The following is a 144,179-nucleotide window of genomic DNA, read 5'->3' as shown; positions in this document are numbered from 1 at the left end:
AATCATTCCGGCCGAAAAGGTTTCGGTCAGAACGATACGAGCCACGTAGGTGCACACAACCGCACGTATGTTTGGTCGTAACCATTCTGGCCGAAACCATTCCGACCAAAAGCCTTCTGGCCAAAACACCAAAAGATATCACAAAGGGTGACACAGGTTTGTACTTTTACCCTTAGTTATCACAAAGGAACAAAAAAGGGATAATGATCCTAGAGAGAGAGAGAGAGAGAGAGAGAGAGAGAGAGAGAGAATCCAATATATGCCCTAAATGATTGATTCTTTATAATAAAAGTGTACTTACAAGTATAAGATTTCACTCAGGATGCTAATCCCTATGTAAAACAATAAATGCATGCAAGAGATAACATCAAATTATAAGAGAATGCAAATTCATAAAGGATATTAGATGCATTGAATGAGAGAGGAATAGCACATTATGTCTCCCTAACTAGATTCAATTTATACTAGACATGTAATTTTAAGAGAACATAATATTCCATTAGGGATGTTAATCCATACGTAATCACAATAAATGAATGCAAGAAAATATTTCATCATATAAAAGGAAGAAAGGTTAGAAAAGGGAGAGAAATAGATCCTATGATATAGATAGAAAAAAGAGATAGGCTCCATGCCCTTCAAGGGAGGAGACAAGGGAAATGACTATTATGTCACTCATAAAGTAGGACAACGATCCTACAAAGAATAGGCTAATAATGTCACATAGTTAGGAGTATCATAATAGGGATGTAGATGTATCAAATAAAATGATCATTGAAAATATACCATTCATCATTGCAATTCATATAAAACATAACATAAACAATGAATTATTTATATTGAAAATAAAGCTGAAACATAGAAAAAGAAGACCTCTTAGGTGTACTTAGACTTAAAGAGAAAGACTTGATATGAATATACTCACTAAATAAATGTGTTTGATTATGGTCCATATGGTCTAATGCTAGATTTGTGAAAGTAAGGTCATAATGATCATTATTTTCAACAAGATCTAATTTGAATTGAGATGTATCTTGATAAGAATAAGAAGCATCAAGGGTGTAGTTTTCTATTTCTAAGGCAAATTTGCAAGAGAAGCATAGAAAAAAATCATAAAGGCCTCATGTATAGAAGGAATAAGATGCATGCAAAGTGGTTGATCATTAGGAGAAACAATAATTCTATTATCTAATTGCGCCTCATGGGGAAGGGAGTAATCCATGCCCTTATCTAACAGTTCATCCCAAATAGTAGGAGTATCTGTGTCAGGAACATCATATATCACTAAAGGTTTAACAATGTCATCTTTGAAAAGCTCACCCTTTAGAGGGGGGTGAGAATGAATGAAAGGAAAAACTAAACTCTCATCATATGCATCAAATGGAACATCTTAAAGATTGTGAATGAAACTTGAAAATGAATATAACAACCCCATTAAAAGGACATGCAATTGATCACCATGTAAATGAAATGCAAGCTATATGAAAAAAATGTGAATGAAAAAGGACATCTAAATATCACTAATGCAAACAAGAGCATACAAAGTAGATCTAGATACACCAAGAAAAAATCTAACTTGAAAATTGAAAAATGAGAGAAAGTATCAGGGTCACCAAAATGTATAAGGGGCAAAATGAATCTGCTACCCTATACAAAAATGAAAGGTAAAAACTAAGATTCACCTCCTAATGACACACACACAAACAATTTTTTAAAAACAACTTTTCAAAATATTTAGCACTTCCATTTGAACTTGTTTCTAAAAAAAAATTTAAAACATGAGTTATCTACATGTTATATTTCAAAATTAAGATCAAAATTCTAAATTATATCTAGTCTAAATTTGAATAGGCACACTATTTTATAACATTTATCATTATTTAATTCAATTAATTTTTATTTTTTTAAAACTATATTTAGGGAAACTCGATTTTCATAAAATCTTATCACTGCCTATATTTACAAGCATGCCTATATTTAGAGTCACTCATATTCTAACTATATATATATATAACTTATGGAAATTAATTGAATACGAGTTGGAATTTATTTGAGCAGAGTGTAACAGCAGAATTGGTTGGTAATGGAATATTTTGAGATAATTTGAGAAGATTTGGTGAGAAAGATCTTAATGAAAACGTCTTATGAATCTCCCGCCATTCTGAAGACAGTTTGTAAAAATTGGAAGTCCGTGCTGAAAAATCCCAAGTTTGATGAGGAGAGATTGAGGGAGCGTGGGTCTAAGGAGTTGATATGTTTGATATGTGGGTCCTCTAGTAACTATATACGACCCCATTAACAGATCATGGAAAAGACTCCCTCCCGTCCCTATCCAATTTCAATTCTACTCATTTTCCAAATGTATCTGTGTTAAACAGAAACTGGTTTTATTAGGGTCATATGGGCACTACAAGTACACTGCAGGTTTGAAGCGCAAAAGACCTGCGAGAAATTACAGGGCCATTTTGATCTTTAATTTTGTGTCTTGTAAATGGCGTAACGGTGCAGATATGTTGCAAGAGGAAGAATTTGCATGTTTTGTATCTTCTCACGAAGGACTAATTTACGTTGCAGGAGGAAGAGTGAATGGTGAAATCACAAACCAGGCCGCAGTTTACAATGTGGAGAGAGATGAGTGGAAGCTTCTTCCCAACATGCTTCGAAAGGAGTGGTTGTGTTACTCTGTCTTCATGGAGAACATGATGTTTGTCATGACAACGTATCATCAGGAGCTTCAGCGGTTCGATCCAGAAAGAGGACTTTGGTCCACTTCGCTCAACATCTGGTTTGTTAAAGATTGTGGTGAGCCCATTGTGGCTGCATTTGGGCGTCTGTATTGCTTCCACTGGGATGTTGTGACTGAATATGACTCTTCACAGAATTGAGGCTGCGGTGTTGGTGGATGGGATTTTCTTGAGCGGGATTCAGTGGGGCACAAGGACTGCAGTTTTTCACATGAACCAACCTCAATTGGAAACAGAAACAGGGGTGAAACTGAAGAGAGAGAGATGGGTTTCTGTTGAGAAGCCTCCACGATTGTTCCATGATAGGATCCAATTTGTGTCCACTGTGATTGTTTGATTGGTTTTGATTGTTATTTTATTGGGCTCTTCAAATTCATTGTGGTTTTGTGGTTTTTTGTTGGCTGTAAAGAACCAATCTTTCCATTTATTTTGAGAAAACACAAACAGATTTATTTTGGTTTGCTTTCCTCTATTGATAAAACAATTTTTTCTGATGGGATTTCTTAGCACATTTTTCCTGCCACTTGCTTTTCTTGGTTTTTAATGTTTCAAGTTGAGAATTGTTTTATGTTTAACCAGTTTTCTGTTGATTTTCATAATCTTGATTCTTGATAAAAAGATGAAAAATTAAAAATGCAAAACAAAAGCAATGGGGATTTATGCATGGAGCGTTGAACTCGGGTGAACGAGAGTTAAGTTGCAAGGGTCAAGAAACAATATGATGGAACGGAAGTTAACTGCAGTTAACTTCATTCTTCTTTACTTATTCCAATTCTTCTTAACCTCTTTCAATCCTTTTTTCAGTATTTTGTTTAAAAATTTTAGTTAAGAAACGACTTTAAAATATACCATTTTTTCCAAATTGATTGTTTTATTGTCACTCCGCCGGGCTCAAATCTGAAAATGAACCAAAAATTACTTTTTCTTTGCGCTTCTCTACTTCTTCAGACAAAACAGAAAATGGCGTGTAGAAAGATCTAGATTTGGGTTCCTAGTTGATCGCTTAGGCATTATGTCGTTCCTGTAAGTATGGAATGTAACGCCTGAATGATCATTAAATCTGGTTCTCAAAGGAAATGTAGCGCCTGGTTGGGCGATTAATTGTTGGCGCCCTTTTGAAAACATTCAAAAGATTGTGAGGATATTGTTAATAACTTAATAGGATTCGGCTATCTTCTCTTCAAACTGTATAGCTGACTAATTTTAAAAAAATCTAAAACATGATGGATTTTTGTGGAAATTTCAGCATTTGATCTTTATCATCTGCATAGTTTGTAGAGCCCGTCCCTTGTTAATAAGGATCAAAATAGATGAATATTTTTAAAAGCATTTTTAATCGTAGAAATGGAAATCTTACATTATATAAGGTATCAATTCGCTATGGAGAGATGAAGATAGTAGAAATGCGTTCATAATGAAAATAAAAGCACATAGTGTGGAGTAAATAAACAAGAAGCACAAACCGTGATTTTTATCATATGATTTGTTTTTATTTAATGGTCAAATTATGTCTTCCAAAATTTGTTGAATGTTGACCATAGTCTTTTAGTTCATGCTTATTGTTCTAAAGATAACTTATTATTGATCTTCCAAAATATAATACTTCAACTCCATCTATGAAGAACCTTTACAAGTGTATAGATAAAAGAAACACACCTAGAAAGATAATAATAAATTATTAAATAAAATAGGCTAAGAAACTTTAAAAACATATTTATCGTATTTTGTGCATTATTATTATTATTTTTTTAAATTACAAAATCAATGCTAACAATTATTTTCTATTCTCTATGGTCCTTATGAATGGGAGGGGTATAAATAACATCATAAAACTAATCAAGCAAGTTATATATCATTTATATAGTTAGCACGACATTGTCGAGTTTGGGCCAAACATTCATGGATAGATGTTGGATACATTTTAGATCATTATTTTTAAATGTACTTAAGCTTGTTTAAATTTTTTGAAGTAAATGCTAAATAATTTTAGAAAAGTGTAACCTTAATCTACAATCTAACACATCCTTAAGATAAAAATATTAATGTTAACCTAAAACACAAAAAGGTATTTTTTAATATATAACAAATCAACTACTCAATCTCAAATCCTTATTGCATATACATTAGTAACACAAAAAAATTTAGTAATTAGATAATCAAAAATCAAATTCCGCCCTCGTCCTAATTTATTGATCACAATTAAAAGTTATTACAATTATTTATATTTTTTAGTTACAACTATAATTTTATTAGAACAAATATAAAAGCTATTCATTACCTAAAATATATTTAATCACTATTTTTAATATTAATTTTATCTTAAATTAACTTTTGAAATTTTGATTATTTCATGCTTGTTTTTATATTTTGTGAAAGCTAATATTTTAAAAAAGAAGTTCAATAACAAAAAATTAACTTTCTACTATCATAGGTAATTCCTTTAATCAAATTCTTGAGAGACCTAGTAATTGCAAGTCTAGAATCCATTTGTCATATATAGACAGTTGTATGATGAGCATCAAAGCTAGAAAATAGACCATGGCGATAACTTGTATTGAAAATTCCATTTTTAGTTGGAGAGTAGGTCTATAAATGCTTAGTGGTCACAAAACCTTAGATTGTTTTGGTTGTATTCTTGCAATGTCATACAATGAATGTGGTGGTAACATAATTATAAGCATCACCCAATCACACACCTTCTACCATGCAAAAAATAATATTATGGTGAATTAGTCAATATTTTCATTTGGGTTCATTGTCTTGTGTAGAAAGAAGGGGGTGAAATCTTTGACTTCCCATTAACATCCTATTGGAAAATAGATTTGTCACTTGGAAAGTACGTGATTTGGTCTAATAGGATGCGTGGAAAGTCAATTTTTCCAACAGCTAGATAAGCCCTTGGTATACGAGCTTCCTCTACACTTTAAGGGCCAACTCCCTCGTAAGATGTAATTTCTAATTTTCAAATACAGATGTCTTCAAATTTTGAAAGATAGAAAGAAATCTACTAAAGATGAATTATGTACCACATGACTTTGAAGCCTTTGTAAATCAACTTCAATTGCTAACAAGAGTGATCAAGAAGTATGCTTAAAACCTAGCATTAGCTCAGTGATGATTTGATAGTTCACTAACATCTACACCATACCATGAAAACATTAATTACAACAAGAATCAACACCTAAATAGTTCAGGCTTTGTAGAAAGGAGAACACAAAATACACTTCCTTTTATTTCTTTGCACCAAGAACAAAAGAAAATATGTTGATTACAAGAGTGAGAATTGTATGCACTTTCCAAAAATTGTTTTCTATCAACATAAGTGTACCCTTATTTCCAAATCAAAAAATTCCCCTATTACATTGACAACTCCTTGTATTTATAAGCTTCTTTGGAATAAATAACCTCTTGGATTAGTAACTTACTCAAAAGTTAGAGTTTGGGAATTTGGAATCCATTTCATAACTAACCCCATCTTTTACAAATTTCAAAGCTAAAGCCTAACTTCAACCAAGGGAAAGATGGGGTTCTAACTAAAACTTAAAATCAATCTTAGAGTTGACATTTTAATCACAAGAGGTGGCATAAATCAAAATATATAACTTGAAACCTTGTAACTTCAAAGAAAAAGAAATATGTGCATATTGTTGATATGAAAACCATGTTCCCTTCAAAGGCATAGATCACAACCATCAATCTCACCACTTTCCCCCTTAATTCAATATGAATACTAACTTCAAACTATGTCTTGTAAGCCACTTGCATTTGTCTAAAATGTCTATATCCACTGAGGCGGTCTTTCGTCAAAGTGAGTTTCTATGATCATATAAATAGATGTAGTATCAAAGATAGTGAATAAATGTTTATATCCAGATGTCACCTTTCTATATTATTTCTACCATCTTCTGAAGGAACATTCAAACCTAGAATTATAGCTTTCTTTTGTCACATATTCTATCTCAGTTATTCTTTTGAGTGCATATCTAGGTGATGTTGTTCAATGCCATGGATTTTAAATTTACAATTGCCAACTGCATTGAATTCAAAGTTTCTTAAGAATTTTTGGACAAATCTATTTTGCACATATCCTGCAATCATATCATCCCACACAATGACATCTCCATGAGGAATCCTTTCAAACATGTTGTGCATCCTTTGCATTCCACATTTCACATGGTGACAACATCTAGAACATCACATTTTTGCATTGGCCTATAAGGAATTTGAACAACATGATTTATGTCTCTGAATTTTGCCTACCTATCAACAAGGAGTAACTAGTACCAAGAATATTTTAAGCTCATCCACATTTTATTTAAAATGTAAACTTGTACTAGTATTTCATTCCATGCATTCATTTGGTAATCTTTGTGGAGGAGACATGTTGTTGTAGATTTCAATCAATCAGTCCATGCACTTGGTTGGTGCTCATTAACTAATCATGCACATGTATCCATGGAAATTCAATCTTTGTATCAAACATCCTATCACTTACTTTGTGCACTAAGACTATGGATTGAGAATAATTAAGCTAGACCTTACAACAACTAGTTGCATTTTCTTTTGTTGATGTAGTGCTTGATCATTTGCAAATGCATTGTCATTACAAATCATGTACACATTTTTACTCCATGAACATGCTTTGATTCTTGATTAATTCTTTGGATATGATAGTTATTTCCCAATGAGAGTTTTGATTGGATTTTGGGATCTCAACAAGGTATGGGTTAGGATTAGGGAAAAATGTTTTAGTATGTGGAGAGAGAAAGATTTTAGTACATAGTGAGAGAAAAATTTAGTATGTAGAGAGAAGATTTTTAGTAGATGGAGAGAGAAAAATTCCTAGAGAGAGAAGGGTTTTATTATAGGAAGAGAGAAGGTTTTTATATTTTAAATCTACTCTCATTCCCGAACTAAACTTTCTTTAACTTCTCGGGTAAATTATCAAGGTAACACATCCATTTCTTTAGCTCTCACAAAAGGAGCTCTTCAATCTAGTCTTTGTTCTCATTCAAGCTATTTTGATATATATGTAAGAGGGCTTATTTGTCACATTCTTCTATTTGATGTATTCAACTTGTGTTTCTATTTCATATGTTCATCTTTGAATAAATGAGTTTGTATTGAATCGTTCTACCTACGCTCGTGCAACCCAATGGAAAAACATTTAGCTAGTTAGTTTGTTATTCCACTTTTGAATTGTAAACATTGTTTTATATTTTCAATATTGAATATCTATAAATATTTTTCACACTAGTGTGAATGTGTCCAATATGAAATCTAAATCATTCGCATGTACTAAGTCAAGAAGCTATTTATTAGTTTTAGGAACAAATAATTTTGTGGGCCTTACTATATGATATGCACTACCATGGAGTATTTTTAATAATTGTCTAATGACTTAAAGAAAAAATGTATAACCTAGATGCTATCTTTTTTTGAACATAGTCTAAACTAAAATCATGTATTCATATTTTTTTTGTTTTTATTGTCAGCATGCCTAGTACTGATGTGATTGTAGGCACAATGATTCCAAAAGTTTTGAGAGGCTTAGTTTTCTTGTTTGATATATATCACCTCCAAATGTACCATTCTACATTTAGTATGGCTTTCTTCTCAACATTAACATTCATAATAGTTGTTGTGGCATGAACTCTATTATAAACTAGTGGTCTCACTTTGATGATAAAATATAAAATTTATTACATTAAAATCTGAATGTTCTTTTAAACAAGCTTATATATATAGGGAAGTAGAGAGTTATCAAAGCTTCAATTTCTATGATATATAGTTCCTTTTACCAATAATTAGATTAAAGCCTCAAGATTTCTCACTTGCCTCCCCACACCCTCCCCCCCCCCCCCCCCCCCCCCCCTCTCTCTCTCTCTCTATATATATATATATATAGAGAGAGAGAGGGGGGGGTGGAAGGTGAGAAATCTCAAGGCTTTAATCTAATTATTGGTAAAAGGAACTATATATCATAGAAATTAAAGCTGTGATAACTCTCTACTTCCCTATATATATATAAGCTTGTTTAAAAGAACATTCAGATTTTAATGTAATTAATATATATATATATATATATATATATATATATATATATATATATATATATATATATATATATATATATATATCCAAAAAACAACATCATAACAAGGTTTGGAGGGAAAAAGGAAATTCAGACACAAGAAAAGCTCTTTCTTATGTTACGAGTTATTCTTCTTTAAGAGAGTTTTTCTTCGGTGAGAAGGATGGGATGATAATAACAGGACCAAGACCGAACATACTAAGAGAACTACTAATGGGAAAAAAGCCCAAGGGTTTTCTTCCTCTATTAGTAGATGAAGAAGACTTCAAAAATAATGAATAAATTAGAGGAAGTGGTATAACTATCGTACACCCTCCAAGACCCTAGAGAGGAGCAATGGGAATCTCTAGGGTCTCTTGGAGGTACTTGGAAAAATTAAGGGACACGGTTCTATAATCTACTATAGCTCTTCTCTTTGACCTTAAATATGGTATATATATCTATATATATATATGGCATGCCAAATGGAAGAATGAAATAATTATTTGGTAGTTATTTTCATATCCAATAGTTTATGTAGTGGTGAAGTGGTGATTGTATTAATGTGCCAACCAAAGTTCAAATCTCAAATGGACAAAAATTTATTTTCTAAAATCAATTAGGGATGGAGGTTGAACTATATAGTATTTTAATGTATTTAGGATTGGGCTTTCATATGGTTTTCTATGAGGGAGAACAATTTATTTTGGGTTTTTGCCTAATAGTAAATTCAGTCTAATATATTTGTTAGACTTTAGTTTGGTTTAATGATCAAATATGTTTAGGGTCAATTTATTTTACATAAGGATATAATTTGGTTTATTATTAGAGTTAGGTTTAATGTTTAGTGTATGATTATGTTTAGTTTTTAATTTAGTGTTATATCCTAATCTAATTTGGTTTAGGCAAAGTTTATGTCTAATACAGTTTAGTTTACCATTTCCTCCCTCCCTCCCTCCCTCTCTCTCTCTCTCTCTCTCTCTCTCTCTCTCTCTCTCTCTCTCTCTCTCTCTCTCTCCACCTCTTCCCAATTTTCCATTCTACCTACCTTACTCACCATGTCTTCCTCTATTTACCCACTATCTCTAGACACCTCTCTCCCTATCTCTCTTTCTTACATATATATCTTCCTATAATTACCCTCTAAGATGATCTTTGTTATGTACTCTCATCATATATACCCCCTCTCTCCATAACCCTTAACCCATCACCAAAAATATTTATGATAAGCCTTAATTATTATCTTTCTTTATCACTATCACATTTATCTGACCCTGCCCCTTTTCTCTCTCTATCTCATAACTACCTGATCTCACTTTCCCTTCCCCTCTCACCATCTCTTCAACATAATTATCCTCTCTCTCTCTCTCTCTCTCTCTCTCTCTCTCTCTCTCTCTCTCTCTCTCTCTCTCTCTCTCTCTCTCTCTCTCTCTCACACACACACACACACACACACACACACACACATTCACCTTGTAATTAACTCCCTCTTTCCCTCTCTCCCTCCTAAAGGCCTCAAATATATTATGTAATGTAATGTTAAAGTAGTATTTAAGTTCATTCTTAGGTGCAAGGTTTCATTTTTCTATGCTATAATTTTCATTTTTTCATTTTTTGATCTTTAATAGGTCACAGCCATATTAATAAAAAAATTTAATATAATTTTGACATTTTACACCAATCTTCATTCAAACGGGCACTGGTAGGAAAGAATGAAGAAGAAAACCTCCAGTCATTACTAGGACATTGGTCTTATACAATTTATAAAATTAAAAGAGACATCCCTAGTATTACATTTATTATGATCTTTCTGCATAAGACTTTAATTACTATGACTTATATATAATTTTTTTTTAATAGTACCATTGGTAGAGTCAAGAGGGCATTCCTTCCTTCTCTTTCTTTAAGGAAACCATTTGATTCTAGGTTGTTCCATATTATTCCTTATATCTCTATCGTGGTTTTGATGGTACTTACTAGAATCATTCTTATTGATCTCCCTCTTCCCTTTTCATTCTACAAGATAATAATCATTCAATAGTCAAAATAAATATATTAGATAAATTTAGTGTAATAATAACCCATGATAGGGTTTTAGTGTCTATCCATATGGAATTTGAGATTTACTCAAAAGGACCTTAGGGATACATAGAAATTAATTACATTCATACCTGGAAAGATTCTCTATAAAACATGATTTGGAATTTCCTAAATAAACTCAACTTAATAAAAGAATGATCAATCCTAATAGTCCTCAGAAAAGTTGTATACTTCAAAAAAAGGAAAGATAAGGTGGGGAACGATAAAAATTGATATCATTTCTAAAATTTAAATCCATGCTCTAGAACTTAAAGGATTCCCTAGGGGAATTGAACAATCTTGTACTTCTTGTCTTCCTTATATCCAAATGACTACCCTAATATTGATTGATAGTTATTTAATTTGTCATAAACCAACTTGAATTTTGGGCTCCATTTTTTCATGGAAATGACCTACTTTTACTAGTTGAGATTGCTATTGATGAGAATTAGTAGTTGTAGAACTACAATCATAAACACTATGATAAAGTTAAAGAGATTGGTTCTCCTAATGGCCTTTAATGACCACATCTCTGGCTTGCATCTCTTTGTTATTCTTGTGAATACTCATTTTTTGATCTTAAGGGTTGTATAGAAAATTTTGGGAAAATAATTTTTTAAAAATTATGAGTGGTGTAGAGTTCCTAGTAATATTCCTTCAATGTCTATAGCCACAGGAAGCCTAGCTGAATCCAACAAGTCCAGTCTAAATATTCTCTATAAATGGCTCTTTAACGCAACATATATGGGGAATATTGTAAGGATTTTTCCAATATTTAGAAGGGTATGTACATTTGTTGATCTTTTCATTATGATCTACCCTCAGATAGTCAACAACTTGTTCCCCTCTAATATCCGTTGGTATCGACATTTGACACTACTAGACTCATAAAGTGGTTCCCTATAGTGAGAAGGAATTTTACTTTCCTATTGATTTATTTTAATGTTTGACCCACATCTAGACTCAATCAAATGGATGAGTACATAAAGGAAGATCATTTGGATGCATGGGAGACTAATCAACTCTTGACCCTTGATTTATTGGAGCTTCCTATCTTAGAGATTGAAGAATCTACAAAAGATGAGGAGCCTCAATCTCCTCTCTTGATGCCAAAGGATGATGAGGTTCTTTGAGTCCCTATTGTTTAAAGGATAATATGATTTAGTTCCAGCCTATAAGGTTTAATGAAATATCTTTTTTTTTTTTTTTTTTAGACTGCAGGAATCGGGTGCAGCACGACCCCCCTATAAACTGCAGTGCGCTTGGTAAAATTTTTAACGTGATCGGTAGCGCTGGCGCGACATGCCCACCGGTACCATGGGGACAGGGGAGACTAGAACCCGTGACCAACCCCTGCAACAAGGAAGATTTAGCCAACCGAGCTAGGGCTCCTGCCCCAAGGTTTAATGAAATATCAAATATTAGTAGTGATTGATTTTAAAAACAAAAGTTGGCATTCTCTTTAAGGTTTCTTGTTTAGTGAGACTATATATTACCATTCTTGGTAAATTTATTAGAAATGTTTAATACAATCTAACTGTGTTCTATACCATTTTTAGTATGGTTCTCTTTTATTTGAATTTAATCCTTATTTTGAAAGATGATGGGACCTGTTGCCACTTTTGAGCTGATATGATTTCTTTGATAGGAATTTATGTTTATTGTAAAAATTACTTTAAGTCTGATTATATTTAATTTTATTCCAAACCACCATTCATACATCTTTGTATCTAATTTTCCATGGGAAATCGGCATTAAGTTGAACATCTTTGAAGGATAGAAAACAAAGTGAGACTAAATGAGTTTTCATTAATGAAACAGGTCCATGATTAAAACCATGAAGACATAATACTTACAAAGTGTCATATATAACATTTCTATTTATATATCATAATGTACATTTTCTGTATACTTGGGTTACAATCTTGTCAACTCAATTAACTAGATGCTATTTCATATATGTCAAAAATGTATAGATTAGAACTGGCTACAAAAAACCCTTTCCCTTCTTTAGGAAAACATGGGAAGTGAGACAATTACATAGCATTATATTGAAAAAGGCCTATGAAGAAGATATACCACTGAAGATCTATAAGTGGCCTAAGATGGATAAAGCACGTGTAACCTATGCTAAAGTCACAAGAAGACATACTGACAGATATGGACACTATGAAGACTAACCATATCTAAATACTATACAATCAAAAGTATGGCTTGATCAAAATAAAACCAAAGGATTACCCATTTGTCATTCTCGAGCGAGTGGATCCTCTTTGTGTAAATACCACTTTATGTGCTTCTAGTCAACACATATGCAAGTTTTGTAGCCGCCAAGAGGAACATCCAGTTATGAGTAAGCATAAAGTTTCTTTTGATCTTAATAATTAGAATGGGAAGACTTGGACCAATTCATCTTGTACTCCATACTCGCTTCTCCTTGAGATATATAGGTCCTCCTCTAAGTTATCCAAAACTAGGTCAAGTTCTTTAATGATAGGATCAAGTTAAAGACTACTCTATAAAAATCCATAATAATAGCTTTGTCCTTGTCAACCTGCATGATGGTCTCTACAAACATGACCATAATGTCTTTGTTATTCTTTTGTCAATCCATCATCTTAGAAAGTTCCTAACCCACAATGACCCTAATGGCCTTATGAATTACCATATTTCTAATCCTAAGGTAGAAAAATTCTTATTAGAACCCCATTTCCCTATTGCCTGAGATCATTTTGATTGAGGTAACCATGGCTACCATAGTAACAACCTATGGAGTCTATAGAAGTCTAAGGAATGTAACCTACAAAATATCATAATTTAACATTGAACCAGGAAAATGCCTCAATATAGGCTCACCTATACTCTTTAAATTGAAAGGTAAAAATAATTAGAAACTACTACATTGCCCGAGGCCATGTACTTTAGATTTTTTGAATCCTTTGCAATTTATATAATGAGCAAAGGTAGTCTTAATTTAATACTTCTCTTGATGTGAATGTGATGCACTGGAAACCTCATAATTTTATAGCCTAGCTTAAGGTACAAGTATTCAGTTGGAGGTAATCTACTCGCATGTGTAATGATGCTATTGAGTTTAAATATGCCAAGAGAGTAGGTCTTCTCATGTCAAGAAAATTGTGATGATTGGAAAATGGGGATGACTAATATAAAGTTCTATTTTTATTAATTTATATAGAATATGGTGAATAATTATTTGCTATGTGTATGATTAGAGTTTTTGTTTGGTTGTAAGCTAAAGGTTAGTACATATTAAACTCTTATTAATACATAAATTGAGATTTTTTGGAGATTCTTAACTTAGACTCTATCATAATTTGTAGATTTTAATATTAGTTAGATTCCATTTATTATTATTTACATCCATCTATATACTAGACTTCATATTGATCGATGGATACTACATCTTTAAGGTAAGAATTTTTACCATCATCTCCTAGGTTTGCTAATAGATCTACCTCCTTATTTTGTTCCCGATAGATGCGTTGAATCTTGGTTTCTTCAAATTTATCAACTAGATTTAAAGTTGTCTCTATTTTTGAGTTTAGAGTCCAATTAGGAGTGCTTCTCTTTCTTAATGCATTAAGTATTATTTGGGAATATCCTTCAATGATGGTTCTCTTAATCCCCATTCCCAAACTTATGCGGAGGCCTTTTGTGAGAGCTTCAAGTTCTTCCAAGTTATTAGATGTAATCCCTAGGGGTTTGAGTCTTTTGATGACCCAAGATTCTAAAGAATAAATAAAGCAACCTAATCCAAATTTTCCATGGTTGCCCTTGGATGTTCTATCAAGATTGAGTTCAGCCCATCCTTCCAAAGGAGGTTCATATCTACAATTTTTCATTGCTTGTTTACTATCTTGAGGATACATCATTAGAGGGTTAATGACTGTATTCTAATTATTTTTCATCAATGCATCTCATTTTGAGAAGGTTCCTTCTTCTTAGATTGAGTTACATAGATAGTTATTAAGGACTTTTGTAATTACTAGCTTCCACTTTGTTTAGAAGGGATCTGACCAACATTTCTTCTTCTTTGAATATTCTTCTAATATGTTCCTTCCAAATTTCCCATGAGAGGATGGAGGGGAAAATATTCCATAATTTGTTATAAATCTTGGATTGTCCATCTTTTGGCCAACTCTTGATATGGCTCCAAAAGATATTTTGAAGAGCACGTGATCAATTAAGTTTGTTACATAGCCAATGCCAACAATCTTTAGAAAAATTACATTGGTAGAGAAGATTTTTGACTATTTCAGAACTCTCTTTGCAAAGGGGACATCTCAAAGGGCCCTTAAAGCCCACTTTAGTAAACCTGTTAGCTATAAGAATTCTATTTTAGTAGGAAACCCAAAAGAGTATAGTTGCTTTAGTTAAGTAGGCTAGATCAAGGGTAAGGTGGATTTCAATTCTATCCCACCTATGAGATTTAATTTATAGAAAATTGTAAATAATTTTATTTTATTCAATTTTATTAGATAATTTAATTTATTAAAAGTAACTTATCCTATTGATTTTTTTTTATCTTTAAATAGTCCAAGCCATATTAATTATATTAATATATTAAAATGATAAATTCTTTGTTCAAACAAGCACTACTATGACAAAAGTTTTGAAACTTATCCTAATTATGAAAAACATAATGGATTTTATTTAAAACCATGTTTTTAAATATTTAAGCCGAGAGGCTTTCTACAATGGTAGCAATCTTCAATGTAAAAATTTTCATTAAAAAAAAAAATGGCATTCATTTACTTGTCAGAAAAATAAAATAGAATTTTAACAATTAAAATCTTAAAAGTTGCATGCAATGGATAGTTTAACTCAATGTGAACTGGTGGTTTTTAAATTTACAATCAATTCCTCCTCAATGTATGTCATATTTATTCCACTTTCTAAAATATGGTTTACAATCTTCTTATGATTATGCTACGAATTAGAGCATAAAATAAAAATAAATTCAAAACATCTATTAGCATTTCTTATTTTATTGCTATGATTTTTTTTAGTGCTATAACTTTCTTTAATTTGTATATTTCATGTTTGGATGTGATGAAGTAAATAATTCTCTAAATTTGATTTGTTGGGATTTTTCTGTCTCATAAAACTAAGAAAGAGTTTTAAAATTTAAGATTTCTATGTATTTTTTAAAAATATATTTAAGATTTCTATGTATTAAGGGATAGTATATATAAAACAAATAAAATTATACTAATTCTATTGAAATTGGATACCTCTCGGCTTATTTTTCAGAAAAAATTGAATTAATTTTTTTGGTATGCTAGTAAAATTATCAAAAACATACTTAAATCTACATTGAAAATTTTATTTTTTGTCTTTATGAATACTACATGCTTAAAAATATTCAATTGACTTTTATTTACTAATCTATGCAAATTTAAAGTGGCTATCACATATATATTTGAAACAAGTGCCACGTAGTGGCTTGTATTTTCCATAAATAAATAGTAGAAATGAAAAATTATTAGTCATAATTTTGTTGTATTTGAGAAATTATTAAATATGTGCATAATTTTCAATGTTGTGCAATTTTTTATTCTATTAGTATTAATTAGCATTACTATATAGCTATTGTAAGTAGTATTCATAATTATTAAATTATACAAAATAAAAGTTAGATATTTATATTATGCTAATTACTAAGAAGAAATATAGTTTAAATATAAGCACATAAGTCATATTGTATTTTGAAATACATTAGATTAAATTTTATCTTAAGAATATAAAAGTGAAAAAATTGGATGCTAGAAAAAACTAAAAGATAGCTAAATTTAAACCAAATAATAAAATATAGATTAGAGACATTAAATCTTGACTGTATCTATTTTCTACTACAATAGATAAATAATTCTTAATATACAATTATCTTATATTCATGAAACCTATATTTGAATTCTAGTACTAAGAAAGATTTTCAATTGGAAAGTATATGCTATTTTTTATCATGATCAAGAATTATATAAAGACCTCTTATTAATATCATTTTAAAGATATGTCCTTAAATCTAGATGGCATGACATATTATGAATACAATTTCTTTGTATCTAAGTCAAGGTAAAGATTTAAAAGATATCGTTGGATAATTATTGATGGTAACAAGAAAGTAGGAGGAGGATTAGTAACTCTCAAATAATGTAATATAAAACTAGTAATAAAGCATATCTAATACAAAGTACACCAACCAACGTGAACAATATTTGAGTAAGGTATCATTGATCGAATATTTTAAAATATATAAATTTTCATAATCCAAGTGGGAATTAAAGGGCTTGAGTGAATATTCGTAATTGGCACAATATAGAACTTGAGTATTTCCTTTAAATTAATAATACCTAGTGTGTGTTCCAATTTCTTTACTTTGAATAACCTAAAAGTGACAATGGATATATCAGAAGGAATCAAATTTTATTTAATATAACATTTGAAGCACACTTGTTAAAGAGGTACTAAGGTTCTTATTGCTAAGATTCCAAGCTTTTTACAAATCTCTTTGCACAAAGTGATTAAAGAAAATATCATTTTATATTGTCAATATTTTACATTCATTATGTTGTAATTATAGCTTATTTATTTATTTATTTTATCAAAATCTTGTAAATTTATTTTTTTTCTTAATAAAAGGTTATTGCCCACTTTTGCTAATATCAATTAAGTTTTTTTCATAATCCTATATTGACATATGAATAACTTAAAATATATATTACTACTCCAATTGATTACTCTTTTTTGTCAATACTTTGAATAAACAATATTATTGAATAATATTTCTCCAATAATATTATTCAAATGATACTATTCTTAATTAATAAATAATAAAATAATAAATGAAGCTAAACATCAGTAATATTTAAAAATTAAATAATATTAATATAGAAGTCAATCACTAATATAATGTATAATATAATTTAATTATAATTTTAATATTTTCATAATATTTAAGATGTTAAAAATTCTTATATTGAGTTTATAATTTTTTTAATTAATTATTATATTTTTATAAATTTTTAGCATTTAAAGTATTAGTATTTTAAAAATGTATTAAAATATGTTCGATCTATTTCATATTTTCATATATTCTTACCCAAAATATCGCCTCATAATATGGGTACGCTTCTTGGAAATCTACCCTATAACACCCCCAAGGTATGAGCCAATTAAATTGAAGTAAAATAATTTTACGGATTTTAAAATTTAAAAATCTCTCATTTATACATTAGAAATTTTTTAAAAGGAACTTCAAAATAAAAATACTAAAATGTAGTTGGTTGAAATAAATAAAATTAATCACAACTTAACAACTTAAGTAGAACTAATTGCAGTAGTATATTGCCTACGACAAATACAATAATGAAATTGTCAAAAATATATTTTAATCTACATTGAAATTTAAAATATATTTTGTATGTGAATATTTTCTCAATGGAATGAAATGGTGACATTTAAAACTAATTTAATTTCATTATTATTTATTACATTAGCTATAGTTATTTAATTAAATCAAATATTCTACATTGTTAGTATGTTAAGTTATCTTAATTCTAGAAAAGGCTATCGTTGGTTCACTTAAACCCTAAAATTGAAAAACTATTGATTATGACGATAGAAAAAAATGTCAGCTAGTTTTAAAAACATATTATCATACCAAAAAAAGATCAAAATCACCAACATTGATAACTTGGGCGGCCTTCTCATTCGTCTTCTTCCTCTCTAATTTCTGAATATGTGAATTTTGATCCTAATTGCACTAGTTCATCCAAGTGATTTGTGAGAGCAGAAATTGCCAAAGAAGTTATGTTTGAAACAATATATTGCAACAAATATTAACATCGGTACTTGGCAAAAATTTCTATTTTTACGACGAAACTAGAAATATTGAGGTATAATTTTGTTTCATCCAAAGTCTATTTGAAGAGGGTGATTTACAAGAGTTGCTCAGTAATAAAGTGTTTCAATTTTTGAACTTGTTAATCCCCTCATTATGTGTGAAATACATCCCATTTTAATTATTGGAATGGTTATTTTTATCTCTGAGTTTTTGTGAGTTTTTGAATCTTCATATCTCTAGCTCATTCCCAACTCCACATAGCACTTGAAATTTTTAAAATCTAACTTCTGAGCCTCAAGTTATTGTAGGTTAATGGAGAGACCCAAAATACGCATTTTCAAGTCTATCATTAACCATTAACCTCTCCAAAGGTTAATGATAACTTTCAAATCGTGCATTTTGGAGTAGGCTAATTAACCTCTCCAAAAATGCATTTTTCTTAACCTCTCAAAAAGGTTAATGATAACTTCCAAAAATGTGTATTTCTTAACCTCTCAAACAGATTAATGATAACTTTCCAATTGCGCATTTTGGAGTAGGTTAATTAACCTCTCTAAAAATGCATATTTCTTAACCTCTTTAGGATGGTTACTAACTTGTTTGAAAATTTCTCTAACCTCTTTAAAATTCTTCCATGAGAAGTCATACATGTAAATGGGAGCAATTGACAATAACAATCAAAGTGAATCAGATGGAGTTCCTGGTAATTCACCATGTGCAGTGAGAGTATTTTAGAGAATACCCAACAGAGATTTGGTATCATGGGATTCTATAATCGCAACATATGCTCAAAATAGACAATTTGTAGAGGCTATTGATCATTATTCTCACCTACAACATAAAGGCATTAAGCAAGATTCCAAAACTGTCACAAGCATGATCAGTTCTTGTTCCTTGCCAAAAGCCATTGAACAAGGACAACAGGATATGCCTAGAATGAACTTGGATACGACACCTTGAGCCTATTTTTTGAATTGTGCAGTGTTGGTATTGCACCAAATGCTCTAAGCTTTGCTAGTGTTCTGAGGGGATGTGAGAATACTAACTTTTTTGATCGGGTAAGCAGATTCAAGCTCTTGTACTCAAAGGCAGTCATAATAAGAAAATTGAACGAGCACCCCCAACGCATCAGTCACGATTCAAATTTCAAACTCACTACATTATGTAAAGGGGGATTGTTGAAGGAAGAATTAAAAATTCTTCTTACCTCTCATAAATGAACTATAAACTCTTTTACATATCTCCAACTCTTGCAAACCTGCATCTCCAAGAATGCACTTTCAAAGGGTAGGAAAATTCATGGTCACATCAACAAAAGGGAAATTAAGATATCCGGACACAAAATTTTACAAGATACTCCTATATGAATGTATGATCAATTCAGAAGTCTAGTGGATGCACACGAAGTATTTGACAAAATGATTGTGCAAGAAATTCTTTCATGGAATGCGATCATTACCACTTATAGAAGAAAGGGAGGATTTTCATCAATATAATCACTATTTTAAATCTAAGAAGCATGGAGCATAAGTGGGAGGTGTTTTTGACAAATCATATTGCACTGAGAAACTCTGCCACACACCTATCAAGAGTACTGGGCAGAATTTGAGCTCTGTCGGTTATATAACAGATGATGTCCCATTTTAGCTATGATCACTCTAATTGAATTCTCTTCACCAATTAAAGTAAAAAATACAAACAGTAGCATATATATATATCAACTTTACTATGATATACGTGTAATACGAATAGGAAGCTTCGAAACAGGTTATGGCTATTCATAAAAGCATAATTGCAAATGGATTTTCATTAGATGTCATAAGTTGTGAATGCTTTGGTGGACATGTATGCAAAGTGTGGAAGCATAAAGAAAGCACGCAAATTGTTTGGTAGAATGTATAAACAACATGCAGTCATGTGGAATGCTATAAACATAGGGCAAGAAGATAAACTTAGACAAACAATATGGAGCCTCAACACAACCCTCCAATTGGCTCCCAAAAGCTCAAGTGATTGCACAGTATGGTGCTGCTACTTTCTCTGCTTCTGAATGAATTTTTACTTCTTCATGGTCCCTTAGATAATCAAAATGGGCACTTGTTGGGCAGTACTCATAATAATAATAGGAAAGGAAGGATGTTGATAAGTGAAAACAGAGGAGGATGGAGTAGAAGAGCTACAGACGAAGCAAAAGTAGCAGCAGAGTATCAGTGTTCAGGATATGGTTATGTGTTTGTTGATACATTTCTAAGAGATGAGAATGGATTTTCGATTTGTGAATGCAATCCCTGCTACACTAGACTTGACTATTCACAACTTGTTCCAAATTGTGTGGTCGATGCCGACCAAGGAGATCCAACATTCTTGAAACCATTCTGGATTACAAATGTAGAAGCGGTAGCAATAGTAGTGTCGCCATGGTACAAAATGAGATACGACATAAACAACCATTTGGAATATGTTGCCACATCACCAAAGTTAGAGAAACAGATTCGTGCCATTCATGAACTTGTGGGAAATGTTGTCATAAAAGGAACATATATTGTTATTGGTACAAGTTCTACCCAACTTATCAATGTTGTTATTTACAACCTTTCCCAAGCCCACAATCCGCCAAACCCATCAAAGTGGTTGATGCTACTCCATACTATGGCTTGTATAGAGAATGAAAAGAGATGTTTGACTCAATGGACTATGTGCAGAAGTTAAATGCTAGAACTTGGGTTACAAAAGCTAAGAAATTGGATACCTCTACATTCATTGAATTTGTAACATCTCAGAACAATCCAAATGGTTGGTTGAAGAAAGATGTTCTGACGAGTAAGAATGTGAGAGATATAAATGATCCTGCATATTATTCGCCTCACTTCACAAGAATCCCACACCTAGCTGATGATGATGTTGTGCTTTTCACCCTCCTCGAGCTCATTCGCCATGTAGGTTCCCGACACAGATGGATGATTGTTAAAGACTATGATGTGTATGAGAAGATGTATGATTACATTGAAGAAAAGCACATTTGGTAGATATAAACATAATTGGAGAGATCGTGAACATAAAGTTAGTATTCAGTGCACATGCCACACGCTCTTGGTCTCTTCATAAAAGCGAGGATATGCATTCATTAATAAAGTCATGTTATTTGAATGAATTGTTCAAATATCAAAAAGAGATCAGGAAAGATTTATTATTCAATCTTCCTCTGGGGAAAGATGTAAAATCTAAGTTTCAAGTCATACTAGGTTAATTTTCTAAAGGTTAATTAACCTCCCCAAAATCACATATTTTGGAGGTGGTTATTAACCACAAAGAGGTAGTTATTAACCTCTATGTCTATATAAGGGCTCCTATTGGCTTTGTAAAAGGACTTTTTGGGCTTTGGAAAAAGGGAGCACTATGGTAAAATTTTGATTAGGAGATGATATTTGGAAAGTATGTACAAATTTTGTCTTTGTAATCATAAATTCCTCTTGAGTTCTTGGTGCAAGAAAATAAAGGAACGTGCAGTTTGAGTTCTCATCTTCTAAATCTAAATTATTAGAAATGTTGATTCTCTTTGTAGTGAGCATTCTCATGGTATGGTGTAGATGTTTATGAATCTGTGGATAAACATTGAGCTAGTAATAGTTTTCAAGTGTAGATCTTGATTATTGTTATTAGTGGTTTTAATTTAGTAGTTCGCGAAAGCCTTGGAGTCATGTGGTGCATTCATCATCATGAGCTTTCTCACCTTTTATTTTTAGATTCATTATTCAAAAAACTTCAAAATCATATCATACAAGGGAGCTGCCCCTCTAAACACAGAGGAAGGCCGCATACCAAGGGCCTATCCAACTGTTGTGAATGGTTTGCCACACACTCCGTTGGACAAATTCAACTGTGACAAATCTATTTACAAATAGATTTTTTGCGATTCTACTAGGTTGAATGAACAAGAAAGATTAACAGTCACCTATAATGAAGCACAATGGTGCTACCTCATGAGAACATTTTTCTAGTTCTCCAACCAAACCTTGGCTTCCAAGACACCCAGGAGGATATTATTTCAGACTTGAACACTCTAGCCTGGAGGTGTAGACGAAGTGTTCAACAATACCATCTGGTGAATCAAGTTCTTGAAGAAGAAGAAGAGTTCATAGAAATCTTGCAAAGGGCTCCTATTGGTCAGAATGGTGTAGTCATAGAAAGAATAGTAGTCATTCAAAGAAGAAACACGAAAAATCTTGGTCACATCCAAAACCAAGTGAACAATAATCAATAACATGGTTGATAAAAGGTACCTTCCCTAGAACGAAGGTTGGCGACTCTATTTTAAAGATTGATTATTAGCGACTCTATTTCAAGGAAGTAATTCAAAATCATGGTTTGGTACAAAAGAAAATTTGAAAGTGACAGTGATGATGAATACTTTTCATGTCCTAAGAAACAAATTCCTGATGAGCCCCTGCAAGTTGAATTCTTGAAGAATTTCTATGGTGGCACAAGGCTGGATCCTAAAATGGCTCATCCCCACTTACTTAAAGTTTTTCAAAAGATTGAAGAAGAGGATGGAAATAATTATGGTTTTCTTTTTCATGATCAAGAATTCTTTTTGGAAAAAGATTCAGCATATAAAGATAAAGAAGGCTTTGCTGAAAAATGTGCTTCATCTAAATCAGCAATGAGGAATAATAAAAATGTCTCTCATGCACCTGCATCTCAGCAAAATCATATTGATCCTAAGCAAACAAGCTTCTTGAAAAGTTTCTATGGTGGATGGAAACTTGAACCAAGAGTGATTCATCCATCTTTGCTTCGAACTTTACAAAAGATAGATGAAGATGATGGTACAAATAATCAGTTTTTCTCTCACAGACCCAAATCATTTTCAGAACGAAGTTCCACATGTGAGCATAAGGAAGAACTTGATAATAAAAGTGTTTCTTGTCAAATGAAGATGGATAGTGGTGCTCAAAAAGGTATCCCCATACTTGCACCTATTGCTCATCAAAGTCATACTTCCTTTGATCCCAATCAGGTTGAATTTTTGAAAAGCTTCTATGGCAATGCACACCTAAATCCTAACAAAGTACATCCTTCTTTACTTCAAACATTGTGAGAACTTGAGAAAGAAGACCCATGCTCGAATTATTTTCTTGATAGTAGAACATCTTCTGATCCAAATATTAGAAAGGATTCATCTAAATCTTCATGCTTGAAAGAAGTTAGGGATCCTATGTGTAATAAAGGAGATAGTCGAGAAAGAGAGTCTATAGGAGAAGAAGGGTTCTCAAATGTATCAAGAAATGACTATGAATATTTCTAAATCCAGGAGAAATTATTCAATCATCTCAATCCTAATGAGAAAGAAAAAGAAATATTGAAATCTTGGGAAACTACACAACATATGATTGAAGATGAAGAAAATGTGGATCAAGGTGAATTTCATACTACTTTTATTCCTACTTGGTGCCTCGATGCTTCTCATGATGACTTCCTATGTGGAGAAAATCTTCCCAATCATCCTTCGATGACAATTCAGGATAATGAATCTATTGATGATATCAATACTTCAGATGTCATGGAACAATCTAAAACTATTACCATTGATGGAGATAAGAGCACCAACGAACTTCTACAAATATCTACTTTCCCTAAGGAAATGGAGACCTTTACATTTGATGATATTGATGAACTTGTGATTGGAAGATCAATTGATGAAAAAGTTCAAAATCAGCTTCAAAGAGGAGAAGATGAACCATCTAGCCTTCATTCTTTAGTATGCATACCAACTTCTACATTTCATAAAAGATGTCTTGTACAAGAAATGATGAGTCAAAAGGGGATAGATATCATTGAATGTGTTGAAGATGAAAGCTATATGGATGTAATGAAAAGTTCCTCTAATCCAATGGAATCAAAATTAAAAATCTATGGATCATTCAAAGTTCAAAGAAATCCTCTTTTTGAGTATTTTCATCAACTAGGAAATTCTATGCCCAAGAACTTCTATGAGAAGAATAACTAGGATGAAGAAAGTGATGAGTTCGTAGGGGATTCATGGAAAAATCCAATGAAGCAAACTCTTATGATGTATTTATTCCAAGATTTTGCTCAAAATCCCTAGATGGTAAATTTCTCTATGAAGAAAATGTTTACTTTAATCCCTTATTCTTAGAGAAAGGCATTTCTATTGATGATTCTCAAGTTGGTATTCGAAGACAAGGTTTGATGGATACAACTCCATAGATTGCTTTGCATCATAGATTGTATGAAGGCAATCCAATACAAGGTTTGATATCTTCAAGTCTTAATCACCAGAAGGATCTTCAGAAGGAAAATTTTGATATTAATGGAAAGGAAATTAAAGTTATGACAATGATATCAGTGTAACTTCGTAGTGCTTAAAAATTCAAGATGATATTTTGGAAGATAAGGAAGATCTAAGTTGGAATAATTTTACAGAAGATTCAACCAAGGTCATGGTAATGCTAAAAGAAGAAGGTTCGCCGAGCACAAGAGAAATAAAAAATGCATTGAGAAACTTGAGAGCCTTATACTTCAACTCTTTCAAAATGAAGTCATCTATGACATGCAACAAGAAGCAGAGTCGATTTTAAAGTTTGAGATTTTTGATGAAGCCTGGGTATTTGGATATGCTCTTTCATCCAGAGATATGAGGCATGCTAGGAATCTCAGAGTTAGAATTCAAGGAGCACACTTATATTCGAACCCATGGAAGCTTAAGAATTGTCACATTTTGGTACACCATGGTATTTATTTTTCCCAACTAGTGAATGGATTTGCATGACTATAACTTGAGCCATTGGAGGTAGGGAAACCTACCTTGTATAGAGTCTAGTTAGGAGTTTGTGTTGCTTTAGCTTTTCTTTCTACTGTCCCATTTTTAGTGTTTGTCAGTCCTTCTCAGTCCTTCTCAGTCCTTGTCCCTAGTTAGAGCCAGTTGTTTCTCAATAATAAAGTGTTTCAATTTTTTAACTTGTTAATCCCCTCGTTATGTGTGAAATATGTCCCATTTTAATCATTGGAATGGTCATTTTATCTCTGAGTTTTTGTGAGTTTCTGAATCTTCATATCTCTGGCTCATTCCCAACTCCACATAGCACTTGAAAATTTTAAAATCTAACTTCTGAGCCTCAAGTTATTGCAGGTTAATGGAGAGACCCAAAATACGTGTTTTCAAGTCTATCATTAACCATTAACCTCTCAAAAGGTTAATTATGATAACTTTCAAATCGTGCATTTTGGAGTAGGTTAATTAACCTCTCCAAAAATGTGTTTTTCGTAACCTCTCAAAAAGGTTAATGATAACTTCCAAAAATGTGTATTTCTTAACCTCTCAAATAGGTTAATGATAACTTTCCAATTGTGCATTTTGGAGTAGGTTAATTAACCTCTCCAAAAATGCGTATTTCTTAACCTCTTTAGGATGGTTATTAACTTGTTTGAAAATTTCTCTAACCTATTTAAAATTCTTCCATGAGAAGTCATACATGTAAATGGGAGCAATTGACAATAACAATCAAAGTGAATCAGATGGAGTTCCTGGTAATTCACCATGTGCAGTGAGAGTATTTGAGAGAATACCCAACAGAGATTTGGTATCATGGGATTCTATAATCGCAGCATATGCTCAAAATGGACAATTTGCAGAGGCTATCGATCATTATTCTCACCTATAATATAAAGGCATTAAGCTAGATTCTAGAACCATCACAAGTGTGATCAGTTCTTGTTCTTTGCCAGAAGCCATTGAACAAGGACAACAGGATATGCCAAAAATGAACTTGGATACGACACCTTGAGCCTATTTTTTGAATTGCGTAGCATTGGTATTGCACCAAATGCTCTAAGCTTTGCTAGTGTTCTGAGGGGATGTGAGAATACTAACATTTTGTGATCGGGTAAGCAGATTCAAGCTCTTGTACTCAAAGGCGGTCATAATAAGCAGATTGAATGAGCATCCCAACCACGTCAGTCATGATTTAAATCTCAAACTCGTTGCATTATGTAAACGTGGTTTGTTGAACAAAGAATTACATATTCTACCTACCTCTGATAAATGAACTATAAACTCTTTTACATATCTCCAACTCTTGCAGACCTGCATCTCCAAGAATGTGCTTTCAAAGGACAAGAAAATTCACGCTCACATCAACCAAAGAGAAATTAAGATATCCAGACACCAAATTTTAAAGGATACCCCTATATGAATGTATGATCAATTTAGAAGTCTAGTAGATGAACATGAAGTATTTGACAAAATGATTGAGCAAGACATTCTTTCATGGAATGCGATCATTGCCGCTTATAGAAGAAAGGGAGGATTTTCATCAATATAATCACTATTGTAAATCTGAGGAGAATGGAGCATAAGTGGGAGGTGTTTTCAAAAAATCATATTGCATTGAGAAACTCTAGCACACACCTATCAAGGGTACTGGGCAGAATTTGAGCTTTGTCGGTTATATAACAGATGATGTCCCATTTTAGCTATGATCACTCTAATCGAATTCTCTTCACCAATTAAAGTAAAAATTACAAACAGCAGCATATATATATCAACTTTTCTATGATATATGTGTAATAGGAATAGGAAGCTTCGAAACAAGTGATGGCTATTCATAAAAGCGTAATTGCAAATGGATTTTCATCAGATGTCATAAGTTGCGAATGCTTTGGTGGACATGTATGCAAAGTGTGGAAGCAGAAAGAAAGCACACAAATTATTTGGTAGAATGTCTAAACAACATTTAGTCATGTGGAATGCTATAAACATAGGGCAAGAAGATAAACTTAGACAAACAATATGGAGCCTCAACACAACCCTCCAATTGGCTCCCAAAAGCCCAAGCGATCGCACAATGTGGTGCTGCTACTTTCTCTGCTTCTGAACGAATTTTTACTTCTTCATGGTCCCTCAGATAATGAAAATGGGCACTTTTGGGGTAGTACTCATAATATTAATAAGAAAGGAAGGATGTTGATAAGAGAAAAGAGAGGAGGATGGAGTAGAAGAGCTGTAGATGAAGCATAAGTAGTAGCGGAGTATCAGTGTTAGGATATGGTTATGTGTTTGTTGATACATTTCTAAGAGATGAGAATGGATTTTCGATTTGTGAATGCAATCCCTACTACACTGGACTTGACTATTCACAACTTGTTCCAAATTGTGTGGTGGATGCCAGCCAAGGAGATCCCACATTCTTGAAACCATTCTGGATTACTAATGTAGAAGCGGTAGCAACAGTAGTGCTGCCATGGTACAAAATGAGATAGGACATAAACAACCATTTGGAATATGTTGCCATGTCACCAGAGTTAGAGAAATAGATTTGTGCCATTGATGAACTTGTGGGAAATGCAGTCATAAAAGGAAGATATAATGTTCTTGGAATAGGTTCTATCCAGCTTATCAATGCCGCTATTTACAGCCTTTCCCAAGCCCACAATCCGCCAAACCCATCAAAGTGGTTGATGCTACTCCATACTATGGCTTGTATAGAGAAAAAAAAGAGATGTTCAACTCAATGGACTATGTGTGGAAGTTAAACGCTAGAACTTGGGTTACAAAAATTGAGAAATTGGATACCTCTATGTTCATTGAATTTGAACATCTCCAAACAATCCAGATAGTTGGTTGAAGAAAGATGTTTTGACGAGTAAGAATGTGAGAGATATAAATGATCGTGCATATTATTGGCCTCACTTCACAAGAATGCCAAGCCTAGCCGATGATGATGTTGTGCTTTTCACCCTCCTCAAGCTCATCGGCCATGTAGGTTCCCGGCACGGGTGGACAATTGTTAAAGACTACGATGTATATGAGAATATGTATGATTACATTGAAGAAAAGCACAATTGGTAGATATAAACATAATTGGAGAGATCATGAACATAAAGTTAGTATTCAGCACACACGCCACACGCTCTTGGTGTCTTCATAAAAATAAGGATATGCAGTCATTAATAAAGTGATGTTATTTGAATGAATCGTTCAAATATAAAAAAGAGATCAGCAAAGATTTATTATGCAATATTCCTTTGCGGAAAGATGTAAAATCTAAGTTTCAGGTCATACTAGGTTAATTTTATAAAAGTTAATTAACCTCTCCAAAATCACATATTTTGAAGACGGTTATTAACCACGAAGAGGTAGTTATTAACCTCTATGTCTATATAAGGGCTCTTGTTGGCTTTGAAAAGGGACTTTTTGGGCTTTGGAAAAAGGGAGCACTATGCTTAAACTTTGATTAGGAGATGATATTTGGAAAGTATGAACAAATCTTGTCTTTGTAATCATAAATTCCTCTTGAGTTCTTAGTGCAAGAAAATAAAGGAATGTGCAGTTTGAGTTCCCTTCTTCTAAATCTAAATTGTTAGAAATGTTGATTCTCTTTGTAGTGAGCATTCTCACGGTATGGTGTAGATGTTTATGAATCTATGGATCAGCATTGAGCTAGTAATAGTTTTCAAGCATAGAACTTGATTGTTGTTATTAGCGGTTTTAATTTAGTAATTCAGGAAAGCCTTGGAGTTGTGTGGTGCATTCATCATCATGACCTTTCTCACCTTTTAGTTTTAGATTCATTATTCGAAAAACTTCAAAATCATATCATATGACGGAGTTGCCCCTCTAAACACAGAGGAAGGCCGCATACCAAGGGCCTATCCAACTGTTGTGAACGGTTTTCCACACACTCCATTGGGAAAATTCTACTGTGACAAATCTATTTACCAACAACAAGTCAATAAAATTTATATATATTCCTTTTAACAATCTTGAAACATTGTCACTGATTTAATTTAACATATTGGCTAAGAATGTGCAATGGGTATCACAAATTCTTTTTAACAATCCTGAAACATCATTACTGATTTAATTTCACAGATTGGCTCAAAATGTGCGATGGGTATGATTAGGCACAAAATTGGACTCACCCAGTTTACACGAAATCTGATAAATAATCTATAGAAATCACTTGCAAATAAAAAACTAAAAATCTTAAATCTTTCATAAGGTCACCTTCAGTGTATAAACTCCCAAATTGGTTGGGGAAGATTGTGAAGACTATTAATAGGAAATGGCACATTGTGGACCTTACATACGAAAGATGTGAAGTATCTTATCTCTCTTGAACAATATTGTTAATCTTGGGAGAAGGAAAAAAGTTATTTCCCAATTCTTGACATAATTATTGTTGAGCATCAACTCTAAAAACAAAAATAATTCCAAAATGCATATCATTTAGAGTTTGGGGACAAGGTTGAATTTGTAAATATTAAACAAGCAAAGAACTAAAACAAAATAGCAAACAAAGAAGACAAACACAAAGGAGCATAGATTTATTGTGGTTCGGAAAAACTTTCTTACATCTACACTCAAGCAGGGAATATTTTATTATGAAAATAACTGAATACATTACATGGGCTGCATACATCCATTATATAAAACTCTACGAATATGAAGAGTTGAGGGAGAATGAACAATCATATGACCGTTGGGCTTCATATCCCAACAGTTTCCCTATGAAGTCCAACCGGTACAACCATGTTTCAAAGCATTCCTTGCCTCCAATTTTAAACCTCAAAGAACAACAAGACCTTGAGAAGACTTCATGGTTGCAAAACTCTAAAAATTACCGTTCTCTGCAGATTCTAAATTACCCTTCTAGTCTTAACATTTTACCTATATATGTAAAAATTGCTTATATTTGCAGCTTTGCCATTATCCCTTGCCAATGCATTTTCATTGTTTTGTGTTGAGGGGCTAACATTACATATGTGCTGCTTCACGTCAAAATCTGTCATGACTAGCAGCAGTTGAAATTTTCTTCTTATCACTGTGACGTGTGTATGACATTATATAATTTCAGCCGACATGATATAAATAACTTGTCTATGCTCTTGTGATAGAAACTCTCCTTTCCAAATGTAACTTTGTTCCAAAACTTTGACGTCTCTTAAATCCACCATGATTAACATCAAGTGGGAATATCTTGGGGCACTCCTCCAAAGGTGTTCCAAACTTGGAGGGAGGAGGCTTAACACTAATTTTCTCCATTGTAAAGTTGTGCTGATCTGGCAAATCGATTATAGCTTCAAACCTTCCTTCCTCAAACAATAGTCTATGTGAACAGACACCAGAGACAACAGTTTGAGCGGCACAAATCGGGGAATTGTTAGAAAATTATGGCAAGTCGATTATAGTTGGTGCATGACAGGAATGGGGAACAATATTGTCCCCATCACCATCAAGTGTCCTCCTTCCACGCCGTTGTATAGGCTGCATTCCCTGTCCTGTTTGCCACATGGGGACTGCAATATTTCCCACCAACACCGCTCAATTGCTTATGAGATCCCACGCTTTGATATCTTGGACCTCTTTCATCTTCAAAGAGGAAATCGACTTACTATGTGCCACCTTATCTGTACAATGAGGGACAACTTTGGCCACCTGACCTTTTTCTTGGTCGACATACATGCCTTTTCTCTCAACCGTGTCTTCTATGAGGCCAGTCATGTCTTCTCCTACATTGGTTGTTCCTTTTATTTCTTTCATAGTAGACTTCTCACCTATCCTTTCACCATTATCCATGGTGAGCTTATTATTTTCTCCTTTATTTTCTTCTACAATGAACTTCTTGTCTAATCTAGATTTTTTGTCCTCTTGGGACATATTTACAGTTTTCCAACTGCAACATTTTGTGCACTTTGAATGCATTGGATTATGTAGTCTGAAAGTAGAAATAAGAGGAGCCATTCTATAAACGGTCAAAACTAAGTGTTTTACAGACTTACCAGTCTTGTCCTCCTTTTCTCTCTTCCACATTTCTTTCATGACATCTTTCTTATATTGTGCATCACCATCACCTGTGCGCTGAAGAATTGCATTAAGCTCATATTTAAGAGCTTTAAAATCTTCTTCAACTTCATCTTCTAGCTTATCTTCGCAGCCATCCCGCCAATGCACATGGTGGATTCTTTTTCTCTTTCCATGCACAACCTTATGCTCTACTGGGTTTAAATTCCCAATAAATTCGTTAATAATAGAATCAATTTCACCATCTTCCATCTCTGGTCTAGTCTCACCTTGGCTTTGATTCCAATTGTAGATATTAAAGAAGCAGAGAACTGAAACAAAATAGAAAACAAAGAAGACAAACACAAAAGAACACAGATTTATCATGGTTCAGCAAAACTTGGCAACATCCACACTCAAGCAGGAAATGCTTTATTATGGAAATAGCTGAATACATTATATGAGCTACACATAACGATTATATAAAACTCTATGAATATGAAGAGTTGAGGGAGAATGAACAATCATATGACCATTGGACTTCATATCTCAACAGAATTTGAGTGCATCTAAACTCCATGACAAAAGAAATCACTCTGGTATAAAAATTTATTTAGATTTTAATTTTTAATTTTTGTTTCTATATATATATATATATATATATATATATATATATGCGAAAAGTCTCATGCCATTGAAATTATAATCATAAACTGATTCAATAGCTCGTGGAGTTCTTCTTTTGTTAGAAACATTGTTATTTTTGCATATTATTTTTTTCGTATTTTTCTTATTAGTTTTTCATAATAGATTTTTTGATGGTGTTTTTTAAAATGATTATTTTATATTTGATCAATTAAATTTAAATAAATAATATTTATTTATCAATTTAAATGATTTTAGTGCTATTTGAATTGAAAATTATTAATAAATCTAATTTATTCACATAAGATTATAGTTACTTAAAAAATAATTATTGTGATCTCCACATTACCTCATGTGAACTATTTATTTAAATTTTGATTTTTAGAATTGATTTAGATTTTAGTTTTTAAATTACTTAATTTTTTCTTTAAATATTGTTTTTTAATTTCTATAATTTATTTAATTAACATATTATTTTTGTATTTCTATTATTAATTTTAAAATAATTTCTATTATTAATTTTTCATAATAATTTTTTGATAGATTTTTTTTTAAATGATTTTTTTAATATTTAATAAATTGAATTTTAATAAATAATATTCATTATCGATTGCAAACACAAAGCGTTGCTAGTCAAACGAGATTTTGGTGAGATATAAATAAACTGTTAATTAATTCCTCCCTGCGAGGAAAGAGGAAAAAAATTGCTTTTCCGTCTGATCACAATACTTTTCTGCCATTTCCACGATGCATTTCTGGCGTCCATCTATTTTAGCGTGTGGCATATTAATTACTTTTAAATTTCTTTAAAATGGAACGTAAAATTATATGTGTTCTCGCTAAAATAGGCAAGATGATTCCGCCAAAAGCATGGCGAAAACTTGTGTCTTTCTGCGAGACGGCGGCAGATCAGCACAACACAATTAAATGTGTTCTAAAAATTCTGTTTATAAAAACCTTTAGGTTGCTGAGACACGAACAGGAAAGAAAAATAAAATTGTATGAGTGTAAAAAGGCCACCTACCTTTCCTGTGTTGGTGTAATTTTAAGTATAATTGATAGAACCTCTTTTTTTCCGTCAGATCTTCGATTTGATACAGATATTTTGTTGTTCTCAACTCTCATACGTTTCCTTATGCACTTCATATTGATCTTTTTTTTGATGAATAGTCCTTTTCAATTAATAAAATTTACTAAGATTACAATTCACAAAAAAAGGTTGGGGGATACAAGATCATCTCGCGAATGAGTTCAATCGGCCGAAGCTAGAGCAAACAACATGGCCGCAGCCAGCAACTATAAACTATTTATCAGAAAAAAATATTTAGAACAACCTCATGCTGCCAAGGTAGTACCAGTAGAGGGAGGAGGATCATCTTTATCAGGAAATTCTCACGCATCAGTGGGATTGTGAGGCGGACTAGGAACAGTCTAGCCGTCAGCAGCATTCGTAGGATCTGGGGTAGTTGCAGTCTCCGCATCCTTCTTGTCTGGCCGCGGAGGAGAGGTTGCCAAGACTAGCCGGAGAAACTTGCCAGAGTGCGCTCGTCCAAGGGGAGGAGCCAGAGACCAACCAGAAGCCCACCCAGGGGGGGGAGCTGGGGACCAACCAGAACCACCACGTGGTGGGAAAGCGGAGCGGCATCTCCAACCGCCATAACCATCGCTGGGAGAGCGGTGGCGGGGACCCTGGGAGCGCAGCGTGTGCGAATGGCGGCTAGAGAACTAGCGTCTGGAACGGCGACCGCGAGATGAGGAAGTATCAACTGAGGCATCCGGAGGCACTCTGGAAATGGTACAAGGAGCATTGCCCTAGTGGTTTAACAATTCTTGTAAGTGGGCAACCTCCAGGGAAACTTTATTAGCTTGCACTTGTATCTGCATAATGAGATTGTTACAAATGCATGCCTTAGTGTACATTGTAATGTTAACATCCAAAAAACTGTGAGTGAATAAAACTGCATTCCTATCTTTCCATAGAGAAAAAAAATTTCCATCCTGAAAGTATGCCAAATCTGGAAAAACTTCTGAGGAAATCTAGGAGAATCACCCAGCAGGATCATGTGCCATGAAAAAGGTTCAGGCCTAAAAGGCTTGAAAAAATCATGGATCTAGTGCCAATAATTCTGAGCACGTTTGCAAAACTAAAAAATATGCAAAAAGGACTCAGGTTGGCCACAGAAGGGGCATCTGGGATCAGGAACCCCAATGTGCTTGAGCCGAGGCCCCAGGGGAAGACCTTGGAAAGCAAGGCACCAAGCAAAGTGACCAATCTTAGGTTCTGTAATGGCACTCCAAATGGTGTCGAACCGTTTTCTCCATTGAGAAAGTGAAGAATGCAAATGCCACCGTTGATTAAGCGTGTCCACCATCGAAAGGTGGGGCGAAAGCCATCTGTATCCCATATTGGGCTTATAATTGGTAAATGGAGTGGCAGGAAACCACTTCCAATCATACCACCAAGGTCGAACAGACTGAATTTCCACTTTATGAAGTAAGTGCACAGGGATGGAAGACAATAGAAGCTCATAAATCTGGCGATCGGCACGTACAAGGCAGTATTGAACTTGCATATCCTCCCAAGACCGAAAATTCATGGCGACTCTTGAAAAAATATCTTTAGTAGTGCGAATGGCACGTTTTAGAAACGTAGAGCACTAGCACCTTGAGTCTTGGCAAGAGGAATACCCTGGAAGGCAAACAGGGGAGACCACCAAATGTTATGCTGATTTAAGGATAGCCCATTGTGAAACTCATTACTAGCCCAACGAAGCCAACGTTTAACAACTTCCCAAGCTTTCTAGATGCTCTTTATAATGAAAGAGCCCTGTATGACCACTGGTTCTCGCATAGTGAGAAGGGTCTGAAAACCAATTCCCTTCCACGCCGGTCTGTTAGCAGGGAAGCCTGAAGAGATGCAATGTTTGACAAGAATTTTCCAGGCTTCATCTCCAGAAATAGCTCTGATAATCCATTTAGCACAGAGGGCAAGGCCCTACTTCCGAATGGAAAGCAGGTCGAGACCCCCAAATTCCCTCGGGAGACAACAGAAATCCCAAGCAACTCTGTGAAAACCATGATGGTCAAAACTAGAGGCCCAAAGAAAATCTCTGAGAAAACGTTTTAATTTGAGGTATGAAGCTTTGGAGGGAGCCCAACAAGAAGAATAAAACACATGGGTGGCAGCCAAAATCTTAGAACAAATCTGAAATTTACCAGCAAGAGAAAGAGGCTTAGTGATCCAATAATCAAGCTTTTTGGTAATCTTTGTAAGCACAGCATTCAAAAGTTCCACAGGGGAAGCCTGAAAAGCAAAGGGAATGCCAAGAAAGCGAAAAATTTCTCCATGAGTAACTCATTTCCATTGGAATTGGCTGAGCCAAGGTGGAGCTGGCAAAAAAGACTGTCGGTAACAGAGCGTTTTATGCCATCGAATGGCAAAGCCAGAGGCTTGACAAAAAGTGTCAAGACAATCTAACGCATTTTTGATGTTTTCTTCATCTTCAAGAAAAGTGAGAAAAGAATCATCAGCAAAATGACCATTGACTAACTGGGAAGAAGAATCAGGCAAGGAAATGCCACGGACTAGCCCAGAAGACACAGAATGAGCAAGTAAATAACCAAAACCTTCGGCAACAAGGACATAAAGCGCAGGAGCTAACGGACAACCTTGTCTGATGGAACGAAAAAGTCCAAAAGCTTAAGATTGTGAATTATTGATGGTGATGCAAGCATTAGCGTCACCAAAGAGCATCTCCACGGACTAAAGGAAATTGGGACCAAAACCCAGAGCCTGAAGCATAGCCAAAATGAAAGTCCATTCAATGTGATCATAGGCTTTAGCAAAATCTATCTTTAAAAAGATAGCATGTTGCTTGGACTTATGGGCCCATTCCATACCTTCCCAGACAACAATGATGTTGTCAAGAATATACCTGGATTTGATGAAGCTAGTTTGTTCAGGCCGCACAATTAGAGGAAGCATATGGAAAATTTTGAGAGAGAGCGCCTTAGCAATGATCTTATAAGACACATTCAGAAAGGTGATGGGCCTCCAGTTGCAGATGTCCTCAAGATCACCAGCTTTAGGTATGAATTTAATATTGCCTTTATTTATGATCGCTCCTAAGCTTTTAGAATGGTATGCTTCAATATAGACTTTGTGCAGATCAGGACCAATTTGCTCCTACAGATGTTTGTAAAATTCACAGAGAAATCCATCACACCCAAGGGATTTGTCATCCACCATGGAGTAAGATGCCTCTTTAAGGTCTCAGAGGGAAATAAGTTGCTCACAGAAAGCACATTGCTCAACCGCGAGGCGGTTTGGAGTAACAGTAATACACTTTCTAATAGCCTCCTCCTGAGCAACCGAATGGCCCTGCAAAGCAAAAACGTTCTCATAGTGAAGAACAAAAGCTTGTAGGATGTCTGGCAGACTGGAAAGAACATCAGTTCCCTATTTTATCTTTTTAATCCCAATATTGGTATGATGAGCTCGGAGAGCCTAGAAGAACTCCTTCGAGGCTTTGTCGCCAACCTCCAACCAGTGGAGAGGGGCTTTGATTTGAGCTCCTCGGGCAGCATAGTTATCAGCAATTTTCTTTTCATGGCGAAGCTTGGCAAGCTGAAGTTGCAGATCCACATCAAAGGGGTTGAAGGTGAGTGCTTCAGAGGCTTTTTTGAGGGCAAGGGTGTTGGCTTTATAAGATCATTTTTTGAAAATTGCCAGCTGACGCTCATACATGTGCAAAAAATGAGCTATTTTGATAATGGCATCATTCCAGCATTGAATCCAACCTCGATGGGAATGTGGATGTGGTTCCAAATTCCAGACACGTTGTATGTGGGAGATAGTGGAGGCATGCAATAGCACAGACGTGTTGAGGAAGAATTGAGACTTAACCACTTTGGGGACAGCTATTTGCCAAGAAATGCCAAAATAAATGGGATAGTGGTCTGACAACGTCACATCTGTCAGGGGAATGACAGGTAGATCACAATCTTCAGAAAAATAAAAAAAAATTGTGTCGAGATCATAGCATGATCAAGACATTTCAATATGTGGTCAGGACCGGCTCAAAAATTGGACCAAGTGTGTCAAGCCCCATTATCATGACAGCGGCTAGTATTGGGATCAAGGAGGCCCAATTTATGACGCATGTAAAACCAAGCTTCTCTTTCCCCAGCTATTCAACAGAAAGGCAAAATGCCATCTTTGTCAGAGGCCACTTCAACCATATTGAAGTCCCCACACAGGACCCAAGTAGCTGGCGGCAGGTTGTCAGCAAGCCAAATCCACATTTGCGCCCTTTCCACAGCATCATTGGAGGCATAAACATTAATGACTCCAAAAGAATGATTGTTGATGGAAAGAAAAAGCCAAATAATACGGTGTGTGGGGTCAGAACCGTGCGAAATAATAGCAGAATGAAGGCGAGGTGACATGAGAGTAACTACACCACCTCGGCCAACTTCATGCTAAGAAGAAAACATGACGCTATCGTGCCAAATAACGCGGCATGCAGCAAAAAGCATGAAACCAAAAATCTTAACTTCTTGTAGGCAAAGAAAATCTAAATTCCCAAGTCTATAATGGGTATCCCGGACATAAAATTTTCTGGGGAGGTCTGTAAGACCTCGAACATTCCAAGAGAGAAAGTTCATGAAAACTCTTCCATATCATCCTCGTCCTCCAGAGAGGAGTAACTATTCTGCAAAAAGGTAGAAATCGGGTGAAAGTCAGACGGGAAATCCTCTGGACTTATAGCCTGTCGTTTGACCCCTGATATCTCTGCACGTCCAGGAGGACTGCGAGAACGCCTTGTTGCCGGTGGTACTATGGAAGAGACTGCAAGAGGAGAATGAGCCCCAGCCAAGGATGATGTCCTAGCGGTTTCCTTAATCCCCTGCATGCCAGCAGGGTTTGAAACCTGTGGAACCGAAACTGGTGCAACAAAAGCCGCTAGCATCTCCACGCTAGCAAGTGCTAACACTTCAATGGGAGTAGGAGGAATCGCGGTTATGGCCGCATAGGATGGCTTGGGGGCCAAAGGATTCAAGGCAGGCTTGCCTTTGCGCCCAACAGTAACCCATTCTTCTTTTTTTCCTTTGACCTACTTGACAGGCATCGCTTTAGGCTAGGGTTTGACCCTAGGTGTGGCCAAAGGGCAGTCCCTGATCTTGTGTTTCGCAGACTAGCACCTATAACAGGTGTTAGGTAGGTTCAAGTAAAGCACCTTCTGTGCGAAGGTTTGAGCGCCAATCTAGATTTCCACCGAATCCTTGAGATCTTTAGAAAGATCAACTTCAATGCAAACACGCCGCTGAGGGGGAGCATTAAAAAAAAATTTTAGCTCCTTGGTAACAACTTTGCCAAGGGCTTGGGCAATAGACTCAATAAAAGGCAAGCAGGGCAAGGGTAGACCAAGGAATTGAACCCAAACAGGAACCCTAAGCTTTTTATCATCCGAGACAAAGAAGTCTCAGGACCATTTTTGAAAAACAAGCAGAGAGGAACGCACAGACCAAGGGCCGTTGGTAAAAACTGCATCAACTTGCGACGGGTTAGCGAAGCGAAATAAAACAAACCCTTTGGTAAGGTTTTGCACAGCGTCAAGGTGGACGCCATGAGGGGTCCAGTTTTTGTTAACCCATTCTCTGAGCATAGCTTCAGGGGGAGTCCTACCAACAAAATACCCTATCAAGGTATGTTGTTCTAACTAGTCACATGCAGCATCATATTCTTGCAAAGGAAGGACAATATCAGGATTACCTCGTGAAACACCTTCGGGACAAACTTGCGCAGGCATTTGTTTGGTGGTGGCACTATGGTAGTCCGAAGCAGCAGCGTGAACACCAGAAACAACTGGTTCATTGCTGGCCGGAGCCATTATATCCTAACCTAAAGCTCCTGCAGTAAATGCGGTATGACAAGTGCCGACAAAAGGGGAGTGCAAGCGAAAGGTCGTACGCAAAAAAAATTGCAAGTTCGCATGAAGCAAGAAAACCCTAGCAAAGCGAAAAACCCACGCTATGAGTTTTGTTCCATATTGATCTTTAATTTTATAGATATATATAATTTTGTTAAAATAACTTTTCTTATATGTAAAACCTTTAGTTGAATAATCTTTTAAACAAGTGCCATTAGTGGCATGTACTTGCCGTTAGAATGTATTGTAATAGAAACAATATTCGATATTATAATAATGAATATGTATAGGAAATTAAAATTTAAAAAGATAGATATATAATACAATTTTTAATTTTTAATTATGTACTATAGAATATTTTAGTTTTGTAATATGTATTAGAAAATAATATAATAGAAATTAACTTTGTATGTTGAACATTATTTTTACCATGCATTATCTATAGTAAAATATTAAAGAAAATGTAATATATAACTTGCTAATTATTATTTTTCATCAACAATTAATAAAAAATAAAATTTAATGGTAATATTTTTAATTTTAAAAAATAATTTAAATTTTAAATTAGGGGTTCTTGTATTTCAATTTTAATATTATACTTTTTAAAATATGAATATAAAATTTAAAATGTTGGTAGATCCCTTACTTTGTTTCAATTGAAACCCATACGCTTTAAGATTATCTCGCAAGTGTGCTACATTATGAAACTTGAAAAGGACAAGCTGAAAAGATTTCTCCATGATGGGCAAGCTACTATGTTCATCTATGAAATGAAGCATGGGCTGGAATGGGCTAGTATTATTGATGATTGGGTTGCTTTTGAAGAAGCCCTTAAGCGGCTGATTAAGGAGATGCAGATACTAGAGGCCCTTTTTCTGATAGACTTGAGTTCTTTGCTCATATTCTTGAGCAGAAGAAAGTTGTTTGGATGGAAGGAGAGCTGGGATGGACTGCGTGGATTGATGATCATGATGATATTCTAGATTAGCTTATCTAATTTCTCCTTTTGTAATCTCGCTGAAACTGTTACATATTGTGCTAGTTGACTGATCATGGATTACCAGTTGAGCTAGGAGGTTGAGGTTCGCCTCTCCTCTTTTGATATTGTGCCTATCTTTTTGATCTATCGATTATTTAATTTTAAAAAAATTTAAAATTAAAAATAAAACTATGAAATAAACATTTTTAAAAAATTACATTATGTTTTAAAGAAGATTTATATACATTAGAACAATAATTTACCTCACGGTCTTGATGTTTATAGGGAAAATAATAGAAGATATATTTTCATCTATTATTATTAAAAATTGAAAAACAAACTCTCCCCTGCATGTATGTTGCAGTCAAAGATGCACTAGTTGTTTTGGAATAGTGAATCAACATCTATTCAAACTGTCCCCTACATGTATGTTGCAGTCCTATTCTACCGCACATATTGGAGTTGGAATTAGTTGGAATTAATCATGCTAACACCCCCTCTTAATTCTAACTAAAGATTATATAATGAGGAAAGGGGGAAAACCCAGTGGGATGAAACCCCCCCCTCAAAAAAAATGCTAACAAGACAAGAAAACTATTGTGTTACAATATCTTTCACCCCAAGAAGATCTTAGAGAAACTGAAACTTTTTCTCAATAAAGGTCTTTGTAAAAATGTCAGCAATCTGATGAGATGTGGGACAATACTTTAAATCAATGATGCCATCATGGATGAGATCTCGGATGAAATGCATATGGATCTCGATGTGCTTTGTCCACTATTACTGTATTGGATCTTTGCAAACCTTCAATGTACTTTGATTATCATACCAAATGATAGTCGGTTGAGGAAATGACATACCCAACTCAGTGAGGAAATTTTGCATCCAAATAGTCTGAACGGTAGCATTGACAACACCTTTATATTCAGCTTCTGTGGATGAGAGAGCAATGGAAGATTGCTTTTTGCTTGACCAACATATGGGACCAGAACCCAAATTAAGAACATATCCTAAAGTGGACTTCTGATCAATGCTATCACTAACCCAATCAGAATTAGTATAACCCATAAGATCCAAAGTACATCCAGTTGAATAATGAATCCCATAGGTAATAGTTCCCTGAACATAACGAAGGATATGCTTGGTAGCTTTCCAATGTAACTCATTAGGCTCCTACATGTATCTTGAAACAACACCCACTGCATATGATAGATCTAGATGAGAATGAGTGAGATATAGAAGACTTCCCATAAGCTAGTGATAGAGTGTGCAATTAGCCAATGGTGTATCTTTTCCATCTTCCAACTTGATCCTAGATAGAAAAGATGTGGGTGTTGATTTACAATCACTCATTTGAAATCGAACCAAGAGACCTCTTGCATACTTGGATTGAACAATTGTGACACTTGATTCACTCTGATTGATTTCAAGACCAAGAAAGAAATTGAGAAGGCCCATGTTTTTCATAGAAAAGGTATCATGTAAAGATGCCTTGGTTTCTACAATTATTGAGCATGAATCACCTGTGATTAGTAGATCATCTACACAGAGTACTATGAGTAGCAAAGAGTCAGATGTTCTCAACATATAAACATTTGGATCAGATTTACATCTCACAAATTGTTGAGACAGAAGATAAGAATATATTTTAGCATACCAAGCATGAGGTGCCTATTTGAGGCCATAAAGTGATTTCTTGAGCTTGCATACTAGTGAAGAATTATGTACCTTCCCTTGTGGCTGCTCCATGTAGATCTCCTCATCAAGATCACCATGAAGAAAAGCATTTTTCACATCCATGTGATGAATCTCCCACCTTTTTGTTGTTGCAATGGCTAGAGCCAATCGAATGGAATCCATTTTTGCAACAGGAGCAAAAGTCTCATCATAATCAATGCCTTGAAGATGTTGAAAGCCTTTGGCTACCAACCTTGCTTTGTATCTACTTGATCATTTGCTGATTTCTTTGTTTGATAGATCCACTTGCACCTGACAAGCTTGTGATTGGATGGAAGTGGTACCAACTCCCAAGTTTGGTTTGCAATAAGAGAATTGTACTCCTCATCCATGGAAGCTTCCCAATGAGGATTTCCTATAGCTTCTACATAAGTTAGAGGATTTGATACTTGAAGAAGATAAGCATGCATTGGAATAATGGAATCGATAGCTGAAAATGCATGAGAAGCATCATATATATATCATCCAAGCTCCTTGTTCTTTGTCTTCTCATAGGAGATGCTAAATCATCACTTGAATCCTAATTGAGACTTGCATGTTCATGTTCATCAGATTCAGGTGAATCTAAAATTAGATTTGTGGTATCTCCATCATCTTCAAGATTTGTGAGAGGAGGAAGCATAGAAATGGTAGTAGGTTGCATTTGAGATGCTAGCATGGGACTTTCATCAAAATATACACTCCTCTCAATGAAGAGTTTTTCTGTAGAAAGATCTAGCAATCTATAACTCTTTACACCATTTGGATAACCAACAAAGATACATTCCTTTCTTTGAGGCTCCAAAGCCTTCCTTTTATCAATAGGAATGCGAGCCCATGCACAAGATCCAAAAATACGAAAATGAGTGACCGCTGGTTGGATACCTCTCCATGCTTCAAAAGGAGTTTTTCCTTTAACAAATTTGTGAAAATATCTATTTTGGATATATGAAGCATAGTTGATTGCTTCAGCCCACAGTTTTGAGGGAAGTGACCTAGCATGCAACATGCAACTAGCCATCTCCTTTAATGATCAATTTTTTCTCTCAGCTACCCCATTTTTCTGTGGAGTATACAGAACTATGTTTTGCAACTATATTCCTACTTCATCACAAATATTTTGGACATCATTGTTCACATACTCCCCCCCATTATCTGTGTGGAGGATCTTAACCAATTTTCTAAATTCTTTTTCTACATGGGCTTTGAAAAGCTTGAGATTCTCAAACACTTCAGACTTGTATTTAAGAAAGTATACCCATGTGTACCTTGAGTAATCATCAATGAATGTAAGGACATATCTAGCTTTGCTCATTGAAGGCTCAGGAAAAGGACCCATTAGATCATTGTGAACAAGCTCTAGAGGAGAGGAGGCTCTCCATGAGATTCCCTTGGGAAACTTTTCTTCTAGATGTTTTCCAAGAGTACAACCTTCACAAACTCCATTAGAGAATTCCATGGTAGGCAAGACTTTTACCATTCCTTGATTGCTAAGTTGTTGCATGTATGTAAAATTCAGATGTCCAAATCTTTCAAGCCAAATTCTACTTTCATCATTTGCATGTGTTAGAAGTAAAGTAGAATCTGATTTTGCAACAAAATTAGAGAAAGTGTACAAATGAGATTGATAATTTACCTTACCAACAACAATTTTGGAGTTGTCTTACATGTCATAGATCATGACTGAATCTAGTGTGAATTCAACTCTACTCCCAATTCTAATATGTGTCATTTGATACACAAAAATTAAATTTATAGAAAGTTTTGGGATATGCAAGACATTCTCAAAACTTCCAATTCCAAGCTGTACCTTCCCAATTCTAGTTTCTTCTATAAGAGATCCATCTCCCATGAGAATAGGAGAACCAAAATATGGTTTCAAAGATGAAAGAGCATCATTTGTGGCTACGACGTGGTGTGAAGCCCCAGAATCTATGATGCATGCATCTGAGGAAGAATGAATAGCTATCAAGGCATGAGCATTGCCTTTGGTTTCTATTGCTTTTTCTTTCTGGTTCTTAGCACTCTTAGGAATAAAACCACCAAGATTATGTTGTTGAAGTGTCTGCACCATGAGATCAATGGTCTTCTCCATGCATGATGATTCTGGATGATACCCACAATTGCAATAGGTGCACTTTGATTTGTCCTTTGTGTCCTTTTCTTTTGAACCTATGGACCCATATGAAGGTTTTGGATTACATTCCTTTCTTGGATCTAAATCCTTCTTCCATTTTCCTTCGGATTGCTGATTGGATTTAGAGTTATTCTTCTTGGTTGTATGCACAATGAGTGCATGAGCTTTAGAATTCCTCAAGGTACCCATCTTAATAAGTTTTTCCTGCTCATGTATTAAAGATTCAATGAAGGCATTGAGTGTGGGCATCTTCCAATTTGCCCCTATTGTGATTCTAAATGTGTGGAAAGAAGAAACAAATACTACATATTTTGGACCCAATTTTGATAGAATGGCAAGAATTAACTTACTTTCTTCTTTAGATTTATCAATACCACATCCTTTCAGCTAAAGAAACAAAGCTTTGAACTTTGTGAAGTAATCTTGGATATTGTCAAAATTCCTTGGATCTAATGAGATGAGCTCATTTTCAAGGATATGACCCCGCATTTCATCTTTCTTGCCAAATAGGGTCTCCAAGGTATCCCAAACTTCACTTGGAGTTGTGCATGCCTCAACATGGAATAACAATTCTTGAGATATGGACAAGCATAACAGACCAAATGCTTTATCCATATGGTTGAAGTATTTACATTTCTATACTACTAGATTGGACTCAACCTCTTTATTCTTAACTATTCAATAGAGACCTTTACTTTGGAGCTAGAGTAAAATTTTAGGCTTCTAATCAAAGTAGTTGTATGGTGTGAGAATAATAGAGGCTAGATATTCCATTTTCTAGTTTTGATTTTTTATACCTGCAATAGAGAATATTATATTTTTCCCTTTCCTATAACCTGCTCTGACACCATGTGAAATTCACAGACTTAGCAGGAAAAAAAATAGAGAAAGGTAAAACACAAATCTGTGCAAAAAAAGAAAATAGAGCATGTAATATTAAACAGAGTAGAGCTCAACAAAATTACATTTACTATACATTTTCATTAGCTCTTATTATTAAAAATTGAAAAACAAACTCTCCCCTACATGTACACTATATTCAAAGATGCACTAGTAGTTTTGGAATAGTGAATCAGCATCTATTCAAACTCTCCCCTACATGTACGCTGTAGTCAAAAATTGTGTTGGAAATTTTGGAATAGTGAATCAGTGTCTATTCAAACTCTCCCCTACATGTATGTTGTAGTCTTATTCTACTACACATACTAGAGTTAGAATTAGTTGGAATTAATCACGCTAACAAAAATTGGAAGTCCCTCGTCAAAAATTCAAAGTTTTATGAGGAGAGATTGAGGAGGGTGCGTCAGAGGTGTTGATATGTTTGCTTGGAAATGTAGATCCTCTAGTAACTATATATGACCCCATCAACAAATTATGGAAAACGCTCCATCCCGTCCCTACCCAATTTCAATTCTAATCATTTTCAAAATGTATCTATATTAAACAGAAACTAGTTTTATTAGGGTCACATGAGCACTACAACTACACTGCAGGTTTGAAATGGAAAAGATCAGCAAGAAATTTCAACGCCATTTTGGTCTTTGATTTTGTGTCTTGTGAATGGTGGCAAAGCACAGATATGTTGCAAGAGGAAGAGGAAGAGAAAGAGGAAAAGGAAGAGGAATACTTTGTGTGTTGTGCATGTTCCCATGAAGGACTGATTTACATTGTAGGAGGAAGAGGAAGATGAAGAGGAAGAGGAAGAGTGAAAGGTGAAATCACAAGCCAAGCTACTATTTACAATGTGGAGAGAGATGAGTGGAAGCTTCTTCCCAACATGATTCAAAAGGACTATTATGTTACTCTTTTTTTATGGAAAACATGATGTATTTCATGAGAACGTATCATCAGGAGCTTCAACGGTTCAACACAGAAGGAGGAGTTTGGTCCACTTTGCCCAACATTTGGTTTCTTAAAAATTCTGTCAATCCCATTGTGACTACATTTGTGTTGGAATATTTAATGCGGTTGTTGTTTGTCCCTGGAGCCAAATGTCCACCTACCACCCCTAAACATTCAGAAAATTTATTACGGGCAGGTGAGTTTTCAAATTCAAAAATGGGGGGAAAACATTTTGCAAGTTTAACAAAAGGAATGATCAGATTCATTCGACCAATGAGAAGAAGAGTAGATTAGAAGTTGCAGAGAAGGAAGAAGAGAGAAGTGATCAGCAGATCTAGACGTCAGAGTGCAGAGAAAAGGAAGTTCATTTCATGCCTGTAGTTGCACGTGTTTCTTCTCCGATCATTCTATAAGTTGAATGTTTTATTATTTCATTCATCCTATTGAGGAAGTGATTGCTCCAGGCATTACTGTATGCAGCCATTAGAGCTACAAGTTTAAAGTTTCTAAGTATTGAAGTTGTTCAAGTTTTACCAGTTTAGGGTTTTCTGGTTGAAGCCAAATGCTCCCAGATTTTGTAATAGTTTGAATCTAAGTTGAATAGTAAGCAAGAAGGCATACATGATTCCATTGTTTCTTGTTCATTGCATTTTTTAAATTTATTGTTTGAGTATTTCAAGCTTTGGGTCTTTGGTTTTAATGGTGAAAATATTTATGTCATAAGTCTACACTCAGTATTGTCTTTGGTGGAAGTCATCTACAGTTCAAGCCGAGTTCACTCGATAACGTCTTCTACCGAGCTCCTCCCTTTAGTGGCTACCGAGTTCACTCGGTGCCTTCTTCTACTGACCTCCACTCTCCAGTGGCTACCAAGTTCACTCGATAATCGCATTGCTTACCGAGTTCACTCGGTAATCACACCCTGCAATGTATATCGAGTTTTTCGTTTACTGAGTTGATTATTCATCTACCGACCTCACTCGATATCTAGTGTATACCAAGTTTCTCTTCATTTACCAAGCTCACTCAGTAAACTCTCCTGCCACTTGGTTTCTTAAGTTACCGAATAATTTTTGTTACTCGGTAATAGTTGCTGCCGAGCAAACTTTTAGGTTTAGGGTTGTGAGTTTTGAAGTTGTATTAATATTTCTCACAATTTGGGCATCTGTATTGCTTCCAGTTGGATGTTGTGGTAGAATTTGAGTCTACACAGAAATTGTGGAAGATTGTTGATGATCTTCCTGAGGCTCTCGACAGAATTGATGTTGTAGTGCATGGTGATGGGATTTTTTTGAGTGGGCTCCAATCGGGCACCAAAAATGTAGTTTTCTATATCTACCAACCTCCATTACAAATAGAAACAGAAACAAGGGTGAAACTGAAGAGACAAAGATGGGTTTCTATTGAGAAGTCCCCACACTTGTCCCATGACATCAAGATCCAATCTGTGGCCATTGTGATTGTTTGATTGCTTCTTCTTTTTTCCAAATTGATTGTCATTTTATTGGGCTCTTCAAATTCATTGTTGTATTGTGGTTTTTCATTGGCTGTGAAGAACTAATCTTTCCATCTATTTTGAGAAGACACAAATAGATTTGTTTTGGTTTGCCTTCTGTTTTTATAAAAAAAAAAATTCTGATCAGTTTCATATTCTTTTTTTTTTCCTACACATTCTACCATTTTCTTTCCTTGTAATGTTGTCGTGTTGGATCTAGGATGTTTTCATGTTGAGAATTAATTCATGTGTTACCAGTCTTTTTTGATTGATTTTCATAGTCTTGGTAAAAAGATTTTTTTTTTTTTTTAAATGCTAAAATCCCCATTTCAGACCATTTAATTTATGCATGGAGCACTGAACTCGGGTGAATGAGAGTTAAAAATTGCAAGTGTCAAGAAACAATATGAGTTAATTGCAGTTATATATACATGAACTATTTCAATTCTTTTTTTCACCAGTTGGTTTAAAATTTTTGGAAATTGGACAACTTTGTGAAATACCATTTAATTTCTCATTCTTATGAATATATTAGATTATTAATAATTTTGAATTTAAATAACATAATATTTATTAATTTTTTTAAAATAGATTAATAAATATTATTTAAATTCAATATATCAAATATGAAAAAATAATGTCATCTCGAACAATTATTATATTGACTAAATAAATTATAGAAATTTAAAAATAATAGTTAAAGAAAAAACTAAACTAATATACAAAATAAATTAAAAATTAAAGCCAAAATAAATTTTAAAAATCAAAAGTTAAATAAATAGAGATCACAAGATGAACTAATGTGGAGATCAAATAATTATTTTTTACATAAATAAGAAAAGAAAAATGATAGTTAAAAGTGGAGATTTAAAATATAATTTTATATGAACAAATTAGATTATTAATTATTTTCAATTTAAATAACATAATATTTACTAAAATCTTCTAAATAGATTAGTAAATATTATTTATTAAATTCAATTTACCAAATATTTAAAAAATAATTTAAAAAACTCCATCAAAAAAATCTATTATGAAAAATTAATAAGAGAAATAAATAATAATAATATGAGAAAATAGCAATGTCTCTAACAAATATTCTATTGACTAAATAAATTATAGAAACTAAAAAATAATATTTAAAGGACAAAGAAAAAGGAAAACAATAAATAGAAAAAGAAAAATAAGAGTGAAAAGTGGAGATACCAACAATAAATATCAAAATAAGAGTTATGAGTGGAGTCAGCTAAGAATGACCGATAAATAATTAATGGGAAGGATTTACAATTTTTCAGTCAAACAATAACTTTTCTGACAACTTTTCCATCAAAAAATCAATTTCCAGGAACAAAGTTCCCACAAATAGCCTGCTAGCTAATCAATGTTCAAAAATCTATTTAATTCATTTAAAATTGAACAACTTTAAATTTATTTTATTTTAAACTTATAAATGCTCAAAAATTAAATTAATTAATTTAAAATTAAAAAATTTAATTTAAATTTTTTTTTTTAAACTATAAAAATATTAAATAAATAAATTAAATGATTATAAATAAATAAAATTTGGAAACTAAACCAATTTATATATAAGTTGTTGAAAAAGTCAATTTTGTATTTTACAATTTTTATTGTTAAGTTTTAATCATTTCATTATTTATTTGTTTAAATCTACTTATTTTGATTAATATTTAATTATATGTTCTTATAACTTTTTTACTTTTATAATTTAATACTATTTCAAGAACTCAAAATTTGGTATCAATAGATTTTTAAATTTTTTTTATAACATCATGAAGTTGTTATCATCTTTATAAGTTAATGACATAAAATTAATGTACAAGATAACCTAGTTTCAAAAAATCAATAAAATGATTAAATTTTTAAATCAATTTATTTTTAAGATGGACAAGGATATTCAGATTTCGGACTCTGATGTGAATATGGAAGGTGGAAGGTAGAGGTCCCTTAGCAATAAGAACAAATATGTGATTATGGACCCCAAGCCCAAACATGAGCACCATATTAGCTCACACTCCACTGGTAGTGGTAAATGCAAACTACCTCTGAAAAGGCAAAAGAAAAAGGTATACTAGAAGGAATACATAAAGGATGATAAAGAGGATATTGCTAGTAAGGGATAAGGTGGAGAAAGTAGCCACTGAAGCCCTCTTTTGTCACATGTCTCAAACACCCTAAAGAATGATACTCCTGACAAATAGGTGGATGAAAAAGGTGAGACTCTCACCTCCCCTCCTCATTAGCACAACAAAGGAAAACATGCCTAGGATAAGGACCTCCAAGGAACCTTCGTGGATGCAAACCAAAATAATGATGAAGGGTTGGAGGCCATTAATAGAAGTTTCAAGAAACTGGAGGAGAGGCAAGAGATTGTTGAGAAAATATTCGATGATGTGACCAATTTTGCGGTTAGGGTTATGAACTCTACGACATCGATGCTTCACCTTTTGCATGATGAGAAGGAATGCCTTATTTTTCTGGTGGGGGTGGACGTCACATGCTCTCTATAGGTTCCTAGTGGATGATTGACTACAACTACTATTGGATAAGCTAGAAGGGAAGAGAAGAACAAGGAGAGTTAGCTCTCCCTCTTGGTTTAGTGTTAGATTTTTTTGTGTTCCTTATTTTGACACTCAACCCATGTGGGCTTTGTTCATGGTACTTTTTTTTACTCTCTTTTTATATGGGCTATGTAGATATTTTGTTTAAGACAACTTGCAGTTACTTTATGATAGTTAGATTTTGGGACACTCTAATGTGGGATTTTTTTAAATTAATAAGGGGGTAGGTTAGTATGTGCTACTTTTGATGTGCTACACAAATATATTTAAAATAAAACATTTTTTATTTATAACTTTAAAAAGTTATATATATATATATATATATATATATATATATATATATAATCATTAGGAAAATAATTAAACTTTAAATAATCAACATAATAAATGAACACTAAAACTTAAATTCTAACTTCTCAATAAAAAAATGTTACATCAATTATCAACATTATGTTGGTCCTCAAGTTGACAAGGTGTATGCGCATACTCTCTCTTAAACCTAGCCTTAGTCAATTGGGATAAGTCTACAAACCAAAACAAATTGAAGGTTGGATTGGAGACATAAAGAAAATGAAAAAATAAAAGTTATTGGGATACATTCTTTTTAACTGATCTGGGGGATATTTTCACCAAAAATTGAAGTATCTCCAAAACTCCAATAAATGGCATAAGTTTTAAGTCCTCAAAATTTTGCACCCAATGCAACTCGAACAAGCAAAAATAGAGTTCATACGCTCGAGATATGGCTAGTCAAAGTTGGGTCAAACCTTGGGTAGAGGTCATCAAAAAGGAAAAATTTCAAAATCTCCAAAATTGGTCAAAGTTGGTGCCAAAACGAGGGTCTTGTCGAGAGATTTTCGAAAACATTTGTTTCGTTGAAATTGGACTCTGTATGCAAAAGTTATGTGCAGTCAAAGTTGGTTGACCAAAAGGATTAATGATAGTGATGTGGCAAATTATGGAGGCAACACGTGTCGCCAACGTGGCATTAATTAATAAAAAATTTAGGTGCCACACGTATGGCAAGAAGCCACGTGGCACCTTCGGGTTTGTTGGAATTACATCTATGTGGTGTCATTCAATTTGGACATTAACAAATGGATAGTGGGGGTCGAACCCTTGACCACTGGGCGTCAAAACAGAGCTGGTGGCCCTTACGCCACCGACTATCTTCAAGCATATAACGCACAATGTTGTTGATAAACATTAACCGACCCTAGTTTAGTGTAAAGGGCAGTGCAGTGGTTGGAACCACCGACCACCCCCTCCCTTATGCGCCTTTCAAAAGTTTTCATTGCCACTGCGCCATGTGAGTGGCTTGTGAAATTATTAGCGTAGATTCTATTTAAAGAGGATCAAAGCCCGATTTCCCCTTGCCTAAATAAGGGCAATTAGTAAATAAGGACAAAATTATAAAATAGAAAAGAGTCTCATTCCGAGGAGGGACTGTTGTAAGGGTCTAAATATGTAAAATCTTATTTTTCCCTATTATTAGACATTTTTTTGTATAAAAAGAGGGGTTAGGGGCCTTTTGAAGGTATGAAAATTAAGGGAGAAATGATGCAAATGGTGAGAGATATTTTGTGTATTTGGAGACTTAGTGATTTTTCCTGCACATAGAGGAATTTTGTTGTGTGTGCTTGAAGGGAATTGTCATCAATCATTTGTATTGATATATTGGAGTTAATCGGATCGGTCCCTCTATTGGAGCTAGACCCGAAGACGTAGTCCTAACCAGACGAACTCCGAAGTCAAATGTGTTGTCTCCTTATCTCTCTTTCTATCATCTAATTTTTGTGTTTTCTTATTTGCAATTATGTTAATTTTGCTTATTTAAAGTTTTAAAATTAACTTTATGTAATTGGTCAGTATTCTCTGTAATAGTCCTAGATCCTAGAAATCAGATCATTAACCTACTCAATTCTTCTTTAACTATGTAGTTTAAAAATTTTACTAGTCAAAAAACTTTATAAAATGTCATTTCATTTGTCACTTGCATTAGGTTGTGAATATATTTAGTATAATATTAAAATATACATGTTCAAAATTTAATTTATTGATTTAAAATTAAACCAGCACTTGTATCTCATAGGTTTAAGGGTCAAGTCGATTGTCAAACAAAAAAAATGTTAAATTTTTCATGATAAGGAGAAACGATCCATAAACTCCAAAAGGTTTACATTTGTAAACCTGTCTCTACAACTAAGCACCTTCTAGATTAGTGGAACTTGGGGTTTGGATCCATAAGCAGAGATAGTTTCTATTTCATCATTTGAAAGAGAAAAAATAATTTCCTCAAACAAAGCCATACTAATTGAGCTCAAAAATCTCTACTTTATCCAAGTACACAATATTGTTATCTCATTTGTGTAATACAAATAGCTACCTCCATTTATAGAGCTTATCCTACCACTCCCTTTTAAAAGACTCATATCTAAGCACTTAATGAAATCTAAATTATTTATAGTATATACATGGTGCCTAGCTTTAGATGACTACTATTTTGTTGTGTGTTTTCAAAATAGTTGTCTAATTAGGAATATGTTTGCCATGAATAGTCAAGTAATAATTAATTTAAATATTGTTATCTTAAAATACTTTGTGGATGAAAACTCTTCCATAAAAGCTACCATTATCTAATTCCAAAAAAAAAACACCATTGTTTAATGGGGAAGGAAAAATAAAGAAGTTTGTTGGTAAGCCACCGTACCTCTTAATACTTGGGTGGTTTTCTTGTAACTTTCTTCCATGGCTACAATACAAAATCTAAATGCCACTATCTTTCATTGGAGTGATTGTGGGGCACTCTACACTTGCATATTTATCCACAACTTTCAAATGATTTTGGGATTATAGCTTATATCAGTGGGTTCCCTCCCTGGCCAATTCTTTTATGTCATCCATTTCCACACTAGCATTTTCTTGAAATGGATGAATCTACAAATTAAACTTATCTAAATCATTTTTACCCTATCTAAAAACATTTTCAAATAAAAAAAATATCAAAATCTTTTCCTAATCCTACATGCCCATAGATGTTTAGAGTCTTTGATATTCTACCACCTAAATGGCATCATATAGCAAGTCTAGAGATCCATGCACATGAATTGTATTCTCACTCTTTGGTTTACAAAACTCTTCAATTGAAATCCATCATTTCTTTCCCAAGTCCAAGTATTTGTATTATAAATTTTAACATTTGATTTGTGGTGCAAAAATTGTGTAGAGCAAGTCTGGTCAAGTTCATATCAATTTACAAAAAAAATTACAACAATTTATTTTTAATTGGAATAGTAAGACACCATAGACTATAGGTGAATAAGATTAATGTAGGTGAGAATCAATGATATTAGTTTTTGTGTTATTTGGAGTTTTACATGGAAGAGGGTATTATCATTTTGGATGGTCATAAGTGGAGTTTTGGAAATCCAAATTTAATAGAAGAATTATTTGATGAAATACACCTATAAATATATATTAATTTTCTAACCTATTTGTGTATCTGTATATTAATTATGACATATTTTTAATTTAAAGAACATAATATTTTCTTCAAGATGTAAGAGTTTCTAGATTATATTGTTTTGAAATTTTTATCATCAATGGTTAGATCAGACTCCACGGTCTATCATGAGAATGATAGAGAGCATAGAAGAGTATTTTTTAATTACATATGTTAATTAAAATAATGATAATATAGAGAAGACAAACAAAGAACAATATGAAAAGAATATTTATAATTTTTATTTTTTAAAGTAACACTTAAAATTGAATACAATTTAGACTATATAGAAGATATCAAAATAATTTAATTTTTTTAAAAACAAGCTTTTAATATTGTAAATGAGAAGACACCTCCAATTTTAAAAAATAGGATTAATGAACTTAGATTGAACAAATAAGATTAGCCCTAGATGGTTAAGGATAGAATGAGGATGAGCTTTGCTAAGATTTATACAATTTGCATCTGAGCCCTTTTTGCACTATTATCTATCATTTCGCATTAAGTGCAAGAATTACTTTTAGCATTTAATGGCCTCGGGCCTCTTCGACCCAACAGTAATAGTTGCTCATGTTCCACCAGATTTGGCCTCTAGCGATCATACCCCACCTTGCAATCACTGTCAAGGACATAGTAGTTCCACTCGCCGATCGCACACACCTTGCTGTTAGCAGCACTGCTCTCCCACTGGTGGTGCTTTTGGTTAGTGCCACATGTCTGGAGGTTCTAGTGGTCGCCACTACTCCCCTCACCTCCCTGGAGGTCTAGTTCGAGGTGGTCCCAATGGCTCCTCCTACCACTCCTATTACTAGTTGGCCCTCTACTCACTTAGACCCCAAGTGGGTGTTTCCCTGGTTGGACTTAGCCATTTCTCCTACCATGCCCAAGGGAGAGAAAGATGAAGATGATGTTGCTACTCTTGATTATGATTGGTGTAGTGCTTGCCCCTAGTTCACATTTACGTCATCATTGTCAAATTCTCTTAGGCTGATTTTATGTATTGATTAGTTTTAGAGATACTGGATTTATAATATTATGATATTATTTCATGTCTTGAATTACAAATATATCGGTTATAATTGCTTAGTTGTTTTCATTTCACGTGTTGTTAATGATGTCTTGATGATCCCTAATTAGGAAATGTGGTTTCTTTCATAACATGATGTCTTTAATGATGAATGTGTTTATATTGATAGAGATGCATTATTATAACTGAGCATTTGATATTAGACTTGTGATTTTTATGATACTTACCCCATACTTGCATGTGTATAGTGTGTGTGTTTATTATTATCTTTCTATCTGACATGTTTGATGTGGTTAAGGGACGGAGTCGTAGTCACCTGCTAGTCAGGATCTACACGATGAACCACTCCCTGCCATTGCCTGTTTAGATATATTTATATACATGTACATGCTCGTATTTTATGCAAGATGCAGGTACCGGGCATCGACTTCCCTGAATTTCTAGGATGAGTGTGCCCTATTACAAATACTCAAATGGTGAGAATGGGAAGATAATGATCAGGTCCAATCCTAGCCATAGCTTATAATACTTGTCCTGCAAGGAGGACTCGTAACAAACTGTCTACCCTTTTTAAAACCCGTGAGTATTTTGTGTGTATGTTATTTTGTGAGTCTTTGATGAATTTTCTATTAATTAAGTTTAATTAAAAGATTAAATTAATGATTTAATTTAATGGAAATTATTATGACATTTTAATATTTAATTATATTTAATTAATTGAGAAGTTAATTAAATAAAAGAATGGAATTCAAAGATAAAAGTTATAAGTTTAAATTTTAGAACATGATAATATTTATTTAATTTAATAATAATATATTTAGAGTTCATTTTTAAATAAATGCTAAATATTATTATTTAAGTTGATAAATATTTTATCAATTAAGTTTTGAAAATAAATTAAGAAGTTGAAAGATATTAAATTATGGAAAGGATTCAAGTTCGCATGATGCCTACATTAGACTATAATATAGGAAATTAATTAAAAGATAAAATATGTGAACTTAATAAAGATATTTTACAGTGTACATGAGATTTAAAAAAGTTAATAAATTAATTTAAAACAAAGTGAAGTGGAAATTAAATGAATTAATTTAATAATTCATTTGTCTTAATTAAAAGAAAATTAATTGTGCGTTAAAGAATTAATTAAATTAAATCATTATAATTTTAGAGTTGTGGAGACAGAAACCCGAAAAGGCAATTAAAGTTTATACTAGAGCATTTTCGGGTCATTATTGCACACATAGGTTTTAGGGAACACACTTTTGGAAGGGGAATAAAGAAATATTTGGAAGCTTTGAAGGGTTTGGATTAGCAAGGGTTTCACCAAATTGTTAGCATCAGATCAAGGTAGGGTTTGTGAACCATTGTAGAAATATATTCGGATCTCTGTTTTCTTCCTGCTTGTTGAAAATTGTTTTATCAAATTTTATTGAATGAATCTTGCCACCCTTTCTTCTGAATCTTTTGCTATTTGATTTCTTCTGGGAATCGGGATTGAAAAAAAACTATTTAGATAACCTCGTTCTACAATTGAAAGAAATTAGTATTAAACCGGGATTTGGGTTTTGGATTGAAATGGAATTAAGAAATTTAAATTTGGAAGGGGTCTTTTTTTGGAAATGAAAATCCTACGATTGAAAATTTGAAGGGTTTGATTTATTTTTCCTATCAGACTAATATCGTAAATGTTATTATATATATATATATATATATATATATACACACATATATATATGTATGTATGTATATATATATATATACATATATATATATATATATATATGTATGTATGTATATATATATGTATGTATGTATATACATATATACATATATGTATATGTATGTATATACATCTATACATATATGTATATGTATGTATATATATATACATATATATAAATATATATGTATATATATAGATACATATATATATATATATGTATCTATATATATACATATATATATACATATATATTTATATATATGTATATATATATGTATATATATATATGTATATATATATATATATATGTATATATATATATATATGTATATGTATATATATATATATATATATGTATATATATATAATATTGTTATGGAGTTCGTTGATATAATGATTATAAATTTTAATAAAATAAAGATTATAAAATTATAATACAATTCTTAAAAATTTCATATATAATAATTTATTTAAATTTTATTCAAGGGATTGTTCTTCTAATAAACAAAATTATTGGAATTTGACTTAGTTAAAAATAAAAATTTTAAAAATATATATAATAATGATGGGAGGTGGGGGCCACAACCTCCCCCACTCCCCCTTTAATAATGTTGTTCGCAGTCACTACTGGCGCAGGGACTGCATCAGCAAGCTGCCACAGGCCTTGTGTCAACAGGCCTACCATGGCAGCCACCCTTTATAAGGGTCGGCGTTTATTATAAAAAGCCGTAGGTAGTTTTTTTTTAAAGTTTTAATATTATGTATTTTTAATATTATTTAAATAAGTTAAAATTAATTTATATTAAAATTAAATTATTAATTATTAATTTTAAATATTATGATTTTTAATAATAATAATAATAATTATTATTATTATTATTATTATTATTATTATATATATTTAATATACTTATTTAATTATATTAAATTTGTTTAAAATTATAATTAATGAATGTAATTAATAAATATTAACAAAATTAGAGATTGTTAATTAATTTAGTTAAATTTTATTTAATGAGAATTAATTAATAATATAAGATGTTCAGTTAAGTGTCAAATGTATTTAATACTAATAAAGTCATCGATTATATCTTTAAGAATCATCAAGTATTAATTTAATAATTTATTAAGGGGAGTGCCCTTAATAATGTATTAAGGGGAGTACCCTTCATCATATATGTCATGCATAATGCACACAAATGAAAACCCTGAAGGCTTATTTTCATGTTATGTGTTTGTTGTATTAAGGGCAGTACCCTTCATCAAATATGTCATGCATATTGCACACAAACGTGAACCATAAAGGCTTGCATAAAACAAACTAGGCTTAGAATCACTTAGTCGATGAGTGTAAAACCAACATCACACCAATGACAAGTGGTCCCTTCCTCAAGGACATTCTAGTACCGACATGTTTTCTTCCTAGCTGGTCCATGCAAATCTTAGTGGTGACTACTCGTGACAATGGGTAATATTGACACCCATAATATAATATTGACAGTTGGTGGCCAATGAGTGATAATTATTTGGTTCGATGGACATAATTTCTTACAACAACAATTTATGCAAGGTTTTACAACAAATGTGTTAAGGGAAATACCCTCAACAAATGTAAAGGTGTCATTCACAAATTTTTTTGACAAGCTATGTAAAAGAATATAATATCATTATCAAGCAAGTCGAATATTAAAATGTAAACTCGCTGAAGTTATAAATCAGGCTCCCACTGGTTATTTAATCATTCTCTAGACAATCAAAGAATTTATTTATTTCCAGAAGGAAATCACTACTAATTTATTTTGATTTTTAATATAATATTCACAAATATCAGAACCTACAAATCACTTCAATGTTATTTAGGAAATTTAAAACTCAAAAATATATTATTCAGAGATTCATTGGTCATGTCTATAAAGCATTTAGATTACAATGTTCTATTTAAGTCGAAACACCATTTATTAAATTCCAAACCTCTGCAAATAAGCACAACAATGGACTTTGGGTGAATCCATTTGCCAAGCAGATTGGGTATCCATCTAACCTTTGATTCAATTCTTAAGGGTTTTATCTTCAGAAATTCAACTAATGCAAAACACTAGTCAAATTTTATCAAATCGAATATAATATCTGAACATGTCAAAATGAATTGCAAAACCTTTCAAAATTTCTCTCATGGAGTTGCTTCTCAAACAAGCTGGAGAATTTTATTAAATAAAGTCATTTTATAATATATACTTATTTTAGGCACTTCTAATTAAATTAATTAAACTTAAAGTCATCCTTTTATTATTGTATGGGTCAAATAAGACCAATATGGACCCATATGGCACATAATCAATCAAAGGTGGAAGTAAGAACTCCACCAATATTTTCAAGTTGATGCTTACTACTTGAACCCCAAGTTTTTTTTCCACCAAATCTTGCGGAGCAAATGTAAAGGTTAAGGTTGGCCTAGAAACTTATTCAAAGATTAGTTGATGATGCACACCATCAAGACCCATAAGAAGGCTGAGGGGCCATTTTTTTCTTTTCTTGATTGTAAACGTACAATGATACCTTAGAGCAAAGTAAAAATGAATATGTGTTTAATTTTTTTAAACCATTTATTACACTCATCATGTTTATTGAAATATTTACCAACTTATAAATTGCATTTTTATCCTTGTGATATGTGGTTGGAAGATTATGGTACCCCCATGCCTAATCTTCAACAGGTTGTCATCCACATACTATCACAGCCTTTTAGTGTTGTTAGTTGTGAGCACAAATGGAGCATTTTGTAGGCAATTCCCACAAAAAAATGCATTAGGTTGACTCAACAATGTTTGAATGACCTTGTGTATGTGCAGTGCAACTTTTGATTATATGAAAAAGGTGTGCCAAGGAAGGGATCACATAAAGTAACTTGACTTGGATGACATTGATCCATATTCAATAGATTGGAGTGCTGCTCCAGACGATGATGATATAGATGTGGACCCATTATTTATTGATGACTACCTAGCTGAGTTGGAGAGGAAGGGGAATAAATTGGATGCAGAAGTGGCAACATGTAAGGGGGAACACAAGCTTGGAAATCTAACATAGGCTTCCATTGAGGCACCTTTCACTATGGATAAGGCATCTATTGAGGATGCTGCAACTACTTTAGCACCACCCCTGCAATGACAACCATCTCTTTAGAGATTTAGTTGTAGATGCAATTTATGATTTCTAATTATCATTGATACCAAAACTTGAAACTAATATGTGTTCATAGGTTGTAGTTGGTTTGTGGAGTTGGACTTCGACATGTATTGAACCAATTGTATTCAGATGTTGCACTTGTTTTTTTGGTGTATGACTGCTACTTTGCTAAATTCTAATTGCTCTATATTTAACTAAAAACTTTGATTATATATGGTGGAAATCTCAAATTAGTATATATTCTACTAATTTGGTGTATACCTGTGTTTTTTTTTCAATATTTTAAGAAGTCATATATTTTCAAATGTTTGATAGAAGTGGTTAATTTATTGCTGATTTTCTCATTGAGTTTTTAGGTCAACTGAGTTATTTCCTCATTCAAGTTTTTCAATTATGATATAAGGTCAATAATTATTAACTTTCCATAGATTTTCCTATATTTTATAAATGTTTCCATATTAAATAATGCAAACCGCTAAGTATACACATTTCATTGTCCTTTGTAGAGATTCTTCTTCTTGATTTTGAGAAAATAGTAGCTTTTTGGTAGTGCAATCTAATTCTCTACTTCTATTGCATTGTCATGACATCACTGGATAAGTATCCATCCATTATTCGTTATTTTATCCTTGAATTTTAATCAAATTTCAGCTTAGAATTGTATAAATTGCCAAGAAGATTAGTTTTTGACAGTTGTAGCTTTTTCTTTTTGGTTAAAAAATGAATAAATAAAATAATATTTTCTACATGAGGACTTTTATTTTTGCATTTAATACACTCCAATTTTTACAATTATGCAGCCCAAAGGGATCACTTGCAAAGAAAATTTGATAAAAGAATGTACTGAAGAAGCTGGTATTCCAAGGGATGTTGCTGAAATGTATGTTGTTTCCTTTCTCATCCACCTCTTTACAATATGGAGAGGTACTTTTTAATTGTATTGTCTATGAAATTTTGTAGTATATGTGAGGAACTCTGCTGGTTAAATCTTATCCCTCACTAAAATGTGATCTTACTTATTAAATTTGGACTCAAGGACTATTGTGGAACACATTGCACAATGCATACAATCTTAAATTTTTCCAAGTGTGTTTATCAGTCTTAATGTTCTTTCTTGGACGGATATCAAATATGCTTAAAATGCTTGCAAATGATCATTAAGATGACTAATCAACTAACTAATATGAAAATGGAATTCTTTTTGTATTTTCAAATGCATAGATATGACCTACACATGAAAATGTACACTTTAAAGAACTAGACAATCATACAAACACTTGGCATGGAACTCTTAAGAGTTGGAAAATATTTATTTGCTTATAAGAAACATTTACAAAAACTAATTATACATAAGCTCACTTGGAATCATTAGCTGATTATGTTTATTGATATGTAGAAAAGTTATCTCTAACATGCTAAAAGTTCTGTGCAATATAGTAAAAACTAACTACTGAACATAAAGAAGTGTACATTAAATATGAATAAGAATAAACTTGTTAAAGAAAATTTAAGCTAACATTCTAGTGTTGTTTTTTTAAACATAGTTGAAACAATTACATTTAATTGAATCATAACACTACTCAAGAAATTGTTAAAAAGTAAAGTCCACACACAACTGAGAGGGAGTCAGGGGATGGGGTGTGAGGGGAGGGGGTGGTGCCAGGTGAATCAATTTTCTCCAATTAAACTTAAAACCAAACTTATAAATCTGAACTCCAACAATTAAAACAATGATGCACAACAATAAGAAACCATACACCATAACACAATGATTTTGTTGACTAAGGAAACCCTTGATCAAAGGGAAAACCCTGGTGGGGATGACACGCACAAGACAGTGTACTAATAAATAAGTCCCTTGTGAAAGGATGTGACCTTGTTAGGATTCAAATACAATGCATTTAGTAATACGGTCCCCGTTAGAGGACAAATCCTTGTTAGGAACCTTGAACCCTTGTTAGAAGGTTCCAACCTTGTTAAAGGCTGATAGGAAACAAGTAGACCCATTGCCTAAATGCTCCAGCAAGTGTGAAGAATAAACCTTCAAGATAACATCTCCAAAACAATGAACAAATTAATCTACAACTTACTTGCCAAAATAGTTCCTTTGAAGCTAACCTCAATCACCTAACACAATCACTACTCTGCTCTAATTATCCAGCATGAAAGCTTGCATCTACTAACCACATAGATACATACATGATGATCCCCAACTAAGGAAAACATCTTTCCTTTATATCCTTACAAATAATTAATTAGGTTGGCTTGTTAAGGCTTTCCCAATGTATAACTAATTACATAGGTCCATGCTTGAGCATACACGCCTTTATAAGCATTATTACAAATATTACAATATAGTTCCCAAATGCTACAATGAAAATATTACGTTTTACAATGATTAATAATATGTTTCCTCAATATTGTCGGCTACTCAATAAAATACACTACACGTTAAAAATTACGACCTTTCCAAAATAATCCAAATGCCTTGCCATCAAGAACATAAGTGCATGAACAAGCCTTCTACCGTAATCCAAGCTCATTGACATTAATTCCACCTTGCTAATAAGATACAACAAAAATCCTACCATCTATCAATAATCTTTGTACATTGGTCTATTGCTAGTCTTCACCAAACAAACTATAACTCATCCTAAACCGAACATAAGATCCAATGAACATAGACATGGTTTCTATACGCATTCTTTTACACAAATCTAAGCTTGCATAGCTTAACTTGTCATATGCCAACTTCCTTGTGCTAACAATCATCCTACAATATACAAAATTTCTATATCACATAAACATATGTTGTTATTAATGACAAAACTAGTCACCAATACAACACATAAGCAATACATCTAAGTGCCAACAAGACCTCTATTCCTAAAAATCTCCCCTTTGGCATTAATGGCAACATATGGTGAAAAACCACCAATCCAAAAGTAACCTTGTAACTTGTTGACAATGGAATATGATTTTCTGAATATCCTCAACATAACAACCTTTAAAAACTTTTATACAATCCTGCAACAAATCTTCTCCGATCAATTGTGTTTCCTTTCACTTAGGTTTTTTATTTTACCCATTCACCCCCTTTGACAGCAATCACAAAGGTGTCAATATGCCAAATATCAACTGTCCTTCTGAAATACTCTCTCTTTGATGATGATCTCCATCAAAGTACTTGCATTGGATCAAGTCAATCAGCAAAAAAATATATATCAAGTACCAACAAATGTTGTTATATCAAAAGCATTACATAAGAGCTCTAGAAATAGCTCTGCTCACCAATTGCTCCCCATAAGGAACAATACCAAGCATCACATCTAGATGAATGAATTAGGTCTGAATATACTTGACTGATGCAAACCTGCATCAATTACTCTACACTAGGTGGGGCCATTACCCCAAGCATACCTCTGAGATACTCAAAGGTGTCTTTAGCCAATGGTTTAGTGAATATATCTTCTATTTTCTCTTTTGTACTCACATACTCCAATATGATTTCCCTCTTATTGACCTTCTCTCGTAGAAAATGATACTTAATTACAATGTGCTTATTCTTAGAATGTAAAACGGATTCTTAGACATGTTTATTGTACTTGTATTATCACAATGCATAATAGTAGGTTTAGAAAATGTAATATCGATATCTTTTAGCATCTGTTTCATCCACATTATCTAATTGTAGTTATTTGCTACTACAACATATTTTGCTGTAGACTGAGAAATACAATCTTGCTTCTTGCTCAGCAGAGATACTAACCTTCCTCCAAGGAAAAATGCTCCTCCACTTGTGCTTTTTTTGTCATCTACATTTTTTTCCCAATCAACTTTAGTATATGCACACAATGTAAAATCATTAGATCTATCATACCATAAACCAAATTCCAATGTTCCCTTCAAATATCTGGAAATCCTTTTTACTACTTTATAGTGTGTCTCCCTAGGATTTGTTTGATACTTTGTGACAATTCCAACTGCATTATCAATATCTAGTCTTGTATGAGTCAAATACTAGAAGTCCCCAATCATTGATCTATATCTAGTTTGCATAATACTAGGTGAATCATTATTGTTAGTCAATTTGCATCCTGTAACCATAAGCATTCCAACTGGTTTGCAATTCTTCATGCCAAATCTTACCAACAAATCTTTAGATACTTAGTCTGAGATATGAAGATACCATCTTTTGTTTGTGTTATTTGGAATCTCAAAAAGTATTTCATCTCACCAATCATAAACATTTCAAATTCATATTTCATCTCATCAGAAAAACTTATTACTTGCTTCATTATTACCCCCAAAAATAATATCATCCCCAAATGCTTCAATAATTAGTAAACCATAAGAGTTAACTATTAAATACATATTACTATCTGCATTACCTTTCTTAAATCCCAAAGTCAACAAATGTTTATCCAATCTCACATACCAAGCTTCAGGTTCTTGCAAAAATCCATATAGTTCCTGCACAGACATTGTGCTTTTGAAAATTCTCTACACTCGATAATAGAGATTGTGAAATCTCAAAAGTTTGCTTGAAACAGAATTGGCAATTATTGCCTTCGTTGCTTATATGTAAGACAACGTGGATTTCGACATTGGTATTCAATTAATATTCTAAACTCTTTAACAACAGCTAATGGAGGTTTATGAAAAAATAAGTTTGAAACATTTGTTTATGATTTTGCATTATCAGGCACTCACCCAAGCAGGACAATTACAAGTGAAGCAGGACAATGATTTTCAATTTTGTGATCATATATATTCAGGTTTCATGGCTGCGGCATGGAAAACAAAACAAATCAAAATTAGTTCTTCCTACAGACAAAGTTGAAACGGTGGAAGTTGGATGAACAACATTTCATTATTGGTAAATCTGAGTATGTTAAGTCAATAAAAAAAAATAGTTGGCATGGTGTGGTTTTAATATTGTACATATGTGTGTTTGTGTGTGTGCATGTGTGTGTATGCCAAGTACGATGAGAATGCTGTGTGAAACAAATTGTAAAAGGAACAGTAGGTGACTAAGAGGACGTGAATGACAAAGAATGGAAAAGTAATGAACTGGCACTAAGGAATGAATATTGCAGATGGAAATAATGAATAAATTAAATTTTGCAAACACAAATGCTCTATATTGGATGATTTCCTACCGTCTATATCTTTAGAGGAAGGTATAAAAATTCCTTTTTCATGTTATATTCTTTTTGCATTCTGATGTTACAGTATTGCACTGAGAGAAGTTGAGCAGAGTAATATTGATTTTGGACTGAGTAAATATGTATATCAGACTACAATGATTTTTGAAGTTTACATAGTTGTACCTATCTAGTTTGATATAACATTTGTATGTTCCAGACTTTAAGAAAGCCAAGGAAATTATCATGATTATTTTTTATCAATTCATAGTATTTAATTTGTAATGATTATGACAAGAGAACATATTTATATAGTTTGAGTGATATTATAAGCAGTCATCAGGGACTGTAATGATGTTTCGATTGGTGTCCATTTGTAGTATCCCACTTCTAGTATTGAGATTTGACACTAAAACGCAAATCATCAATATCCATATTCAAATAATTAAGAAATCAATTATTTACTAAATAAGGACTAAAGCATTTCATATTAACTATTCACTAAAATAAATAATAAAGATTATTAAAATAAAGTAATAAATATATTAATATTACTAATATCATTATTTAAAATCCTATGTCGGCAATGACCTATCAAAGGTCATGACCCTTTGATCAGTTTGGAGTACATATTTAAGTCTATGCATGAGTGTAGGGAAAGAGAAATGAATGGGGAAGAACTCAAAATAAAAAATAATAATCCTTAGCATCATACAGTCAGCATCGAACATGAATGAAATAATATATATAGCAGAATCATATAGAAAAGAATGAGGAAGATTAAAAATTTAAGGTTAGTATTGGAACCATAAAAGATAAAATCACGTTTATATAAAGGAGCCCACGTAATTACAAAATAAGGATCCCGAAATTATAGGGAGGGTATTTTTTAAAAGTATGTAATATGGAAGTAGTATATTTTTATTCATTAAAAAAAGCTATCTTTAGGAGATTGAAATAATAATAATATGTTTTAGAGAAAAGGGAAAAGGGAAGTAAGTATATGTGATCTTTTGTTTTCATATTAGTATATGTTATAAAAGTTTATTACATCAGTATTAACATAGTTGGTATGTAGTATATTACTAAATGACTATTTCATTTATTTCTATTCTTATAAAATATGTATTATTTTGAATGGTATTAAATTATTTTCAATATAGATATAAATATATTCTCTTGAATATTATTAGTTTTTATCCTTGAATGTAGATGCAAACACATTCATTTGAATAATATGGACAAGTTATATTTGGAATAATGAATATAATTTCTTATATAAGAAATGATGGTTATTGGATCATATTGTGTTGACCTATCAGGTCAACACCATGGATATTAATGAACTTGAACCATGCAGCATGTGAGATATTAAGATCTCCATTGTCCACCATGACCAAGAATCAATATCAAAGCATGGCCGATAATCGATGTGACAGAATATTCTTACATTGTCAACATATGCATATGTGAGTAGCCTTGGATAGATGATGCCTGTCTAAGAAGAATCTTAAGGGGTGCGCTTCCGAGAAGATAACAAGGTAGCTATGAGCTAGGAAGCCCGACTTGGAGACGTCTTTAAGATTGGGGTTAACTTAAGAGGGTAGAATAATATGATTAGTTTTGTTATTGTTGTGATTCTAACCATTATTTTGTAGGAATTACTTGTCCCTAACTAACTCTAATAGTGGGGACATTATAGTGGTATCAGAACATGATCTTACCATCCTGTAGGGTTAATATAGCTATAAACATATCAAATTAATGATACAGTTGATAAAGAAGTTTAAAAAAATGATTAAGAAAATTATCAATATACAAGTGAATTATTGTTTAAGATGGGAGAGGCAAAGTAAATCCACTCGATATAGGTAGATTCCAAGATAAGTAAGTGTTGATGTCAGTTTTGTACCACTACATAAGATATAGGAATTGTGTAATGTCCCTGGTTATCACACTATGGTTTTGTACAAAATTCTTAGAGTTCCCACTGCAAAAGGCCTCTTTATATTTATCATTTGTACCCAACTGTTTATTTTGTCACAATGAATGTATGGGATTTATAATCTTTTATCAATCCTCACATATGCACACCTCAGATATACCACTAGATCCTTTAGAGATTCAAATATTTGTAATTCTGATTTTTTTAAAATTTACAGATATACATTATCCTCTAATCATTAATAAAGTTTATCTCATGAATTTCAGAATCTTAATGGTTGAACTCTATCGATTGTAAATAAATAGATTTCTATCTGAATGCTACGAGATAATCTTGTATGTAGTACGTATGACTGATTAAAGGAAGTTGTTCTAACTAGAGGGACTCCATATATGATAGAAGAAATCTGTGATTATATCGGTGGATTCAATGGTTATGTATCCTAATTTAGATATGTCTTTAGCTTGTGAATTTAATGCCTTGTAGTTGTCTGTTCCTCTTTAGCCACATTAAAGCTATAAATGTGATTCCTTCGTGTAAGAACTGCTGTAGATTTCTTTCGGTTTGACTGTTATAAAGTGACTAAATCAAATTGTTGTTGGGTGATGCGACGCACTCCCCTGCCCACAGGTGGTTAATTATGTGGTGTTCCATGTTCACTAACAGTCATGGCTTTTGGTGCAACGGCAAGTGGGCCCAACAATTGGTATCAGAGCCTGGTTTTGGCCTGGTCATGGGTTCAAATCTCTCCGGTGCCTTCCCGACCTGTGTAAGCACCTGGTATGCACGTCGAGGGGGAGATTGTTGGGTGATGCGACGCGCTCCCCTGCCCACAGGTGGTTAATTATGTGGTGTTTCATGTTCACTAACAGTCATGGCTTTTGGTGCAACGGCAAGTGGGCCCAACAATTGTTTGATTTCTGCTGCCTCTACTAACTGGTTAATATGTATGTACAATTATCTGCTTTCTCATGTCATCCCTGTAAGGAAGCAAAGGTGCGCGGAATTGCTTCCTACGCTAATCTTTGAGAGGACGATTATGCAAATCAAAGTAACTATTGCAAAGATCTCAAGAAATGCATAATAACATAATCAAAGTAACAAAGAACACACAACACAGTGATTACTGTGGGGAAACCCTTCCGGGAGAAAAACCCCACCCTCCAAAACTCGCACAATTTATTATCAAACCAAGATGATTACAATACACTTGCAATACAAGTTCTTACAAGAGCGCATCACCACAACTCGAACTTGGAGAGACTCCTTCTAGCACCAGTCTTGCAAACTAAACTCAAATTACACAAACACCTCCCCAAGCCCTCATTTTATAGTGATTTTACAACCTGGAAATCACTTATGGTTTTACAAAACCATGAGCAAAATTACTATGCCACATGTTACCCATTTTTGACATTTACATTTCTAATATGGAAAAACAACCAGGTTAAAAATAGTAATCCCGTCCACAATTTTGTCTCTTAGTCTAGACCCCCATAAAAGTCACAAAATGAGTCATCAAGGCTCTAAAAATAGCCAACCTATATTCTACTAAGGACAAAACTCATTTAACAACTCACTAACCACTTTCCAATGCATAAACAAGTGGAAAACTCCCACAAACTAATTCTGGAATTTTCCAAGAAAAGATTGCAAGGTTGAGACACATGTTTCTCAACAATCCCAACTAGACTTTTATACTTCTGCTATAGCTTACGATCAAAGATTTATGACTGCTCTTATGTAAATCAAATGTTCGAGGAGGGTATATGTTGATGTGTATTGTGGGATTCAGAATCCAGTATTCCTCTTCTTTTTTCCCGTTGATTCGATGCTATCCAAGGTAATTCGCTATTTCCTTTCCTTTGTTTCCCAATTGCTAGCTGACGGGTCAACTGCTGTCTGATATCCTCTATTAAAATTTATCATAGTTGTTCTGTCAGATCTCTCTATCTCATCTTGATGCCTCTCGAAAGTTGTATCTTGCTTTCTCATTGCTTGGAAAGAACTATTCACACGTTATTTCTATCGGTGAACTCTTCCTCCATTTCTTTTTTTGTCCCCACTAGTCTCCCCTTAAAAATGTAAGCTTTTCTCTCTAATATATGTTTCTAGGGTGAAAAGTCATGATTATCCATTTGGTTGTTTGTAAAATATAATTTATATTAGATGTGTTTTAATATATTTAATATTAATTTAATAGTTTGACTAATTTAGATTTAGATTTTTTATATAATATACAAGTATTTATATTATTATATTGAGGATAACTTTATAGATGTATTTCTAAATATACATATACTTTATCATAAATCATTATATTGTTTTATTTATTGTTTGATTAGATATTTCAAATTCATATTATGATAATATACATCATATTTCAAATAATTATATTAAAATTATATAATAATGATTTTACATTATATGTCTTCATTGATTAATCTCTAATTTACATATTGGATATATATACATATGACAATAATCAATATATTATAATTAATATATATTATTGAGTTTATTTCTTTTTTACTTATTATTGGATTATTATGTCATTATTTTAAAGTTACATTTTATTTATTTTAAATTTATATTTATTATTATTAATTTCATATCAGAGAAGGGGACATTACAGTGTGCCCTTTCCAAAATTGCTCGTCCTCAAGCAATGCAAAACTTCTGTGTTTATAATGCAACTTGGATATCATCTTACCTGAAACAAAAATTCCAACTTTTAATTAGAACCATTATAAATGTATTAAATATGAAGATTGTTTATCGTACAGGGTAAAGATACTTAATGCATGTAGTAATAGCATGATACAACACAAAACAAATGCTTTATTCATATATGCACTCAATGCTTACAATCCAAATACAATGATTGCAATGATTCCCATGATGATCCAAAGTCCATTTCAGACAGTGTACATATACCTTCCCGAAGGGGTGACTCAAGCGTCATGCGCCCATTCAGATACTTATTCTACCTATTGGCTACACTATAGATTTTACCAACAACGTCATCGCCCCCAAAAGAAAAGTAGTCTTCGGACAACAATACAACAAAACTCAAAATAACAAAGTACATCAATGCATAAATACTAAACAGAGGGATGCATCTCTGCTGTAGTGGTCATCTGTGCCCTCAACTCGTTTAGCTTCTCTTGTAGCTTGTAGACTTGCTCTTTCCGAACCTTTAGTTTTTCTTCTGCTTCCATTTGAAGCTCTAGAGCTGATTGCATCATCTCTGCAATTTCTCCCAACTCTTTCTCCTTTCATGCTACCACTTGTTCCTTTTCGGCTGCCAACTTTTGTAGTTGACTCTGTCTATCTAATAGGGCTGCTCTCTTGGATTCCCAAGCCACCCTCTAGGCTTCCTAGGCTGCCCTCTCTAAGGCTAACTTGGCAGCTGACTCCTCTCAAGCCCTCTTAGCTACTACCTGATTTGCTTGGCTCCTCTAAAGAGTGTAATACGCCTCCCTATATAACTTCACTATCTTGTGAGTCAAAGCCTCTACTCAGCTTTCCATACCAAGATCTCTCCTTGTAGCCTAGTCTTATCGCATCTCTGCAGTTTCCACATCCAGCCATCCCTACTCCTCAAAACAGACTGTGAAGTCAGCTAGGCATCCTAATCTCATAAAAGATGACTCCCTCTAGCTCCTTCACTATTCAATCCAATGCCCGAGTCTCTTTCGAAGCTAACACTTGGTGAGCCCGAGTCGCTAGAGTTGCTAGATTAGCAAGAAATGCCTCTCTCATCCCTACCTTCCATGCTACTAGATTTTCCTACTGCACAACCATAACCCTCTCTACTGCTTCCGCCATATGCTCAATAGTGCTATGCGGTACTCCCTAAGCTTTTGTCTGCCCAATCTTCTCTATTTGTAATGGGTTTTCCTCTGGAATTGCTTCTCGTGTGGGTGTGAGAAAGTATGACACTCGAGGTGCTAGGGTTTGGTGGAACCACGTACTCAAGTAAATACTCAGCTTCTAGGTTTGGCTCTATTTGTCTCGCTTAGGTGATGCTAGCAGTGTCGTATCCACCGTAACCACTGCATCAGAACCTAATACATACAATCAGACACTCGATGCCCCAAACTCCTCACCTGCTAGTACCTCCATTACCCCTATCTTTGTGTCCATCTCCGTATCACGTACCAATGTCTCATCTCCCATCTTTGGTAAAGTCTCATGAGCCGGCTCCATCGTTACTTCCAAAGCAGCTATCTCCGTTGGTGATGGATGTGCCTCTGCTATTGCCTTCGGAATAGCTTGTGTCTCCATGGTGGGTTGTGTCACAGATGAAACTGGTGTCATCACCACTGGCTGCCTAAACTGACAAAACCTTGGAATGCCATGTATGCCCATAGGAGCCAAGTGTGTCGTAGCCAAAGGTGTAGGCCATGAAATTCTCAATGGCATAGTTGTGATCACATCTACCTCCTCGTCCCCTTCCTCTTCCCCATCGGTCCCACTCTCCTCTGAAGAAGTCTCCTTTTGACCACTATCTGTGTTTCCACCGTTTGGCCTCAGTCATTTCTGTTCAATGGTTTTGGTGCCAAATGTATCCAAATGCCTCTATTACATAATCGGTGGTTTGCCAGGTGTGAGTGGTCCCGGTTTGTGGGGATCATCTGCATTGTTGCATCTAGGAACAGATTGATGGCATAATGTAGGATGTAGAATTTCTTGTGCTACAATGTCATAAATTTCGACATCTGTTTGGCCAACAGTGTCTGCCTAGTCATATACCTTGCCATGCAAAATGTCGTCATCATTGCTACATGTGGGAATGAAATATTTGAAGTGTAGCTAGAACCTGTGAGGCAGCTGGGTATGTGCAGGATCATGGTGTGCCAAAAAGTGGCAATGTGAAAAAAATAGAGTTTGAACACATCTAAAAGCGCTTCAAAATCCACTCTGACTTTTTTTTCACCTATCCAGGTACCAAACCTAGAAAGTAAGGCCCAAGCCTTATCGGATATCCGATATGAGATCCGATATCCGATATCGGCGGCATAAAAATTGGAGGGAAAAGGGACAAAAATTAGAGGGAAAAACAAATTTGTAAGTGATATAACTAATTTGAGTTATGAAATATGTAAAGATATAATATATAATCTATAAATATATAATATAATAACATAACTATTATATATAAAATAATATATAATCTATATATTATATAATAATATAATATAATATTATATATATAATGTAATGTAAAGATATAATATATAATCTATTAATATATAATAATATATTATGTTATTATTATTATTATTATCATATGTAAATTATAATATATAATATATTATGTTATTATTATTATAATCTATAAATTTTATATATATATATATATATGATTGTTATACTATATTATTATTATTTTTACTATATTATTTCTAGTGGAGTCATTTATATGGGTCAAAAGGGCTCACAGGATGACCTATGACCCCTTTCGACACATTCCATGATGACATATGTCCCTAAGGGATCCTAGGACCCCTAGGGAAATATTAGAATAGTTTATATGGGTCGAAGGGGGTCACAAGATGACCTATGAACCCTTTCGACATATTACAAGATGACATTTGTCCCTAGGGGTCCTAGGACCCTTAGGGACATATTAGAATCATTCATATGGGTCGAAGGGGGTCATAGGGTGACTAATGACCACCTTCAACACATTCCACGATGACATATGTCCTTAGGCGTCCTAAGACCCCTAGGGACATATTAGAATCATTCATATGGGTCGAAGGGAATCATAGGGTGACATATGACCCCCTTCGACACATTCCACGATGACATATGTCCCTAAGGGTCCTAAGACCCCTAGGGACATATTAGAATCTTTCATATGGTTTGAAGGAGGTCATAGGGTGAACTATGACCCCCTTCGACACATTATATGATGACATATATCCCTAGGGGTCCTACGACACCTAGGGACATATAAGAATGCTTCATATGGGTCAAAGGGGGTCATAGGTTGACCTATGACCCTCTTTGACCCATTAAATGATGACATATGTCTGTAGGGGTCCTAGGACCCCTAGGGACATATTAGAATCATTCTTATGGGTCAAAGGGGCTCATAGGGTGACCTATGACCCCCTTCGACCCATTAGATGACGACATATGTCCCTAGGGGTCCTAGGACCCCTAAGGACATATTAGAATCGTTCTTATGGGTCAAAGGGGGTCATACGTTGATATATGACCCTCTTCGACACATTACATGACGACATATGTCCCTAGGGGTCCTAGGACACCTAGGGACATATTAGAATGCTTCATTTGGGTCAAACGGTGTCATAGGTTAACCTATGACCCCCTTCGACCCATTAAATGATGACATATATAGCTAGGGGTCCTAGGACCCCTAAGGACATATTACAATCATTCTTATGGGTCACAGGGGGTCATAGGTTGACCTCTAACCACCCATTACATGACGAAATATGTCCCTAGGGGTCCTAGGACCCCTAGGGACATATTAGAATATTTCATATGGGTCAAAGGGGGTCATAGGTTGACCTATGACCCCCTTCGACCCATTAAATGACAAAATATATCCCTAGGGGTCCTTGGACCCCTAGGGACATATTAGAATCTTCAACCCATTACATGACGACATATGTCCCCAGGGGTCCTAGGATCCCTAGGGACATATTAGAATCATTCATATGGGTTAAAGGGGGTCATAGATTGACCTATGACCCTGTTCGACCCATTACATGATGACATATGTCCCCAGGGGTCCTAGGATTCCTCGGGACATATTAGAATCATTCATATGGGTCAAAAAAGGTCATAGGTTTACCAATGACCCCCTTTGACCCATAAAATGACAACATATGTCCCTACCAATCCTAGGACCCCTAGGGACATATTAGAACTATTCTTATGGATCAACGGGGGTCATAGGTTGACCTATGACCCCCTTCAACCCATTAAATGATGACATTTGTCCCTAGGGGTGCTAGGACCCGTAAGGACATATTACAATCATTCTTATGGGTCAAAGGGGGTCATAGGTTGACCTATAACCCCCTTTGACCCATTACATGACTACATATGTCCCTAGGGGTCCTAAGACCCCTAGGGACATATTAGAATCCTTCTAATCGGTCAAAGGGAGTCATAGGGTGACCTATGACCCCCTTCGACCCATTACCTGACGACATATGTCCATAGGGGTCCTAGGACCCCTAGGGACATATTAGAATACTTCATATGGGTCAAAGCGGATCATAGGTTGACATATGACCCTCTTCAACCCATCAAATAATGACATATCTCCCTAGGGGTCCTAGGACCCCTAGGGACATATTAGAATCATTTTTATGGCTCAAAGGAGGTCACAGGTTAACCTCTAACCCCCTTCGACATATTACATGACGACGTATGTCCCTAGGGGTCCTAAGACCCCTAGGAACATATTAGATTCATTCATATGGGTCAAAGGGGGTCATAGGTTGACCTATCACCCCCTTCGAACCATTAAATGATGACATATGTCCCTAGGGGTCCTAGGAGCCCTAGGGACATATTAGAATCATTCTTATGAGTCAAAGGGGATCATAGGTTGACCTATGACCCCCTTTGACCAATTACATGATGACATATTTTCCTAGGGGTCCTAGGACCCCTAGGAACATCTTAGAATTGTTCACGACCCATTACATGATGACATAGTCCCTAGGGTTCCTAGGACCCCTAGGGACATATTAGAATCTTTCATATGGGTCTAAGGGGGTCATAGGTTGACCTATGACCTCCTTCGACCCATTATATGACGACATATGTCCCTAGGGGTCCTAAGACCTGTAGGGACATATTAGAATCGTTCATATGGATCAAAGGGGGTCATAGGTTGACCTATGACCCCCTTCGACCCATTAAATGATGACATATGTTCTTAGGGGTCTTAGGACCCCTAGGGACATATTAGAATCGTTCATATGGGTCAAAGGGAGTCATAGGTTGACCTATGACCACCTTCGACACATTACATGATGACATATGTCCCTAAGGGACCTAAGACCCTTAGAGACATATTAGAATGCTTCATACGGGTCAAATGGGGTCATATAATGACCTATGACCCCCTTTTACCCATTAAATGACAAGATATGTCCCTAGGGGTCCTAGGACCCCTAGGGACATATTAGAATTGTTCTTATGGGTCAAAGGGGGTCATAAGGTGACCTATGACCCCATCGAACCATTACATGACGACATATGTCCTTAGGGATCCTAGGAACCCTACGAACATATTAGAATGCTTCATATGGGTCAAAGGGGGTCATAGGTTGACCTATGACCCCCTCCGACCCATTAAATGATGACATATGTCCCTAGGGGTCCTAGGACCCTTAAGGACATACTAGAATCGTTCTTATGGGTCAAAGGGGATCATAGGTTGACCTATGACCCCCTTCAACCAATTACATGATGACATATGTCCCTAGGGGTCCTAGGACCCCCAGGGAGATATTAGAATCGTTCTTATGGGTCAAAGGGGGTCATAGGGTGACCTATGACCCCCATCAACCCATTAAATGATGACATATGTCCTTAGGGGTCCTAGGACACCTAGGGACATATTAGAATGCTTCATATGGGTCAAAGGGTGTCATAGGTTGACTTGTGACCCCCTTCGACCCATTAAATGACGACATATATCCCTAGGGGTCCTAGGACCCCTAGGGACATATTAGAATCATTCTTATGGGTCAAAGGGGGTCATAGGTTGACCTATGACCACCTTCGACACATTACATGATGACATATGTCCCTAGGAGTCTTAAGACCCTTAGGGACATATTAGAATGCTTCATATGGGTCAAACGGGGTCATATGATGACCTATGACCCCCTTTTACCCATTAAATGACAAGATATGTCCTTAGGGGTCCTAGGACCCCTAGGGACATATTTGAATTGTTCTTATGGGTCAAAGGGGGTCATAGGGTGACCTATGACCCCCTTCGAACCATTACATGATGACATATGTTCTTAGGGATCTTAGGACCCCTACGAACATATTAGAATGCTTCATATGGGTCAAAGGGGGTCATAGGTTGACCTATGACCCCCTTTGACCCATTAAATGATGACATATGTACCTAGCGGTCCTAGGACCCCTAGGGACATATTAGAATCATTCTTATGAGTCAAAGAGGGTCATACGTTGTCCTATGACCCCCTTTGACCCTTTAAATGATGACATATCTCCCTAGCGGTCCTAGGACCCCTAGAGACATATTAGAATCATTCTTATGGGTTCAAGGGCGTCATAGGTTGAACTATGACCCCTATGACCCCTTTCAACAGATTACATGATGACATATGTCCCTAGGTGTCCTAGGACCCCTAGGGACATATTAGAATTGTTCATATGGGTCAAATGGGGTCATAGTTTGACCTATGACCCCCTTCGACCCATTACATGATGACATATGTTCCTAGGGGTCCTACGATCCTTAGGGACATATTACAATCGTTCATATGGGTCAAAGTGGCTCATAGGTTGATTTATGACGCTCTTTGACCCATAAAAATAATTCTAATATATACCTAGGGGTCCTAGGACCCCTAAGAACATATGTCATCATTTAATAGGTCAAAGGGGATCATAGGTACCCCTATGGACCCCTTTGACCCATAACAATGATTCTAATATGTCCCTAAGGTTCCTAGGACCCCTTAGGGACATATGTCATTATGTAATGGATCGAAGGGGGTCATAGGTCAATCTATGACCCCCTTAGACCCATAAGAATGATTCTTATATGTCCCTAGGGGTCTTAGGAACCCTAGGGACATATGTCATCATGTAATTGGTCGAAGGGGCGATAGGTCACCCTATGACCCCCTTTGACCCATATGAATAATTCTAATACGTCCTTAGGGGTCCTAGGACCCCTTGCTATATATGTCATCATTTAAGGGGTCAAAGGAGGTCATAGGTCAACCTATGACACCCTTTGACCCATATGAAGCATTCTAATATGTCCCTAGGTGTCCTAGGACCCCTAGGGACATATGTCGTCATGTAATGTGTCGAAGAGGGTCATAAGTCAACCTATGACCCCCTTTGACCGATAAGAACATATGTCATCATCTAATGGGTCAAAGTGGGTCATAGGTCACCCTATGAGCCCCTTTGACCCATAAGAACGATTCTAATATGTCCCTAGGGGTCCTAGGACCCCTAGGGACATGTGTGGTCATGTAATTGGTCGAAGGGGGTCATAGGTCAACCTATGACCCCCTTTGACCCATAAGAACGATTCTAATATGTCCTTGGGGGTCCTAGGACCCCTAGGAACATATGTTATCATTTAATGGGTCGATGGGGATCATAGGTCAACCTATGACCGCCTTTGACCCATAAGAATGATTGCAATATGTCCCTAGGTGTCCTGGGACTCTTATGTACATATGTCATCATTTAATGGGTTGAAGGGAATCATAGGTAAACCTATGACACCCTTTGATCCATATGATACATTCTTACATGTTCTTAGGAGTCCTAGGACCCCTAGGGACATATGTGATCATGTAATGTGTCGAAGTGGGTCAATTGTCAACCTATGACCCCCTTTGACCCATAAGAACAATTCTAATATGTCCCTAGGGTTTCGAGGACCCCTAGGGACATATGTCATCATGTAATGTGTCGAAGTGGGTCATAGGTCAACCTATGACCCCCTTCGACCCATAAGAATGATTCTAATATGTCCCTAGGGGTCCTAGGACCTCTAGGGACATATGTCATTATGTAATGGGTCGAAGGGGATCATAAGTCAACCTATGAGCCCCTTCAACCCATATGAATGATTCTAATATGTACCTAGGGGTACTAGGACCCCTAGGGACATATGTCATCATGTAATGGGTCAAAGGGGGTCATAGGTCAACCTATGACGCCCTTTGACCCATATGGACGATTCTAATATGCCCTTAGGGGTCCTAGGACCCCTAGGGACATATGTCATCATTTAATGGGTCGAAGGGGGTCATAGGTCAACCTATGACCCCCTTTGACCCATAAGAACGATTCTAATATGTCCCTATGGGTCCTAGACCCCTAAGGACATATGTCATCATTTAATGGGTTGAATGAGGTCATAGGTCAACCTATGACCCCCTTTGACCCATAAAAATGATTCTAATATGTCCTTAGGGGTCCTAGGACCCCTAGGGACATATATCGTAATGTAATGCATCGAAAGGGTTCATAGGTCAACCTATGACCTCTTTCAACCCATAAGAACGATTCTAATATGTCACTAGGGTTTCTAGGACCCCTAAGGACATATGTTGTTATGTAATGGGTCGAAGGGGGTCATAGGTCAACCTATGACCCCCTTTGACTCATATATATTAATAATATACATATATATTAATAACATACATATTAATATAATAATATATATTAATAACACACACACACACACACACACACACACATATATATATATCTATATATCTATATATATATGGTTATTATATTTAATAAAAATATTACGTTATTATATATATATATTAATAACATACTTATATATATATATATATATATATATATATATATATATATATATATATATATATATATATATATATATATATATATATATATATATATTACGTTATTATCTTTAGTAAAAATAATAATAATATAAATTATATTTATAGATTATAATGAGAATAACATAATATATTATTATATATTAATATATTATATGTTATATCTTTACATTACGTTATTATATATATATATAATATATTATAATACATATTTACATAGTAATATAAAAAAAAAAAATTATAAATTATAAGCTATAAAATATTATGTTATACTATATATTACGTTATTATATATATTAATAACACACACACACACACACACACACACACACACCCATATATAACTTTATTATATTTAATAAAAATATTACGTTATTATATATATATTAATAACATACTTATATATATATATATATATATATATATATATATTACGTTATTATATATATTAATAACATATATATATATAAGGTTATTATATTTAATAAAAAAATTACGTTATAATATATATATATTACTTTATTATATTTAATAAAAATATTAGGTTATTATATATATTAATAACATACTTATATATATAATATATATATATATATTACTTTATTATATTTAGTAAAAATAATAATAATATAAATTATATTTATAGATTATAATGAGATTAACATAATATATTATTATATATTAATATATTATATGTTATATCTTTACATTACGTTATAATATATATATATATATATATATATATATATATATATATATTTACATAGTAATATAACAAAAATAATTTATAAATCATAAGCTATAAGTCTTAAATCCGGTTTTCCCTCCAAAATGGGTTGGGATTTCAAATTTTCCACCAAAATTCACCTAGTCATATCGGATATCCGATTTGAAATCCGATATCCGATTTCAAATCCGATATCCGATTAGGCTTGGTATTTACCAAGCCTACCCGGTCAACCCAAAAGACGTGTTTGAAGAGGGTTTTAGTTATACTCAGACTTCGGGTAGTCGTCTGACAATGTTATTTTGATTGAAATTGAATGAAATGAAAAGGGTTTTTTAATATCGCTCCGAAGATTCCATCAATATAATTTCTATCAAATTCTGAGATCGATAACTATTTATTAGTTAATTATCAATGAAGATTATTGTAAAGTGCTGATTGACATACTGATTGAAAAACAGCTATAATTTTCAAACGGTATAATATTTTTTAAATCTAAAAGTTGTTTCACATTCTATGCTTCGCCTAGTATAAGAAAAAATAAAATAAAATAAAATTTGGTAAAAATTTTTATTAATTAAGGTGGTCAGACACGGGACTTTTTTTTTTCAAAAAAGTTTTTGTAAAAAATTCATATTTAATTATTTATTTGGAATAAAAATACCGAAAAATATACGTCACATCCGAGCATGAGTCTACTTTTCATATCTATAATTATATTAAAAAAATATTATCATTTGATTTTGATTAAGGTGGTCAGACATACACCTACTTTTTATTTTTGCCCTGAAATTTTTGTAGTACTGCATTAAAATTCAACCTTTTGACCAATCAATTATTTTTTTCTCCTGATAAGGCCTAGTAGTTTAGAAACTACATTCAATTTCTTACAGATTATTTTCTTACAACTTTTTGATATAAAGTCCATAACCACTTTAAAATTATGTGTCAAGTTGACATAACCTTGATTTTCTGATTTTTCACTGCCACTTAAGGCCATAGTTTGGTACACCATGATCCTACACATACCCAGCTCTTAACGATCTCCATTAAACAATGCCAGTGACCTTCCTAAATATTAGATTTCTTCAACCCTCTGCCATTTGATGTGTGTGAAAGAGCCTCCTGCTCATCCTACAATAGGTCTCTGCACATGAGCTATATCAACTGTATCTTCACTTCTCGGCTCATCTTTTTAGGCTTACTTTCTATTTTCCTTCCATCTTGAGCATGGTCAGGTATCCCAAATACCCATATGGAGTCGGCCGGTTTGAATGACACTACTAAATTGCAACCAAGATATTCAAATGTACTGGTTCAAGAGAACCTATCATACGTTTCTATCATTATGTGTAGAAACCCTTCATAGTCTTTGATACAAAATACTGGCATTTGCACCACTCATTCTACCTATTCTTTTTGGATACTAGCCTTCACCTAGTGGTTGTCTGGAGCCTCCTCCCACCACTTCCAGTATTCTGCACCATTTAACCCTTCAAATGTAACACTCTGTACTGTAGGAATATTTGTCAGCTATTTTGGTTGCTTTACTTTCTTCTTCTTGGACCTGCATTTGTCCTTCCTACTACATGGACTTCGGATGGCAATGTCTTCATAGTCCTATTCATGGTTGTGTCTTCGTCCAGTTTCTTTTTCCAAGCCCTTTTGCCATCTGACTGCATAACTTTCACTTCTTTTTTGTTTGTTGGATAGATCACGAACTGTTAGGTTAGTTGCTTTTTCCATACAAACTTGTTTCAACAATTTCTCCCCTTCCTCACCTTTGTCGACCCTTAACATATTTCAACTTGGAAAGAGCTCATAATCCTCCATTTGCTAGTGAAATAGAACATTTACTAAATCCAAATTGTCGTCCTTCAATCCACCTAACCGTAGGACTTCTTCCTCATCCAGTTCCATTTTCTTCTTTCCTTCGTCCTTTCCTTCTGAATCAGACGATTTGGCTTCTTTTCCCACCATTTTTGTGTGTAAATCACTAATGAATCTTTGTCCTCTGCTCTCCATTGATAGTGTATTCTTCTTGCAATTGTATTTAGACTTTGCTTGTACGAGCCATCCTCATCCCAAAATGGTGTCATATCCCCTTCTTTTTAGCAGTATGACTACAAAGTTGAGCAGCAACGGCTATGTTCCAATAGTCACTAGTTGTGCCATTAGGATCCCAAGAGGCTTAATGCTATGTTGGTTTTCAGTTAGCAATTGGGACATGGGTGGCCACAACTTTAGCTATCGTAGCTTCTTCCAGTTATTTTTTGGTAGGACATTTACTCTCAAACCTCCGTCCACAATTGTGTCTGAGAGGATCGTTCCCAATATACCCATTTTTATGACTGTCAAATGCCTTCTTGATGTGAGAGCTAGTAGCATTGGGTCTGCTACACTTTCTCTGCTTTCCTTCTCCTTCCTAGGTTCTTTTGGTAGTTTAGTAGTTAGAACCATGTTTTTGAGTGTCATTCGTAGTTGGGGCATTGTAAGCATCAAATCATTTAATTTTACTGGTACTACAATTTTTAATATCAACCTTATGATGTTCTATTTTGTGCAGTTCCCCCTTCTCCATTTGTGATTTCTCTGTCTACATCCCTTTCTCAATTTTTGCCTGTGCTTCTTTTGGTCTCTTCTTTTCTTCCATCAGGTCTGGGTACAGCTTTGCGTGTTTACATGTAATTGCCAAGAGTTCCTCTTCATCTATTCCTGATTTGATAATGATCAAATTCACTCCTAATTTTGATTTTAGGCACTTGGCATCTTCATGGTCTCCAGGACCACACCATCTGCATAACAACTTCGGTTTGTTCGTTGTTGTACAATTTCATGCAAAGTGGTCCCATAAGTTGTATGCTCGACATTGAACCATCGGTCAGCCGTTCGCATCATATTGAATCCAATTGCGGCCTCTGTTATTATTGTTATTGTTATTTTTTTGTCCTCTTCTATAGTTTCTATACCCACCCAAGGTGGCACCATCATTGTTTGTGTTTTCGTTCCCTCCTAACATGGAAGCTTCCTGTGTGAGGAGCACTAGTCGATGCCCCTTTGTTTTCATATTGAATGGGCATTCCTTTGTGGAATGTTCTGGGATTTGGAAAATTTCATAGAACTAATTCTTTGGACAAGATCCCTTAGTGTGACCTTTCGTCTTGCATTCTGTGCACCATAGCTCATTTTCTTTGGTCTAGTTGTTCCCTTTCTGCATATTCTTAAACTCTTTCATCATCCTGATCATATCCTTTTCGAGAGCATGAACCTTCTTACTGCCCTTTTCATCACCACTGCTATCTTCAGAAGAGGATTCATCCAAGTCGGATGATCTTCTTTTCTTCTTCTTTTTCTTTGTTTTTTGTTCACTCTCTAAGTCCATCGCTCGATTGTATGCTTCAGTGTACGATGATGGTGATTCAATCTTCATTTTCCTTTTTAACTTCGGGCATAGTCCTTCTATGAACCATCTCTTTTTCAGCCCGTCTACTGGCTTACTTTCAATTTTATTTACTAATTCTTTTAGCTTTCTAGCATATACATGGATTGTTTCATTTTTTCCTTGTTTTGTGGTGTATATTTCTGCTACTATATGTTTCCCAACTGCTAGCTGATGGGTCAACTACTATCTAATATCCTCTATTAAAATTTATCATAGTTGTTCTGTCAGATGTCTCTATCCCATCTAGATGCCTCTCAAAAGCTATATCTTGCTTTCTCATTGCTTGGAAAGAACTATTCATTAGTTATTTCTATCGGTGAAATCTTCTTCCATTTCTTTTTTTGTTGCCCCTCATCTCCCCTTAAAAATGTAAGTTTTTCTCTCTAATATATGTGTCTGGGGTGAAAGGTCACGATTATCCATTTGATTGTTTGTGAAATATAATTTATACTAGATCTGTTTTAATATATTCAATATTAATTTAATAGTTTGACTAATTTAGATTTAGATTTAGAATATAATAGACAAGTATTTATATTATTATATTGAGGATAACTTTATTGATGTATTTCTAAATATACATATACTTTATCATAAATCATTATATTGTTTTATTTATTGTTTGATTATATATTTCAAATTCATATTATGATAATATACATCATTTAAAAAATAATTATATTAAAATTATATAATAATGGTTTTACATTATATGTCTTCATTGACTAATCTCTAATTTACATATTGGATATATATACATATGACAATATTCAATATATTATAATCAATTTATATTATTGAGTTTATCGCTTATTTACTTATTATTGGATTATTATGTCATTATTTTAATGTTACATTTTATTTATTTTAAATTTATCTTGATTGTTATTATTAATTTCATATCAAAGAAGGAGACATTACAAATTGAATACTTGATATGGAATATCAAACACTCAACCCTCTCTTGAAAAGTAAATACTCATGAAGACATGAGAAAAATTCCAATGTTCCTTACACTTGTGGATACTAACTCAGTTATATTAAAGTGATTTTCTGGTTAATCATGTAGGCTAACTTACATTGTTAATTCAAGGATTTTCAAACTCTCGTTGTGATGGTAATGATGTCTGGTTTTGTAAAGTATATGAGTGCCAAATAATGTTGATGGTGATGTTGACGGATGGTGTATCTGCCAATGATGCTTCTCCTTTTCTAGCTTTCTAAGAATGAACTCCAACTACTACACTACTCATTGCTTTACCTCTACACCTATGAATGGAAATCTTAGCAAATGGATGGGGATCAAATATGATGAAAGCTTACCAGTAGCTCTACTTCCATAGATGCAAAGATTCAAGGGAAAAAGACTAGATTACCACGCAAGGCTTCCTAACCAGCCACTAGGATGCTAGTGGTCTAGTTTATAGATCCCTATCAAACATCCACTAATATCACCATACAACCATCCATCTATTTCTACTCTTGCTTAAAAACTTTCTTGAATAAAATCTACTTTAAGAACTTCAATGAAATTTAACTCTGACTATTGGAAGTAGAAACCATGTAATAACACCAAGTGTCCCTAATCACCATGCAAGTCACAACAATGATAAGAGAAGCAATTTTGGTATTATCTCAAGCAAAAATTTTCTTTAACCCTTTACATATGAGAGAAAATGGCCTTATATGGGGCCAAAATTACAACCAACAGTAGAGATTATGAGGTAAAATCAACGATCTAGATCGAATCTCAGAAACCCTCATTAGGGTTGCCACCCCATCAATCAATGAGAAGATGCCACCTCATCAATGAACCAATGAAAAAAGGAAAAGTAGCAACCAATGAGAAGGCACCAAAATGGTAGCCAATCAGAATCAAACAACTATCCTACCCAAGAAGGAAAATTTGCCACTTGGGCTTACATCAAATGATCCTCTAATATAATTCTACCCTTTTCTTTCATCTTTTTAACCAAGGCAATGAACTTTTCTAGTTTTTTGCTGACTTCCTTCATGGGAGGGAAAAGCGTATGCATCATCTTGAGCTTAGTTGAATTCATGATGTTGCTTGCTATTTGCAGTGTCTTCTCACGATCCTTCTCATATTCTTTCGCATATCTGATAAAGGCATTGAGGGAGGCAAGGGTGCCCAAATGTTTCTTCTTGATGGCAACCTTCCCCAACTCATTCAATCCTGATCCGAATTCTATCTCATTAACGCTCTCCTCTTTGATATCTTCAAAATCAAGTGCAACCCCAACATCGCCTAGCATGGTTTAAATGGAAGTGTAAACGCCTAGGTTGTGTTGTGTAATCTCATTCCGTATCTCTTCAAGTATCCTCAAGCTGATGGTCAAGGAAACAAACCAAGACTCCACCTTACTTATTCCTCCATCTACCAACTTGGTTCTCTCCAAATATCTCTCTAGTAGTTCGATAAATGCCTTTAGCCTGGGAATGGCTAAGTCCTTGACTGGAAAGAAATCCTTCCATTCCCCTTCAAATGCTTTGAATTTGTCTCTCATAGCCACCAATGACCTCAATGTCGAGATAAAAGAAGGCAAGAAATTTCACCAATCTTGAATTTTATCATTGATCCAATCTTTGATTTCTAGCGGCTGAGTCGATATCTCTTCTATGTTGCTCCTATTGTCTTGCAAAAGGGCTACTTGATGCAACTGTTGGATAGGTAGGCAATCTCTCCAATACTTGTTTTTGGCTTCCAACTTTACAATCCTCTTGTTTTCCTTCCTCAACCTTTCTCTAATTGAAACCATGCCTTCTTGGATCTCCTCACATTCCATTTCATTCATGATTCTTCCCAAGTTATGCTCTACTATTTCATACTCCTAGGTTACAATCTCATCTACTGCCTTGCTAACCTTTGGTATAGCAATCTGAACTTTTTGGTGACTCTCATCATCACTCCTGATTACCTTTATCACCATTTTTGCAATTTGTTTATGTTTCTCGCTATCTTCCTTTTCCACTAACCCTTGAATATCTTCAACCATTTAGACAGTCACCACCTCGTCTTTTGGCATAAGTATTTGCCTCAACCATAGTGGTGCAGTGCATTTCCCTAAATCTAGATTCGATTCAACTAGCAAAGCATCACTAATGGCCTTGGGTGCTTGGCTTATTTTCTCAATATCAATTGGCCTATCTTCTTCTTCACTAGTGACTATCACATCATCTCTATGTTGGTTGTTCGAGAGAGGAGAGTACTTGGTACTATTGTTGTAACCACTTGATTTCAAATCAGAGCTCACCTCTACCACAACCCCTTGTCCACTTGTATAATCCCCTTGGCTTTTAGCCTCAGTTATGCTCTCCCTTGACGGTGCTACATTCTATCTCTTTGTTGGAGGCTCCTGATGTTCTTTACTTTTATCAACCTCCAAATTTATCTTCTTGCTCTTAACTGTTCTTTATTACTAGCTACTACCTTCACCTTTCTGTCCGACTGACTCTTCTGGACCTTCTTCCTCTGGTTTCATATTATCATAAGTAAGGTGTACCTTTTTACTTTGTAATTGCCTTAACTTCTCATTGTACCATGACTCATTATGTAGATTAACTATTCTTGTAACTACTTCCAAGGAAGGATCCTGATGATCATCCCAATTCACTAGACCCAATTATGTTCCACCCACTGTATCATAATCTTCTCTTAGCAAATTTTCATCATCTTCTAGTTGATTGGGAATATCAAGGCCTCTCCATTTGATTGCCCTCATCATGCCCACTGACAATCTTGAGAAAGTTAGCTTCCTCACATGAATGTCATCATGTGCATTGGCCTAAAAATCTTCTATAGTAGGAATATGCTTGAATACATTTTCATGAGATGCCTTACTCTTACTCTATACCATTAGGATTAAATCCTTGTCTTACTCTATACCATCCTAGATGATATCACTCTAACTCTTTCTTTACAGCTGCAAAGGCAACAAGATTGGGGCAAGTATCATTGTCTATTCCGAATGAGAAGGTAATCCCTATCTCATCCTTAAGTTTCATCATCTTGTCATAATGCTCAAGTTGCCTAGCGAACTCCATCAAAACTACCTTATCGAGTGGGTAGCTTTGAAGTCTCTTGGGACAAACTATACTTCAAGCTACTCTAATATACATGAATTACAAAAATTGGATGAACCAACTCCCATACTTCTTAACTTTTTCTTTCGCTTCCGATGAGAGCCTTCTAGTAGGTGTCCCTTGCAATATTATTATCATCTTCATGGCAAAGGCATCATAAAACATCTTAATCTTTGGTTTTGTGCAAATGAAGCTATGGATAGCACTCGTGCACCAAACATTGCTCTGACCCATTGCCAATTAGTCCTAAAGTCTTAAGTCCAGGATTTTCATATAGTCTCACAATTAGATAGAAAAGATAGGATCCCATTTAGAATTGCTTTTGGTTTTGCGTTTTCTGAAGTTGCAATTGTAGATTTTCACTTATGATTCTAGCCCAATAAAATTTTCTCTTTCCATTTTCAATTTCATCAATAAAGTAGTACATTCAATTTTTGAATTGCATACCTTGAGCCATGCCCATGATCCAGCTGAGAAGCACAATAAGGTCGCCATACTTTGGCTTGAAATTTGACTTGGTGACTCTCTTTTTGCCTTTGTGTAACCAATTTTGCTTTAGATGAATGAAGTAGGCCTCCTGGTTACCCTGAAAGAACTTGGTTGTTTGATCTATCGTTACCACTATCATGCCTCTATGTTGGGGAATATTGAATACTTCTCCGACCACTTGTCTGCTGATGTTAGCCAACACTCTCTTCCCTTCATAAAAAATGGACTTGGTAACAATATCAAACCGGGATGCACACTCCATTACCAATTTTGGACAAGGCGAGGTAGGAGGGAAACCTATAGCGTGTACAATTTCGCTCTTGTAGATCTTTTTTGCCATGGGGGATTGTCCTTTCTTCAATCTATCCTTTAAATGTACCATGTTTACCGTGCCAATATTGGTATTACTTATTCGCCTCACTTTCGAGAAGAAGGTGATCTTAGGCATCATGTCTTCCTTCTCTTTTTTGGTATTTGTTCCCTTTGGGTTCTTGTTTGCACTAACATCTACCATCCTAAACACTTATTTTTGCCTCTTATTTTAAATGATATGGACTGCACTTATCAATCTCCAACCTTCTTTATATCGTTGGAATCTAGCTTATTTTTGCCTCTCCAAGTCCTATCTCTACACTTATCAATCTCCAAACTTCTTCCCTAGGGATGCGACGACCACTTATTTTTGCCTCTTAGTTACCTTAGGATGGACTACATTTATCAATCTCCAAACTTCAATTCTAGAGTGGTCTAGCTTATTTCTACCTTTCCAAGTGTTCTATTATGAAATCTACACTTATATCTCCCAACCTCAGCCTATCAATGGAAATGATGAAGTGGTGGATGATAAATGCAAGAAGAAGATAAGGGAAACGAACAAAGCAAGAACAAGGAATAGAATTTTCCTTTCAAACCAATCTTCACCTCTAAAAATGAATAGAATTTTACCTTAAATCTGCCTTTACCAATAACCGGGTCTCTTCAAATTCAAATCAGATCTCAAAAATTTCAGTCCCAACACAAAATATGATGCCCTAGAAAAAATTAGAATTCACATACTGGGCAAAATCTACCCATGCCACTCAAAAAAATGCCTAATTCTGCAAAAAGTTGGATCTGCCCCAAAAAATCACCCTAGGGTAGAAATTGCCCAAGCAAGGAGGAAAAAAATGTTGCCATGAAATGGAAAATGTCCCCCAAAAATTGCCCAATCTAGAAATTCACTTCCCTTTGAATAAAATTGCACATACAAGGAGGAGGAGAAAAGAAGGAATGAGAAAATAAGAGGAGGGGAAGCCCCTCTTATACCCAATTTTAAGCCTCTCCAAGTGGGCTGACTTTCTTTGAGGGAAAACAAAATGAACTTAGTCCCTCAATTAATGGCCTATATTTAAAAGCAACATTAAAATTACTTAGTCCTATAGTGAAATTGGCCCATTTAATTGCCAGTTTTGATCAGAAATTGCAAAATAGAAACAAGGAAAGCCTAGGAGATGCCAAAATTTTCATTTAACAACGTTTTGGCAATTAAAATATCATTAAAATCAAATGTAGCAAGCCAAAATCGATTTTCAATTCCAATTTCTCAGTTTCCTTTAACATTTCTAAAATCCTCTAGGCAAAATATTAACCAAATTAATGTAATTTTGCAATTCAATCCAATTTCAACCTTACAATACAATTTCAATTTTTTTTTTAACAAAATAAATCCTTTTCCTGACAGTCAAAATTCAAACTCCAAATTCAATTTCACTATCAAAAATTTCCTTTTCACCAAAAAATTAAAGATTTTCCAAAACAAGTAAATCTAAAAAAAATATTTTGAACATGCTCAATCTTATACAATTATATCAAATTTTCAAAATCTAAGTCCAAATTTTGCAAAATTATCCTACCAGATATCATTTTAACCATCAAAAAAATGTTGGTTGAATTCTATTTGGCCTAAGGACAAAATTACATGTTTCAAAAAAATCAAGTTAGCGCTAGGTGAAAAGAAATCAAATCCTCTCCTAGCCCAAAGGCGTCCAAGGTGTAAAATCGTCAGATTGAAGACCTCAGGACAACTCCAAATTTGGTAAGGCAACCAAAAAAAGGGGGTCCCCAAAAATTTTGGGGCGATGGTGTGAAAACCTCACAATAGTAAGGACATGGGTTCTGATGCACTGAGGTATGATTCCAAGATAGGTGAGGACATGGTTTCGAATACTTTGAGGAAAGAGTCCAAGATAGGTAAGAACATGATCCCAAAATCCCTAAGGAAGGAGTCCAAGATGGGTATGAACATGCAGTCCCAATGCCTTGAGGGAGCCTACTCGTAGATAGGTATCTAGCACCTTGCGACATTGAGTTTTTCATCCTTTTAAGGAGGTAATATATGAAACAAAAAGGACTTAAGCTCGACACGCTAACCTATTTAATCTATTTCATTAAATGAACCATCATGAAAACTATATTGAAACTATAAATATTGATCATGCTATATCCTTGATTATAAAATCAGACTATGCTAGGAATCATTTGAGAAACTCACCAACCTTGACATCATGAATCTATCAATCCTCCTATGTCATGTAATTATCAAACATGAATTAGTGATATATGGTTGAGTCACTCCTAAAATATGCTAATTAATTTATCATGTAACTTTTGGTTATATCAAGGCAGATTCAATCTTGGAAATTGAACAAGATCTAAGGTTTAAACAAATTAAATGAAATCATAATTGCTTGAGGACAATCAATTTGGGAGGGTAGGATTGTAACATCCCCCCTCTAGTATTGAGATTTGACACTAAAACACAAATCATCAACATCCCTATTCCAATAATTAAGAAATCAATTATTTACTAAATAAGGGCTAAAGCATTTCACTATATAACATATTAACTATTCACTAAAATAAATAATAAAGATTATTAATATAAAATAATAAATAAATCAATAAATATACTAATATTACTAATATCATTATTTAAATCAAATCCTATGTCAACATTGACATATCAAAGGTCATGACCCTTCGATCGGTTTGGAGTACATATTAAAGTCTATGCATGAGTGTAGGGAAAGAGAAACGAATGGGGAGAACTCAAAATAATAAAAATAATCCTTAGCATCATACAGTCAGCATGTAACATGAATGAAATAATATATATAGTAGAACAAAGACCAATCGAATATCATGCATAAGAGAATGAGGAAGATAAAAAAATTAAGGGAAGTATTGGAACCATAAAAGACTAAATCACTCTTATATAAAGGAGCCCACGTAATTACAAAATAAGGAACCCAAAATTATATGGAGGGTATTTTTTAAGGTATGTAATATGGAAGTAGTATATTTTTTTTCATTAAAAAAAGCTATCTTTAGGCTACTGAAATAATAATAATATTTTTTATAGAAAAAGGAAAAGGTAAGTAAGTAAATGTGATATTTTGTTTTCATATTAGTATTTTTTATATAAGTTTATTACATCAGTATTGGTAGTAACATAGTTGGTATATAGTATATTACTAAATGACTATTTCATTTATTTCTATTCCTATAAAATATGTATTATTTTGAATGGTATTAAATAATTTTGAATATAGATATAAATATACTATTTGAATAGTATTAGTTTGTTATGTTGAATGTAGATGTAAATGCATTCATTTGAATAATATGAACGAATTATATTGGGAATAATGAATATAATTTCTTATATAAGAAATGATGGTTATTGGATGATATTGTGTTAACCTATTGGGTCAACACCGTGGATATTAATGAACTCGAAGCATAGAGCATGTGATATATTAATATCTCCATTGTCCGCCATGGCCGAGAATTGATATTGAAGCATGGAGCATGGAGATATTAAGATCTCCATTGTGAGTAGCCTTGGATAGAGGATGCCCATCCAAGAAGAATCTTAAGGGGTACGCTCCTGGGAAGACGACAAGGTAGCTATGAGCTAGGAAGCCTAACTTGAAGACCTCCTTAAGATTGGGGTTAACTTAAAAGGGTAGAATAATATAGTTAGTTTTGTTATTGTTGTGATTCAAACCATTGTTTTGAAGGAATTACTTGTCCCAAGTTAACACTAATAGTGGGGACATTACACCATTGAATAGATTTGTTTCTCTAAAACATCGATTGTTGCTCCTTAGGGTTGAAGCCTCAAAAATTTTAAGTGAATAGAGCAATTTGTGAGACTAGCTTAGGACAGTAGCTCCTAGCAGTCTTTGTGCTGGTGGTTTCTGCCGGATTGGGTTTCCACCTTACATCTTGTGCATTATTTTGTAGATTGTCTTCTCTTTTCTTTACTGAGATGCCTAAAATAATAGATTTAACAACAAACTAAATTGGAATAAAAGATTTTAGAACAATCCTAATTCACCCCCCACTCCCCCTCTTAGGATTGTCATTGTGTTCTACAAAGTCACACGGGGTCACCTTTTTAAGTAATAGGATTTTGGGTACATTGTAATGTCCTTGAAGTGAAAGATATACGATTAAATATAAGTTTTAATAAAAGACTCAAACTTAGTAATCAAATGCATAATGAGCATAATAAAGATGAAGATAACTCATAATTACTATACCATTTTTATAGCATTTAAAATTAGCATTCATATATATAAATCATTGTCTTCTATTTGTATTTCACTTTTATTGCATTCATTATTAAAAATAATTCATATATCTACATTTCTTGCACACAATATTGAAGAAAGAATTCAATAATTCCCATAGTGTCCAAATAATCATAAAAGGGGACATTACAATTGGTTCAAAGCTTAGAAATCTGGCAACCTGCTAAAATAAAAACAACCGAGGAAATAGTATAACAAAGAGGTTCAAAATGGGAGAAAATAAGAGACTTAACAATAATCACTTGGATGAATTCATCAAAGGACAAATAAATATTGAAGAAATGTTGGCTCAATTAGTGGGATTACTAATCAAGGGTTACCACAGAAAACAAGAGGAAAAGAGAAGAAAAGATGAATATTCAAGACATCATACCCTTAAATATAGACCAACATTTCCTACTTTTATTTCGAAGGAGGAAGAAAAAGAAAACAAAAAACCCACTTTAATTGATCTTCAAGATCAATACTGACTAGATTAGGTAAAAGGAGGTCTTCAACAAGACATATCTTTGGAGGATTACATTGATCTACATATGATGTATGATCCTAAAAAGAAACAAAGTCAGCACTTGATTATAAAGAACGAGAGTGGAAAGCATGGAAACTTCAAAGAGTAGGAGATGAATGATTGCAAAAAAAATTGTTGCATCTAGATTCTCATAGAACCAACCCTTGTTTACCGGTAATCTAGATTAATACATGCTACAATAACTAGACATGAGACATAACATGGAAAAGATATGCAATGCTTTAGGAACTAGATGTATATTTCAGCAATGCTTAAATGCTTCGAGTACATTATATGCCAATACAAGATAGATAGTGATGACTAATACTTAGTGCCTCCTCTCTCCCAATGGAGAGTCTACATAAAGATCTTGAAGGGGTGTGACCTAACTATTGCATCATAAAAAAATGCCCTTCGATTACTAACTAACATCCTTAACACATGTTTTACTAATCCTGATGGCATAACACACTTTTACTAACAACATCATCCCCCCCAAAATGAAAATTGTCTTCGGATGATATACAAAAGTGGAGATGATGCTACTATATACAATACATAAAAACATAAGCTAGGAGAGAGGAGGGTTTGTCCTTGGAGGTTGAAGCGTGTAACTGTGTCTACAACTCACTCACTGGGTCGGTCCTTTTCTTCAAATCCTCTTCAGTCTATATCTGAATCTCCAATGTTGTCTTCATTATCTTTGTAATGTTCCCAATTTTTGCCTCTTTTTCTTTAGACTCCTCTAGTAGACTTTTCTCTTGCTTCACTATCTTGAAATCGGCTAGGAATGTTGTCCTCTTTAATTCTTTCTTGTGCTTTACTGCCCCAAGATGAGCTATGAGTGTTGCTCACTCCTACTCCCAGGTTGACTGCTATATAGCCAAGTTCCCATCTATTGCAACTAATTGAGTAGTCATCTTCTCTCAAACCCTCTTTGCTGCTACCTAATCTGACTCACTCTGTTGCAGAGCATAGTAGGTGTTTCAACACACCTACACTATCTTGCAAGTAAGGGTCTCCACTCATGTTTCCACTACCAACTCTCTTAGCAATTCGCTCTATCTGATCTTAGGAGTCTTTATGTCAGAGAATCCTCGTGCCTTGAAGCATACAGTGAATGCAACAAGACAACCTACTCTCATGAATGAGAAAACATGCTCCAACTCTTGAACTACCCCCTTGAGTGCTTGTGTTTGAGCACAGATCACCACTTGGCTACCTCGAGTCACTACATCTACTAAGTAGGCCTCAATGTCCTCTCCTATGTCCTTGGATGACCTTGATGTTGGCTGCTCCTATGTGCCCATCGCCATGTCTACTGTTTCCAACATCCTTTGAGCACTATCTATTGGAGGTAATCGCTCATCAACAAGGGTGGGGTGGCTCTCTCTATCCAAAAGAATTGTAGGAGATACAACAATTTCCCTCGTCTCAACCTCAGATACCTCTCTCACAGATGAGAGAATGCTAGATGCTTGTGCCACTAGTGTTTTTGTTGAACCTCTAGCTCAAATAAGCACACAGATCTTGTGTTGTACTTGCTCGATCGGTACCCTCTCTAGCTAGGCTAACTAGCTAGGCAATGTCTACTATGACAATGACATCTGACCCAATCACATCTAACCAAACCTATAGCAGCTCTTGGCTATCACATGTTTACTCCTACTTGGGTACTTCCATTACCTCTTTTGACAAAGCCCTAGCTAGAGAGGTGTGGGACTCTGTCTCCAATACAGGAATGGTCTCAGCTGTAACTATTGCCTGAGGAATGGCTACTGGCTCAAGAATTTTCCTGGGTGCTCTCTTTGCCACTACTATAGTTGGAGTCATGTCAATAGGCGTCTTGACCTATCTGAAAGAAGGATTGTGCATACCCATAGTGGTGGTCAAATGAGTTGTCATGGAGAGAATAGGTTGTGGGGACAATAGTGATGTCATTGTGATAACCTTGACCTCCTCATCCTTTGTTTGTATGTTGTCTCCCTCATTTGTGTCTCTGGTATTCTCGGATGAGGTGTCTTGTCTTTCGTTGTTCATGTTCCTGCATTTGGATCCTGAGTCCACCTCTTGTCTGCATCGCTTCTCTGTCATAGCCTTCTATCTGCCTGGTGTGTCCATATGGCACCATTGCATAATGGGAGGTTCTCCTAGAGCTAAGGGTCCCAACTTGACCTCCAACCTATCAACTAGATCAATCTTGTTGTGGCATCCAAAAATAGTGTGGCATATAGAATGTTTTATGCTGCAAGGTTATAAAATCATACATGTGCTCTAAAAGCAATGCAACCCAGTCATATACCCTTCCTATCATGATCCCATTCATCAATGCCACTTGTAGAAATGAGATGTTTGAAGTAAGACTAGACCCTGTAAGCCTGCTTTTCACCAAGTCCATAATGCAGTGCCACGGTTCCTCACTAATGTTTGATTTCTTCAGCCTTCTTCCTCTGAAAGTCTGCATCACAGCTTTTTTTTCTGCGTCAGATAGGTCTCTGCACATCATGGTTATGAGTCACTCCTTCACCTCTTGTTTCATTTTTGTGGCTTTTAAATAAATATTTTTTGCCTCTTTCCACATATCTTAATATGCCAAATACTTTGGTAAAATCTTGCGCCTTGAAGGAGATTTCTTCATCATGGTCTAAATAGGAGAAGGTGCTTGTTTTCGAATGCTTGTTATAGATATCTATCATTCTCCTTAAGGAACCCTCATAATATTTAATGTAGAATACTGGCTCTTTTATTACCTATTCTACCTGTGGTCTTTTTATGCTGTCCTTAATTAGATCATCGTTTGGAGTTTCCTACCACCACTTCAGTACTCTAAGCCATTTAACCCTTCAAATTGTATGTTGTGAGGCCTAACATGAGATGTTGTAGGCATGGGTACTTTTGGGCATACCTTCTTTTTTGCTGTGTCTATTCGTCTTGCAACTTTCAACCTTGATGGTAATACTTGGGTCTTTTTGGACCTGGTGTTGCTTGAACTTGACCTGCTCACTTGCATCTGTAGTTGTGCTCTCCAAGGTCATTTGTCCATAATTGTTTCTTGATTTGTATGTTGTGTAGATGAGAGAAAGGGAACATGGTTAGGGATTGGCTTTCTCCCTCCAAGTATGACTAAAATACCAAATATGATTTTAGTCCTCTCCCTTGTTGCATATGGTTGCAACCCTTTTCTTTCCCAATCTATGCTTAGGTACTCATGTATAGTGGTAATTTGAGATCCTTGTTGCTTCCATGACTCTTGTCCTTGTGTACCTTGGCATTGCAATCTTCCTTCTTTCCTAGTGTTCACTTTTCTCTGTGTATGTTGCTACTGTACGATCTAAGTGTGACTCCGAGATTCAATATTTGCTTACCCATATTTGCATTTTCTATTGTCTTATTTTTCTTTCATTTCCTTATGATACCTTTGAATTCACCATAGGGATACTTAATTTTCCTTTTTAACACAACACTACTATACAACACGGTGTCCCAAAGTTGTCGTATGATGTTTTATTCTTATTTTTCCCTTGCGCTTTATGTTGCTAGTGAATACCATATAGTATTATAGCTGAGCATGGTTGTTTTTGTTGTCAATGTATGTTGTATGGTGTTGGGATTTGTTTCTACTTGCACACATCTGCTTCCAGATTTGCCACACGGTATGTCTCTCCAATAATGTCATACATTACTTTAGCATTTTCATGCGGTGTTCTTATTCTTGTCATACGGTATGGTTTGTCCTTGCAACCCACATGGTATCTTCCTCAATGTGACTATACGACATTTGGCCCATTTTTGGTAGGTGTTTCTACAATAGTGTCGTATGACCTTGATTTGAAGCATGGTCTTGTAAAAAAACCCGTTAATCAATCGGAATGTTTGTCTCCTCAGCACAAGCTTCCTTCTTTCGTTCGGTTGCATTTCCTTCAAGAACTACTCGGTTGAAAGGTATTCTCCAATGCTTGTCTACGAGGGTGGGAGTATGGAAATCCCAAACAAGTGCGCATCTGAAAAGTCATCATTCACTTCTTTGGGTGGTCCTTATGACTTGATCCTTGACAGGTGGTATGTAGTCATGTAACTTTTCCTGAGATGTACAACAATAATAAATGTAAAATTTTGTTGGAGCAACCATCTGCTCACTCACCCTTAAATAATCAACTTATTCACTAGGTCCATCAATGCCTAGTGATCCACATAGAACACAAATGAAGTCACCAATAAGTAATGTCAAAAAATTTGTACGACATACAATATGCCGAGGGCTTCCCACTCTGTTGCAATATTATTTTTTTCTTCTTTTGACAACACTATGCTTGCAAAATAAATAGTGTGGTCTAATTTATGGTCACCCGTCAGCGCTAGTGTTGCCTCGATTTCAAAGTTTAATGCATACATGTGCACATGAAACTCCTTATCCTAGTTCAGGTAGGTGAGGATAGTTTCTCCTACTAGTCTAGTCTTCGGTTCTCCAAATGCCTCATCTTGCACCATTCCCCATGTGTAGGGCTTTCCCTTCCAAGCTAGTTTGTCTAGTGGGTAGGACACTTGAGCGAATTTTTTAACAAATATTCTATACTTCCTGATGTGTCTAAAAATGACTTCACTTTAATAATTTCTATGGGAGGTTGCATCTTCACAATTACCCAGAGCTTGTTTGGGTCTTCCTTCAAGCCCATTTTGCACACAATGTGTCCCAGTAGTTTTCCCTGAGGCACCATGAATCTACACTTTTTAGGTTTTAGTGCTAACCTCGCTTGTCAGCATCTCTCCATATATTCCTCAAGGGCTACTAGGGGTGTGTCCTCCATGCTAAAAATTGACCAATCATCCAGGAAATCCTTAAAGTTACCAACTGACATATTGTCAAAATGTGCAGAATGATTCTCTAAAATGTTGCTGGAGTGTTGCACAGTCTGAAGGGTATCCAGTTGTAGGCATAGACTCCATCTTCTACTACAAAAGTCTTTTTTAACTTTTCTTCTTTTGTAATGGATATCTGGTTGTAGCCAGAAATTCTGCCCATGAATGAGTAAATCTCATATCCAACAACTTTCTCTAGAATACTATCTATGAACGGTATCAGGAATGGGTCCTTAATGATTACTGCATTCAAACAATGAAAATCCACACATATTGTTATCTAGTTGGCCTCCTTTAGTGAAATTACTATTGGAGACACCCGTTTTCTCTGTATATGAAATATGATGCCTTCATCAAGCAATCTCGCAATCTCGTCATTGATTCGTGCTACATAATTTTTGTTCATTCAGTATGTTTGTTTCCACACAAGGCCCCTTGCATAAGTGGAATTCGATGGATGGACAATTCAAGTGGGACCCCTTTTAGATCCTTGTAAGTCTAGGCAAATACGTCCTTGTATTCCATAAATATCTTGAATGTCACTACTTTTAACATAGGGTTCAAGCCATCACCGACACAAATGTTCTTTAGGTCAACTTCATCCCTTAGGTTCATTTCCTTCACCGAAGGTTCTTCGTACTTGGTGACTTTTTCCCTGTCGAATTCATGTGTTGTTGTTTTTTCCATCTGTGCCCCCCCTTCTTTATCTTTCCCATATTGCATTGGGAATGAGTTCTTTTCATCCCCTTAATCTCCTTCATCCACCCCTAACATGTTGCAACTCCGAAACAACCCAGTCTTCCATTTGCCAATGGAAGAGTCCATTTAATGAATCTAGGTTATCATTAGAACATCCCTCCAATTCTAGGATTCCCTCTTTATTAGGTTACATGCTTCTCTTCCCTTCATCATCTTCTTCGACTTTGGAATCGGACAAGGATGACATATCTTCACTCACCATCTCGATTGTGAACTTGCAACCCCTTCTTTCCATCGAAAGAGTATTCCTCTTCCATTTGTGATTCACTTTTTCTTGCACCAACCAACCCCTTTCCAAGATTGTATCATACCCTTTCCTTTTATGTGGGATCACTATGAAATCCAGCACGAAGGGTTGCATTGCAATCATCACTTTTTGTGCCATTAGAGTCCCAATAGGTTTAATACCGTGTTGGTCAGCGCCTACTAGTTGAAATATCATGGTCACAATGTTGGTTGCCCTAATTTCTTCTAGGTTTCTTTTAGCAATATGTTAACACCAAAGCCTCCATCTACAATGCTGTCTGTCAGGATGGTCCTGAGGATGCCAATCTCCACCACTATAGGGTGTCTTCCCATATTCACCACAAGTAACATTGGGTCCTGCTTTGTCCCAAGAGGAATCTTCTTCCTCATGGAGTTTTCCCTTTCATTGGAAGTACTCTTCATTGGTTAATCTGATGCCTTTGTAGATGGTGTCACATTTAATATTGTTGTTATGAATTGTGGCACTGCAAGAAGGTCATTTAGTTTTATTGGGATCTCAGCTTACATCACCTACGTTATAATGTTTTTCTTTGCCTGAGTACTCATTGAGGTGCTCACCGTATCATTCGTTTCCCTTCTTTCTATCATCATTTCCTTCTCTATTTTAACTTTTGCTTCCCACATTCTTCTTTTTTCCTCTTCAAGGTTTGGGTACGTGACTTTCTTCCCTTGTGCTCAGGTAACCGCTAACAATTCCTCACCATTCTCTTTGATGTTCAGTAGGTTCACCCCCGACTTCGGGCATTTTGACTCGTCATGGTCTCTAGGACCACAAAATTTGCATAGAAATCGCGGTGCTTCACTCTTCGTACAATCTCTAGCGAAGTGGCCCCATTGATCACAGGTGTGGCATTGTATCATAGGCTGCCCACTTGGGTCATACTATATATGGCTATGACCTCTGTTGTTATTGTTGTTGTTGTTTCCACCTATTCCTCGTCGGTTGTTCCTATACCCTCCTAACGATGCCGCATTAGTGTTTGCATTCCACATTCCTGTAGTACCTATGGTAGATACTTCTTGTGTCATTAGAACCTATTGGTGGCTTTTTGTTTTCATGTTGAATGGACATTCTTTAGTGGAATGTTCGATTATCTGGAAAATGTTGCAGAACTAATTTTTGGGGCAAGGGCCCTTTGTGTTGCCTTTCTCTTTACAATTCGTACACTATAAGTTCCCATCGATTTTTTAGCTGGGCTTTTTCTTCATGTTTTTAAATTCCTTCATTATGTGTAACATGTCTTTTTGCAGTGCTTGGATCTTCTTGTTTGATTCCTCATTGCCCCTCTCTCCAGAATTATCATCTTCCTCATCTGATGATCCATTCTTCTTCTTCTTCTTCCCTGTCTTACTTTCACTTTTGAGATGCATTGCTTTGTTATATGCATCAATGTATGACATCGGGGGTACTATTTTCATTATTCTCTAAAGTGCAACCTTTAATCCTTTGATGAACCAACATTTCTTCAAGCCGTCGGCTAGTGGGCTTTCCATCTTCACCAACTCCTTCAATCTCTACCCCTATTTGTGGATGGTCTCATCCTTTGCCTGTTTGGTGTTGTAGATTTCTACGATGATTTCATTATCATCTCTTAATAGCCGAAACTCCACCCCAAACTCCTTTTGGTCTGGCCATGTGGCTATCTTGGTCCAATCGCTACCTTGGTCCAATCAATGTTAGAGAACCAATCGATCGCTACTCTTAGAGTGGTTGGGGATTGTCGCACCTAGTCACCCTGATCCGTTATGTTGTTGGTCGTCCATATAGTCTCACATGTTTTATAGTATCACACAGGGTGTTTTGTACCATTACCTGTGTATTTAGGCATTTTCTACTTCTATCGTGCCATAGTTGGTGATTGTTGTGTTATAATTGGTTGTCTTGGCTATAGCGGTTATTTTTGTTGTACCCTATGTGGGGTCTATGTCTTCACTTTTGTTTGCACACCCGCATTGCACTATAGTGTGGTAGGTTAGGGTTTGGTTACCAAATTGTAAATGCTTGTTTGGTGTGTGCGAAACAAATGGAGTGTCTCGGTTACTCTGCACTCGTGCCAGTTCCTTCTTTACACCTATATTGATTCTCCATCCATGGTGTGCGAGAGAAGTTGATGAACGCCTCCCTCGTTTCCTCAATCCAACTTAATCTTTGTTGTGTCTCTTCTATTAAGTCCTCACTACTTCTCACCCACCAATAGTTAGGAAAACTATATTCTTCGTCAGTCAATGCACCTCCCATGGCATCGCAGTCACCCTCTGTGACACCACCGTGGTCCCCTTCGGTGAGTTGCCTAAGCCTTTGCCTCTGTTTGGCTTGTTGCACATGAATTAAAGCTTGATGTGCAACATGTACAACATCATTTTGCACTTTTCTATTTCTATCCTTATTTAATTGGATTGGCACCAATTCAAAACATCATAATTAACAAAGAACACTTTTTATTTCTTTATATTCCCTATACATCATGGGTCGTCTATGCGATCATTATAGAATTACAAGTGTTCTTTCCCTTCAACATTCCCAAGGCCTAAGGCTCATGGCTTGGACCTATGACAGGTCTCATCGCATTCCTCCTCTTCTTGACAGTTACATTTAAATAAGTTTTTAAGAGTTTGTTACTGATGTTGCTCCCTCTCAATTTCCCTCCTTCACCTCACCTGTGCAAGGAATGCCTGCTCGAATAGTCAGGGAAATTGGTGCAAAAGTCAATTTTCCGTGGGACTTACATTCAAGGCATCCCAAATAGTATCCTCAAGAACTTGCGCATATGGCTGCTCTTTGTGTGAATGTTTCAATCATTGCTCGAAAGAATATTTGCAAGTTTTCCCTAAGCGTGTGCTTGCCTTTGAAAAACTCATTCACTCCATCTTCATTAGTTTTGATATTCTCCAGTATAGGTATTCACATTTATTTTGCATATGCCATTCGTTGCATTGCTCTTTTCACATTCAAGTGGGCAACAATATCAAATGTTTATTGGTTAGGGTAAACTGGCTAAATACATTCTATAGTAACAAGACATGACACATAACACATAAAAATATGCAATGCTTTAGGAACCAAATGTATATTTCATTAATGCTTCAATGCTTCAAGTACATCATATGCCAATACAAGATAGATAGTAATGACTAATATTGAATGCCTCCTCTCTCCCAACGGAAAGTGTACATAAAGATCCCAAAGGGGTGCGACCGAACCGTTGTGTCATAACAGAATGCCCTTTGGTTACTAACACACACCTTAAAACATGTTTTACTAATCCCAGTGGCATACAACACTTTTGTTGACAACAACCCTCACAATACATGTTACTAGAGGCACTGGAAGTGATTAAGATGAAAGAAATCACAAAACATGAGACCTTAAGAGAGGACCAAGCAAGAAATGATCATCAAGAGCCACAAGAATCTTTCAAATAATTGCAAGTCTAAGAAGATAAAAGAGCAACTACTGACTAGTTATGTATCACAAATAAATCAAGTACATGGATTCACAAAGATGATAAGGATAACCTCACATCCTTACAAGGATCAAGCACAAGAAATGACAACATAGAGGTTAAATCTTGAAACAATAATCCAAGTTTTGTGACATCTATTATTAACCAAAACTCTCTTTTAGCTTCTGAAGAAGAGTTATCATCCATAGTTGAAAATAAGAGAAATAATGCTTCTCGTGTAAGAAATTTCGAAGCCACTTCTTGTATCTAGCACAGTCAGCTTGATGTAATATCAAAATTATGGGAATATGAAATTAAAATGATTGATAAATATAGGATACCTACATCATCACAATGGAGATGAAGATGTCTTGGAAGGTTACCTAAAGAAATCAAATAGGGAAGAGTTAGGAGAAACAAGCTTAGCCTTGAGAACATAAGTGGAACTAAACTTATTCATAATCCATCGTTCAAAGTTAAAATGGACAAGATATATATTAATTCACACGTTGAAATGAATGAGGAAGCTATTTTGAAATTACACAAAGGCAAACATGAAAACAGCTTATGGGATTTTGGTGCATCTACCATCAAGAAAGCATTGAGAGTTGTTTGGAACAAATTAACTCCTAGTACCATCAGTAAAGGCTCTCCATTCAAAGTACCAAAATATCCAATTCAAGAAGAGATTTCTTTACATCAAAGAAGAAAAAACTGATTATTCAAATTCTATAGCAAAGAGAAGTCATACGACCAGAATATCTCTTATGTAAGATGAGTATCACCATAATTGTGTTCCAAATAAGATAACTACAATGAAAGGTTCATTAAGCTCACAGAGATTGATTACCCAGATCTCTACCACTATCACAATGAATAATCAGTCTTATTAATGTCATTATGCAATACAGAGATGGCAATTTTAAGTTTGGGATCAAGGGACTATTTGCAATGTAAGTATTTTTGTGGGGAAGCATTTTCCAAGAGGGGAAGGCTTGAACATTCCCAAATTGAAAAAATATGATTAAATGTAAGTTTTATTTAAAGATTAAAATTTGCTAATCAAATAAATAACGATTGTGACTACACCATGTGAAAGGAGATATCATCAATGAACCAGCAATAATAGCCAATACGGTAACATAGATCCAAATAGTCATCATTAGGAGACATGAATACTTGTGTCAGAAGTAGCAATGTGGACAAATCTATACATGAGAGATAAAATCCGTCAACCTGGAGTATGCATGAGTGGAATTGTCAAAGATGACGATGATCAAAGTTTAATACATTGCATAGTTAAAAATGATGGGCATCAATCGAAGATGGTATAAACAACCAAAATGCCGAATATTGATGCAGATGAACAAGTACAAATAGCGTTGCCATGCACGACATAGAGGATAAAAACACATCTTCAATGTTAAAGATATGGCAGCGTCAGTCAGAAATCAAGAATTGATCTGTTAAGTCTGTATACATATGTGCATGTATGTATACCAGTTCATCATATGAACTCGTATACATGCATACGCATACATACATAATCAGAACTGTTATTGCCATCAGCAAAATAGCTCTTGAAATTGATCAAATTATCATCATCAAACTAAGTCTAAATTCTGAAGCATTCATTCTCTTGGATCATGTTCGATTAAGCAAACAAATCATGTTTATGATTGTTTATTCCAGACCAAAGTTTGCTGATGATTAGTATAACCTAATCACACCCGATTAGGATCGATCACTTAATGAATGCTCTTTAATATCTAATCGTGTCTCTTCATGAAGAAATATATGGTGAATAGACTTGACTGCCGATGATTATGTCCGATGGAGCAAATATAAGAAGAGGATCCAAGCAAGAGATATGATCATCAAAATCAATAAATGTTCTGCCTCTTGGGGATCAGACACCTATAGTTCTGATTCAGACCTGTGACTTTATATTCAATATTTTTCAATATTGATCGATAGCATCATTTCATCATGGTATCAGAGTGGGATTCAAATGTTGTACTACAAATTGCAGGAGGCCACGAGAGTCTGAATCAAGTTGGAGAGAAGAAAATTTAATTATTTGGATCAAAGTCGCATGGATACGGATATGGATACAAATACAGATACGGTATTGGGTATGGATACAGCCATTTTTTAAGACCACCAATATGAATACGTCAGGACACAACATTAATAAATAACACATACACAAATATTTAATATAGTTTTAAGTTATTATAGGAGATTTTTATTACTTCTAAAGCAATATTGACAGAAATATTTATAAGTTAATATAACACTTCACAATATGTAAACATAGTAGAGTTGCATGAGAAGATAACCCCAAAAATGGGTTGCTGAAATAGAAAAAACATTTTATTTGTCTATCTCATTTGGTGCAGGTTTGTTTAAACTTTAAACCATATTTTTTTTAATTGCTTTAATAAAGTTTTTTTGAAATCAAAATTGGGAAGATTTACGTCAAATCTTTTAAAAAATCAAATCCCGTAGTATTTGGCATGGTTGGAAAATCAAGATTTTTTAGGCAGACACGGGTACAATATTTTGATGTGTATCTGAGTAGTATCGGATACGTTTCCAAAATGGATATGGGGATACGAGTGCCCAAAGAGGGACAGCGGAGTTTTCGGTAACTCTGATTTGGATAACAAAGGTAACAAATAAAAGAAACTATCGAGTCTTTAATTGGCAGCATTGGATAACAAAGATAACATATTAGTATGGAGAGACATGATAGAAGACACAGTGTCAATAGAGTACAAAGATGGAATAGGGAATGGTAGTGCCAGTCCGAGTATGATAGCATCACAGAGAGGGAAGACAGCCTCCAGCGATCGTACTCTGAAAAATGACACAGGGATCTATGGATTGTCCATAAAATTATCAATATATTCAGTCTTCATTGGTGGTGACCTGAGTAATGTTTTGTTTATATGCCAGTGATGTTATATGAAAAGGAGATAAACCACTAAATTGGGCCGAATCAAATGATTCTAAAAATCATCAGACCTTAGTGGTATATATATATATATATATATATAGAATGATTTAACTACAAAGCTCCAGTCACAATGATATACTTTATTGGCGATATGTATCAACTAAATTAGTACCATGAACAAACCTAGCCATTCAAACACAGGCTATGACAAGCCACATTTTCGAAAGGCAAGTTTGAAAATAAAATATTTTCTATATTTGAAGTTCTGGAGACACCATCAAAGATTGTCTATGTTGAATCTTCTCTTCTGTGCGTCATTGGGCGACGAAGCCTTAAGCAGCTGGTGGCCTGAAATCTTTGTATGGTGCTTATTATATCTGCATATCTCTTGCATGAAAATTATCTTTGCTAATTGTGTTGACATTTCTATGGTGGCATTTTTCATATCGGGAGTTTTCCTGATTTATGTGGGTGTTATACATCTATAGAATGACACTTGTTCTTTGTTCGAGTCTTATAATTAGTAGATATAATATAAACAAAGGCACTTATGTTTTCGGGTGTAATAAGTGAAGGCATATTGTTTGCAGGAATTGTAAAGCCAAGTGATGATTAATGCTCCAGAGACTCTTAACACAATCGTTGGTCTATGTATGTAGTTTTTCAGTAAAGTGCTCTGAAGCAATCACTGAAAAATTTCAGAGCTGAGAATAACAGGTGGAAGAATTGTAACAATTTAAATCCTTTAAAAAGTAACAAAAGGCAACATGGTTTGCGAGGTGTTTACAAGTGACTGGCAAAGTTTTAATAGTCTATCTCTAGTTGTCATTACGGAAGTAGTAGCCAGTTGGAGCCAATAATAGCGGAATTTGGAGTCCAAATCTATGAAAATTAAAGGTGGAGATAATATGCTGAAGGCGTGGAAAATATTGACCTCAAAGTGAGGAAGATTTCAGTTTTATTAATCAACAAAGCATAGCTGTGCATTTGTGGCCAGGTTGTGGGCAAACACATACTATATTTCAGTTTACTGGCCATTTCTTAGAGAGATCTGTTAGAACAAAGCAAGCATAGTGACACCCTCCAACTAGATCAGGAAATGTCTTTTCAAACTGAAGTCAAAATGTGTAATGACCCTGCTAAAATCTGATCCCAAAATGCTGATAAAGGTTCAAGAAAACACTTTGCATACAAGGGTCATATGACTGATATTAAATTTCAGTTTGCTTTTATGGCTCTTTCCTTCACTTAGCATTAATAAGAATGCTTGCAAGTAGACTCTGAATTGACTAAACAATGACCTAACATGAATGTGCAATTAATTTTGGCAATATTCAATGTATATATATGATCAAAGAATGAGAAATAAACACTTACAGCCAACTGACATTTTTACAAACAATTGGTATGCAAACTAATTAGCTGATAAATAATGATATTGAATTGCTCAAATGACACCAGCAACTATTATCTCTTTAATTGTAATGAAATTTCTAATACAATGCTCATGAAATATGGCCAAGACTCTTGGTATTTACATGGATTACAAAAATGATAATGTTGGTATAATTCACACCTACAACTAAAACTTGTAACACCTAAAATGCAATGTTAACAAAGGAACCTAGTTGTAGATGGCTGTAATAATTTTCTCCAATGTTGTCTTGCTGCTTTGCTTTTTTCTATTCTACTTTTTCACTTGCTTTTTTCAGATCTGCTTTTTCGCTTTGTTTTTTCAAACTACTTTTTTGGACTGTTTTTTCGGATCTACTTTTTCAGGCTGCTTTTTCAGACCTGCTTTTTTGGATCTACTTTTCGGACTGCTTTTTAAAACTCAAACCCTCAGGTAGTCTGAGTATACAAATTAAACTCAACTTGAAATGCCTGAATACCACTTTCAAAGTGCAACCCTTCAGAAGGTCTTTCACTTCCTTAGTTATGCAATCTCTTGAGAAGTATCGTTCTCAAGGATTATGCTGAATATTTGCAAACCTTGATGGTGCCACAAATGCTCAAAGAGAATGGTATTATAATCATCAATTCCCCCGTCCGTCCAAAATAAGAGGCCAAGCCCTCTATTTATTTACTTTTCTAAAAAGTTACTAAGGACTTCTAGAAGCATCCTTTTCTAAGAAGTTACTAAAAACTTTTAGAAACATCCATTATAAAATTCCATTATAATGCACTTTTATAATAAAATAACTTTATAAAATAAAATGTGCAACTCAACTTAGAATTATAACATGTAGGGGCAATATAAGAAGTAATGATAGAATATAAATAATATCTCCAAGAGCATAATAAATCATCCAATCCTCAAATAAATGCCAAAATGACTCTCTCATCACAACCACCCGTCTACTAGAGTCCGTGATAGACTGATTCAACATGCAAAACAATGCCAGCCAAAACGGGGACATTACAAAATGAAGTGATTGAAGACTTAAGGAGGAGAAACGAAGAACTTTAGCACGCATACTTAAATCTGGATGAGTCATCTGATAGGTTGGAGCAAATCTTTCTTGAAAGGAATTAACTTATTCATCAGTGAGAGGAGATGTTGGATAATGCCCAAATGCCCCTTCTAGTAATATTGATGGAACCAACGAATCAAAGTGAGTGGCTTGTTAGAGATATAGTATGTAGCTGATCTCCAACTTCAGATTGGAAATGAGACTTATGTAGTCAGAATTCTTTGAAGACAGGCATAACACATTGAGTTGAAATTTTGACTATAAGAGATGAATATTTTATGATTATGTCTTTCGATCAGAAATTTGATGGAGTTAATTCATGGTACAACATTGGAATAGAAAACCTTATATGCTTTTGTCATTAGTATTACCCTTCAAGATAGTTATTTTTTATGAACTAATTGAAATTTCTCTAAAATGCTTTCAAGATGGATCAATAAGCATAAGAGATTGCATTAAAGCAAAAATTTGATAATCGGTGTAATGAGACTTGAGTTGATGACTAATAGAGTTAGAGGTTGATGTCATTCATACATGATTGTCTCTCATTGAACTTGATAGTGATTGAAAACTCTATAAAATGGAGTAAGTGGGAATTGTACATTGTAGGGGGGAAAAGACCAATGTTTCATTCCCACTTGAACCATCTTTGGGAGATATCAGAGAAAAGACACTATGAGAGTTCCAATTTGAACCATCCTTAGTGGAGAGATGATTAGAGGAGATGTCTCTCAAATAATCTAAGAAGGCATTTTCTGATTTGATGGATATGGACCTTCATTAAAGCAACTTGTATCAAGGATGCATAGATAAGTATTCATTAGCTTTGAGTATTATATTTATCTACTCACTATATTCCCTCCCTTAATTGTATATACGTACTATAAGAGTTATTTTCCTTGATCTTTTCCTTTGTCTTTGAGGATGCTTTTGCAGGAAAAGAAGAATGGTATATTAGGTATGCTACCAAGGCATTGTAGAGAACTCAATCTTAGGATTGTAACTCTGAAGTATTTTTGGATCTTAGTCATATGTTGATCATGCTAGAAGATGTGAGTCCATTAAAGAAATTTATCATTCTATGACAAGTGGGAGCAGCTAGAGGATCTAATATCAATTGATCTTTAAGGATAAATGAATACTTAAATGCTTACAATCATGGGACTAAAATGATGCTTGAAACATCTTCAAAGAAGAGGAAAATATCATTACATTAGAAGCAACCTTGGATGAGGAGGTCAAGAAGTTGGCTAACGAACTTGGAGCTTCAAAAGGAAGCCAAATTAGTATGAATGCATGATGCAGCCAAATTTGGGGATAAATCCACAGTTTATTACATTCTCTCAGGTTACTTTGGAATTAGATAAGTACAATTGTGTTTTGGGAAATTTCTCTTATTAAAATAATAAATCATGTAACATATGATGAGCCCCTTGGAACAAGATATTTTCCATGATTGGAGTATGTGAATAGGACATGCCTCTGTGATAGAGGGAGCAACCTAAGGATCTACATTTGTTGACATCCAACATGATATTGATGCAGAGGGAGTAGACAATGTTGAGATGGTCTCTCTAACTTTTAGCTGAGGTACATTATCACTGAAGAACATATGACTGATATTCTCACCAAGTCTCATACCAAAATAAAGTTTGTGCATTGGAGTTGTGAAGAATGAAGCCATTTTTGAAAGGGAGACTTTGCTTTAGTGATTCGTATAATATACCTTATTGGATTCTTCTCTATAAGAGAGAAGCTTAATGTGGAACCTGTGTTCCACTCTCTGGGAGTTTTTATGGATCCACCCTCTATATGGTTCATGGTGGATGTCATGTGTTGTTGTCGATAAATTCTATATTGTAGCCGACGGGTAGAATTGTATTGAAAAGGGTGCATGATGGTTGAGTCACCCCTTCGAGAAAGTATATGTACAGCATCTGGAAGGGACTTTGGAACATCATCATAATCATATTGTAAGCATTGGCGTGCATATTGTGTATATGAATAAAGTATCTATTCTGTGTTATATCTTACTATACTACATGCGATAAGTATACTTTTACCTTGTACAGTAAACATTTGGTGTCGTTGCTAGTCAAACTTGGAATGAAGGAAGTGTTATGAAGATTAATGCCAAATTTGCTTAACAAGGATAGGAATAAGATAAAAGATAAGGATGAGATACACACAACACAAGAAGTTTTAATTTTAGCACAATAGACGGAGTGCAAACAGAAGCTTCAGTAGCTTATTGACGGACACTGAGGGGGTGAAGGAGCACAAACGGAGGGAGTGTATTCACCTAGCAAACTGAGTTGTACCGAGGAATTGCTAGAAGAGACTCGACAATGATTGAATTTGATGGAAGAGACAAGGGATGAGTTCCTTAACCTATATACATTGAGGGAAGAGAATCCGAATGGAAGGGAAATATCTCACATGGGTCAAAGTGCTAAAGGAGCACAAGCATGGAGTGAACTCTTTGTTCTCGATACACCGTCGAATGGATACAGGTAGAGAATCAAACAACTTCACTTGAAGAAAATTCCTTCACACCAGGTAATGCAGTTATTAGAAGTAGGGTGGTTGTCCAAAGTAGCGTGGTTGTGTAGAACAATGCTGGTGCTTAGAAAAATATGGGTACTCAGAACAATGTGGGTGCGCAGCAAGCACCACCACTTCAGAAGAAAGTAGTAATGGTGTGACCAAAGGAAAAATTGTCGAAGTTCAATGGTGACGCGATTACAGATTCAATCAGAAACTGCAAAACATGTGAAACAATATGGATGGCAAATGGTTTGATGCACTAGGATGACTGTGTTCAATAGTTTCCAGCAACCCTACGAGGTGTAGCGATTGATTGGTTTGTGGATGCCAACCCTTAGAAGCTAAATACATGGTCGAACGTTAAGAAAGAATTCATAGCAGAGTTCTGACTGCTAAGGGACAATAAAAAAATCATAGCAGAAATATATAGTACAAAGCAGGGAAAGAATGAAACAATTCGTGTATATGCAAGAAGGCTAAAAGAGTTGGTGGGGAAGATGGAGAGCCCATCGAATAACGGATTAAATAAAGAATGGTTTGTTGAAGGGCTACGACTGACACTAAAGAAGAAAATGAAGATTGTACCTCCAACATCATACACAGATGCATATAATTGAGTGATAGATCTGGAGAGTGAGTAGAAGACAAGCAAAAAGAAGCAAAAATCATAGGACTCGGACGATTCATCTTCCGAAAGTAGCAACATCGAAGAAGAATCAAGTAAGAAAGTTCGAGCATTGCAAAAAGATATGCTACGGATGATGAAGGAATTTAAAAATCTAAAAAAGAATCTTGACTCGGGGAAGGGGGAATTGTGGTGTACAGACTATAAGGAGGGCCACACAAAGGGCTTCTGCTCGAAAAAACAATCTTGTGATATCTGGCAGATTGCGACACATTCTACAAAGGAATGCCTATTCAATATGAAGACAAAGGGACATCAACAAGTGTTACTGATGCAGGAAGTGTCCACTGTAGTAGTAGGAACAAACACAACCAATGACACAACCTGAAGAGGTTACCAGAACAATAACCAATGTGGACGAGGTGGTAATAATAATAATAACAATGGAGGTCAAAGTTGGATATAGTACGACTTGAGTGGATGGCCGATGATATAGTGTTGTGCATGCAATCTCTGGGGGCACTTTGCCAGAGATTGCACCACAAAGGAAACATCATAGCTGTTATGCAGATGGTGTGGTTTGGGAGACCATGATTTGAAATGCCCAAAGTAAAGGATGAACCTATTAAGCATCGAAACATGTGATGAGGAGATACTAGCTGTCACTTGTGAACAACCAAAGAAGGCAGTATAGCGCGATGCAGAGGAAGAAAAGAAGATGATGTAGCAAGCACGAATGGAGTTGGAAAAACAAATGCAAATAGAAAAGCTACAAATAAAAGACATTGCTAACACCTCAAAGAGGAACCTGACAAAATAAAACATGATAAGGTAGGTAATGCAAATAGAAGTTCCTATAAAATTAATTGACCTTAGAATGCCTCAGTTGTGGATGGTGATATTGAACATGACACCACTCCCAAAAGTAATGCAAGGGATAGGAAAGGATGGCAGTGGAGTGACTGCAATAGATCCAATGCTACTGGCACTCACTATAGGCAGACATTTGGTAGTTGTAGAGATGGGTATCCTAGGAACAATACTCAAACAAAATCATCACTGGAGGTTTAGGAGTAAATGTACTATCGAAGGATATATGGAGAAAGTCAGGACAACCTACATTGTGGCCACCTACATTTCAATTACTCACTGCAAATCAGCACAGGATTAAGCCTTTAGTTACTCTAATGGCACAGCCTATAACCATTGGATGCAATTTTTCTTATTAGATTTCGTGGTTATTTCGTTAAAATGAAAAGGGTATGATGCCATCCTCAGACAGGGCTGGCTAGTGCAGGCAAAGGTGAAGCATGATTGGAAGCAGAATAACCTGTCCATGGAAGATGGAGGCTGGAGATTCATAGTTGACCTGCATAGACAAATGGTAGGTGAGGAGGCAGCGTCGTCAGATTTTGAAGGTGAAGGCGAAGGTGACGATGAGGGAAATAAAGAATGGAACCCGATGAAGGAGTATTGAGATTAGGAGGGTCAAATGATGACAACTTAGACTCGGTTAATGACTTACTCCATTGGTAGATGGAGGATTACGAGCTCTTTCCAAGCTGTAACATGTTGGGAGTCAAAGACGGAAAAGAAGGGAACGAGTTTCTAAAGGAGTATAGTGAAGTGAAGGAGGGAGAAGCACATGTAGATGAAATGCTAGTGCATATGTTTAGTGATGACAAACCTATAAAGTATGAAGAGCCTACTGTAAAAACAATGAACTTAGGAGATGAAGCCAATCCAAAAATATCTTTGTGGGAGACGATTGGAATCTATTCTTGAAGGTAGCAACATTCAAAATATTTATGGAGTACAAGGATTTCTTTGCATGGACATATACGGATTTGAAAGGAGTACCACTAGAGTTATGTGTGCACCGAATATTGTTGATAGAAGGTGTAGTACCTGTACGAAAGCGGGCATACCAGATGAACAAAAATTATTCCACACTAGTCACTGATGAGATCGACCAGATGTTGGAAGTAGGAATTATTCTTAGGGTGTAGATGAGTGAGTGGGTATTACTGATTGTGATATCTCTGAAAAAGGACACTATACAGATCAAAATATGTGTAGACTTTCGATGCCTAAATGCAGTAACAATTAAACATCCATTTTTTATACCATTCACCAATAGCATTCTGAAAGTTGTGGGGCATGAAATTTATCATTCATGGATGGGTTCTCTGGAGACAACCAAATATCCATCGCCAAAGAAGATAGGTTGAAAACAACATTCATAGTGGAAGATGGAGTATACGCCTATAACAAGATGCCCTTCGAACTGTGTACTCTGGCAACGTTCCAGAGAATTATCCTACACATATTTGATAAAATGTCTATCAGAAACTTTAAAGCATTCCTAGATGATTGGTCAATTTTTAGTGCAGAGGATAAACATATAACAACACTCAGAGAATGCATGGAGAGATGCAGACGAGCAAGATTGGCATTGAATCCAAAGAAGTGTAGGTTTATGTTACCACAGGGGAAGCTATTAGGACACATAGTTTGCAAGGCAGAGCTAAAGATAGATCTTGACAAAGTTCATGTAATTTTAGATATGCCACCGTCGATGGATGTCTGAGAAGTAAAATCGTTCCTCAGACATATTGGATACTACTGGAGGTTCATCGAGAACTTTGTGAAAATATACTACCCATTGGACAAACTTACCTACAAGGGAAAACCTTTTAAATGGGAAGTGGAGCATAATGAAGCGTTCGATGGACTGAAAATGAGGTTGGCCACAGCACTAGTTCTAGCCTAACCGAATTGGGATAAGGAGTTTCATGTTGATGCATCAAACTATGCAATTGGAGCAACACTGGCATAAACAGGTGATCATGGACTGGATCATCCAGTATTTGCGAGTAGACTATTATCTAAAGTAGAGAAAAAATACAGTACGACAGAACAAGCACTCAGAATGGTATACGTAGTACATAAATTTAGGCATTATTTACTGGTGACACCATTCGTATTTTATGTGGATCATTGAGCATTTTTATACTTTGTGAACAAGCCGGTAATCCAGGGAAGGATAAGCAGGTGGTTTTTACTATTGCAGGAATTTACATTCAACATTGTGATATGGCTAGGAAAGAGTCATGTAAGTGTAGATCACTTGTTGAGGATAAAATCATGAGAGCCACCGGAGGGAGTCAACGATGATTTTCTTGACGTGCAACTATTTCACATTATAGTATTTCCATCTTGGTACACGCTTATTGGAGAGTATCTATCGACGCGAAAGTTTCCTAGTGAAATGTCATAGAACGAGATGAAACTGGTGCTACGAAGCCGAACATTTTAGTTGATCAATGGGTTACTATACAAAATGGGACCTGGTCAGATTCTAAGGTGATGTGTTCTGGAGGAGGAAATTCTAAAGGTGTTGAAGGAAATGCATGAGAGACTACCAAGAGGACACATGGGGCCAGACACAATTGCGCGAAAGATACTTTTGGTAGGGTTATGGTGGCTAACCATGCACAATGATGCTAGGGAGTGGGTTGTTGCATGCAACACGTGAGAGAGTTGGAAAACCACTAAAGAGGGACTTCATGCCTCTGAATCCTTTGCACGCGCAGGAGCTTTTTGAAAGATGGTGATTGGATTTTGTTGGACCCCTTAAGGTAAGTAAAACTAGAAGGTGCAGGTACATCATTCTGGCAATCGAATACCTAACCAAGTGGGTGGAGGCATAGGCACTACCAAACAACTCTGCAGTAAGCACAACTAAATTTATCTATGAGCAAATAATCATAAGATATAGGATTCCACTACAATTAACAAGTGACCCTAGGTGACACTTTGTCAGTCATGTCATTCGACTAATCAATACAGAGTTCAAAATTTATCATTCACTATCAAACCCGTACTACCCAAGAGCCAACAGAAAAATAGAAGCTATGAACAAGATCTTGGTTGGGGTGATTTATAAATCTTGTGCACTCGAGGGAGAAGATTGGGAAGAAAAACTACCATCAGCATTATGGGCATATCTCACTTCATATAAAATAACTACAAGACACACTCCATTTTAGTTGATGTATGGGCAGGAGCCCGTGGTATCGACGAAATTCATGGTACCAAGTTTAAAGATCGTGATCAAGAATAAACTAGAAGATATGGAAAGTTTGAGAGAGGTACAATTTAAATAAACTACATAAGTGACGACTGTAGTCACAATGGGCCACAAAACTTACACAAAACAGGCATAAGGTATGGAATGATAGGCTTTTAAAATTGAATAAAATTAACCAGGCCAATTAGTTTTGAAGTATAATAGGCAGAACGAGATCATACTGGGAAAGTTCAAAGTGAAGTGGGTAGGACCATACAAGATACATGAAGTTGGTGATAATGGAGCAATCAAATTATGGATGTTGTATGGGAAGAAAGTGCCTGATGTAGTAAATGGGTCGAAGTTGAAAATCTACCATGAAAGAAATAATGTGTCTCTACATCCGAACAACTTGGAGAAAATATTTTTAAAAATAGATAAAGAATGTATATATTTAAGATAGGAAAATGTAAATAATATATATAGAGTTAAGCACATTTCCTTAGTATGGCGCGAAAGTAATAAATTAATAAATATAAAGAACAATAATATAAAAATAGTATGAGTACTGCACGGCTAATATAAGTCTTATATTAGCATATGAGTACTGTAGATGAGCCTTATATTAACATACCACAAGAGGAGAGATTCAGAATAGAATCGTACGAAGGAAGAGACCACTGTACGGTGGTGATAGAAAGGAAAACAAGAAAAGTATCACCTGGGATCGTACGAAATAGAATGATGTGGAGGTACTCACCGTACGAACATTAAAAAACCATCGTATGGGTGTGAAGGCAAGCTTGACTATCGTATGGACCGCACATAAAGGAGCATCGTCTGTAAAGAAAAGCACTACATGGTATATGGGTAGCAATTTAAAACAAGCATAATAGAACGTATGACACTCACAATATAGGAGAAAGTGTGAAGCAAGACTGTACAGACATACGAAAAACAAGAGCAGAAATAGGACCGTACGGATGTATGACCACTACAACAGAGGAGAAGGGTCTACCATATGGATCATAGTTCCAAAAATCACCTAAAAATTGCCCAAATCACCCAAATCATGATAAGATTCATGCTAGCCAATTTTTTATGAATCTTGAGTTGCTAGAGCCAATTTTTTTGCATGAATCGCCTGAATTGCCGATTCAGGTGATTCATGCAAAAAATCACATGAATCTTTCTTGTGAATTGCCCACGACAGCTAGGAAGTTGAGTTAAAAATTATTTTAAAAAAACATATTTTATTTGCTTTCTTTTTTTCCTTTCCTCTTTTTTATAATGCTAAAGGGCCTTCTAATTGCTTAGCATGAATAGAAGAGAGGAAGAGAGAGAAGAAGAGAAAAGAAAATCCATAGTTTTCCAACCAACAAGAAGAAAGAGCACCAAAAAGATCAGAAGTCCATCTGGGGATGCCATAAATTGCATTGAGAGTATTAAGGAGTCAATATCAACACTCTTTAACTCATTTGCAAGAGGTAAGTGTTGGTTTTTTTTTTGGCATGTTAGTGTATTATGCATTTTTTATTAAATTTTTTTAGTGTTCATTTGCAAATCTTGAATGTTTTTTATTTTTACTAAATTGTAAACTAAGGTTTTTTGTTTTGTAGCTTTTATTTATTAGTTTCAAACTTTGATATTTAACATGAATTTTTTTATTGCAGTAGCCCTTTGCTTTCATTTTTCACAATGGATAAAAAAGATAAATGTTGGAAATATAACGAAGAGTTTCCTAGAAGAACCAAATTTCAAACAAAATGTATATTTTGTAAAGAAAAAATAAATTCTGGAGGTATCTATAGATTGAAATACCACATTGTTGTTATACCTAGACACTATGTCACAATTTGCACTCAACAAATTGTTGAGGCAAAACGCACTTGTTTAGTGGCATTAGAAAAAATTGAACAAGACAAGTTGAATAAGAAAATACAACTTGAAGGGTTAAGAGGTATTGGCTCTCGTGCTCTCGCATCCACAGCCACCTCTACATCTGCATCTACATCAACTTTTGTATCCATAGGTTGTGTTGGAGAGGGTTCTTCCAGGCCTCCTTTTTGTCCTAGTTCTAGTGCTCATGCGAGTGCTAGTGGTAGTCGGTCTTATACTAAGACAGAGTCCAACACCAATCTATTGCAGCCTAGAGTGCAGAAAAACATAATGGATAGTTACTTTGTGCCCCGCACTACTCATGGCTCCCAACCCACGCTTTAGAGCATGGGTTTGAACAAGGAGATTCATGATGCTACCAAAAAAGAGATTTGCAAATTTTGGTACTTTTGCAACATTCCATTTATTGCAGCTAGGTAATTGATTATTTTTTCTTTGTTTTCTTTAAAGTTAAAGTTAAAAGTAAAAGTAAAACTTTAATTATATCTACTTGTTTTATGATTTGAGTTGTTGACATCTAAATTTTTAATTAATATCATTATCTATTTGTGATAGGGCTCCTTATTGGCAGAACATGATAGATACAGTTGCTATTTTTGGTCTGGGGTTTAAAGCCCCAATTGAGGTTGAGTTGATTGGATACCTCTTGGATGAAATGGTAGAGGATATGAGGGTTGAGCTTAAGGACAACCGAAAGGAGTGGATCGAAAAGGGTTGCACCATCATGACTGATGGTTGGACAGATAGGAGGGGAAAAACACTCCTCAATTTTCTTGTATCTTGTGGAGGTGATTGATCATTCTACTTTCCTACATACATAATTTTGAATCATGATTGACTATTTCAAATTTTGATTTGTTGATTGCTAATTATAATTCGTTGTTTTGTTACTTGTAGGATATACCATGTTTGTCAAATCCATTGATGCTTCTGCTCATGTAAAAAATGCTACATACTTATGTGAGGTTATTGAGGAAGTCATAGCAGAGGTGGGGGAACAACATGTGGTGCAAGTGGTGATGGATAATGCAGCAAGTTATGTTGTTGCAGGTAAGCTTTTAACTTTTCAAGTTTTGAAAATAAGTTTATTTGAATTTTGAACTTTTTCTAATTCTACCTTAGAATTTCTAAGTTTCCTAAGTTCTAACATGTTTGAAATTTGAATTTCTAATTAACTTAAAATTGTTGTAGCTAAAATTTTGGAGAAGCACCTCACCATATTTTGGTCCCCTTGTGCGGCACACTGCATTGACCTCATGTTGGAGGAAATTGGCAAACTTGAGTGGGTCAATTCATGTGTGGAAAGGGAAAAAAATATATGCAAGTTTAATTATAGTTATTCATTTGTCCTCAGCACAATGAGGAAGTACACAGGAGGCAAGGGGTTAGCTCGTCTAGGGATCACCAAGTTTGCCTCGAATTTCATCACTTTGCAATCCTTGTTGACATCAAGGGATGATTTGAGGAGCATGTTTGTTGGGTGGGAGTGGATTTCATCTTCCTATGTTGCGACCATTGCAGGGATAGATGTGGTGGATTGCATATTTGATGATGATGGTTTTTAGAAACCTGCTAGAGAAATCTTTAAGGTAAATTCATTGATTTAGTTTTACCTTAAGTTATATTATAATTTATTCTATATTTAAGTTTTGGCTCAAATTTTTGTTTTACTTTATATGTAGGCCACTGAGCCCCTTGTATCTCTCCTATGAACTGCTCATGGGGAGAAGCCCTCTATGGGCTACATATATGAGGGCATGGATAGAGCCACGAAGGCCATTAGAGCCCATTATGTAGGAGTGCAGTAGAAGTATGCCCTATTTGGGATATCATTGATAGGAAATAGCAGAATCAGCTCCATAAACCCATCCATGCAGCAACTTACTTTTTGAATCTGGCATTTTGTTTCTATCCTGACTTCAAGGCGGATGAGGAAGTTCTCACTAGATTATATATAGTGATCCAGAGGTTGAGTAGTGATGAGGATAGCGCTACTACAATTATTGAGCTCGATAAGTTCAATAATAAAGAAGGGCCACTTTTCTCTAGCAGGATGGCCATAGATGCTCAGGAAACAATATAGCCAGGTAAAAATTAAATAATATATTCAGTATTCATGAATCTAGATTCTAAACTTAAAGTTGATTATGTAATTTTAGAGTTGTAATTTGTAATTTGTAAATGAGACTAATTATTTTTATTTTCCCTTATTTCAGATAGATGGTGGCAAATGTTTGTGGCCACAACCCCAAAACTTCAAAAAATTGCCATCTGTATTCGAAGTCAGCCAAGCAACCCTTTTGGATGTGAGCATAGTTGGTCCATGTTCGAGCACATCCACTCGAAGAGGAGAAATTGGTTAATAGTGCAGAGGTTGAATGATCTTGTCTTTGTTCATTACAACCTTCGTCTTAGGATCAGACAGATTTTGGGTACTGACTCATGTCCGATCATTCTGGAGGAGATTGATCCAGAATTAGAGTGGCTCATAGAGGTTGTGGATCTAGTCTTCACTCAGGAAGACCATGTGTGGGTTGACCAGGTGGATATAGAGACTGAGGCAGCTAGAGTACATTTTTCAAGTATTGGTAGATACACACGCACACACACAGACATAGGCCCTAGCGACGTTGTTCGTGAGCCCATCTTACATGTGGGAGATATGGCTCGACAGTCCTCTAGGACCTACATTAGACACCTTTCTAGTAGGCAGGCTAGATACTCAGAGGCTGAGGCTAAGGCTACAGCTGAACTTCAGGATGATGATGACGATGAGCCTGAGGCTTGCGCTGGAGCCTTATTTTTATATTTTGTTTACAGATATTGATACTAAATCATTGATAGACATACATTTCAAACTTTCATGGATCTTCATCTTAGATTCTGACATACATTTATGATTTGATGTCTTATGGATCTTCATCTTACATACATTCTATGATTTGAATCATTATGATCATTTGATTTCTATTTACTTCAGCTAGCCTACAATTTACATTTTAGATAACATAGTTACATATGTGATGGATTTTATGTTCCAAACTTCCATGTTTATGTATGTTAAGTTTTAACTTCTATTTGATGATGTTATAGTGTGTTTAAGTTATATTCAATAAAAGGTGCATGAAATAAGTTTTAAATTGTTAAAATTTCTAAATTTAAAGGGTTTTTTCAAATTTACTGATTCATCACCGATTCATTGATGATTCATGATTTGATTTGGCCTTGCCGATTCCAATTCACGTTACTTTGGTACGAATAGAAAAGAGCGTAGTGTTGATTTTGTATGGCTTGGGGGTTATAGAGAAAGCATTGTACAGTGACATGGAAGCATAAAAGAGTCAAGGTCATCAATGTACAACCATTGATAGAAAAAGGCAGAGTGTTGTTGATGTCGTATGTGTAAGGAAACTTGGCAATAAAGAATATAACTATTTCCACATAACCCATAATAAATCTGAAATAAACACGGAATTAAAATCCACATGCAAGAGAATAGACAATATACCTACAAAATGTGACATAAGATATACCCTGGGAAACCCTCATTGAGGGAAAAAAACCTAGCCTCCAAAAGCATCCATCACCATGTATTATTTAGCAAAAATAACATTGCCATACAACCATGGAAGCCTTCATGGTCATAGCCACAATCGAGCAAACTATGTGAACAAGCATGAATCCACACATCCCATGCCATGCTTCCAACCTTCACAAATGCTCCTTTGGCTAACTTGTCAAGCCTTGTCCCACTTGACTCTTGCCTTTCTCACTCTTACTCTACAACAACTACCCTTGTGGCTGCTTATATAGTAGCAAGTCCCACAAAACCACCAAGTGGTATTACATAAACCATGTGCTAAAACCATGTGCTACCCAACCCACTGACCCCACATTTAATATTGGGCATTTAATTCTTTTCCCCAATATTAAATAATTACATGAAAAATTATCACAATGTTACAATACAACTCATCAAGAATATTTCATGGGAATCTTTACATGTTGCACGTCCATCTAGGTACAACATTACATAATAAAATAAAATAATAAAATAACAATATTATGCAATGTGTGCAACACCCATTATCTCAACAATCTCCCACTTGTTGTATACATTGCATAGGGTCAATCCGTAGCCACACAAAATGAACAAGGGAACAATCCCTCCAAGAACATCCACCATCATGGATCAAAATACACCAAGTGCTCCATCCTAGTACTCGCAAAAAAATCAAAGTATCTAGCATCTAAAACATGAATGATCTCACCTCCTATTATGCCACTACCACTAGACATACATAGAAGCCATCCAAAAAGAAAGCCACCCAACTTGTCGCATTAGAAGATCATAAAATCTTGTATCAATTAAAATTCCAAGCACAAATAACCTGATCCAAAGGTAATCACATGTATCTTTAGTTGTCAAAATATCCATAGCTGAAATAGCACCCATAGCAAGTGCCAAACCCATCCAACTATCCATACCTCTAAGGTATAACAAGTGAATCACATATCACTGACATATCCAATCTATAATCTGCAATCACAAGCCTCAAGAGCAATACCTGCCACATATATACCAAAAAGCTCCCACTGCAAAAGATAATGTCAAATCTATAACCAATCCACTCAACACATCTCAAAGAAGTGAATCCATGTAGTATCAAGGACATCCACAATACATAAACCAATATCCTGCAAGAAAAAAAAAATGCTCATAACAAGTCTCCAATAGTCTCCCAAATTCTCCACAACCAACAGAGGAAAGAGAAAGAAATAACCATGTCATCTCTCACATGACATGCATGAGCACAAACCAATGATCACAATCTCCAACCAATCTCAAATCCAATGTAGGTAAAACTGAACATCCAAGAAGATAACCAAGACCAAAGAAACCATGCAAATCATAACTTGTATCATGTCCTTCTACACACACTTCTAGATGTAAACTGTGCAAGTATGATCTCCTCCATAAAACCCCAACAAGAAGCCTCAACAACACCCAAACCATACCATATAACTACTCATGGATGTAAACATCTCACAAGAAGATCAAACTCAATAAACCATTCCTAAATCAAGGAATAACCGTTCCTAATCCAAAGAAAATGCCTAATATAAAACCATCTCCCAAACTCAATCAGCATAACAACATATGCACATGTAGATAACCAATGCTAAACCATATCTCAAATGAACCCTTCAGAACTAACTCATGTACCATAGCTCAAGATCCATATCCATGAAAGATAAGCATAAATATAATGCAACTGAGAGAAACAATGGGCTATACCTCTCAAGTAGCAAACCGCCAAGTAGACCAAGAGTGGGGAATGAGAATGCTCATCAAGATACCCAAGTCTCCAACCAAGACTCATCTAAGAACAATCTCCTCTCAAGTCCATATCAGGTGATTGCCCCTTAGACTTCCTGCTGAAACCATCAACCATCCCAACAAATACTTCTCTAATCCAAGATAAATCAGCATCACCACCATCTCTAAGTATCCATGAGCATCTATAACCAATCAATCCATGCCAACTCCAAATGCAACATAGCAATATCATGAAGTATCCAGCTTATGATCAGTGTACTCAATACCAAGAAACTAAACCAAGATCAATGTCAAAGTTCCAACCATGGCCTTAGAAACATAAACATGACAACATGATCTAAACCATCTCAACAAAAGAGATAACATGCTCCGTCACAACTCTAAACATGTATCAAGAGTATACCATGACATAATAATGAAACCATCCTTATACCAAGGATAACATGCCAAATAAAAGCATAAATTGTACCTTTACCAAGAACCCCATAAGTCCTCAAGATATAACCATCTCCATACACCATGAAGAAAAACATCTCCACATACCATGAAGAGCCATCTTCACATACCATGAAGATAACAAGTGCACCATGCAAATGTCAAAGACACTTCTGCAACAATAGGATCTAAGACAAACCTCCAACATCTACAAACACTTAATAAATATATCAATGCCAACAACTTCCACTCAACCGTGGTACCAAGTCACCTATGGCATTATAAAATTCATCTCCTATATGAAGATCCAAACCAAACCAGGAACTAATCCTACACTATCACCCCATCACTGTCACAAGCTCCCACTAGATCATGTATCCAAGCTATCCATGACATAATGATGAAAAACCCATCCTCTAACCATGAGAATCAACCAAGGCATCAAACCATCAAAGAACTCAAAGTGCACATCATGAGCTCCTCAAAAGAAACTTAATAACCATGATCCTCAACCAAGAAGATATACCACCATAATTGAATCAAAAAATCCAAGCTAATGAACATCAAGGATGTACCTGTGTATCCAATCATGTCATGCCAAAATCTATGACACCATGATCACATCCATGAACTGAGCATCTGGCTCTCAAAGTGTCCAACTTGTCAGCATAAAATAGTCAACCACAATCCTCCACCATGATTGTACCTGGTAACGTCTCATCCCTTCTACATGAAGAAATCAAAAAATCATGTGACTTTGGGCATAGCCAACCCAAATCCAAGCCACCAATCTAAATATGCATCAATAATGAAAGATCAATGGGCAAAGACAACCCATAACCAAGTCATAAATGCAACATGTAAGTATAGACCACTTACAACACTGCACAACTTGTAGATCCAACAAGTCATCATACATATCCAAACCAAATATTGATAACCATATCATCATGAGACCAATCTAAATAATGAACTGAGTATACAATGACATCAAATCTTAAATCTCCAATGCCATAAACTCACAATGTTACCATAGTCAAAATATACCATAAACTGTTCAAATCAATATATCACCAAATAAATCATGCCAAACCTATACCAAATTTGAACCAATGTGTAGAGCTCTCCAAGACCTTTCTGTTGACTACTCGAAGTCCAAAATCCGACTCTGTATGCCCAAGTTATGCCCTAATTTGTGCTCAAATTAAATAACATCTAACTTTAGGGCTCTTAAAACTTAAAAAAAATTCAAAATCACAGAACCAAACCTAAACCATCTTGTAGTGTTCTTAATTAGCTTTCCAACGCATATAAGAACTCTGAAATCCAATATTCTGAGAGAAAGTTATGGTCGTTTTACTAAAACAGTCTTTTTACCATTTTCACTGCGATTTTTTTATTTTTTTTATTTTTTTGTGACGAAAATTCTGACGGGATTAAATTTGACGGCCATCATGGGCTGAAACCAAAAAACTCTTTCATTTTCTCTGAACATGGCCAAACTAGGGCATATTATATATCAAAATTTATGAAAATGTCAACCCAGATCCAATGGTGAGGTCTGTTTTTACCCAGGAGGTCATTTCTGCAAGCTACCCCCCAAAACCTCATTTAAATGAAACATCCGAAAAAATCTTTTTGTCCAAAAAATTTCACGTGCCCAAATCTTTTAACATCCCATCATAACAGCAAATCCAAAGCCCTTAGATCTGCAATAAATCACTCATATATCTTGCCCTTTTCTTTTATCCTCTCATACATTCCCATGGATTCAATCTAGGGTTACAATAATAAAACCATAGCTCTGATACCACTTGTAAGGAAACTTGGCAATAAAGAATATAACCATTTCCACATAACCCATAATAAATCTAAAATAAACACGGAATTAAAATCCACATGCAAGAGAATAGACAACATACCCACAAAATGTGACATAAGATATACCCTAAGAAACCCTCATTGAGGGAAAAAAAAACTCAGCCTCCAAAAGCATCCATCACCATGTATTATTCAGCAAAAATACTAGTGCCATACAACCATGGAAGCCTTCGTAGCCATACCCACAACCGAGAAAACTATGTGAACAAGCATGAATCCACACATCTCATGCCATGCTTCCAACCTTCACAAATGCTCCTTTGGCTAACCTGTCAAGCCTTGTCCCGCTTGACTCTTGCCTTTCTCACTCTTTCTCTACAACAACTACCCTTGTGACTGCTTATATAGTAGCAAGTCTCACAAAACTACCAAGTGGTATTACATAAACCATGTGCTAAAACCATGTGCTACCTAACCCACTGACCCCACATTTAATATTGGGCATTTAATTCTTTTCCCCAATATTAAATAATTACATGAAAAATTATCACAATGTTACAATACAACTCATCAAGAATATTTCATGGAAATCTTTACATGTTGCATGTCCATCTAGGTACAACATTATATAATAAAATAAAATAATAAAATAACAATATTATGCAATGTGTGCAACACCCATTATCTCAACAGTACGGACATAAGGTGATGCAAAACACTTAGCATGTGAGACAATACTGTATGGTCTTGTATGAGGAGCAACAATTGTACAGCCAAGGAGAATAGCATCTAAAGGAGAGTTATTATCGTACACTGTATGACATCCTAGTACGGCTTCAAAGTGTTATAAAGAAAACGCATGCAATTGGAGCATAGTTGTATTGTATACTATAAAAAATGAATGGAAACATAAGGGGAAGCAACATTTGGTAAATTGTGGTTTCATAACGTAAGCAGCCCTATAGTAGAGTGGAACTCAAGTTATAGTGTCGTACCATTAAGAAGAAAAGGTGTACAATGGAATGTGATGAGGTGTGAGCAACTAACCTAATGGTTTTTTTTGTCCTCTTCAAGAAAAATGACAAATAGGTGATAGTTATGCATTTAGCTGGTAAAAGAGCTTGGAAAAAGAAATTAGAAGAAGAAACAGCGACAATTGTAGCCATGAAAAGGAATGTAAAGACTTTTCCATCTGGAGTCCGTGTAGCAGGAGGGACAAGTACAGTTCCAAGCAAAAAGAAAGGGAAGCAATTAGCACAGTCGACTACGACGGATAATCCCACATCATAGAATATTTCATTTGAAGGGTTGAATGGAGCCGAATGCAAGAAGTGGTGACAGGAGACACTTGATAACCTTCCAGTGAAGGCTAGCATTCGAAAGTCACAAGTTGAGTGGGTAATACAAATACTTGTATTCTATATCAGAGATTATGAAGGGTTTTTGTGCCTAATGATAGAAACGTACGATACATTCTCTCGAACCAATGAATTTTCCTACCTTGGTTGCAACTTGGTAATTTCATTTAGACTGGTGGACTTCACACAAGTATTTTAGATACCTGGTCATGCACAAGGGGGAAGGAAAATAGGTAGCAAACCAAAAAAATTGAGTCGAGAGGTAAAGACACAATTGATACAACTGGTATGTGGGGATCTGACACAAACGGAGCAAGAAGCTCTCACAAACGTGTCGAGGGGTAGAGGATTGAAGAAACCCAACATGCAGGAAGCCCATTGGCGTTGTCTTATGGATGTAGTAAAAATTCGCCTCATAGGATCTAGTCGTGCTTTAAACATTTCATTCCCATAGGTGGCAATGATGAACGAGATTTTGAATGGAAGAGTGTACAATTGGGTTGCATTGTTGGTAGAACAAATGTACGAATTTATGACACTACAACAAAAGACGTTCTATATGCCGCATTATGCCATCGATCTATTCTTGGAGGCAACAACGTGGATGATCCCCAATGATGCACGGGAGGCCAAATTGAGACCACTCGTGCCAGGCAAACCCCTGATCATGCAGTGAAGGCATCTCAATACACTTGGCACCAAGGCCATGGTCGGATAGAAATGATCGAAGATCGGATGACAGAAATACTAATAGTGGTCATGAGGAGACTTCTAAGGAGAGTGGGACTGACATGGAGGAGGAAGACAAGGAGGTAGAAGTAATTATAGCTACATTGTTGAGATTCCCACGGCCTGCACTCTCAGCAATAACACACTTGGTTCCTGTAGGCATACATGGCATTTCAAGGTTTTGTTAGTTCAGGTAGCCAATGGTAATGACTCTGGCTTTAGTTGTGATTTAGCTTGCTACGGATACACTAGCTATTCAAGAGGCATTAGCAAAGGCACATCCATCACCAATAGAGAGCTATTTTGAAGGTAACGATGGAGCCTGCTCGTGAGGTTTTGCCAGAGGCTAGGGCTGAGGTACTTGTACTTGATGAGGAGATAGGTACTCAGGAAGGAGTGATAGAGATACTGATAGGTGAGGGTTTGAGGATGTCGGGTGTTTATTTGGACGTAGTGGGTTCAGATGCAGTGGTCATGGTGGATACAACATTGTTAGCATCACCTAAGGAGCCAGACAAAGAGCAGAACCCAGAGGTTGAGCATGTACGTAAGTATGAGGGTTCGTCATACCCTAGTGCCTCGAGTGACATACCTGCACACACCTATGCTAGAAGTAGTTCCGGAGGAAGACCCTCTATAGGCACAGCTGGAGGAGCGTCAACTGACACAGAATGATGGATTGCCACATAGCGTTGATGAGTGGATGGTGGAAGCAATAGAGAAGGCTATGGGTGCTTAGTAACAACCTCCACTAGTGCCAGAATCAGTGATGAAAGAGGCATTCTTCACTGATATAGCGACTCGGGCTTGCCAAGTAGTGGCCTTTGCGGAGATACAAGCTTTGGACTTAGTAGTAAAGGAGCTGGAGAGAAGGTATCCTTCATGCAATTAGGATGCTCAACGGCCTTTACAATTTGTTTTAAGGAACGGGGATGGCCAAGTGTGGAGATTGTAGAGATGCACTAGGTTTGGGCCACTACGGCAGATCTAGGTATGGAGAGCCAAGTAGAGGTTTTGATTCAAGAGATAGTCGAGATGCATAGGGATGTATAGTACACCCTTCAGAGGAGCTAGGCAGATCAGGTAGCAGCGAAGAGGGCTCAAGAGGAATCAGCTAGTAGGCTAGCTACGGAGAGGGCAACCTAGGAATCCAAGAGGGCAGCCTTGTTAGCTAGACAAAGTCAGCTACAGAAGGTGGCAACAGAGAAGGAACAATTAGTAATGGAGAAGGAGTGGGTGGCAGATGACAAAAAGAAAGAGCTAGGAGAGATTGTTGGGATGATGCAGTTAGCTTTGGAGCTTCAGATGGAGGTTGAAGCAGAATTGATAGTATGAAACGAGCAAGTGTATAAGCTACGAGAAAAGCTGAACAAGCTTAGGGCATGGGTGGCTACTACACCAAGGACGCATCCCTCTTCTTAGTGTTTAATTATTGATGTAATTAATTTTTTTTGTAATTTGAGTTTTGTTGTCTTTATTTTGTCGTCCAGAGATGACTTTACTTTTTGGGGGGGATGATGTTGTCATTAAATTCTATATTCTAGCCGATGGGTAGAATTGTATCTGAAAGGGCGTGTGACGATTGATTCACTCCTTCGGGAAAGTATATGTACACCGTCCAGAAGTGACTTTGGAACATCATCATAATCATATTATAAGCATTGGAGTGCATATTACATATATGAATAAAGTATCTATTCTATGTTATATCTTACTATACTACATGCGATAAGTATCCTTTTACCCTATATGGTAAACATGCATGGCGCTATGAAAACATCTCATGAGAGAATCCGTGGCGACTCTATGTAAACTCTTTTGTCATATGTGTGACTCTATGACTTTATGGGCCCCCCTGTGTACATTACTAAAAGGTGACAATATTTTTGATAATATACACTTGTATACAACATTGTAAGGTGACGATTTTACAATGTTCACTATCATGGCGAATATCATGCTTACTTGATATTCATGGAAATGTCTTGAAATTTAATATCTCTTAGACTTATTGATAGATATCATGCTGACTTGATATCAATTATGGATCAATATGCTCTTTATGAGATAATCATGATGGATATTATGTGAGGTAATATCCATGGACATGCCATGATAAGTTATGGTATACATCATGTGACGTGATGTTAGTGCACATACCATAACTAGGATATGCAAATATCACGTGACTTGATATTTTGTAGACTCCTTGATATCACATGTTAGGTGATATCTAAACCAATTCATACTGAACCATCTTCACTAGCTAAGAGGGAGTGTTAAAGATATGGTAGCACCAGTCAGAATTCAAGAACTGATCTGACAAATCTATATACATATGTGCACGTATGTATACCAGTTCATCATATGAATTGGTATATATGCATACATATACATACATAATCAGAACTATTATTGCCATCAGCAAAATAGCTCTTGAAATTGACCAAATTATTATCATCAAACTGAGTATAAATTCTGAAGCAGTCATTCTCTTGGATCATGTTCAATCAATCAAACAAATCACATTTTTGATTGTTTATTCCAGATCAAAGTTTGCAGATGATTAGTTTAACCTAATCACACCCAATTAGGATCAGGGCCCTTAATAATTGCTCTTTAATATTTAATCGTGTCTCTTCATGAAGAGGCATATGGTGAATAGACTTGACTGTCTATGATTGTGTCCCTTGGAGCAAATATAAGATGAGGATCCAAACAAGAGACATGATTATTGAAATCAATAAATGTTCTGCCCCTTGGGGATCGAATACCTATAGTTCTGATTTAGACCTATGAATTTATATTCAACATTTTTCAATATTGATTGATAGCATCATTTCATCACTCAAAAATCAGTCAAAGCCAATATGGGTACCAAAATTAACTGAGGAAATGGAAACATCATTAATCTATGTTGGAACAACAATCTAAAAGAGTACATAATGCTGACTGTTTCAAGAAAATACAGTAATAACAAATTATATCATATATCGATACCTTGGTTATAGATATAACATAGAATTGACCATAGGACATCATATCCACATAGCCATTTTTATTTTTATTTTTTTTAAAGAGGGGTAAACGCTTTGACCTGGAGCTATGAACCAGTGAGGCCACAAACAAGGGACCTCATCCCCATGAGATTTGAAGCTTGATGACAAGGATAACAATGCAACAACTTAGCCATCACAACATGCCACTATTGGCCATATCCTTGCTCTGTTTCTGCACTTCCTCTTGAAGGTCGTGGCTCAATGGTTTGGGATACTTTGAAGACAGGTGCGATGTTGGTGAAGAGGGGTTTGTTCTGGATATGTAAAGGAGGTTCTCAGGCTTTGTTTTGGTCTAATGCTTGGGATGGATTCCCTTCCATTTTATCCATATACCCTCATCTTCAGCCTCTTTGTGACTCTTTTCTTGCCGCTGGATGGGATAAAGTCTCTCATTACAAGACTCCTTATCAATTGGGACTTGTTGTTGGTTATAGATGGAAGCATTCCTCTGCTTGGCCTCCTGGAGGTACAGACATGGATCATCAGGAGCTTTCTCAAATTCTGGCCTCTAGAGAGTGTTCCTCTTTGCTTGGTCCAGATGTATTGGCTTGGGGCGGTACCTTGTCTGGTAAATATCATGTCTCTGCTGGGTATCAGGAGATAATTAGACAATTATTTGGGGATGCTGAGCTCCCTTGGTGGAAGCAAGTCTGGAATAAAGTTTCTTGGTCCAAGTGCAATTTTTTCATGTGGCTAGTGGCTCACAACCGTTGTCTTACCTGGGATAATCTTTGTAAACGTGGATTTTAGGGCCCCTCTTATTGTGTTTTGTGTGGTAATGGAGAGGAGTCTGTCTCCCATCTGTTCTTCCATTGCTCCTATTCTACTCAGATATGGCACCTTTGGTGGAGCACTTGGGGTTGCTCTTGTCGGCATGCTTCCTCTTTGCCTGAGTTCTGGGCTCGCTTGGGTAGTGCTCCCTCCAAGTCTTCTTCTCTCCATGCTGCTTGGATTGCTGGCCCATCTTTCATGCTTTGGCATATCTGGTTGGAGAGGAATCGTCGCATATTCCAAGATGTTCAGCTTGGTGTTTTGCATCTTTGGTGGAAAATATCACATTCTCTCCAGAAAACTATTCTTGTGAAGTGTGAGCTTGATGGGGGTATGGATCCGGTTGATCTTGCTATCTGTAATCGCCTCAATTTTCATCTACAGGATGGGGTTGTAGCTCATAGGTTTCCTTCTATGTCCAGGCAGCTTCACCATCAGAGGAAGGGTCGGGTTAACCGGGATGGGCACTGGACTCCTCCTCCCTATGGAGTTCTGAAAATTAACACTGATGATTCTTCTCGTGGGAATCCTAGTCCGGCTGGTATTGGCGGAGTGGCTTGTTGTAGTTCTGGGAATGTTAAATTTTTCTTCTCAATTCATAAGGGTGATTATACTAACAATCTCATGGAAGCTCAGGCTATTTTATATGCTGTGGAACAGTGTTGCTTGTGGGGATGGAGTAAGATTATTTGAGTCTGATTCCCAGGTGGTGGTGAACATGCTTTCTTCGCAAGAGCTTGAGGATGTTAGTTGGCAGCTGGCCACTGTTGTTAAGCAGATTCTTTTCTTCTCTTCCTCTTTTCAGTTCATTAGGTTCAAGTATATTCCGCGAGAATGGAATAGACCTGCTGATTGTTTAGCCAAATGGGCTTCTAGTCATGATCCGGGTTGGAATGTTAGGGATAGGGGGCAACTGTCCTTTGAGATGGTGCAAGAATTTGATGATCTTGTTGCTCAGGATCGAGCTCTTTGTTGAGCTCTCCTTGTTGTATTCCTTTCTGTCTTAATAAATTTTTACCCCTCTTTTTGCAAAAAAAAAAGATATGATTAGTATGAAGATCATTATGAATATGGAATGTGACTAAAAATCACATCTATTCAACTATTCAACAGATATAAGAGTGCACTCATTCTCATTGGAGAGATAAATTGAAGAGGATTTGATATTATTACTTATACTTGCCTTTTGTGGAAGCACTCGTATTCAGAGCATAGAAGGTTGCTCCCGCAACCAGTGGTGCAAGCATTATAATAGTATATCAGAGACGACAGACGTATGAAGAGCATACATCATAATTGAATATTTGAGACGGTTCGTGTGACAGAGAAGATTGCACGCATAATACTGAATATTAGAGACAACTTATCTCTGCCAGAAGTTTACATGTGAACCTGTAACTACAGCATATAATACATTCAAAGACCAGAGATGGCTATACAGGATTGAGTGCATATAATACACTGTAACATCAGAAACAACCTTTGCACATAAATTGCAGTCTGAGAGTGCAGAATCATCCATTATCCGTATTGAGAGGATTCAACATTGCATTTGGAATTACCAGTCATATATATATACATACACATATACATATGCATATACATATACATAGACACATAAACATATGCATATACATTTACACATATACATATAGGCACACACAGATTATATATATAAGTATATAGCCAGAGAGAGAGAGAGAGGATTCAGTACATTCTGTTGTAATCCGTTTGTCACTGTATTGTTAATTGCATTATTATTACCATCACACATCACACATGTCACATACCATTCATTATTGCATTTCCATTATTATAGTATTTGGAATTACCATACACACACAGAGAGTTCATTGCCTTGTATTCATATTTCATTGTTGTAGCACTTTGTATTGAAGAAGGAATTCCGTAATTCATGTAGTGTCCAAATAATCATAAGAGGGGATATTATGTACATACAATTAATTAGAAGTGAAAAATGAAACCAAACATGTAAAATAATTCAAGATGTGTCTCCTCAATATGTTTAACAAAATAAGGCCTTTGTACTGTAGTGATGCAGGAACATTTAGATACTAAATAAGAAGACTTGTTTTGCAGATTTTCCTTTCATTTTTTTATATTTCTGAGTTGCATTTATAATTTTTGATAGGATATGGGAGCACCTTGCATCAGCCGTATGAGAGTGGAGTTCCTGATGAGCAGGCAGAAGAGGTGATGGAGGTATTTGGCACCAAGATCTGTGATCAAAGTGTGTGAGCATGTTCCCAAGCACACAGCCAAACTGCCAAATTTGAGGTAGTCTTGCATAAGATCTATGGTGGAGTGTGTATGAGCAAGTTACAAGAGGAGCTACTCAGATAATTTATTGAGCAGGAATTCCCGTTTTATGGACAGATTGCTGAGCGTGAGATAGTTTGCAACAGAGCCTGAGAGTGTTGAGGATTTGTAAACAGAGCACTGAGTGAAGCACTTTACCTTTTTGGAGTAGTTTTGGAGTAGCAAATGCGACCAGAGTTATTATTCTGTATTGACTAATGTGTTACCTTCGTAGGTTCATTTTACGAATGCTTTAGTCAGTTTCTTTTTCTAGGTGTTTTACATGAAGACTTCTGTCATTGCTTATGATATTTAGGCAGAGATTATGAATTTTATCCATAAAAAAGTGTGCTAAAATTTATAAGAAACGCTTTATTCTAGTGGGTGCTAGTCGCTTCCATTTCGGCCATTTTGCAAAGGTTTAATATTTTTACTCCTCCTGGTTGCAAAATTTGTTTGCTGCCATTTTTGGGTGCTGTAAGAGTTCTATCTTCTTTGTTGTTTTTGCATTTTAATACTTTTTATCTACCTTAATCTATCGTTAACCATCATTATCGTATTGCCTTTATTGAGATTACAGTCATCATCTAATCCTGCAAAGTTAGTAATAAAGATGAGAAAAACAACATAGACTAACAGGGATGGACAGAAAGAAAAGGTTTTAACATTGGAACCTGACAAAACACAAAATTTTCTCATGGGTACTACTAATGGCCCTTGCCATAGGTGGACTCTAAAAGAAATACATTCATTTTTGTTTAACATTAGCATAAAATTCCAGAAAAAAGAATATTATAAAGATTGTAGATTAGCAAATATATATTGTGCAAATTAGTTTGGCATTTTATTCTTAGGGAGCTCCTGATTTGATGTCAGAGAGAATGGTGTGATTAAAATGCTAACCTACTTAACAAATAAATTGACATAAACACAGAAATTATTATGCTTGAAATATACAAAGATCTAATATGTAGCCTTCTAAAGAGTTCTGATGATTCTTGGCCAATAGAATATTTCCTCTTAATATAATACTGCTGATTAAAACAAATATCACAGGGCTGTCCCAGTTGGAGCTGTTAGCTATGAGGATGCTTATAGAAATTGTTTCAAGAGAGATGTACTTTTCTGTTATGATCTGCTGCTTCCACATGACTTCGAACCGAAGAACATAGGTTTGTTCATAATCCAGTTCTCTTCTTTTACTTAAGTCATGTTTAACATGTAAAGTTCTAATAATTTAAATACGTGTATTGCATAACAAAAAAATATAGTTGATTTTGTTTTGGAAAGCAAACAAATGTTATGACTTGCTGAACAAAGAGTTCGTTCTTTCCAATTCATAGCATTAAAATCTAGAACATATTTTTTCCAAGATTAGTAGTTCAATGCTTAATGATTATGATACACCCAGGGCATGATCTCCTAGGCCTAACATATTTCTTCTGTTTTCTAAGGTATGGGAACAAGATGAGGTGGAGATTGTTAGTCATCATTTTTATATGTGATGATAGGGTATTTGGAGCTGTCAATCATTGGTTCCTTGATCATTAGATCTTTGATTAGCACTTCTCTAAGGTAAAAGGAAAATTTGCATATATATGCAAAGATAAAGGTATGGGTGAAGCAAAAATAGTGGTAGTGTCTAAGTCACTAGCAAATAAAATGCCAATTTAGTCTGAAGAATCCTCACATGCGATTTTTCTTTTTCATTTACATTACATATTGTTCAAATTTTGTACACTTGGCTTTCTATTAAAAGCAAAGCTTTGTAGAAAATTTGGCCTTTCTCATCTTGCAATGCTTGAAGTACCAACTTTTATTATCAAAGAGAGGTCAAGATCTTGCTTCTGAATAATTAAGGAGCTCTTCGTGTGTAGGCTTTGAAGCTAGGGCTTTTGACTAGTAATGTTGTATCCTATCTAACAATTGGAATTCAATGGAGGTGTTATATATATAAGTGAATTGTATACACATCTTGTAATATTTGTGCTAGAGGAAAACCCAATATATTTGCTAAACATTAACGAACATTCCTTCACAGTGTTCGTGGGTGTGTACTTGAATGAAATGGCAAAGCCAACAACCATGTTTCTACAAGGGGGCTAGCTTGCATTGGCACACTAGTGTGATAATAGACCCACTCTTAATGGTGATTGGAGCTATTTGACAAATATATATTGATTATTGCAAATGTTATTAAGGAATATTATTGTCTATGAATTGGCAACATAAGTCAATAGAAGAGGATGAGGATGATGCAAGTTACAACAGAAGGAAATAATGTTATTGTCCATGAATGGGCAACATAGGTCAATAGAAGAGGACAAGGATAATACAAGCTACAATAGAAGGAAATATTATTTGTCCATTATAGGGAAAAATTGACTTGAGGATTCAAAATACAGATTGTACAAGCAAGTAGAAGTCTTAAAAATTGATCTCCAAGAGCTGAAAAAATAACTCTCTCTAAAATCATGGAAGATCTAGTGGGGGGTGATGCTAGTGTGAGAGGAGAGAATCCAAAGGCATGAGGCATAGACCTTGGACAAGCTATAAAATGTAAAGCCATATTAAAATGCATGTAACAATGTCAATTAAGAGACCTCAATGGAACCATGTTGAAAGACCCAATGGGCCATGAATGATTGAGATCAAAGTTGTCTAGACTCTATTCTATGCATCAAAGTTTGAAGCAGGAGGGCCAATAGTTGCATCACTGATCACCATGACAGACCCAATACAAGAGTTGTTGATGGCATGGCTAGACAATCTAAGGAGAAAGCCGGGTACTTCCCATGGAAATAGATTGTGAGTGAGTGAAATTAACTGGTATTTTTTCTTTTCATCAGTCATCTCAGTATTTTTTCTTGAATCTGACATGCATATGCTTACTGTCTTTTATCTTTGTTCCTCGATAAATTACTTATATTCTCTTTTGAGTATTATAATTTCTACGCTGTACTTTTAAAATGAACGCACATAAGGTGGCATCCCTCATTCCTTTTCCATTTCTTCTAAAGTTGTTTACCTTGAATGTCATTTCCATTTATTGTGACTCCCGTGTCTATCCATCTTACATCTATTTGTGCTTTGCAAATTGTCTGAGGCCTTTTAGCCATCTTTGTTGCTGTGGCATGGTAGGAAATCCTTCATAATATGAATATATATATGAAAATTGTTGTGGCATTACTCTTTCAATTATAGTTTTCTGAGCATATTTTAGAAATATATTTGGCAGATGGAGAGGTGGAAAGGTTCATGCTGGTTCCAGCTTTGCAAGTTGCAAATGTCATTTACAAAACTAAACTATTCAAGTCAAATTGTTCACTTGTCATCATCGATTTCCTTTTTCGTCATGGGTAAAATCTCAATCTCTCTCTCTCTCTCACTCTCTCTCACACACACACACACATCCATGTTCATGGGTATGCCTAATTTGAATAACACACACATAGTTACCCCCCACACACACATCCATGTTCATGGATGAAAGTAGAAAATTGTAAAATTCTATAAAGCACTGAAGTGTGTTATTTTGCAAAGAGATGTATCAGTTTTAGCTTTTGAGTGTTCTCAATTTTATTTTCTTGTGTATCGATCATGATTGATAAACATGTCACTCATAGAATAATTTATTTTCAACTTGAATAGCTCAAATCAATTTTTTTCTCATAAGTTATAAAATATTTCTAATAGAAAGCTCCCTTCTGAAGAGCTTTGGTGATAAAGCATTTGTAATGCATAGTGGCGGATCTCCAGGCAACTATGTCCTAAAGACGTTATTGCCATTGCTTTAGCTAAACACTTATCAATGACAATGCTAATCTGGTATACAATCCAATTACAACTTTACATGTGAATGGTATCATATTTGATTCATTGTAGTGTAATAACAATGAGGGATACTCAAAAAAGGATATAAGGCAGTTCATAACTTGCATGGGCATGTAGTGAGGCTATGGTATAAGAATTATGGGGCAGATTTGAGTGTGGCTTGTTTTTAAAAGGTCAAGAATGTGGTTGAATTATACTTGTACCATTGTTATGGGTGGTCAATAACGTCACCCGAGACTTTCCAATAAAAAAATAAAATACAAAAAACTGTATTAAACATAATGTCCACTTGTCCAGGATTTTGATTGACTCCCTTAATCATGTCCTTGTGATAATACTTTGCATACAAAATATTAGCAGGTGAATCTATAATCTATAAGTGTAATGCCTCATCAGGGAACCTAAGAGGACAACTCAACAACCAAGTAAAAGGCATACAATTGTTTTACTATTATTTTACGGAATTATTATTAAAAGGCATCTAAACTTCTAGCTAAGGAAAATTAATAACATAAACGAGCAACACACATACCCCAATTATAAAATCAACTGAACAATTGGATAAACTACTTTCTTAAAATTTAATAGGAACTCAACATAGAATAATAATAAAATATGGGTAATACCAATTTATCTAGCTAGACACCTCTAATAACATACGTTATTTAATAATTTAATTAATATTTTAACGACACCATATAATACATTGATTGGTCCATGGTTTTCAAAATCTCCTAAAACTCTAATCTGTAACTTGATATTACCATAATGAAGTATTGTATCTTAACAATATCAAATAGATAAACCAATTTAAATCTATAAAATCAAAATTTTTAGAACACTAACTATCTAAGATGTTTATTTTGTAAACTAAGACAAATTCGAAACAAATATTCAAAGAGCTGGAATAATAGCTAACTGAATTGTTAAACAATAATTTCAAATTGTCAAATATAATGTCACAAATAATTTAATTTGTCCACTCGTCCGGGATTTTGATTGACTCCCTTAATCTTGTCCTTGTGATAATACTTTGCATACAAAATATTAGTAGGTGAAATCTATAATCTGCAAGTGTAACACTCCAAGAACCCGAGAAGGCAACTCAACAACCAAGTAAAAGGCATACAATTTTTTTACTATTATTTTAAGGAATTATATTAAAAGGCATCTAAACTTCTAGCTAAAGGAAAATTAATAACATAAACGAGCAACACACATACCTCAACTTTAAAATCAACTGAACAATTGGATAAACTACTCTTTTAATAATATAACAAGAACACCTATGTTCACAATCCCAATACAAATCAGAAAATCATCACAATTACAAAATCAAAATATAGTTCATGATTCAATGTCATCAATTTGAATCAAAATCATATGAGTTCACAAAAATATCCTCATCATCTCTAATTGCTGCAAGGTCAAGATCACTTGAACTGAAAACGATTCCACTTGTGCTAGATGTACCATGTGTCATGATGCCATCAGTGCCATCATCCATAAATGTTCTAAGATCTTGAATCGTTGCATCCAAGTTTGCATATTTAGGTTCTACATCTCAAATTTTGGCTGCCCCTTCTTTGTAGTGATCCTCCTTATGCTCCAAAAGATACGAGTTGGTATAAATGTAAACCAAGCCTTCAGCTTTTTTTCAAGTCCAATTTGGTACGCTTCACTAAGTAGATAGAAGAGTGTGTACCCTGATTCTGTTCAGCAGCAAAAGAACTTGCAACCTGGACAATGTTCACAAAATTAAAGTAATAGAAAAAAATGGAAAGCAATTTAAAGAATTGTGAGTACAAGTGGTAAATTTTTTTTTAAAATTATATACTTAGTTGTGAGAGGATTTTGATTGCGAGAGGTTGTAGATGCCTAAATGGTTGACTATAGAGGTACCACCATGTGATAGTTCATATGTCACATTGGTTCTTTATTGCAATTAGACTAAGTTTTGCTCTCAATCAAATAAGCCAAATCTTGTCTTTACATTTTTGTGAATGTCGTCATCTTGGAAGTCTTGCAAAAGCTTTGTAGCACCCACTAGCAACTTCTTCGTCTGTATATGGTGCTATTTTATCTAGCATAGAAAGTACTTCCTAGTTATATGTCATGTCCCTACTCTTGAGGTTAAGTCTAACAAACAATATTATAATAAAAAAGTTATCATAATAAATACCATAATAAAATTATAGAATAATAAAATGGTAATAATTAAAAATAATTACTAATAAATAAATAGCTTGCTAAATGAAAATATTAATAATAGTCAAAGGGCCCTTGGTCTACTGGTGAAGTTGAATGGCTCACAAAGAGCCCACCAAGGATCAAGTCTTGTTGAGCGCAAGGTCCAAAGACATCAAAAAGGGATGAGGTCGGGATCGTGCCCCAAGTGAATTTGGTAGTGTGGATGCTCCTCAGTCCTTGGCTCTTAGCCGAAGAGGTTTTAGGCACGCGTGGGCCCGTATCGGGTACCTAAAACGTCTTTGTGGATGACCTCCATCAAAAAATATTAATAATAAAATATAATATAGTTTATTGTTAAAACGAATTTTTTTTTTATAATTGAATTAATTATTATTATATATTAAGCAAAGGTAGATTCAAACCTAGGACCTCCCATATGAGAGGCTTGTAAGTTACCATTGCAGTGTAGGCTTTTGCCTTTAACAAAATTATTTAGATAAAGAATGAATGTAATATATCAATAGAGTATGAAATAAAAATAATTAATGAACATGATAAAATATTTAATGCACTAAACATTAGTATTATTAGAAACAAGTAAAAACAAAATAATGAAAAAAAGCTCTATTATAATAATAAAATAATAATTGAGCATGGTCAGGTCGGCCAGCAAGGAGGAAGCCCAAAACATTTCATTTTTTGTCATCGAAACTGCCCAGGTCGGCCCTTCAGGGAGATGTGCCTTTTAGCCCCAACAATCACCTATATAGCAAAGGCCTTGTGAATCATTTTAGGATAAAGGGAGACCAATGAGCTGCTCTACAAGGCAGCGAATTTCCTAGATACTGGCAAAGATTGTGTTCTCTAATAAGGTAACGATTGAGAGGAAGAGTCTGTGCAACCATAAATTTACAGCCAGTGGATTCCATATCTAAAGATCGAATAATGGGGAAGAAATTTATACAAGCGATGATGAAAATTACAGCAGAAGACAAAAAAGAAACTAAACAAGAGAGAAAGTCATAGAGAGGAGAAGCCATGGAGAAACCCAGAAAATGGGCTCTGCTGAACACAGCCCAGTCCATTATATTTATAAGCAAATACATCATAAATGTATAGTAGAAGTTAGCTGCAATATTAATGGTGGTGGACAGTTGAAATGGACGGCTGAATGGTTGGCTGCACATGGAAAATGAATGGTTAGTGTTGGGCGGCTGGTCTGTGCCGACCATATCTAAGATTATTTATTTATTTCAACATCCCCCCTAAATTAATTATCAAAAGATTTCAAGTATCCCCCCATAATCTAGAAACGATGGGTCCTGGCCTTAAGCCTTGTTAGGTACCCATTTACAATCAATTATCAAATGCTTTCACTCTTCTTGTTTCTCCCATCATAATCACTCTAGATTTTGTACGGATTACCCACAACCGATGCAATATCAAAGTGGTTTTAAGTTCACCACAAACTTCTTAAACATCACACAAATGGTTTCAAGATCACCATAAACTTTGTACTCAAATGGTTTACAAACCAAGCACTCATTGGTTCTAATGACCACGAATCATCACTATGGGGAAACTATCACCACTCTGGGTTTTTCTTTTTTGTACCTGCATCAAACTAAATATTGAGTCCATATAAAAAGAAATCCATCTACGGAGATACATGGGTACCTAGCCGTTGTACTCGCTAGTTCTATAGGAATTCTTTTCACATACATGGTTCATCAATATGTCAAACCAAAAAACCTTTAGGGTGTCGAGCACAACCGATAATGCACCCCATACATTCATATAGCCCATTAACAATCATTACTAATTCAATTTTCATCACTTGGTTGGGGGATATCAATGCAATCAACTTCTATTACATGAGCACTATCAAGAACATCATATCCTTCACAATTAAACAAACAAATTCTCACTTTCAATCCCAATACTTTTATCCAATCAGCACACACACAGACCTTTGCACCATGACAACAATTCTAGCATGCCATCTCTTTTCATAATGAATGCTAACTCCTACAAATGACTTATAATACTCTACACATATTTCAAATAAAAACACATAATAAAGTACTATTAGTAATAACAAAAGTAGCTTTCACTTTCAACTTTAGCTTCCTTCTTTTCACAGCTTCTTTGTTTCTCATAGCAAGCTCTTGACTTGTTCTTCTCTTTATTCTTGCAGAAGATAACTTCAAATGCCATTGCCTGTTGGGCTACGATGCCACAACACTCTTCATCGATTTTAAACTTCTCGAGCTCTCCACGATCTCTAGGATCATATTCCATTAGCTCTAATACCACTTTGAAGGAGGTGGATAGAGTGGATCAAAGACAAACATGAATGCAATGATAAACATTCAAATCAATAAGTAAACCACAAATTCATCAAATTGTGCTACAGCACTTCATACTCATTAACATAACTGAAATCTATTACAAATCCATAGAATGCTACAAGTCCTTAGAATGCTACAGCATTCCATCCACTCATGATCCACAATGAGAAACTCACAATGGGCTCTACTGATCCACCATGATCAGATAAACATCTGATACTCAAATCCTTACATAATACCTCTATTTATAGAGGTTTGAGAACTCTCTCTAGAATACACCAAACATTTTACACATGCTATAATATTAAATATTGACTGTTATTTTGTGGGCTGGACGGTGGGCTGGACGGCTAAGTTGTTTGCAATTTATTGTGGACGGTGCTGGAGAGTTCTTTGATTGTGGACGGCTGAATTGGGCTGGACGGTGGTCGTTGGATAGAAATTAATGCACGGTTAACCAAACATAAGGCTGCCGACAGTTGATAGAAATTAATCCCTCCAACAAGCGATAATTATAAGGGCAGTCCCATATGAGTTACAGTGCACAGGTATCAAGGCTTACCTATCAGAAGGGATTAAACATATAAATGCTTTGGATTATATTCATCATGAGTTGCTCACAGGAGAAGGGAATAACGAAGTACAGGTGGAGAATAAAGAAAATAGGAGACAATGATTATGTGGAAGACCAGGCTGCGAAGTGTAGAATATAACAAACCAAAAGAAATCATGGAGGACTCATTTTGGGATCTTCTTGAGCATACCCGGCAGGAGAGAGGGATTTATGGTGACTACATAATTATTAAGCATTTCCGGCTATTTAGAGGTTCTAAGAATGGACAACCATTACCATAGCTTAGGAAGGAAACAAGGAAAATAATGGCAGACCTGTAGAGTGAACGGTGCAGATAGATGGGAAAGAATAGTAGAGGGTTGGAAAAGAAAATACCAGTCAGTATCCAACCATTGCATAGTATTAAAATACGGAAGAGCATCCAAATCCATGGAAGATACCTAGAATTGAACAACTGTAAAACCCAGTGACATTGATACTAAGTTTGAGAAAACCTTATATCACAGTCAACAACATTAACAGAATTCATTGACAGAGAAATATAAAATGATTAAGCACTAGCAGAAGATATATGGAAGAAGAAAATACAGGGAGGAAGACAATCAAAATACTTTTCAGTAGTGTGCGAGGTTTTCAACGGGAGATTCATATTAAAGACTTAGTGCCAATCATGAACTGGACGGAGCAGTCTGAGAAACATGTCAGCCCAAGTCATTACAACATCCGAACAGAATGAAAAGGGACTAATGTTTTATTAGATACATGAGAGATTTCATACTGTACATATGTTCATATAGACGCAGCAAACACATTCACCAAAACTCATATGATACAACATATTCATATTATTAAAAGCATGAAGCAACAAAGTCTCGGGCGGAGACATACGACTGTCATACATTGAGGCTACAAAAAAATGTGATGCACAGTTAGTAATTCTGATCCAACCAAAACACCCGCAGCATCGATATATAGAACTTTATGAAGACTACAATTTGTAAATGCAAAGATGAACGGGATTCATATCACTAAAGAGATTCCATACATCCAATCCGCAAGCTGATCAAGATCATTCATCGAGGCTGTTCAGCCAGGCATTAGGCATCAAAACATATTAGAAATAAGAGATTCATTTAATTATTAAAGGAAAAAGGGTATATTACAAATATATCCCCAAGATTAGATAAAGACCTCTGGGTAGAATTTGTAGAAAATTACAAACAGAAGTAGAAGGCAAACTCTACAGCAGACTTGTGAGAGAAACTATAAAGGATTTGAATATAGAAACACCTGTAGAAGTGTATCAAATATTTTATTCATATGGGAGGTATGACGTAAGATGATTCATGAGAAAAATATAATCAGTTTTTCAAAAGATTTGATTTCAAGGATCACAATAGTTCAAAGAAAAGTGTAATAGCCTGTGTGGAGTGCAGTCGTATATACACTAGAGAGAGATTGCGTCACTGAAGATTTTTATTGATTCATAGCGTGAGGCAGTTTGGGAAGGGGACATTATGTTAGAAACAGTCAACAAATACACCCAGGCTGTTATAACTGAATTGTCTGTCTGTCACACATTTTCTATTATGTTGCTAATAGATATGGATGCTGTCCTTGATACTAGGTCATACAGCCTTATCATCTTAGCCTCTAGAAACATCTTTTATTAATGCCCTCATCTCATAGGCTCTCTATATATAGAGGCCATTGCATAGGTTGTATAAAATCAGTTTAATGAATAAAATTTGCTTCTCTCTTAAGTGTTTATTTATGTTTTTTTCCATTGCCAAGTATTTGTGCTAATTTCAGATCTTAGTAAATCTTAGATCTCTTATTTATATCATGGTATCAGAGCAAGGTTTAGCCAAGTTCAGCTGGAGATTTATTTAGAAATTCAGCTAGAAATATTGCTAGAGGGTTTTGCTGTAGAAAAATAGTTTGCTGAAAATGGTTTGTTTGCAGGGCTGATTTTTTTTTTGGAGTGATATTTGGTTGCAGGGCTGTTATGCTGCTGGAGTATTGCTAGATTTGTTTAAACTTGATCTTTTTGCTAACATAGGTTCTTCAAATTAAGTTTTGCCTATCTTTGATGGAAGTGGTTTTGCAGATCGGAAGATTGCAATCAAGAATGCTCTAAGAGAGAAGGCTTTATGGAGGATAGTAAATAAAGAAATTGGGAAACCTCAACAAACTGATAAAGAAAAGGAGTTGTGAAAATGTAAGTTGGAGCAAGCTAGAGGTATTATTGGTAAAGCTTTGAGCCCCAATCTAAATAGAAGATTTGTTGATATTGATAACCCAATAGACCTGTGGGAGACTTTAGAAAAAGATTATAAAAATGCAGACATGGCTAGCACATTTAGTATAGAAGAAAAATTGATGAATTTAGATCCATCTTATTTTGAAAAAATGTCTGATTACTTCAATGAAGTTACTTTTTTAAATACTCAGCTAAAAAAAATAAGTGTTGAATATGCAAAAAAGGATTTTCAGTGAATGTGAATCTTATTTCAGTATACAAAATAGTTCAAGCTCGATATGAGTTTGTTGTCAATGTTGATCAAGTTACTGTTAGAGATAGAAAAGACCCAAGCAATATAATTGCTATTGGTAGAGTTGATCATGAAGAGAATCTATTTAAATTTGTGGGGTTTCTTGATGATAAATATACACTCTCTCATGCTTTTATTGCTCATACTGATTATATGTCACAACTTTGGCATGCTAGACTTGGACATTTAAATTATAAAAAATTACAAGATATGGTTAGAATGGATATGGTTAGAGGATTAACAAAAATGTCAGCTTGTGAAGGTGTGTGTGAAGGTTGTGTGTTAGGGAAACATCATCGAGATCCTTTTGATTCAGGTAAAGCATGGAGAGTTAATCATCCATTGCAACTTATCCATAGTGATTTATGTGAACCAGGATATCCTTCACTTTCAGGTTCTAGGTACCTTCTCACTTTTATTGATGATTATAGCAGGAGAGTATGAGTTTATTTTCTTGAAAGGAAAAAAGAAGTGTTTGAAGTATTTCAAAAGTTTAAGGCATTAGTTGAAAATCAAAGTGGCAAAACAATTAAATGTTTAAGGACAGATAATGGGGGTGAATATTGCAATTATGCTTTTGAGTCATTTTGTGAAAATTATGGTATTAAGGAGGTGCAAAGAACAGTTCCTTATACTCCTCAACAAAATGGGGTGGCTGAACGAATGAATAGAACTCTTTTAGAAATGGCTCGTTGTATGTTGCATTTTAAAAGTTTGCATAATAAATTTTGGAGTTTTGCTATTTCTTGTGCTGCACATATTATAAATAGAATCCCCACCAAAGCTCTCACAAATATCACCCCTGAAGAAGCATGGAGTGGTAAGAAACCTCACATTGGATATTTTAAAGTATTTGGGTGTATTGCTTGGGCACACATTCCTGATGCACAAAGGGAAAAGTTAGAACCAAAGAGTCATAAATGTTTGTTTATGGGTTATAGTGAAGAATCAAAGGCTTATAGGTTATATGATTTGACAACAAACAAGGTCTTTGTTAGTAG

The 144,179-nt window shown here is 35.1% G+C and overlaps 1 long non-coding RNA gene and 2 pseudogenes across 1 annotated transcript; all 3 read left to right on the top strand.

The window, feature by feature from the left end:
• The first annotated feature begins 20,785 nt into the window (after window positions 1-20,785).
• Window positions 20,786-21,789, top strand: LOC149576236 (tryptophan aminotransferase-related protein 3 pseudogene; annotated as a pseudogene).
• A 5,783-nt stretch (window positions 21,790-27,572) lies between these two features.
• LOC149576235 (tryptophan aminotransferase-related protein 3 pseudogene) lies at window positions 27,573-28,631 on the top strand (annotated as a pseudogene).
• A 31,496-nt stretch (window positions 28,632-60,127) lies between these two features.
• On the top strand, window positions 60,128-134,945 carry LOC149576234 (uncharacterized). The gene is made up of 3 exons (XR_016359879.1): window positions 60,128-60,211; window positions 132,731-132,846; window positions 134,913-134,945. It is a non-coding gene; the product is annotated as an uncharacterized LOC149576234 (long non-coding RNA).
• The last annotated feature ends 9,234 nt before the right edge of the window (window positions 134,946-144,179 follow it).

The sequence above is a fragment of the Cupressus sempervirens genome, chromosome 1, assembly GCF_028749045.1.
Source record: "Cupressus sempervirens isolate cs-2001-9-10 chromosome 1, ASM2874904v1, whole genome shotgun sequence".
NCBI classification, from domain to species: domain Eukaryota; kingdom Viridiplantae; phylum Streptophyta; class Pinopsida; order Cupressales; family Cupressaceae; genus Cupressus; species Cupressus sempervirens.
This window is presented reverse-complemented; position numbering and strand designations above follow the sequence as displayed.